Source organism: Trachurus japonicus, chromosome 16, assembly GCF_045865225.1.
Source record: "Trachurus japonicus isolate A0001 chromosome 16, Traja_1.0".
Lineage (NCBI taxonomy): Eukaryota > Metazoa > Chordata > Actinopteri > Carangiformes > Carangidae > Trachurus > Trachurus japonicus.
This window is the reverse complement of record NC_140922.1, coordinates 7,874,707-8,016,376: the sequence shown is the minus strand read 5'-3', so window position 1 is coordinate 8,016,376 and position 141,670 is coordinate 7,874,707. Positions and strand designations below refer to the sequence as shown.

General features: G+C 41.5%; 12 protein-coding genes across 16 annotated transcripts in view; 5 read left to right on the top strand and 7 right to left on the bottom strand.

Moving 5' to 3' along the window:
* The window catches only part of gabbr1a (gamma-aminobutyric acid (GABA) B receptor, 1a), a 90,409-nt gene extending 83,812 nt beyond the window's left edge, over positions 1-6,597 (top strand). For 2 of the 3 annotated variants that reach the window (XM_085801067.1, XM_085801068.1), the window contains 3 exons: positions 1,881-2,009; positions 2,698-2,841; positions 4,310-6,597. In XM_085801067.1, coding sequence (XP_085657193.1) covers positions 1,881-2,009; positions 2,698-2,841; positions 4,310-4,594 — 558 coding nt within the window. In that variant the 3' untranslated portion in view covers positions 4,595-6,597. The remainder of the gene's footprint in view (positions 1-1,880; positions 2,010-2,697; positions 2,842-4,309) is intronic. The other variant, XM_085801069.1, reaches the window with a different exon arrangement.
* Positions 6,598-8,772: 2,175 nt separating this feature from the next.
* On the bottom strand, positions 8,773-10,485 carry tnfb (tumor necrosis factor b (TNF superfamily, member 2)). The gene is made up of 4 exons (XM_085801066.1): positions 10,206-10,485; positions 10,057-10,111; positions 9,877-9,936; positions 8,773-9,665 (listed from the first exon to the last, which is right to left on the bottom strand). Exons 1-4 carry the CDS (start codon positions 10,395-10,397, stop codon positions 9,184-9,186), a joined length of 789 nt encoding a protein of 262 aa, XP_085657192.1. The 5' UTR covers positions 10,398-10,485; the 3' UTR covers positions 8,773-9,183.
* Positions 10,486-21,553: 11,068 nt separating this feature from the next.
* On the bottom strand, positions 21,554-28,819 carry LOC146971644 (uncharacterized). The gene is made up of 6 exons (XM_085802445.1): positions 28,516-28,819; positions 26,657-26,780; positions 25,574-25,616; positions 25,223-25,255; positions 25,065-25,112; positions 21,554-22,789 (listed from the first exon to the last, which is right to left on the bottom strand). The coding sequence occupies exons 1-6, from the start codon at positions 28,752-28,754 to the stop codon at positions 22,449-22,451; spliced, it is 828 nt and encodes a 275-aa protein (XP_085658571.1). The 5' UTR covers positions 28,755-28,819; the 3' UTR covers positions 21,554-22,448.
* A 5,634-nt stretch (positions 28,820-34,453) lies between these two features.
* LOC146971643 (apolipoprotein M-like) lies at positions 34,454-38,552 on the bottom strand. 2 transcript variants are annotated; one of them, XM_085803302.1, is made up of 7 exons: positions 38,139-38,552; positions 37,570-37,709; positions 36,676-36,746; positions 35,213-35,347; positions 34,780-34,878; positions 34,667-34,694; positions 34,454-34,558 (listed from the first exon to the last, which is right to left on the bottom strand). In XM_085803302.1, the coding sequence occupies exons 1-6, from the start codon at positions 38,250-38,252 to the stop codon at positions 34,681-34,683; spliced, it is 573 nt and encodes a 190-aa protein (XP_085659428.1). In that variant the 5' UTR covers positions 38,253-38,552; the 3' UTR covers positions 34,454-34,558; positions 34,667-34,680. The 2 variants fall into 2 exon arrangements, with proteins under 2 accessions (XP_085659428.1, XP_085659427.1); XM_085803301.1 differs by lacking the exon at positions 34,667-34,694 and having other exon boundaries at positions 38,139-38,362.
* A 2,515-nt stretch (positions 38,553-41,067) lies between these two features.
* On the bottom strand, positions 41,068-42,728 carry glrx3 (glutaredoxin 3). Its single transcript, XM_085801065.1, has one exon. The coding sequence runs from the start codon at positions 42,693-42,695 to the stop codon at positions 41,718-41,720; it is 978 nt and encodes a 325-aa protein (XP_085657191.1). The 5' UTR covers positions 42,696-42,728; the 3' UTR covers positions 41,068-41,717.
* Positions 42,729-42,746: 18 nt separating this feature from the next.
* Positions 42,747-83,184, top strand: LOC146971640 (large proline-rich protein BAG6-like). Of its 2 annotated transcripts, none has more exons than XM_085801063.1 (25): positions 42,747-42,874; positions 43,893-43,980; positions 44,074-44,191; positions 44,733-44,947; positions 45,177-45,239; positions 45,321-45,443; positions 45,545-45,741; positions 45,926-46,058; positions 47,429-47,629; positions 48,575-48,665; positions 49,089-49,139; positions 50,005-50,351; positions 50,452-50,524; positions 51,712-52,079; positions 52,616-52,874; positions 52,991-53,160; positions 53,319-53,372; positions 55,264-55,372; positions 55,562-55,686; positions 80,137-80,271; positions 80,638-80,694; positions 80,799-81,023; positions 81,553-81,660; positions 81,747-81,893; positions 82,547-83,184. In XM_085801063.1, exons 2-25 carry the CDS (start codon positions 43,900-43,902, stop codon positions 82,640-82,642), a joined length of 3,546 nt encoding a protein of 1,181 aa, XP_085657189.1. In that variant the 5' UTR covers positions 42,747-42,874; positions 43,893-43,899; the 3' UTR covers positions 82,643-83,184. The 2 variants fall into 2 exon arrangements, with proteins under 2 accessions (XP_085657189.1, XP_085657188.1); XM_085801062.1 differs by having other exon boundaries at positions 48,575-48,797.
* LOC146971641 (uncharacterized) lies at positions 58,137-61,238 on the bottom strand. The gene is made up of 4 exons (XM_085801064.1): positions 61,122-61,238; positions 59,693-59,848; positions 59,511-59,590; positions 58,137-59,360 (listed from the first exon to the last, which is right to left on the bottom strand). Exons 2-4 carry the CDS (start codon positions 59,829-59,831, stop codon positions 58,182-58,184), a joined length of 1,398 nt encoding a protein of 465 aa, XP_085657190.1. The 5' UTR covers positions 59,832-59,848; positions 61,122-61,238; the 3' UTR covers positions 58,137-58,181.
* Positions 83,185-88,832: 5,648 nt separating the features above from the next.
* Positions 88,833-91,314, bottom strand: LOC146971639 (tetraspanin-13-like). The gene is made up of 6 exons (XM_085801061.1): positions 91,239-91,314; positions 90,191-90,358; positions 89,968-90,048; positions 89,296-89,409; positions 89,063-89,179; positions 88,833-88,943 (listed from the first exon to the last, which is right to left on the bottom strand). Exons 1-6 carry the CDS (start codon positions 91,299-91,301, stop codon positions 88,869-88,871), a joined length of 618 nt encoding a protein of 205 aa, XP_085657187.1. The 5' UTR covers positions 91,302-91,314; the 3' UTR covers positions 88,833-88,868.
* Positions 91,315-92,718: 1,404 nt separating this feature from the next.
* LOC146971638 (NKG2-D type II integral membrane protein-like) lies at positions 92,719-97,226 on the top strand. Its single transcript, XM_085803300.1, has 7 exons — positions 92,719-92,811; positions 94,363-94,440; positions 94,552-94,659; positions 94,750-94,944; positions 95,274-95,434; positions 96,157-96,275; positions 96,969-97,226. The coding sequence occupies exons 1-7, from the start codon at positions 92,772-92,774 to the stop codon at positions 97,114-97,116; spliced, it is 849 nt and encodes a 282-aa protein (XP_085659426.1). The 5' UTR covers positions 92,719-92,771; the 3' UTR covers positions 97,117-97,226.
* A 1,371-nt stretch (positions 97,227-98,597) lies between these two features.
* On the top strand, positions 98,598-103,081 carry LOC146971637 (C-type lectin domain family 9 member A-like). Its single transcript, XM_085801060.1, has 7 exons — positions 98,598-98,811; positions 99,311-99,376; positions 99,614-99,721; positions 100,342-100,548; positions 101,516-101,670; positions 101,830-101,948; positions 102,299-103,081. The coding sequence occupies exons 1-7, from the start codon at positions 98,751-98,753 to the stop codon at positions 102,447-102,449; spliced, it is 867 nt and encodes a 288-aa protein (XP_085657186.1). The 5' UTR covers positions 98,598-98,750; the 3' UTR covers positions 102,450-103,081.
* Positions 103,082-103,294: 213 nt separating this feature from the next.
* gpatch4 (G patch domain containing 4) lies at positions 103,295-109,247 on the bottom strand. Its single transcript, XM_085801059.1, has 8 exons — positions 109,098-109,247; positions 108,093-108,171; positions 107,938-108,011; positions 107,723-107,815; positions 107,184-107,300; positions 106,476-106,591; positions 104,623-104,673; positions 103,295-104,493 (listed from the first exon to the last, which is right to left on the bottom strand). The coding sequence occupies exons 2-8, from the start codon at positions 108,169-108,171 to the stop codon at positions 103,746-103,748; spliced, it is 1,278 nt and encodes a 425-aa protein (XP_085657185.1). The 5' UTR covers positions 109,098-109,247; the 3' UTR covers positions 103,295-103,745.
* A 3,830-nt stretch (positions 109,248-113,077) lies between these two features.
* The window catches only part of pear1 (platelet endothelial aggregation receptor 1), a 55,224-nt gene continuing 26,631 nt past the window's right edge, over positions 113,078-141,670 (top strand). Inside the window, exons 1-2 of the mRNA XM_085801053.1 lie at positions 113,078-113,317; positions 141,495-141,605. Of these exons, the coding sequence (XP_085657179.1) occupies positions 141,499-141,605 (107 nt within the window). The 5' untranslated portion in view covers positions 113,078-113,317; positions 141,495-141,498. The remainder of the gene's footprint in view (positions 113,318-141,494; positions 141,606-141,670) is intronic.

Here is a 141,670-nt window from a genome sequence, read left to right as displayed (position 1 = left end):
GGTGCCTCCATGATTACTTTGCTCGGTGCTGAGGTTTCTGGCCTCCAGAGGACACTTTCCTGCTCACTTTAAAACAAAAACAGGCAACTGACCGGCATTTGGAGACATTTCAGCTGCAAAGCCTCACAAGCGTCGATCTCAAGGGGGGGGGGGGCAGCTGGTTTCAGTCTCTGCTGGTCGTTTATAAAGTTAATGGAGTTCACAGATAACTTAATGCTCCTTTAATGCCTCTGTCGTGTATTTTTCTTATCCGCGTAGGTAACTGCCTAAAGGTTTCTACTTTCACCATTTTGCAGAAAAACAACCTTTGGGACGCTTGCCGAACATCACAGGTTGATGAGCTGGTATAAAATACTGAAGAGTAGGCTACGTGCCGATGTTTTGGTTGGAACAATATGAAAAACACAAACAGGGCTCACGTATGAAATATTCAAGCTTTTCCACGAGTGCATCTTGAGATTTTTATCTCGTAAAAGGCAGATTTCCATCCAGATCATAATCATAATAATAATTCTGCCATTGCAAACTGCCGTCATATGAATCATAAGTTTTGATGATTGTGGCGCCTGTGGTGCTGTGATGGCAACAGTCATATCTCAGGTCTCTTTTGTAAAATAAAAGCTTGCTCTCAGTGGGACTTCCTCATGGTGAAATAAATGTTAACTGAAATCAATGAAACACAAAAGGCTGCAACACAAACCTTTATACTGGTGGAATCTCATGCAACTCCTGCTGCAGCTTTCAGCTTGTAGCTGAGTGCTTTGTCCTTTAGTGCTGAGCATATACAATATATAAAGTCGGAGTTTTGTATTATGTGTGTGTGCTGACGGCAGTACATGGGGCTGTGTATGCAGGTATCACCTTGCCCTATAGCAGGAATAGGTCTAAAAATGTACCCATCTGGGCACTAAAGCGCAGCGGTAAACACAGCCATCAGTCGTCAAAAAATTTTCAGCGGCTGTTAATAGCAAGTGAATCATCTTAAAAGGAGGCACCTTGGATGCACTTTACACCCAAATAGCTGCCATTATGTTCACTTTAGCCACTTTAGACAAACACTCGCTGCCATTTCCTGTCACTCTTGACAGAGGGTAACTTTGAAATTGATGCAAAAATGTCTGGGGGGAAAAGAGTTTCTGTCACTTTAACTGCCAGAGGAGTTTTTCTGTTTTGATCAAAGGCAGGCAAACATTTTTCCTTTTAGTTTTTAACTGCCATTTTACAGCATTTCCTGTCCCATTAACACATAAAATGTGGAGGTGTCGGAAACCAGCGGCCCAACGCGTTATCAACTTCTACTTTGCAAAGTAATAAATGGATTGATTTGTCCTCTTCTCATCAGGAATTTACCGCTGATCTATCGCTCCTGGTTATTTATGGCGACATTAAAACGCAGCTCATTTCTTCACATGGTTCCACGATATATGCGGCCGGTCTGATATTATTATTTCATGTTATGATATACACATTTCAGTTTTATGGCGATGTCAATAGTTAATAGTGTCTGTAAAGGGACCTCCTTCCTCTTTGCTAAGCTATGAGCTTCAGGCCCTGATGCGATGACAATGTGGTGATTGTCAGTGCGCTGTTGCTACTTCAGTCATGACTTTTTAATGCTGTTTTCACATGGGAGCCTTCCGTGGAATGATAAACAGATGCCTAATGCTTTTATGGATGTGATTTTTTTTTCCTCCCCTCTCGTTCTCTCTCTCTCTACAACTCTACTTTATTCTCCTCTCTCTCTCTCCGCTAACAACCCTCTGCCTTTTTCTCACTCTTTGCTTAACCCCCACCCACACCGCACTTTTCCCGTTCCTTTGTATTAACCTCCGACTTTTTCTCTCTGCCTCTGTGTCTCTCCATTTTTTCCCTTCCTGCAGGTGTTGTGCCTGATCACGGCTCCAGTGACTATGATCCTCTCTTCGCAGCAGGACGCCTCCTTTGCCTTTGCCGCTCTAGCAATAGTCTTCTCTGCCTACATCACTCTGGTGGTGCTTTTCGTACCCAAGGTGCTTGTGACTCTTGACTGACACCTTTCTGAACTGCTGCACACACTGACAATTACACTCCAAAGGTCAAACATCCCGTCTTTTAGGAGGAGAGTCTATGTTTTGGACTGCACGGTGCATGACAATGATAAACTCCTGGAGGTGCGACATGCTCTGCACTCTGAAAATTCACCCAAACACATTTTGATGTTGAATTCAGTGCAGCAGTGGACTGTCTGTGGTATTAAATTAGCATCAGAAATGTCATCATACATAGTTAACATTGGTTTTTAGGAAAAAGGAAAACATGTCTGGCAGCAATAATCAGTTAATGCACATGAGCGCTGCTGCAGACCGCTGTGCAAACAGAGGGAAGAGTGCCACCTACAGAAATTCAAACACATCACAATATCGTCACCGCTGTTTGATTGTCAGGCTATTTTTGGGAGAGAGGCGCAGAGACAGCACAGCAACCAGTGCCTGGGATGTCGCTAAACTAAAAAAAAAAGAAAATAATAAAAGAAGTAGCAACGGTAGATGAAGTCCAGAGATGAAGACCTCCTGAGCCCACGAGTGCGAGACATCCGGCCGAAAGGGCAGCAGATATTAAAAAATATATGTTCATATTCGATGCATGATTCATTGAGCGCAGCGCTCTCTCGGGCCTGATTTTCTTCTTTATTGACTTCTTGTTCCTGTGGCGGTTCAGATGCGGCGCCTGATCACCCGCGGCGAGTGGCAGTCGGAGCAGCAGGACACTCTGAAGACCGGCTCGTCCACCAACAACAACGACGAGGAGAAGTCCAGGCAGCTGGAGAGGGAGAACAGGGAGCTGCAGAAGATCATCCAGGAGGTGAGGACGGCGTACACGGCAGCACACTGTACCGGCACTCGCATCAATGTTATTATAGTATCATCATTATTAAATATTTACGTCCAAGAGTCATACACACTGCACATTTCCATATCATTTAACATTCTGAGTTTGTCCTGGAGGCAGACGCTGTACTATACATATATTCATGGACATAGAGACACACACATATTTTCATGTAGATAATGTGTTTTCTAATGTGGTTGCTACATACACACATCAGGACACACCATTCTTATAATGATAATAACTTAAAATGTTGACATACATACATATGTTACCGTGCCTGTTACAACAGACTAATAACCAATGTGGATAAAAAAAACTGCAGAGTTCAAGAGGCAAGAACAAGAGAATACCGTAATTGACTGATTTTTTTTTTTTACCTCAGGAAATGATATATCTCACATGAGGTATGTGCAAGGTTAGCACACTTCATAATGATTAATAAAGTTTATTGCCCTCCCTCTGTATTGGTACGATGCCAAGGTTAAAGCAGAGTCTGGAGCAGAGAGGAGGCGTTAAAGGATGAACTGAGAAAACTGAACTCCAGGAACTGTGTTTATTCGCTTATTCATTCATTTCATTGTTAGTATGACTTAAACTAGTATTACTTAAAGGGACAGGGGAGGAGTTTGTATTTGGTTATAAAAGAGTCTCATTAATGTGGATGAATCTACGTTACCCACACTTGTTAATGGGTCCATTTTCGATAAATATATCGTTTTGTCTTTATTGTTATTTTGTTATTATTATTATTTAGTGGTCAACTCGCCCAGCATTTCCTACTTTCGGTTCCGGCGGGTCATGGGAATAACACCGCCGAGTCGCCATTTATGGTCGGAACTACGACAGTCTCTGATCGTCTTCGGACCTCCGACTTTCATTCTTGATCAATAAAAACATTCTTGGCAAATGTTTTTGCTTTCGTCCGTCTTGCGCCAGTCCAAGAATTTCACCGTGCACGCGGAGGCTCATGGGAAATGTAGTGTGAAAACACTTCGCTTTCCAAAACTCCTTGTTGTCCCTTTAAGACTTTTACTCCGTACTAAAGAGACAAATGTACTTTTGACTATGACATTCTCCTACGTTGGCTACGTTAGATAAAGATTTGATTCAACCTGTTTTTAATGGCCATTTCTGCAGTAAAATAATTTAAAAAATCATATTCATTCATAGACAGTAGAGAACATTTTCCCAGAAATTGATAAGCCATTGAACAGTTTTTAAAAGTATCGACTTCATCACTGGATAAGTCAAAATAAAGATGTGACATAGATATTGCAGTAACATCTGGAGCATCAGGAGTGTGTGTACTGTGACTCAGGTGATGGAGCCGTGTGCTCTGTCCAACTCTGCAGTTAAACCACCTCATTCATCGTTTCTACACTGTTGATAAATGATAAACAGAGAGAGTTCACTGCAGCTCCTCTCTTTCCGTCTTTAGAAAGAAGAGAGGGTGTCGGCGCTCCGCAACCAGCTGGCTGAGCGACAGGCTCTACGCAACCGCCGCCGACCCTCCACGGGCCAGAACCAGAACCACAACGCCCCGCCGCCCTCGTCCCAGCAGGACCCCAAGTCCCTGCTCCCCCCGCCGGGCTACCCCAACCCCACCACGGACAATCACTCCCTCCCGCCCTCCTTCTCCAACTCCTCCAACCTCTACCCAGCAGACAGCAAGATGAGCCGCAACCACTGTCACAACAGCCAGATCCCACTGCTGTATAAATAGGTGAGACACGATGGGGAGAGAAAGAGAGAGAGAGAGAAAGAGGGGTGGGTGGGGGTGGGCTAAGGGAGGGCGGGGGGAGGGGGAGGGCAGTCGCACAGTGCACACGGGGGACACAAAACACAAGGAGACACTGTGACTTTCACTGGTTGGGGGCGCAGAGCACAGCCGTGTAGTGACACTGTTTTAAACTACGGAGCGGAAGCACAATAAGTTCCCAGGAGTGGCTTCACACTCGGCAGCTTCAGGGAGAGTCACACAGGTAACACCCGTCTTCACAGTTTTGATCTCACTGTGTTCAACTCGGCAAACAAGGCACTTGTGACTGGTCGACACAGCAACAAGCACATCTGCAGGCGAGCAGCGCTCCATGTCCTCTCGGGGGAGGACGAGCGAGTGGACAGATCTCTTCAACATTCCTCTCCCTCATCCGTTTTCTCGTTCCGTTGTGGAGACGCCGCGTCCAGGATCTTGACAGGAAACGTTTGTGTTTGTGTCTTTGCTATATCGTCTCCACCTTTTGTCTTTCGAGTTTGTGACTAGACGAGCACCTGCAGTAGTGATTTATATCGTTCCGTAAATACCTGATCTGTTTTGTCATGGAGTTGTTGTTTGATTATTTGTTTACTTTTCCGGAGAGTCGTTTTAAAACTGAAATTCGTGAAGGGACAATAGCAATGTACAGTTTTTTCCAATGTTTCCTCTGAAGAGCATCTGAACTCCACTGGTCTCACTGAAAAGTAATAACGTGCATTATTAAATAGCCATAACTTAGAGGGGGCCAAGGAGCTTGGCGTGTACGGACGTCTGTTGTCAGGACTGTGAGTCCAAGTAGAGAATTGCATCCTAAAATCCCAGACCTTTGCTGATGTATGAGTATTAGAGATGTAGTAGAGGAGAAAAGGATCAAAGCTTGCTAATGTTTAAGGACAATTTTGATAGTTTTGCCATTTGAAATAATGTTTTCCAATGTATTTTCTCAGATTGGTGTGGTATCTCTTTAGCGGTGCAGTGCAGTCGTAGCCATCTAATAAATCCCACAACCTGCACCCAGGCCATGGTGCAGACATGAGCGACTGCTGCTGCAGCTGCCTGTCGTGTTTTGTGGGTGAAAACCAAGAGGGATATAAGAATCCCAAAATCCCAAAATCCAAAACTTTGAATTCCAACTTGCCAGAAGAGAAGTTTGTACTTTCTGCCTCCTGAAGATGAAAGGCAGTTTATATTTCTACAACAGCGTGTGCTGAGGCGCGGGGCTTCTACGATGGCTGTTTCTGTAGATAGTCGGTGAAAGCACAGTTTTTATACATGTGAATCTGTTACATGTCATTATCGTGAGCCTTTTTATTTTAAAGGGATGTTTTTTGGTTTTTTAATGTTTTCCCATAACAGACAATCTGGATGGATACTCATGTTTTTTGGTTCTGTGTTTTTTTTTTTGTACTTTACTTTTTCTCATTTTGCCTTCCAATAACTGTAAATGTATCAAAGACGGATATAAGCAATGTGACATACTGTATTTATTCAGCAGTTAATCTGGATGTACTATTTCATTCATGAGCTATTTCCAGATTTTATAAAAACAACCTGAACAGCTTTATCAGCAGGTAAAACACTACTTTAACAGATGTTTTTAAATATATATGTATAATATATATGTACACACACTTCAATGTGCACTTTAAACTGAACAAACTATGGTTACTCCACTTTATGTTGCTGTTATTCTAATACATTTTAGCTCAGGGTATGGAGAAGGACAGTCATAAATGAATGAAATAGGCCATATTTATTAACTGTGCAGTTCATGGATCAGATAGTGTAACATATGAATGCAGAAATAATTTAGGAAATGTTCTATTATCTTGCACATATATGAAAACATATACATGGATTTGGGGATATTTGTATTCACTATATCTAAGATCTTAAATGTTAATATATTTCAGAGTATGTGTATGCAAATATATGGGTACCATGAATAAAATCATTGTTTTTTCACACAGTATGTTTGTGTTTCAGTGACACCTCCTCCTGCATCAGCTCAGCCACATCCTCTCTCTTAAATCACAATTAATCAATTAGTTGTCTTTTTGTAAACATGAATGTATTGTCGGTAACACTGGATTAGATAAACACTTAATTCATCCATTATAAATGATTTTCCTACATTAATAATAAGTCGTATGTCATTTACAATTATAGTTATAAAGGTTTAACTATGGATTCATAAAATAATCTATAACAGGATTGATTATATTTGAATACTTTTTAAAAATGAGTAAATGATTAAAAAAAAGGAGATAGTTTTTGATGAACACACTATGTGCTACTGGTTAGAAAGTGCATTAATAGATGTTTTTTTTACACTTATTACAATTATTAAAGCAGAAGTAAGCGATCCGGTCGTTTTGGCTAATGCTGCGTTCCAGGCAGGCTTTTGAAACCGTAAATTACAGCTTCAAGTCACGACTTACGACTTTGTAGCGTTCCAGGCAACCCACTCGTGTTTTTCCGACCTGTTTTACCTGTGAAAGTCACGACTTACAACTTTGTAGCGTTCCAGGCAACCCACTCTTAACTTCCGACCCGTGAACTCGTACCAGATCGAACTGGTACGACTTCACAGGTCGGAAAAACACGAGTTACGAGTTGCCTTGAACGCACCATAACAGTCCTCGTCCCTACGTCACCACATTCAGGCGCATCCCTTGGCTGCACACACAGCCCTTCATGCCGTTCTCTCTTCTCATTGGATAAAAATTGTAGGATACGAGAAAAGTTTTCTCCTCGGCTCAGAGCAGAGCAGAGTGACTGACAGACCCGTGTTTCAGACCAAACACTCTATGTAAGTGATTGCTGTCGGAAGATATAACTATTTAAGACTTATATTAACACACAAATATCGCTTACTTCTGCTTTAATCCTGCAATTCATGATCAATTTTAATAGTTACTGTTGGTTAATGAAGTTTTATGAATGATACATCCACCGTTCATAAAGTATTAAAATACAATCATTATACACATTAGAGATGAGCCAATCAATCGAGGGTTAAACATTTATGACTGTTTACCAATGACATACTAATAAGTATCAATGTAGGAGGACTGCGTTATAAATGATGATTTAACCATGCTTAACTGTCATTTAATAGTGTTTAGTTACTGTATAATGAAGTTCACCGACTTTAAATGTCTCGGTGAGGTGTGTGTTACAGCACCAAGCTTGTTAACGTCATCCACTAGATGTCACCAGTCCTTTATTGGTTTTCTGACTCATGACGACCTTTAAGTAATTAACTGTGCTGATGGTTTTCTCTAGATTGACCCACGGGAGTCAAAGAGTAAATAAACCCTGAGGGAGGAGATTATTAGCAGAAAGTGGGGAGGTGGTTTTCCCGCTGAGAGTCCAGCTGCAGACGCCGGTGGGAACCTCATTACTGAGACAATAAGTGGATGTTTGTAGATAAACCAAACAGAAAAAGACAAAGTACTCCCAAGTGCTTCCGATATTTGTGTAATGTGTGTTTTTAGATGATGAACAATGCGCCCCCTCCCCAAAAAGAAAAGAAATAAATGAAGCAGCCCCATGACCCCACAGACACACACATTGTGCAGTCACATGCCCACTCCCTCTCCCATGTCGCGTCTTCTTTCCAGCTGACTGAGGCTGAAGTATGTGGTAACACAGGGAAAGTGGTTGGTGGAGAGGAGGGAGGCTGTGTCCATGTGTGTGTCTGTGTGTTTTGAGTGTGTGGGAGGGTGCGGGTGTGGGGAGGGGGGAGTGTCGGTGGGGAAAACCCGCTCTGGGCTGAGGCTTCTGTGGGCCTCCACCTGACACAGCACTGAGTCGCACTCAAGAAAAGTAGGAAATTCCCCTCGTCTTGTCTGATCTAACAAAGGAAGTATTTGCTGGCTGGGGAGGAATTTCAGAGCAGCTTTCTGCCAAATAATAGAGCGAGTCTGTTGTAGTGTGTGCGTGCGCGAGTGTGTGTGTGTGTGTGTGTGTGTGTGTGTGTGTGTGTGTGTGTGTGTGTGTGTGTGAGCTGCTGCCCTGGCTGGCTGGAGCTGTTTGCTGACTCAGCCACAACTTTCGCTTTGGTATCTGCGCTATGAAACCGTGTAATGACACAATATCACAAATGTTTGCTGATTTTTTGCTGTTGTTGTTCTCTTTTTAATCACATTTAAGTACATAAATAAAAATCTTTCAACACCTAACCCCCACATTTTAAATAGAATAATAAATACAAATAAATACATAGAGGGTGCAATAGTACAGGGTAATAGTTATGTACACAATCCTCGAGCCTGAACTCTCTGAGGAGCTGTGTCGTCATCTGATACAGCAGAGAAAGTTTAGCCTCCTACAATCTCAGGTCGGCATAAATAATGTAGAAAAAGTGCAGAAAATACAAGTAATGTCGCAAACTGTTACAGTTCATAGACACTTTAGAAATCAACACAACTTTTTTATCTCCATTGAGATTTCAACATTTCTATATCACCACGTGGATGAACGGTTTTCAAGATTTAAAACAAAATGTGTGGAGCTCTGAGTCTCCATTAGTATCACAGCAAAGAGTCGTTTCAAAGTGCAAACACACCAAAGAAAGTCTTTCCCTCGTCCGTGTCCACCTCTGACAGCTGGTTGGTCACCGTCCACAGTTTGTCTCCTTTGTTCAGCTGAAACACTGCACCCAGGTAAATGGCGTTGTACCAGCCCCGTCCGTCCCTGTAGCTGTCCTCCTCCTGGGCTGTGGTTTGGCACGCTGACCTCACCGCGCTCATCAGGGAGGCCTTGCCGCCCAGGGAGTCCGAGTACCGCCAGATCCTGTGGCTGAGAGGCCTGAAGCGCTTCAACGCCTCCTCCTCCTCCTCCTCCTCCTCCTCATCCACATCGCTGCAGAAGACTCTGAAGGACGCCTGGCTGTAGACGAAGTAGAGGCCGGTCTGTGGGATGATGATCTGGTTGTCCTCCAGCCGGAAGCCGCCCTGAGTGAACGCCTGGCCCTGACCGCTCCTCCACTCCAGCTTGTCTTTGGACTTCTCGTCATCCTCATTGTAGCTACCTGGAGACAGAAGAAGAACAAGAAGTGTTACAACCTTGAAAAACGCTGGTTTCATTAGGAGAGTGGAAAGAAGAACTAATGCAGCAACTTCCCTATTGAGCTCCTGGTTAATAAACCTCTTCAAAAGAGCAACCAATATCACACATGTGTGAAGAAAGAGTCTGAAAAGCCCATTGTTTGCTGAGAAGATCAAGGTAAAGCTGAGACTCACCTTCTAGATGGATGGCTGCCTTGGCTTTGCTGCTGATCCGCTTCAGGGTGTAGTGGGGCTCTGAAAACAGAAGGGCAAATGTGAGCTTGTCTCAAAATCCCCCAAAAAACCCACTAAGACTCAAATATATCCCTCACAAGCCATCAGATGTTTTAAATGAACGACCATGCGTATAATCACCTGTTTTCTCAGCAGGGTTCTTCTCCATTAGAGCTTCTGTATGTCCCGACTCGGTCTGGATCGGAGAGGAAGAAACAAACCGATTAGAGATGCACAGACATTTAAAAAAAAGATTTCACATCAAATTCATGGACAGAGCTTCTCCTCACCGTCATTTCGGACCCGTTCCAGTACCAGGCGAACAGCAGGACGCCTCCCGAACACAGCGCCAGGATGAGAAGGACCCCCAACACCTTCCATATCCACTCTGTGGACGACTTCTTCTCCACCAGAATCACCGTCCTGTCCTCCAGCGCCATCTCCACGTCGCTGGCTGTGGCTGTGTAGTCCACTATACTCATACTGTGCACAACTTGCTGCTTGATTGCTTTGGAGGCTGAGTCTGATAACTGCACTTCTCTCTCTTTGTGTTGCTATTGTGTTAAGAGTGAAGTTGTGCCACAGAGCTAGTTGTATTTATGCAGCCGCAGCTGCTTGAGCAGAAGGGAAACTCCAGTGATGTCACAGTGTAAGTGGAGACAGTGAAGGCAGCGCTCAGCAGCAGCAGCGGCAGAGCAGCAGCCGGGGCCACGGAGAGAAAACCAGCTGCGGCCGAGAGGGAAACAGAAGTCACAGAAATTTTAGTGGAGTTTCACCAGAGTGAGGAACCAAATGGGAGTCGTGGGTTTGTGATGGGGTAGTTTTTGGTGGCTGCTTTTGGCTTTTTAAAAAAATTACATAATGCTTGTGTGTCTATACAGTAACACACACACACACTCACACACTCAAATACACTCACATACACACACATGCACACAAGCAGGATAATTCATGTACAAACACGCACACTCAAAGTCATAAACACACATGTACAACATACTGAGTTAATTAGTGAGTGGAGCCACCCACAGAATATAAGCTCTGTGTGTAACTGCTGAGGTTTACACTTCACCAACATTTTGAGGTCACATCAGACCAGATGTTTTGAAAAACCACAAGAATGCGAGATCACAGAGACAAGCAACCTGTTCATCGGCTATTTTGGTCACACTTTATACACAATCACAAACACACAACAGATAGCAGTGTGTTTAAATGTACAACATTTGGCAGAAACCATAACGGTAACACTTTATTTTAAGGGGTCCTTGTTCCTGTGTATCTGCCTAATTAATTACAGTGTAATTACCTATGTAACCGTATGTAATAACATGTACTTACATTGTAAATACATAGTGTATTTTGGTGTACTTACAGGTCCTTGTTACACTTGTAATAAGAAATGCCAAAGTGGCCTCTCTCTTTGCACAAGCATTTCTTACACTGTAATTAATTAGGTAGATACACAGGAACAAGGACCCCTTAAAATAAAGTGTTACCTATATATATATTATCATCATATATTACCTGGATATATACATAGACACAAACATATTTGGACAAGATATATCTCTAAGTATAAATTAGGTTTAATATGATTTATATGTTTACATATAAAAATACAATACCCTACAACTATGACATTTGCATTTGAATACACACATTTCATACTGTATTTCGCTACTTGTCACTGTTTGTGTAGCAGCCTCCACACTGTGGGTGTTGTAGATGTTGATTGAGGGATTAACAAACGTCCCTTATCTGCTTACATCTACATTACAGTGTGTGATAAACCTCTGAATGCTAATCAAAGGGAAAGTGCTGCGGCTGGTGTGCAACATATTATCTTAAACGCATGATCTTTTCAGTCATGTTGTGTTATGCAGAAATCAAACTCTAACTTCCTGAATGAAAATATCTATACCAATATAAGGTAGCCTATAGATTTCTAATAATACAGTAGGGCTCCTGAAAACTGGTCGATACACAGTGAAAGGCAGCATGTGCACAAACAAAAGCAGAAGTAATAAATTATAAGTAAAGTAAAAGTTTGATGGAACTCTGAGGTAAATATTGATTTATTTTGACTTTCTCTAAGATGCCGCAGGAAAACCAAACCTGACTTTCTTTTTCCTTATGTCAAAGTGAATTTGCCCCACAGATAATTCCTAGAGTGAATCTGGAATGTGAAAAGAGAAAAGAAATCTGTGTGAAAGGAAAACTTGGCATCACCGGTCTTTCTGTTTCAGAACTGGGGGATGACGCAACTCGGTCAAAACCAGCCGACAAACAGGTTTTCACACTTCTCCTTGCTGTTGATTTTCTCAGAGGCACATCATAAAAAACCTGCCTCCTGGAAATAATATACTATAGGCTACTAACAATCGTTTCATTACTAATTCAGTACCACAAAAAAAACAGTGCTGCTGGTTTTGTGTCCCTTTGTTTTTGTCTTTTGTTGAAAATGTGTTTTCCTTGTCACTTTTTGCCTCTTTGTTGTCACTGTTCCTTGTGGTGGCCATTGTTCGTCTTTTGGTGATTGATTCTCTGGTTTTTAAGGTAACCTAATTTTCTGATAATTTCTAACCTCAGTGCGGTCGTTTTTAATCTTGGTGTGGGTGTGTTGTATGTGTTGTAGTAATTTTTGGTTTCTTTGTGGTTCTTTTCATCTCTTTGTGTTTGCATGTCTTATCATCATTTTTACATCACCTAATAGTTGTTTTGTGTTTCTTTTTGGACGGTCGTGTGTCTTAAAATCATTTTTTTTTCAGGGATAAGTAGATTGAGCGTGATCAACAGAATGAAGTTCCTAATCACTGATCACCTTAAAATCACTTATCCATTTATATTCAGCGAATTACACCTCACCCTCTGACTCAAAGAGGGAACCATCAGATTTCTCTGAGGGCTGGTGCCACCCCTGCCCCCTCTAAGGGCTGCCCCTGCAGTGCGGCTTTGACTCAAGTGCTGCGACATTGAATATTAACATTGTAGTTTTGAGCGTGCGCCTCACTTCTAGAGTTGAAATCGCACCTCCGGCTCCGATCATGACTGTTTCCTTCCAACATGCAAATACAAACCAACCGCAAGATGCTGCAGGGATGATATCATCGTCACCATCACCTTATAGTCGTTTTGTGTTTCATTTTGGACAGTCGTGTGTCTTAAAATCAATTTTTTTCAGGGATAAGTTTTAATGAGCGTGATCAACAGAATGAAGTTCCTAATCACTGATCACCTTAAAATCAATCACCTATGGTTAATACACTTGATCTGTTTGTTCAGTCTGAGCCATGTCTACTTCTGGGTCCAAAGTTCAGATGGGGAACATGTTTGCAATAACTCTAACTAGAGGGCAATACAGGGCGAACGAAACAAGGAAACAAATGCCACTGGCAGCAGAGACTGGATCGAGCCTGTATCAGAGATGTTCACTGGGTTGGCTCAGGCTAGTAGTAGGTGCTGGCTAATGTTAGCTGTGGTGAAACTTTGTTTTTGTTTTAATTGGTTGAGATTTGTACCTTGAAAAAAAAGTTACACCTTGACTTTGGTAAAAGCTGTTACTGAATCATGAGCATAGTGTTGCACAGCGACAGAGACATGAAGCGTTGCGGTAACTGTGTCAGCAGAATTTGTAGTCGTAGTATTTGAGGTCAAAGAGAAGAAAAAAAATCTGCAGGTGCGCAGAGTCTGTTTTACAAATCACAAACGAAGGAACATATATACGCTCGCATTTGTGCTACAGATGCTGCAGTGAGCTGAAGAGGCCACTCCGTCTAACACTACACACGCAACAACACGTATGTGCTGCCTTCTTACTGTAACCACAGGTTCAGTGTTACTCAGTCTGCAGCTGCATCCTGTTAAAAGGTCAGGGAGTCACTGAAAGAGTGAAGGGGGTGGAAATAGTAACCTACTAATAATACAGCCTAATGAATAATGACCATGAGACTACCATGTGCAATTTAACACCTACAGTTATGTCTCACAGTTTGGAGCCCTGCCGTTTATGGCAAAAACTTTACAGTATTGGTATCGGTGGAAAAAAAAAAATGTGATCAAAGCATCCCTCTTTTTTTTTTTTTACTGATTACTTCTACCAAGAAGGAATTGTATTGTTTTACAAAGTACTGCTTCATAAAAGTCATTAGTTACTTGGGAAAGTAACTTTTGTGTTTTATGTTTCTTCAGTCGTCTTATTAAAGCAGAAGTAAGCGATCCGGTCATTTTGGCTAACTTTCTGTCAGCAGATGGAGTTAGCAGTCCCCGCCCTCATCCCTACGTCACCACATTCACGCGCATCCCTTGGCTGCACACACAGAGAGGACCGCCCCTTTATGCCGTTCTCTCTCCTCATTGGCTGAAGGTTGTAGGATACAAGGAAAGTTTTCTCCTCTGCTTACAGCAGAGCAGAGTGACTGACAGACCCGTGTTTCAGACCAAACACTCTATGTAAGTGATTGCCGTCAGAAGATATAACTATTTAAGACTTATATTAACACAAATATTCCGCTTACTTCTGCTTTAATGTAGACACCCTTGTTCCTGTGGCACAGTGTGGGACAAGACAGCGGTCAAAGTTTATCTGTAATGGAGCCCATTATCAGTGGAATAAAACACATTGTGAAGCTATGAAGATATGAAACCTCTGACAGGTGTTTTTACCTTCAAATGAGGCTTTAGCGACCGGCTCTGTCAACGCGTGGTGTTTGATTCAATGCTCTAGATGGCTGGAATCGCTGTGGTTGAAGTTTTCACACCTGCACATGGATGATCATGACCAAGTTGGATGATCAGTGATAAACCTCATAGTCCTCTGAGGTAATTGGCTGTTTTCATGTAAAGTAACAAGTAATAAGCACATTTAAATGGTGATAATTGTAATTGAACGAATTTCCGGATTTGCATTATTGCAAAAAGTACTCATTACTTAGTCATGCTTGACTCCCGACACTCGTGTTTTGTGTCTTTGTCACAGTTTTTATTCGTTGAGATCTTATCCTTCTGAGGGCGGAGGACTGTTAACTTATCCGTTTATATTCAACGAATTACACCTCACCCTCTGACTCAAAGAGGGAACCATCAGATTTCTCTGAGGGCTGGTGCCACCCCTGCCCCCCCTAAGGGCTGCCCCTGCAGTGCGGCTTTGAATCAAGTGCTGCGACGCTGAATATTAACATTGTAGTTTTGAGCGTGCGCCTCACTTCTAGAGTTGAAATCGCACCTCCGGCTCCGACCATGACTGTTTCCTTCCAACATGCAAATACAAACCAACCGCAAGATGCTGCAGGGATGATATCATCGTCACCATCATCATAGCACCCACATGTCACACACACACACACACACACACAAACAAATACAGACATCGCTTCTTTACAGTTCTTCCTGCTCACTCACCCACCACCTCTCGATTATTCATATGAAGATTCACTACATGAAGTTGTTGGTTATCATATCCGGCATGTTCAGACTCAGCAGGAAGCTCATATATGGGCTACGTTTCCAACCATGATCGGGTTTTCAGATCCATAAAGACATGATGGCTTTCTCCAATTATGTCAAAGTAAAAGAGGAATAAGAACTAAAACTTGCGTCATGTCTCACATTAAACCTGCTATATTGAAGGTCATGTGGGCGCATAGATACTAATTGTGAAGGGAATACTATGGGAGGAAATATCTTTACAGTGAGATGGACTGATAGCAGAAGTTGTTGTAAGAGGAGCTCTCCTGTATATCCCTTTCAAATTCACCTTAAAAGTGGTATAAACTAGTTTAAATGGTGATTAGACCAGATATTTAATGGGAGAGCTCAAGGGATAGAGGGGGAAACCCTCCCCAGAAAACTAGGGAAACTGAGGACTCCTGTCGAGAGACCTTTCTGAGCTGACAAAAGAATAGAAAAAAACATTCATTTTCCCAGCCAGAGGTCATCTGTAACATGTAACTCACTGACTCCCACTGGATTCCTCCAGGAGAAAAATGCCTCTTTTCATGAAGTGGGGGAATTATAACCCTGGAAACTAAACCTCTCCCATCTGAGCATTCATATCTAAGTGCCCTTTTCCCTCCTCTGTGTGCCTGAATCTCTATCTGTCCCTTCCTAATCGTATGGTGACATATTCCCCACATGTAAGTCCCACCTGCGATATCTAGAACGCGTTGAAAAAGCCCTCTTTTGTTCTTCGCTGATTTTTGCTCAGGGATTGCGTCATGAAATCCCAGGATTGTGTGGTCATCACCCATTTGGAGCCGAGCCACGATGCAGGCAGAGATTACCTCAGGGCAGGAAGACAGGGGGCGAGTGAGGAAGGAGGCTGGGAGAGCAAGGACTGAGGAAGTGTAGGAAGGAAGCTATTGTAGGTCAATCATATGTAGTATGAGCTCCATTTTCAGATTTGTCCAGTGACACAATCATAGGTACAAATTCTCAAAGAATCAAAAAATCCACATCACAAGGTTTTGGTTTCCTTTTCATCATCCCTGTGTGGGCTCAGAGGGAGCCGATGATGTGTAAAGGAATAAACTAGGCCAAATGAGGCTTTACCACAAATGCAAGGTGGCATCCGCTGCCACTAGACTGTATAGTCTGGTGGCCTACAAACCCCAGCCGATGCCAAGAAGTTACGCTTTGCCCTACTGTACCAGGAGGTAATTCACCTTCTCATCTTCCCATTGCATCCGTCATGGATCTGTGATTCAACGTTAAAGTCGCAACCATGAAATTAGCTGTTTAACTAAGTGATAAGCAATACATTTGTTAGATTAAGTTGGAGAAAAAGTGAGGGAAGTATTAGAGCTGGGGAAAATTAGGAAGTCTCTGGCATGTACAGTTTTTGTGGTCCAGGTATTACTCATGTTGAGGCTGTTTACTCATCCATGTTGTGAAACCCATGTCCCTTTTAAGTATAAAAAACAAGTCCCCATAATGTTAAGTTAAAGGTAAAGTTTTGGTATGGTAGGAGTACATTTCCAGGAAGTTAATGTTAGTCAATGGTTTTGTTAGTAATTTTCCCCACAACATTTTTTCTGTCATATTAACAGGCTGACTGCCATAGTGAAAAATTTGAAAAAGGAGTTGGGATCAAATCATTTTACAAGTAAACATGCTGGATTAGTTTTTATTTTTTTTAGATGCTGTCTCCCATTTTTTTGCAGCTTTTCACTTTGTTAACTTAAAAACGTGGTAAAAAAAACAACTAACGAACAAACAATGAAGAGACAATGAAGATGAATGGAAAAACAACCACTCATGTTTACACAGGCTCCAGCTCTCACCTACAGTGTTGCAGTGGTTGTGCATGCATCACGGTGTGGTCAGTGACTAATACTGAGACTTGGGCTTTAATTAAACCTCCAAACAAAGTGGTTTGGATCATCTGATGAGTCTGTTGGCTTGGTTACAACTAATCTCACTAATCTCTCATGTTTAGCCCTAATTCACTCCTATATTACAACTTTGAGTGCACCTCTATTCAACTAGACTGGGAGAGATACCCAGGGTTTATACTGTATGAATGATAATTTAACCAAACTTGAAATGAAATATATTTAATATAATATGTTGAGATAAGTTATTTTTGACTCCTTTTTTAAGGGATAAGCTGTAATCAACAAAATGAAAACTAAAAGCAGAACATAAAGTATGTTATGTTATGTTATGTTATGTTATGTTATGTTATGTTATGTTATGTTATGTTATGTTATGTTATGTTATGTTATGTTATGTGAGACACATATAGAGATAATTTACAGGGCACTTTCTGGCTGCTGATTGGTGGACTGAATGTAATGCCGCCAGCCCCAACACACCAAACATGAATAATATTTATGAACATTGAGACAAGGGAGCTCAAAGCATCTAAACATTGGAAAATGTATATCATTCAATTTTAATGAGTTAATGAGTTTTTACTTTATGGCATTTAAAGGCAATCAGCTCTCTTGATGTGAGCGGAACTGATTTTTTTTGTTAATAGTAAATACATTAACCTATTCATGTTTTTACTATAAATATGTGATTAATATGTTATATAGCATCATAATGTGGTGTCTCTCTGTTGAAATAAGCTATTTCCTTAACTGCAGTAACTGTGTGTGGAGTAAAAACAACACATTGATGCTGTCCTGACAGGGAGGAAGATGGAAAAGGGAAGAGAAAGTGAAAAGGCAACAGGTCAGTTTCTGCTTCAGTGAATTTTTCTACAACAGCATTTTTCGCCCTTGGGCCCACGGCAGCCCCTCAGAGGGACCCCTGGAAAATGATAAACATTTTTATCTTCTCATAATCTTCATCATTTAATTGAGAAGAATTTAGCCCTAAATCTCATTGGAGCGAGTTCTCTTATATGACAAAAAGGTAAATGCTTTGTGGAGCTGTGTGATAAATCTGTGTGGGTGAGATGTTGTAATTGAATTTTCACCTTACTCAGTCATGAAATCAATTATTGATATATAATATTGATTGGAGCACCTTTTAGATCAAGTCAAAAGCAGTTGGAGCACGCTAAAACACAGACAACCAGCCACAGAAATAAAATCAGTCCAGACTATGTGGGATGGTTTCAGGCAGAATCAGATCAGATGGAGTCACTATGAGTAAGAGAGGTGGTTGAGTCCTGTGACAGGAGAGTCTGCTTTCTTTAATCTGCATGCAAACTCAGTTTTCTCAGTTTCACATCTACTGTCGGGCTTTTAGCAGCAATTAGTGAGAGGGAAAGTGCCTTTATAAGAATAACAGTATTTTTTCTAGGAAGACAGACAGCATTGTTTTCAGGTTTCCCATTCGCTGGGGAATTAGATTTCACATTCCAGTCCTGGGTCCACTTCTCTAATCTTTAGGTCATCAATTCCTACATTTCATCAATCCCATGTTTGTCGGTGCAGCCCTCCTGTGCTTGTTGCCCTTTGTGGTTTCACACTTTGACCTTTTATTAGCTGGAGAGTTTGTCGATTGTGTTGGCAAATGGTTAATTTCTCCTTCTTTCATATCACTGGAAACTCAGCGACTACAGCGTTGTGCAAAGATCCCACAAGTGCAGCTGTTTGTGTTTACGCTATCACATGATGAACAGTTGATTCAACACGAGCACCTTCTTGTGACTGTAGCTATCATTAAACAAAGAAAAAATATGTATGTATGCAGAAAAAAACACACGGGGGAGGTGGGAAGTACGTCCACAGAACATCAACATGACTTAACATCAGGTGACCGATCATCACTGGCAAGACAGCTAGGGGAAGCGCTCGCAGACGTTTTCCCCCTTTTTGGTTTTACATTTCATAAAAACACACGAAACCAAAACAGAGCCACGATCAGTCATTGGGGTCGTGTCTGAAATAGGAAGTGTGAGAAACATTTTATCAACACAAACTTCTTTTTAGTTGACTTTGTCATATTTGTTTCATGTGTAATGTGACGTGGCTGCTGTTACACTAGAGGACTTTACATGCACTTCAAAACACATATACATTGGTGGAATGAAGCTACACTGACTGCAGTACTGAATAACTTTTAAAATGTGGTGTGGCATATGCATATACATTGGTGGAATATATATATATATAAATGAACCACTACAACATTGCTGCTGAAAGATAAATGTGTTTCATTTACTCTGTGTTTCAGTCTTGACAACAATTAAAACTGGTGTGGAGTGTTTTGCTGTAAAATTAAAGTGTTGACGCACTTCACCAAATTTATTGTGACTTTGGGAACAAGAATAAAGGGAGAGTGGCTGTAATTGTAAAAATGCTTAGAAAAGAGACAATTGGAGGTGATGTGGATATTTGTTATGGCTGCATTTTATTCGTACTGCTTTACAAACCCAGTAATGAGAAAAAATGGATTTTCCTCCACTAGAAAGTGATGCTGAACGCTTGAGGAATTGACTGAAGAGGTGCTTTATTTTAGACCAACACTTTCCTGAGTTCTTAATTCTTATACCTCTCCCCAACATAACCACCAGGAGTGCCTTCACTTGTTTCCTTATGTCCTATTTTGTCTGTAAATGTTTGATTTTTTGGCCTATAGCCAACAGGGATGATGCACAGCTACAAAGGAATGAGAGAACAAAGAAACAAGTGTTAGTGTGTGAGGAAGTCGGCAGCTGAGGTACCTGTTGGAGGTGATGTTATGCTGCCTGATTTCCCCAAATCCTCATCTGAAGAGGTCCCACATGCACACACTTCATGAGAATACTGATAAGGTGAAGGACAGCAGCAGGCTTAAATGTGAGGAAATGTTTTCCCTGATGTACGGAGTTGTGTCAATTCTATTTTTAAAATGTCTCCAGCAAAGTGGATGAATCACTCTTACAGAAAATGAAGAGTAACAGCTTTGATGCTGCGTGTGGGTGGGTGCTGGCGTGCGGGTGTTTTTGTGTACTTATGCACTTCTGTGTTTTTGAGGATCGGGTTGAGTTTTAGACCAGGTGAAGACATTTTGGAGAGTGAGGACAGACTGGACAGCATGGCCATAGTCAAACATGGGACAGAGTTAGAGCAGGGAATACCTCGATTGAGCTACTTACTAATGTAGCTCTGTGGAGGAAAAGATCAAACATGAAGTATCTCCACATCTATCTGTAGCCAAATTGTTCAGGCATTCATAGTTCCCAAAACTCAAGCTTTTGTTGATCCCCTAACCCTTTTCTGTGGTGCCACTACAAGGCTGATTTGAGATGTAACTACGTCTTAATATGTCTTGAATGGATGGCCATTAAGATAGGAAAACATGTTTATCCTGTAAAGCTCATATCGATCCACCCACTGATTATGAAATGCTAGCATGCTAAGTTGGTGAATTAAATTAATTAATAATAGCATGCACAGATTCACAGAGCTATTGACTCTCAGGTCATTGTTATACTTGAATTTAACCAGACATTTTCATTTCTACTTCATGTTTTTATACTATGTTGATCTCCTACCATGGTTTTTGTTCACATTGTGTTAAAGTTGACAGGGAAGCTGCACCTCCCATCTACATAGTTCAATCAGAGCTATCTGCTTGTTGAATGATTTCTCTAATAGGTTATCTATTTATTTGTTTTGAGTTTGAATTACATTCATTGTTTTTTGATAATATTCTCTTTTGTATGTCATTGGTCTCTTTTTATTGTTAGTTTGATTGATTAATATTTTGTAATGCTGTGAGCACATTAGGTCTTGTAGGCCTGTAGCTCCAACATGCACCCTTCACCCCGAAAACCACATAGGCCTACCCATGGTGCATCAGTGGCCCTTTCATTTATTGTCACTACACCTACGCACTGAAGTAGGCTACAAACATGTTTGACCATTTCACCAATTAACTTGTAGCCTATAACAAAAATGTAAACTAGCTTTTGAATAAGCTCCTGAAGAGTTCATGAACCGTTTCCAAGTATGGTCTGATTAATCACTCTTGTTCAGTTTAGCAAATGAATCGCAATCAGGCTGGTTCCAATCCAACAAACATACAAGAATTTGTTGTGGTTCATTTGATACAAGAACAAAGTAGCATCTTAACTAGGGAGCTAAATTCAGACAAATGGACAGAACATGTTTATAATATGTTTATGAATGACTTTACGTAATCAACATTGTGTCTAAGAATAATTAGCTCATAGTGCGTGACAGGAGCCAAACTGCCTTCAAGGAATGTGATGAGAGCATGTTTTGACATTTATCTGTGGATCATGTGCGGGGAGGGGAAGCAGTGGGATGTTGCAACAAACATGTGGCTTCCTGTTTTTCACCTGTTGCTCCTGCCACTTCAGCACAACACCTACTTGAATGGAAGGGCGGATGACATGTGTACAGATGTGTATGTTACATTATCAGCCTCAGGCAAGTGGAGGAGTGGCATCACATGTTGTGTTGGCAATGATGTCTGTTGACATTTCAGATCAGGACCACAGCGCATGGACTCTATCATGTAAGACAGGGAGGTGGCGCCATCGTGTGGCCAGCTGACAGCTCACACTGCAAATAAGAAGTCAATTTACTTAAAATAAAATAGTGCTTTTTTTTTTCTTTCTTTCTTTTTTCTTTTTTTAAAATATACAGTAGTTATATCATTTATCCTTAGGAATCAAACATCTTAGTAAAACATTACATTTCACAAGTTAAACAAGCACATATCAGTGACAAAGCACATTCATGTCCCAGACTTTTACAGTATACATTCATTTAAATTCGGTTAGCTTAAAACGTTTTTATTGATAGTAGGCCTATGCTGCTTTGCGAAGTTGTGTTTGTCCAAAGTCAATTAGATGTGAAGATGCTCTCTGCACCTTGCTTTATGGAGCCTTTTTAGTGTTTAACACAGGCCACAAAAATTATGGGAAGGATGACAAAGGTTAAGAACCATGTCAAAAAAAATAAGATTCAGAAATTGTGGAATTTGATTATTGCTGTTATACATTTGGCCCAAATACAGAAATGTATAAACAAGATAGTTGTAGCCATGTAAATAATAGGCTATACCAGTCCAATCAAAACTGTTATTCTCACTTGGATATGAACAAATCCTGGAGATAAGTGGTGCTAATGGATCTGATAGGCGCCCCAGAATGTATTCTGAACTAGAAAGTCATCGGAGATGTGCAGGCTGACGCTGTCTCCCCCGCCGAGCTTGACAATCTTGGCCACCCACACGGAGCCCTCAGTTGTGTTTGGGAAGGTTCCCTCAACCAGCGTAGCCACCTTTTTACCATCACGGGGGTTTCTTATCAAAATCACCGATCGGCGTGGTGATTTACTCGGGTGTTGGGTGAAGGTGACATGGGCGTAGATGAAGTAGAAGCCTGTCTTCTTGCAGTGGATGGAGTCGTTATGCAGGAGGAAGCAGGACTGAACTCCAGGTGAGACGACCCAAGAGTCCTCATCTTGATATCAGAAAAAGAAGAACAAAAGTTTAATCGCTTGGATACAAAAATAAATCCTATGAAACCCCAGACGAGTTTATTAAAAGTTATATATTTAGCCCCCCCCCCCCCAATGAAATAAAATAAAATAAAATAATAATAGCCTAATCAACAATCTTGAGGTGGTGCATTTTTTTCATACACATAGCGATAATTTTGACAATATTTTCATTTCTGCATTCATGCTTTTTTTCTTTTTTTCGGACTGTATACCATTCTTGTACGTTTGTGTCCCGCGATAGGCTACAGTACATTAAGGTAATTGTAGCCTAAGTGAAAATAACATCTATCTATCTAGTCGGTTTAATCAGGGCCGTTGCTAGGAATTCTGGAGCCCCTGAAAGAATACTAAAGTGGGCCCCTGACTTTTCCACTTTTTTTTCTTAGACTATGCATGTATTATCATTTTTTATTTAGCCTACTTTGTTTTGATGCTAATGCAGCATTACTATGAGTATTAGTCAGGGTCTTATACAGAATAATTCAGTCATACAAAGATTAGACTACTGGGGTTTTTGTGGGCCATATCTGGCGTTGGGCCCCTAGAATTATCATCACCTTTCTCCCCTATACAACGGCCCTGGGTTTAACACAACCATTACTGTCTTGCCCACACAGTGAATTTAATTATCTATTAGCAATCCTGCAACTACAACATTTTACCTTTTTAGCTCCTCACATCTTACAGTGGTTGGGTCAGATTCACGTTTCAGGTATCTGTGTTGGTTAAATTCCCATAAATGTTTAACTTTTCAAATATCTCACCAAAAGTCAAACATTAGAAAACAAGTGTAAAATCTGACTGCTATATGGAAGTTTGAATGAGAATAATGTGCAGTGTTGTGGTATATGTTGGTCAGACACAGGCCTATGGCCTGAAGCTTGTTGTGCTGGTCCCAACACGTAGGTGAACAAGTGCAGATATGTTTAGGCTAATTTGTAAGAATTAATATTTAGATTTACACATTGTTCTTGTTAATAATAATAAAAAATATTATTCCATTCACTTTGGGTTTGCATCATAAGGCTCTTCGACACATTCACATCCAAACTGTCATTACAAGTTGAATGAAGACATCAGTTCTACACAAAGCCAAAGTGATTGCAGGTAATAGCTACTATCCTTTCACTTAGGCTTCCCCCTGACAGACTGATGGTATTTGTTGCCGTGGGCTGTAATTACACCTGAATTTGGCACATTCCACATTATAACTCTGCTTCAGGTTTGTTGTGGTTTCAGGAACCCACTTCACACGGGAAAAGACAGAGTAGTGGGAGGAACAAAGTGCATGCAACTGGAAATATGACAGTGCTATACTGTCTGTCTGTACACCGAGAGTAGGCTATGTGTGCACACTTACAGTCATAGTCATTGCTGTCATTGGTGTTTTTTATCTAAAGCTGCACTTAAAACCACTGGACAGATTAGAAACAGAAATGACTAAAACTTTTCTAATATGGGCAGACAATGATGTGATCATGTGGGTGGGGGGCACAACTTTGAGTGTGATCTTGATTAAGAAATAGGTTACAAGCTCTGTAATCTCAATAATTAATCTTGAGAAGACCCTAAATAAACCCAGTGACATCTTCTTTCTTATCTTGGTTAAATGTATTGATTTGGGGAATTCATATTAGGATTATTTTATTGTTATTTACTTCTTTCTGCACCCACGTCCCCTCACCCCGCCGTATCTTCATCTGTGTCATCTAGAGACTTCCTACGTTTCTTAGAATGACTTTCAGCAGCTCCCATACAGCGTGTCTGAGCTTGTTGCACCCATCATCCGGTTTCATGCAGTGCAGGCACGATGAAAGCAAAAGAAATCTGCAACACAGAGGCTCTGGTGAGAGGCTCTGGTCTCAAAACACATCCTGCGTTTTGGTCAGTTTAAGTTTTCTTTGGCCAACAAAGTGTCGTCTCTGTCCCTAGATGGCAGCTCTAGAAACTCACCCTTCTCTTTGAATGCAAAGCCTGACACTGTTGATGTCTCAGAGAGCAGAAAGTGTTTCTGCTGATGTTAGGGACGTGTCAACTTCTCATATGCTCTGCCAGTTTTGCAGCGACACAAACAAACAATGCAGAGTGAGAAACACTAGACTGACTAAAATTGAAAAAAGAAATGATATGACAATGTGATTTCTTCAAAAGCTTAAATTCTTTCAAATACATCAATTTAGCACAAAAGAAAAAGCTATGAATCTGATCACTAATCAGAAGAGGAAGTGTACTTACATTTCATTAGCTGGATGTATGAGAGAGAAGATCCTGATGAGCAATCTGCTAAAGAAACCACATGGAAACGTTCTCAGTTTATTTTACTTTGTGAGTTTGTTGTAAACTTTAATGATTATACCGGTATGATATCTGAGACTTTGTCAACAAAGACGTACCTTCTAACTTTGAAGAGGGCACCAAGTGGTTGACTGCAAAAGAAAAGAGCAGAGTTAAATCAATCAATCAATCAAACTTGATTTGTTAAGCACTTTTCATACAAAGAAGCAGCTCAAAGTGCTTTACATGGTTAAAATAATAAACAAAAGGACATTTACACAATGACGTACACAAACACGCACACACATTTGCACACACACACACACACACACACACACACACAAATTTAAAACATTGAGGAATTAAAAAACTGAGCTTCACTCATTTAGAATTTAACTAAAATGCTCATGAGCTAGTTAAAAGCTATAATTGATGTGAGCACTGTAAAACTTGACGCCCAGTTCACTTACTTGTTGGGGTGACACTGCCTAGCTTCAGTGCTGGGACTCCATCCTTGAAAAGGTAGAAAACAAATAGTCATCATCATGTGTGCATCATTGTCGTTAGTTTGTTGAGTCACTACAGTGGTCTTTACATTTGTGGTTCCATGTGTGGATTTTATGGGCTATAGTATTTGCGCTCAGCTGATCTTTTACTTTCATTTTTGTGGAAAATACAACTACTACCACAAACCTTACTGCCCTACTTTAACCCTATTTGTGATATCTATTCACTAATCTTGTGTATCAAACAGTCAGAGTGTTAGTTTCAGCTGACATTTTGAGTTGCGTTGTATTATACAGTATAGTACACGTGTTTGTTACTGTATCCACCCTTTAAAAACCCCCTCTGATGAAAATCGTGTTTTTTGTGCTTTTCACATGTTCCTGTGGCATTTTTCTGATGTTAGAGCACATATCATGCAGAAAAGTAAGTGCAAAATTGTATTTCTGAGTATTTCTGCCTTCACATTGCTGTGAACCAACGGCAAACGCAAACTGGAAGTTTCAGGCAGACTGGGGTTGACGGCGTCTTGACGGTGGCTGGGTGGGTGCAGAGCAGCACAGTCTCCGCCCACCACGCAGAGAGGCGCATTGCTAATGAGCTGCTGGTGCTCTGCAGAAGGAGAGCCCTGGGAAATGGCACAGGTTTTGTGATTGTGGCCAAAAACTTCATAATCACAATTTAAAGACCACAGAGAATGCTTTAAAATAACTAAAAAGGATCGTTGGAGGGGGACTTTAAGTGTGCAATTGTAAGACAGAGGCACCTATGAGGATCACAATGTAAAACATGTCTCTCATAGAACAGCTGAAACCTGTCTGTCATGACGTTGCTGCCACCTAGAGGCACTGACTGGAGGCTTTGATTATCAGCAGCAATCTTGTCCAAGTTAAGACAGAGTATAAGACTGGAGCGTCTTTATAAAAGCACAAAACACTGATAGAATGTTCATAAGTTCAGACACAACATCTACATCAACATCATACTGTATAAAGTCAGGAGAGCAGGTGACAGATGGCTCTATGAATCAGTGTAGCATGTGAACTGACCTCAGTTAGTTTTGGTTTGATTGAAGCGAGAAGTACAGCCATAACCACCATGGACACAGTGAGGAGACCACACCACACCTGCAGCAGCAGGTACTTATAAGACGACCTCGCCTGTCCATCCATCCTGTCAAACACACACACAAAAGCAAGGTTCAAGGTTCAAGGTTTCTTTATTACCAGACGGTAAATTTGTTGTGCAGATGGGAATTTAGCAATCCCAATACAAAAAGACATCAGAAATGTAAGGATTATGGATTAACCTGATGTTGAGATTGTATAATACCCGGTTTAAACTTTGTATAACCTGGTCCCTATTTTGTAGTTTTGAGAATCATGCCTGTCAGTTATGATAACACTGGACTCACCCTTTCCATCTCTAATGCCTCTGGCGGCTTTGGCAGTGATGGAGAGCAAAAAAGTATATTTCATCAAATATTGTATTTAGGTAAAATTTTTAGGTACTTGTGTACCGTATGTCTATCTTATACCATTTTGCATTATCTTACATTTCAGTGGAAAGTTACTGATGTTTCTGCTTAAGTTAAAGATCTGGATACTTTTTCCATTATGACAAGTGCAGACAATCACGCAGGTGCCAACAAAATCCCCAGTTTAGTCAGAGTGTTTAAACCCAGACATATTTCGGGAGGATAGTCAGAACAACCTGTCTGCACCTGTTGTTTTTCCCAATGAAATCCAACTGTACAATAGCATTTTTACCTTATAACTCATTATAAGAAAAGAAATCATTTTAATGCACAGGGTACAGGTCCCAGGGGGGCTGTGTTTCATAAGTTACAGTAGGTTATGGGCACATGTTATGGGCACATGTACCCTCAGTTCATAACCACCATGCCGCTGCAACTGTGGGATTTTTACTGCAGTGGGAGTATTTTTTTTTTTTTTGATTGCTCACACTGTCAGCTTTGTGGTTGGGTTGTTTATGTGCAGTGACATAGACTGAAACCAGCTACTTGTTGTTTAAATGCCACTGACCATTCATTCTTTAAAGAAGGAGGTCAGGGGGTAATTTCCAGGAGCATACTCTGTGTACTGGTCTGAACACGTTCTACTTCACATTCCACTGTAGGTGATGCATTAGGCATTACACATTTCACTTTGCACTCGTTAAGTTACAGTAAAATGATTAGAATCAAGCCAGTCAGTATATCATTATGTGAAATACTGAATATACTGGAAAGACTAGTATATATATTTTATTTTGATTATAGGTGGCTATCTATATTTTCCCATGTCATTTTTCTGCATCACTTGGGTCTGCACTGCAGTGGGGGAAAACACCAACTGATCGTAAACTAATTCAAATTGAAATAGGTGTCTGTATAATAACCGCAGCACATTTCAAGTACCTGTATGTATTGGTGTCATTGAAATATCTGTTCTTATACGTCCCATCCTGATTATTATTGGGTGTCCCATCAAAGCTACTGTATAAGCACTAATTACCCAAAATCAATCACTGAATAAATCCCAATAAGTCTTCTTAAGTCGCATATTGATGGTACGTTTGATTTTTGAGCATCAACTGTGGAAAAACATGTTCCTAAAAACTCAAAATAACACTATGTTTCATTCAGTTGCATCAAAACATGAATTACTTTTTCTGCTGGACATTAACCCAGAGAAAAATCTTATTATCATTAGTATTTTTTTTAATCCTGTTCTTTTACCAGTCTATGCATTGGAGCATCACATGTTCCTCTCAGCAGAAATGACCTCAACCACACACCACTGAATGAAAACATGAGAAAGTAGTCTAGGATCCCAAGAGATATCTCAGGAATTTACAGTACAACAATATTTTGAGGAGCCACATTCATCATCAAGTCTTGACTTACCCAGCCTGTGTTGCACTCAAAGTGTCCAACTTCATCTGGTGCTTCTGTGTGAGAGACATGTCAGGTTGACAGGATTTTCCCTCTGATAAGTGCATGTAATGAAGATGAGAATGAGTTTTTTTTCTTCTGTGAAGTGAGTTGTGGTTAGACAGAGAGGAAGAGGGGGCTGTGGTGTAGGTGGCTCTACTTGTGGACGACAGAATGTATTGCATGCGGAACGAAACTGAGAAGCAGCACATACAGGCAGGTGTGAAACTTTTATTTCATTAATCACTAACCAAAATGCAGTTTCATATAGTATAACTTTTATATTTAAACTATAATAAGTACACAACAAATCATTAAGGTGATAGATTAGATCTGATAACAGTGGCATTTTAGTGACACAAAAAGTTTGTCCCTCATCCCCCCCTTTGATACATGTGTTTATTGTGGGCGGTTCGTGATTTCCCACGTTTATAAGGTCACTGTGAGAACTGAACACCCAAACAACCTCGACGGGGACTTTTTCTTCACACCACCTCTGAGTTGACCTGATGTTTGAAGAGGTACATCGACTTTTTGGTGTGAGGCAGCACGTGGCACGTCGGCATGCTGCTGCTCAGCTCTGTCTGTCACTCTAAAGTCTATTTTCTGAACACAAGACACAGCATGTGCGATCACAGCTGAAAACGTGTTTGCATTTGCAGTGGATATGCAGTTTAAATGACATAATTCATAAGTCAATTTCAGCTTCATTGAATGCGTGAGCCTACCCTGAACTTTACTGGTTAAACCTTTTGATACAGTCTATAAGTGGGGTGGTTTCTTTGAAAATAACATTTGTTTAGATTGTGTCACTTCCTTCCTTCCTTCCTGTTTTGATGAATCATCTAGGACAAGTTGATCTTCGCCTCCTTTGAGGTTTCTTATGCATATCGATCAAATCTTCTTAGCAATGTAACTAAATGTTGGCATCACCGGGCTGGATCAAGTCGTTTGTAATCTACTAAGAGGATAGTATGAGTGAGCTTCGCCACCTGTGTTGATGTTTGTTGTAGCAGAACTTGGGGTATATTCAGGAAGTTTTAGTTCTAGTTTCCAGCTCAGTGAACCAGAACATAAAGTAATCCAGATTTAGATATTTAAATGTATTAGAAAATCACAGTAAGGTCGACTTCCTTCCTTTTCTTTCTCTGACCACACTGCTGCACACTGAAACTCTGACTTGAATTTATTTTTGTATACAAAGAACTGGCATCACTGTCCTGACATAAGGGTGAGATTCACCGCATGCAGAAATTTATGTTGTAGGCTCATGCTGAAACCATTCAGATTTATTGTTTCTCGTATTGATCTACACTGACAACCATATCATCAAAGTGAAAACAAAATATTTTGATATGTGTTATGCACATAAAAACAAAATTGCACAAATATTCTATGTAGTTTACTTAACGTATACAGACACTTACCATTTCTTTTGATCACCTTTGCGATGTTTCTATACCTTGATATTGGATTGGATTGGACTAAAATTTGTCCCCTGGCTCCAAGCCATTGCATTACACAGCACACACAACATTATACAATACATATGGGACACATACTGTACAGTGCTGCCATACAATACATATAACCAACACTTCTTAAATAAGGTAAAATGTTATGTGCACAGTGATTCCTACAAAAATAATACAACCAGTCAAATAAAACCAACAATTCTTAAATAAGGTAAAGTGCTACATATTGCCGTTTAGTGCCTTATATTAATGGCGGATGGGATAAATGAGTTTCTATACCTGTTCAGTCTGCTTTTTGGTACCCTGAGCCGTCGGCCTGAGGGCAGCACATCAAATTCTGGATTGAGGAACCAGGCATCACCCACATCATAATATGGTGGTGACAGCATCATACTATGTTCTTCTGTTGTTTTTTTGTTTTGATTTTTTTTTTTTTTTTTTTGCTCTGGTCAGAGCAGAAGAGAGTAACAAAGTACATAAGTAGTGTCAAGTGAAAACCTGGTCCTGAGTACACAGGACCTCAGAGTGGTTCAAAGGTTCACATCCCAACTGGACAATGACCCTAAGCACACAGCCAAGATAAGGCGGGGGTGGCTTTTAAACACTGGTGAATATCCTGCAGAGACCTGACTTCATATACCAACTGAATATTTCAGGAGAGACCTAAACATGTCTGTCCATCATCCGACCAGACTGTAGGCAGTCGTGGGGAATTTTACAAAGAAGAAAGGCGGAAATATTCAAATCCAAATGTGAAAAGTTCATCGAAAAAAACTTGAGACTTGAATGTTGCCAGAGACGCTCGAACAAAGCACCGAGCAAACGGTCTGAATACTTGTGGATGTGTGGATTATGACATTTCAGTTACTTTTGAATAAAACTGCTAAAGTTTCTGTCCTGTCCTTTCTCATGTTTTGCTTTGTTATTCTGGAGTATTGATTATAGATTAATGAGGGGAAAAAATGATTAAATCATTTTAGCAAAGGCTGCAACATAACAAAACAAAAGTGGAGAGCTAACTGTAGATTGTCTGAATGTTTACAACACAGCTTCCTATATAATACTCAAACATTTAACTCAAATTCAATAACTAGTGTTTCCTGTTCCTATGAGTTAAACTGTGCAAATGTAAATTTTAAGATTTACAAGGGTTTCTGCTGGTGTAATAGTCTGCTCATATTTGGTATAAGATGTTTCCCCAATTATCAGTGCATAAGCACCTGACTATCACTTCAACTGTGAACCTGCAGTGAAGAAGCTGCCCTATGGTTACCTTTAGGCAGATAATTATGAGGACAAAATTTAAATATAAAGGTAGGCACCAGAATGCGAGATCTCTGTTATGATACGTTATAAAACAGTAGTGAAAGCTGAAAATTGGTTTTAAGAATTCAGGGTGAGCCGGAGAGATGAGATGGTGAAAGTGTCCATTTCCATTTCTCTTTGCTGCTTTTGGTTTCATGCTCCATGGGACATCCCCAGCTAACCAGTTTATCTTCTCCTGGATAGCTAAATGTCACCGACTTTCTCCACCCATATTTCTATCAAGCACGGAGAGACAAACAAACACACAGACACCTACACACGCGACATGAAAGATAAATGGGGTGGGTGTAAGCAGCCGGGTGCTGTCCCCACTCAAAACAGGGAACACTTCTTTTTTCTTTTTTTTCACCGTTGCCTCCTGCACCTTGACAGAGCACATTTACGTCCTGCTTATCAAATGTCACCACATATTTTCCCACTATACATGCAAGAGGTCAGTTACATTTGCATAAAATTAGATCAGTGTGGTCTCCAGGGAGAAACTGCGGGACCTCAACAAACACTTGTTCTTTAGTGTTAGGTTATCAGCCATCATATCACAGTTGAACTCTGAGTAATGAAAACATTGTGAAGTACCACAGCCATAACTAACAATGACTTCATTCATTGGTGGAGAGAAGTTCTGCTTTTGTTCCCCTTGATGCAAAGATACCGACACTTCTTATGGTGACACTGTTTCGAAATGACCTCAGACTGTTGGTATGTTATATCTGCATTGTATTAATATGCATTGGCTGATCTAGTGACCAGGCTGACTGGTCTGGTGGGGCCTGCAGCGAAGCCGTAAGGATCAAAAGTCATGTATTGAGAACTGTACTGTAGGTAAAATGCTGCCTCCAGCTGCTATAATGTTTTATAGCGTAGTATTATCAACCTAATCAGGATTGAGCATTTATGTGTAATTGAATATAAGATATATTATGGTAGTTGGTAAACCTTAGCCGGTTTATATCACCTCTATTAAAGATGGACGCACAGTGTCACTGAGAGCCACTATAAATCCAAACAGTGTTTTGTAGATGGGGATCCAGGTGCACTGATGTTCAACTATTCGTATTCAATTTTGTTTTTTATGTGACACATAAGAATGACCTAAAAAATCCAACCCTATCTCCTATCCATCTAACTATGCAGAATAGCAAACCAGCGTGACGCCGAGGAGGGAAATTCACCTTTTTTTCTGTTTCGTCATTTATTCTGCTATCATGTGGATTTTTATTTTTCCTCTGCCTGAAGGATTTCCACCATCTCAGCTCTTTTACAAGCAAGTGTGTTACCGAGTGACTGCGCTTTGTTTACTAGATACAGAGTAAATGGTCTGTTTTGTCTGTGTCACGCTGAGCAGAGCAAAACATGAATTCCACAATCACGTGGTACTTTGTTTAAGTCCAGAGCAAAGTAAGGTATAAAGAAGGTGGAAGTTACTGGGACTAACCAGACTTTAAACACAAACTGCTGCTGCACTAATTACTTTCTCTTTTCTTTGTTGCTAGTGTTGGAAATGAAACACCTGTGCATGAGAGAAACATTTCAGTGGAAAATCGACCAGGCACTGGATGTAAATAACAAAACTGTGTATGAATAAAATCTGTATTAAATCACACTATGTTGCAAAAATGTCATCTACAAAAATGTATAGACTAATACTTTTCCAGGAAGAACAAGTATCATGTCCCCACCACTTAAAAGGTTTTCTAAAAAATGTTTCTTGGAGGATGTTACACCAAAAAAAAGAGAAAAAAAAGTAAATAGTTATAAGTGTGCTCAATGTATAAAGCCAGTAGAGAATCATTCACAAAAGAGCCTACAGTCAAGTTATGTGAACAGATATTTCTGTTTTGTTGCATTATGGGAAATCTTTGGGGCTTGTCAAAAAGTTGCTCCACTCCAGCGATTACAGCAAAAGCTGCTTCCACATTTTTACATCACTATGTAATTTCATATATGACATTGTTGATTATATGAAAAAGTTGTATTTTACATAATTCTATTTTTCATTAACTTGTAATGGAACATTTTTATTTTATGGTACTGGTGATCAAAGTACTTTCTTTACCACAGGTGGATGCACAGCTGAGTGTCAGCTGAGTGAATCCAAAACAGTGGGTTGTAAAAAAAAAAAGAAAAAAAGAAGATCAGACGAAACAGGCTAATAAAGAGGGAAAGTTCAACTTCTGTTTTCAGTTTTGTCATTAATTCTGCCATTGTGCAGATTTTGTTTTCCTCTTCCAAAAGCATCTTCTCACAGCAAAGTCTGATACCAAGTGATTGTGCTTTGTTTAACAGATACACAGTAAGTGTATGTTTGGGTTGTGTCATCATCCCTGTCTCACACTGAGCACAGCAGAACCTGAACTCCACTATCACGCTGTTCTCTGTTTGGCCCGGAGCAAAATAAGGTATGAGGAATGTGGAAGTAACTGGAAGTTTAGTTGATATAAACAACAGCATAAATACAAATAAGTTGATGCTGAGATAATTTTCTCTCTGTAAATTCTAAGTAAACTCAACACCTGTAACTGAAAATGTGAACGAAACACCTGTCACTTCCTGTGCAAGGGAGATTTTTTTACGGGGAAAATCATGCTGATGACAAAACTTTCATGATCTGTGTCTGACTAAAATCTGTATTAAATCACATCCCGACAAAGTAGCAAAAAAGGTTTTATACACATACATTTTATAAACCCAATTCTTAATATGACTTTAGTTTTAATCAACCAATATATTTCTTGATAGAATGCATTGCATTTCTTTGAAGATGTGTAATTAAACTGAGTAAATCTGTGTAACTGGTTTAAAACCAGTACTAAATCATTCATGACTAATGAGGACTTTCACTCAAGCAGGTATTTCTGTTCAGTGGCATCATGGGAAATTCCCAGGGTTTTACTGGGTGGATGAGGATTGACCCTCACCCAAAAAGGTGTTTTTCTGCACTCAAGTCTTGCGCCTGCGGCTCTTTGTACTGAGCACGAACACTGTAATATCTTCAACTTCACTTTCATCATGGCACCATATTTGCTAGACCACATATGTATCGATTCATTACCTATTTTCTGATATTTCAACAAGTGCAGAAAAACACCAACACAAAGAGGAAAGAATGGTTGTGTTGTATTTTTGACATATTTATTTCACTGCTTCACAGGGAAAACAAGAAACAAACGTCTTGTTATTATAGGTGTCCAAGGCCACAGCAGCGCAGCTCACACCTGCAAGAAATTGTGGGGAGATTGAGTGGTCATTTCAATCAGCAAAGACTACTGTATATGTAAGATCATTGAAGGACAACAGAGAAGGTGTATAATGTTTGCACCTACCTCAATGTAAATATTTAGGGGCAAAACTCTGTAAATGTAGATAATTAAAACATTTTAGGATTTAGAGGCATCATTTTCTCCAAAGAAAATCTGAAATTGTCTAAATGACAAACCTTTTGTTTTAGCTGGTCTGGCAATTGACAGCATTTGTTTACAAGCTGAATTTTTCAGAAATGTTGTCACCACTTCAGAGTCTGGGTCCCTCTCCCGGGCTAACGTGTAAAGTTGACAAAAAAGGAACAGAAGACATTTTGATCTCTGTAAAACATTTATGTACTACAGCCACAGTGTAGCAAATAATTCATCCCCAAAGGAAAACTGCATTAGGCGAGTCTGCTATGATGTAGCCCATCATGAAATAATAAAACTTCTTGATTTTCTAAATCTGATTTCAAGATCACTGACCATATTACAGCTTATGACAGAGATGAGACTCTAGCCTGGATAACTGTGGATGGCTATTTCACTCAACCTTGGGAAGGGACACATTTTAGGAGAGTGTTGTAATGTTATTTCTGGATGAACTATATCTTGAAGATGGCTTACTGTACAGCATGAATCTGTGGAGGGAGTCCACTGTGTCCGATGGGCTTAGAGGTGGCTCCACTTCCTGGAAAATGATGCAGCTAGTGCAGTTGATCTTTTTGCCACCCCAGAGCAGGTTCTTCCTATGTGGCCTTCCTGTGTCAAATCCACAAGACACGGGTTACCTACTGAACTACTAACTGCACCTGAACAGTTTCTAGCAACAGCAGAACCCTTGTTTCATATGTTCTTGTATTCAAATCTAGTTTCAAGGCCTACATTACTGCCCACTTGCCTTGTCCTGTATTTGAAGGGGAACTATGCAAGTCTGGTGGTTTGATAACCCTCCTCCTGGCCATGTGCATTTGTTTTCAACAAAGCCGGCGAGAAAGCAACCCATGCATGGAGTGGTGGATAACGTTATTAATCATATATGCGTTACAATGTGTATATTTGTGTAGTCTTATCTGTCATAAACAGGAGAGCAGGTTACTGGGCACGTTTGTCAGCAGACAGACACTAGGTGGAAAGCAGAGAGCCTCCATTCTCCCTCATAACAAGTTACAAGTCATTATTTAATCATCATAATTACTACAAAGCCGTTTAATTAAAGTAAAAATGCAGCATATAGTTAAGATAAAAAATCCTGCATAGTTCCTCTTTAATAAAATTACCAAACAGCATATAAAGACTATAGAAAAGGGTCATGGTCACTCATAGGTCTTTCTTAACTAACAACAGTAAAATTATTTGAAAAACAGTTAGAGAGTCGCCTGAATATGACCTGAAGCCGGTCAATTAAAAAACAGGCCAGTTTTAGTTGAGGCCAGTCATACCATGTCTATTCATGTAAAAGTTTATTAGGGTTTGGAAGTTTTTGAAGTGTCATATTATTAGTTCTAGGTCATTTAAAAAATGTACAGATGTTTTTGCCCTGGTGGTATTTTCTCTATTTGCCCTGGTATCCACCTGTTGAAATTTCTGTTTGTGTGTGTGTTTGTGTGCGTGCGTGTGTGTGGTTTCTACAGCTATAGAAATAGTGAATCTGTAAAATAAGCCGCAGATGTTTGTTGACTCAACTTTTCGATGGTGACATTGAATCTTTTTTCTTTTTTTTTTGCTCTATATGAGGTGGCATGAGTATAGAATTGAAATAAAAGAATCAGATGTGAGTGTGAAACAACACTTTGTTCTCAAGAACTGAATTTTTAAAGCTGTAAATGAGTAGAGGGGTTGTCAGTTAAAAATAAATAAAATGGACTTTATATTGTCTTGAATAACAGAAATGTCCTGGGGTTTTCCCAAAGTGCCAAGAATACAACTCAGGGAAAATTGCTCAAGTCCTGCGGTGTTTTGGTGTGAATCTTTATTTTACCTAAACACTGGCCCAACATTCCCATCTTCAGTGTGTTTTTAAAATAAAATCAGATTTTGAGAAACTCATAATTATAGGTTCATTGTGTGTGTTTGTGGTTAGTACTTACCCTCCAGCTCCAAATCATCCCTTCCAGGATGAACATAATAGGTCCAGCTCTTGGTTATGCATTGATCTCCCCTATAAGAGATACGGTATAAACAGAGACATAAAATGAGTTTAAGCAGTCTCAAAAAGAAATCCCAAAAGCACATAATCTCACACATTATTCACACTTTATTTTTTGAAGTTTCTGAATGTCACTTCCCTAATTCTTGTCCCTATTAATAATCCTGGGTTTTCTAGTTTCTGTCATTTCTCATCACAGCCATGCAGTAAAGCCGGTTCCATACATGTGTTGAGAATGTATCTTTAAAACTTAGCTAAATATTATCAGTATAGCTTAAAGTATCTAGGTACTTGACTGGATAGTATTTCAATTTTATGCTACCTCTGTAATGCAAAAGGAAATGTATATTCAGTTCAATATTTAGCAGTTCAAACCCTTTTCAGTTTTCATATATGTTGTTGGCAGTAGTTTTTTATGGGATTTCAAAGGGCAGCAGTGTATGGGTAGATTCTGTTACCATAGTAAAGGATCTATATGTACTTCCACCACTGAGAAGTCCTGAAAAATACGCACTATAATATAATGACCAATCCAGACAAAAACATACCATGGGTTGACAAATACATATCACATACAGTAATATTCACAAGATGCACTTCATAAAATGAAAGCAAACACCTGACAAAGACCTTTATAGACAGTTTCACTTTACTATATTGACTTACTACTAACAGCTGTGTATAATTATCTAAAATGGTGTATGTCAGATCACTAATGGCCATGGATGTGATGTTGAAGTCTCAACTTAAGAGTGATCATAATATATGTGTGTGTGTGTGTGTGTGTGTGTGTGTGTGTGTGTGTGTGTGTGTGTGTGTGTGCTCACATTCTCACATTCGCATTTTTCCGGTCAGCAGCAGTGTGTTATTTGCCTTCTCCTGGATGTTGAATATCATGTTGTCCACTACTTTAAAGTTCTGGATGTCAGCCTCTCTGTGACCGACTGCCACTGCAAAGTACCATTTTCCCAGATACTGCAACACATGCAGATAGAGACAGGTGGGATAAAAGTGTGGGGTGGCAGCTATACGACTTACAGATGGAAACTATTTGAGATAGAAGCTCACAACACGCGACAAAGACCACAGAGGGAAAGAACAGAGGGAGTGTGAAGCGCTTTAGCGTGGTGGGGCCTAATAATTATTGTGGAAAATGTCTCTGTGCCTGCAGGAAGTGTGAAACGCCAGTGAGTTTCACTTTCATTCATATACTAAAAATAGTAAGTTAAAAACTTGCTTAAAATAAACATAGTGAACTTGCCAAATCACCCAAAATGAAGTGCAAGTAAAATGTTTTCAGTTCATCGTGACACACTGTGGCACCAAACTCTGAACTCTGAGACATTGTTGCTATCTCTTGCATTTATATAATACAAGAAATCTGAATGTGATTTAGTTTCTTACCTGCTGACGGTTAATGGTGTTTGCAGACAACTGGTCCAAAAAGGTACAAGGAACAATGGCCTGATACAGCAAAGTAGATAAAGTGAACAAAAATGACAGCGACTCAGACCACATAACTGCAGACTGGGGTCAATACTTCACACAATCATGAAAGTGCACAAAATGCCTGTGAATCATAAGGACACACTGATATTTCAATATGTCACTTGAAAGGAGCGTGAGTGGAAGTAAATGATTAACCTGTGCAGTTGTAATACCCCTGATCTTTAGTAGGAATTAGTGATGGGTTCAGTTTGGGGGTATATGTGTGCTTCAATGTTGAGATTAGGATAAACACATTTATAGTAAAACTATTTATCTGTCCCCACATGGATCTTTACTTGTGTTCTAAAATATTCTTTTAGGAGAAACTCAAAACTCACTGAGTAACCATCACAAGAAGGAGGTGACGGTTTCTTTTCAATAACTTTACCACGGTCATTATAGAGAAAGTCTTTGTAAATGTACATGTTTCAACATCAAGTATGCCCAGAATACTTTAAAAAACCAAAACCAAAAAAGAAACATACCTAATTTGGTCTGTCCGGACTTAAACAGTCACTCTGTCAACATACAGGGATTAGTAATCATTAACTACCTTTTTTATCTACCTACACAACTGCTTGTCTGTCTGTTTTCTGTTTGGTTTTGGGCCAGAGAACAGACTCAGATGACACAGTCTAAAATTTCAGAGAATAGTAATAATAATAAAAAAGTCAATCACTATTTCATACAACAAAGCTGAGTTAGATTGCTTAGTTTGTCCATAACGGAAAAAATAAGATGAAGAGGACGAATAAAATCAACATTTCATCCATGTCTCTAAGGTCTTAGAGATCTTGGATGCATTTTAGAGGTTGTACTTGAATACACCATGAACCTCCACAAGGTGGTGTCAAACAACAAGCTTGTCTGTACACACTGCACCTGCATAGACTTCTCTAGTGCAAACAGAGGTTTCGACATTAAATCTACTACGCAACACACGTCCAGGTGATGAGATTTTATCCAAATGAATCACATCAGCAGATGTTGCTCCGTCTATCTAGTTCTTGAGGTATTACATTCAACTATGACCTTTAGCTTTGACCTTTAGCTGCCAATATCGTATCAGTTTGTCCTTGACCACATTTACCATTCAAAGCAAAAAGTGTGATTCATTACCTTAACCTTTGACCTTCAACATCTAATCGATTCATCCATGAATTCTTGTGAATGTCTGTGCCATATTTGAAGAAGTTCTGTTGAGACATTATTGAGATATTGTGTCTATGGAGCGGACGGACAAAAACAGAGCAGAATGAGATCAGGCAGAACTTCTTGCAGGACTGCTCTGTAATATTAGTTTTAGCTGGGCAGATCTGACAAAATGACAGTAAATAGGAACACACACTGCTTCAATTTGCATGTGTGAATAACCTTGGATTTTTGCTGTGATTTCCTCTGAGAGCTGCTGATTCAGATCCACTTTCTGAGTACCACTGTCTTGGAGAGCATTTCTATTACAGTTTTTTTTCTCAGTTGCTTTGGTGCTTCTCAGATCAGAACTAAATTTCTCAGAACTATTAGTTCGACCTCCACAACATGTAGTCATTTGTGCACATCATACTATGATTGGACATTTATCAGTTGCTTTCATACAATTCTCTTCTCTTTTATAACATTATCATGTTTCTGAATGCTGAAAAGTTGTTCCCTATAAAACTAATAGTCCTCATTTCATTGCTTGAGCCATTACAAACAAAATTGTTGAACTAGTTGTCAAACTAATTTTAAATGTTGGGAGAACCACTGTAAATTAAATTATTCAAACATTTCGTCGGAAGAACAGTTATGTATAGTATTGGACAGTAATTTAGCACTAAACAATCTGCACTGCACTACTGTCATTGTGTCAGGCATTAAGCAGTGGGACAAGATTTGTGCAATGGTGATTGCAAACAATGACATAAGGCTGAGAGAGATACAAAGCGAGGATGACAATATCTTTGGGAATACTTAATCTGTTTCAATCGTTTCAATTAACAGTGATGCAGTTTGTGGCCAGACAGACAGGAACATCTGGACGTGCAGGAATGATTTACAGTGGCCTACTCTGTATGTTCAGTTACTATATGTACTGCAATATTGTTTACAATTGTCCACAACTCTACCCAGAAGGATGTTTCTTATGTTTGTTGCAAATAGATGACTGTAGTGTATTTTTCTTTTGCACAATGCTGTGAACAAATTAGAAGAGCATATGTAGTAAAAATGTGAAACATACGTATTCAGTGTCTTGTACTCACTTACTCCACTAAATATAGTAATGTGTAACTTAACTGTAGTTTTCAAATGACTGTACAAGTAGTGTGTAGTGCTGTCTTGAGCATTTTCAGGTAGTGTCACCAAGATCTGACTTTTTTTGCATTGTTAGTAAACTGTCGTAATGAAAACATGACAAAGCTATTTGACTATCTTGTTCATAAACAATGATGTCAGGACTTCTCATTTTGATGAAATGGATAGTTCATTCCTCAAATGTCAATGAAACTATCAATTTTGAGCAAGTGACACACTTTTGCAGGTTATCCACTAGGTTTTGCAGTTTGTAATTGTTTGTACTAAGCACACACTGTTGTGCAAATGTGACTAGTGATGTGAAAAATGCACCAACGCGTCTGAGAAAAACTGTAACTTGAGGATGTTCTGTATTATGATTCCAAACTAATCAAATGATCATGTATTTCTGAATCATCTGTGGAATTCAAACATAACTCCTGATAACCATTAAAGAACTTAGTAGTTTTTTTATGACACCAAAAAAAATGGAATGGGGTTGTTTATGCACTCTTAAGTGACATGTAGTGGTAAGCAATTGATATACTGTAAGTAGCACCATAAAACAACATAATTTTTATGCTTTTTATTTGTTAAATCATAATGTTACTGATGAAGAAACAAAGCAATAAGTGCAACATAGAATTTCTTTGAAGGATTTGAACCAGACTGTTTGTTTGATTATGGTAAAAGACAGTTCATGTGTCTTTCAGGTGAATAACAGATAACAGACAGCAGCTGGACAGGACGGCAGGAAGCAGGTAACAGTTCACTGAATATAAACCTGTGGTGAAGTACTGGAAGGAATGATGCAACCTAGAAATGCAAAACGCAATGTGAACCTCAGTCAACTATCCTCACCCAGTGTCACATGGGAGATGTTTTTCACAAATTGCAGTAACTATAAAGATGTATTTTCAAGGATTACTCAAAGCAAGAATTTCCCTGTAACACTATATGGAAAATGTAGAATGAAAACCAAGTGAGTCCTCATTGTTAATTTAATTGTTAAACTTTAAACAGAGCATGAACCTATTCAAATCCTACAATAGTTAGGTTATGGGACAGAAATTTGATTATTAGCTCTAATTTCTTTTCAGAAATTGTTTGCTTTTACTTCCAGGCCCTCCTGTAATCTTGCATCAGTGACACACAGCCAACGTCGGGCATGTGCAGTAGTAGCTTCTTGTTCCCCCATCTCTGAAGCCATGGCAAGTCCACCTACGACTCCCCCTTCAGCACTGACACCAGGTCTCCGCTCTCCTTCAGCTCCTTGACTATGTCCAAACCCCCGATGAGCTCTCCCTTCACGTAGAGCTGGGGGTAGGTGGGCCAGTTAGAATATGTCTTCAGGCCCTGACGCACCTCTTCATCCTGCAGGATATCAAAGGTGTCATAATCCACCTCGGCGCTGTTCAAAATCTCCAGTATCTGCCTGCTGAAGCCACATTTGGCGGCCTCCTTGTTGCCCTTCATGAACAGCATGACCGGGTTCTTGTTGATGGCGGACTTGAGCCTGTGCTCCAAGGTGACAGCCTTGGGGCAGGTGTTCTCCAGCTCTCCAGACTCTGCCAGCTCCTTCACTATGTCCAGTCCTCCCATCAGCTCTCCGTTCACATACAGCTGAGGGTAGGTGGGCCAGTTGGAGTAGGTCTTCAGCCCCTGTCGCACCTCCTCGTCGGACAAGATGTCGAAGCTACTGAACTGGATGTTGTGCTCCTTCAGCAGGGCCACTATCTGCCGGCTGAAGCCACAGCGGGGCTCCTGTGAGGAGCCCTTCATGAAGAGCATGCAGGGCGCCGCGTTGATCAGCTTCTTCAGCCGCTGGTTCAGGTCTGTGGCGCCGCTTTCCGCCTCTCCGGCCGGGCTCCCGGTCACCGTCAAACGCTGCACCTTCTTGGTCAGGTCCGGAGCGTGGGCGCCGTCCAGCCGGTCCACCTTCTCCCCGCCTTTGAAGAAAAGGAAAGTGGGGACAGAGGCGATCTCATACTTCTCCGACACCTCCGGCACCGCTTCGGCCTCCAACTTCACAAACGTGGTGTGTGCGTGCTCCTTGGCCAGCTCGGCCATTACCTCGTTCATTTGGCCGCACTGAGGAGCCCACCCCGCTTGAAAATGCACCACGGTCAGGCATTTTCCAGCTTTGGCCAAGAAACCTTCGAACTGCTGCTGCGTTGTCGCCTCCACGAGATTCGCCATGTTTTTTTTTTCTGTCCCTCCTCTGTGCGCTTCCGGTGTCGCTGTGACGTCACATCCGCGAAGCCCTGGTAGCTTCTGGCAAGTACCAGAGCTCGTACTAGGAAGTATTTGCGTCTTATTTGGTGATAAGGAACTACAGCATACACTGGATAAGTTGAAAGGACGCCACAACTGTTAAGGTAACCGCTAAACAAAAAAATGTTGGTGGAAACGAACCGCCCGGTCCTCTCCGATAAGATGAGCTGATTGTAACGTTTAGTTTGTTGAGCGTTAGCCTAGCCACGTTAGCTCCGCTCCAAACGCCTGGTCCCCAAGTTCAGCTAAGCTAACTCATGCTAGCGAGCCAGTGGTAGGTAACGGCAGCTGGTTAACATTATCTGTTTAACGTTTGGGTTACTGAAACTGTTCAAAGTGTTAAATTCATGTTTAAATTTGTAAATACACGCTCGACCGAGCGAGCTATTAGCGGTGCTAACTTGATGTAACTACGGCTGACCTCCCAGTAGGTTCAGTAACAGTTTGAAACTGATCTGAGAAACCTTTGTTTGTGACAACACAACAGGGCTACTTCACTGCTTCATCCCGTCCAGACATCCTCAGACAGGGTTTAGATCAGGAAACAACACACCTACACCAGTTAAATTGGAGTAGATGAACGATGAGAGTACAAACCGTCAGATTTGTGAAACCTATGATCAATTACTTTTCCACATGAGACCAGGCTTCGAGCATAAATCACTTTAACTAGACACGTTTGGGATTTAACCTTTTGTCAACTCTTTGTAAAGCGAGTTACAGGTTTCATCCTCTGCTCTGAGAAATGATGATGTGATGCACTTGTTGTCTAACATTTTACAGATTTGCAATTTTAGTCACATCATAGACATAAATAATAAATAACATATTATATAAAAATTATGGACCTACTTGTGATTACTAATGTCTATAGCTTATTGCCAGTAATATAACTTTATCAACCAACAGGTATCGTGAACTGTCACAACTCTGTTTGAAGACATAATGTCCCACATAGTACATATATAGTAATCTGTGATCCTTGTCATAAATCAGTGTTTATTTTAGGGGAAATCAGGTGATATAATTTAATCACAAGCTTTAAAACTATTAACAATATTTGCCTTAAATCCAGTGCCAGCTGGTCTATAATTAACGCAATGCAATTTTGTTATTGGACAGGAACACCATGGAGGAACAATCTGCAGACATAGAGGTGACAGTCAAAACATTGGACTCCCAGAGCAGGACCTACACCGTTGGTGCTCAGGTACACTCATCTAGTCTGACAACAAAATCCGAAGTGAATTCAAATTTTCAGTCAAACTTTGAAATTGTTCAACATCTCTTCCACTTCTTGTAGCTGACGGTGAAGGAATTCAAGGAGCACATTGCCCCGTCAGTAGGTATTCCTTTGGACAAACAGAGGCTGATCTACCAGGGCAGAGTGCTGCAAGATGAAAGGACTCTGACAGATTACAGTACGTAATTAATTACCTTCAACTTTAAAGAAAGACACAGCCTCATTTTATCTTCTGTCAAGGGCATTTTTAATTTATTTCTACATTGTTTTTAATCGGTACAGTGCTTCAGAAGATCTCTAGAATGTGTTTTCTCAAGTATTCATAATTACATACACGTTGTGTGATAACATGTTGCATATGTTGACATATAAGTTAGAACATGGTAGTTCGGTTAGCTTGTATTTTATTGAAACATTTTCTGCAACTTCGGAGGAAGTTAAGACCGAATTCCATGGTAGAGAGTTGCGGTTGAATAATCCGTTAATTCATCGACAGAAAATTATTCCTGATGCCACAACTAATGGTTCCAGTTGTTTTTTTTTCCGTCATTGTCTGAAATATTTTGGAATAAAATGGTACATCATTGCGTGTAGCCTTATTTCACAGCACTTTTAGTTTTCAAGTTCCCATTTCAGCTGCATTTTAAACAAATACAGGAAGTGCACACATTATCTCATGTGCTCGGATGTTACAATGGTTGTCTGCCGGTTTTTTCCAGATGTTGGTGGCAAGGTGATACACCTTGTGGAGCGCGCCCCCCCTCCACCCTCTCAGCCTGGTTCTGGGTCAGGAGGCTCCTCAACAGACAGCGGGCCCTCCTCGTCCTCCCAGGGGACATCCCAAGTGCCTCCACATGATCGCAATGCTAACAGCTATGTAATGCTGGGCACCTTCAACCTCCCTGTCAACATCATGGACCCACAGCAGATACAGGTAGGTCTGTTTTTTGAATAGTTTGGACTGTTCAGTGCAATAATATTTATACTTCTTAATCTGAATTTCCATTTTTCTTTTGTACAAACTGAGAAATACAACAACATAACTGCTGGATAAAATAACATGATATATAAACATGTCACCGATTGGATGCTGCCCAGCTTTTATTAAGTTAGAAGGTTTTTTTCCCCCTGTATTAATTCTGTGTGTTATTCTTCTTGTTTAGATGTCAGTCCAGCAGATGGTGGGGGAGAATGCCAGGAATGCCAGAGTCACAACCAGCACAGGGGTGAGTTACCATGTCTGATGACTGTCTACAATCCCACATAACATTGCCCTGTGTTTTGTTAATTGTCATCGTCTGTTTCAGAGCAACGGGTCAGTGAATGTGCACATCGATATGGACCAGCCGGTGCAGAGCGAGCCGAGGCTGAGGCTGGTATTGGCTGAAAACCTGCTGAGAGACGTCAACGACGTCATCCACCGGATGGAGGTGAGAGCTTCGACCCCTCAAATGAGTCCGTCAGCAAAGCTCCAGAGAAATCTCTGTTTCAACAGTATCGATTACACCTGCTATCCCGTGTCCGTTTTCAGGGTCAACCGAGCGACTCCACTTCCCAAACAGAGGCAGCCTCCGCCGCTGCCCCCCCTCCTCCCTCGTCTTCATCCACCACCTCCACTCCATCTCCCTCCTCCCAGCCAATGGACACATCCCCACCTGCAACAACTCCCCCACCTCCGCCCACCACTTCAGCACAGTCTGAGGGACCAACACCCCAACCTGGACCCCAGTAAGACAAACCTCAGTGACTCTGATTGCTACTTATTCCACACAGTTGTGCTTGGATTCACACAAATGATTCTGATTTCTTTTATTTACATTTACTCATTTGGCAGACAAGTTAAGAGCGACTTATGAGTTCCTTTCTAAGTCGGCTATATCAGAAATTTTATTTGATTCTTTTTCTCCTCCAGTCACCCCAGCCCAGCTGAGCTGGCGGAGATGTTGTCTGAGCTACGGAGGGTGGAGGAGAGACTGCAGCCTTTCATCCAAAGAGCTCACACCATCCTGGAATCAGCCACCACTGCTGAATACAACAACAATACAGTAGGATGCAAACAGCCAAACAATGTTAACTGGCAATCCAGGGCTCCAGACATTTTTAACATTTTTTATTAGGAGCACAGTGGCCCCCTAACATAAAATTTTAGGAGTGCAAGCAGAAAATTTAGGGGCGTAAATCGACTTGCAAAGCAAATATTCACATTTCCTTTTCATTCATGATCCTCACACACATTGGTCCGCCACCTGTAATGACAGATGACCAGATTCCTTGAGTCACCACTTCCACATTTCACTAGTGTTAAAAAAACAAACACACGGCAAAATTTACTGGTTCCAACAAGTAGATGAAAAATGTACTTGCACTGTCTCGAATTTTAGGGGCAAAATGTCCCCATGTAGGGGCAGTCTGGAGCCCTGCAATGTTAGGTACACATCTGTCATGTCCTCAAGTATGTCAAAAAAACAACAACGTATTTAACATAATTTACTTTGACAATATCTCTGCACTCCTGCATGTATGACTGCCACATCATTGGTGCTGGCTTGTGAGATTAACATAATCAATGCCATCTAAGGCTCCATGTTTACTATCTCTCAGAAAGTCTAATGCACAAAAATGTAAAACAAAATTTCACATGGATCATAAAATATTCCTGTTTTAATTTCCTTAAAGCAGAAGTAAGTGATATATTTGTGTTAATATAAGTCTTAAATAGTTATATCTTCTGACAGCAATCACTTACATAGAGTGTTTGGACCGAAACACGGGTCTCTCAGTCCCTCTGCTCTGCTCTGAGCCGAAGAGAAAACATTTATCGTATCCTACAGTTTTTATCCAATGAGGAGAGATAACGGCATGCAGGGCTGTGTGTGCAGCCAAGGAACGCCGTGAATGTGGCGACGTAGGGACGAGGACTCTTATGGTGCGTTCAAGGAAACTCGTATTTTTCCGACCGTGAAGTGGTACCAGTTCGATCTGGTACGAGTTCACCGGTCGGAAGTTACGAGTGGCCGTTATAGTGACTTTCACCGGTAAAACAGGTCAGAAAAACACGAGTGGGTTGCCTGAAACGCTACAAAGTCGTAAGTTGTGACTTGAAGCTGTAATTTACGATTTCAAAAGCCTGCCTGGAACGCAGCATTAGCGAAAACGACCGGACCACTTACTTCTGCTTTAAGTATTAGTTGTGTAGATTCTTTTTGTTCATTTTTATACCACATTTAAACTCATTTCAAATCCTTTCAGATTGCCAATGATGCTCTAATTGGACTCATTTATATAAAAGTTTGAGGACAAATAGTAATGCTACTGAAAACTCACCTCTTTGTTTTATAATCATTTTTTCATGGGTAAAATGGGCTCCCTGTTGTCTCTCAAAATGTTACTCAAGTTGATTTCTTTGCTGTCACAGGAGAGAGAGGAGGATCAGCAAACTCTCATCCTGACATGGGAGTGTCTCCGTCTCCTCGGCAACGCCCTTGTGGCCCTCAGTGACCTGCGACTGAACCTCATGAGCCCCGTACCCCGCCACCTACATGTGGTTCGCCCGTTCTCCCACTACGCCACCCCGGTCACTCTGCCTGGAGCTGTACACCACCACATCCCAGTGCAAGTAAGTGAACACAAGCATATTCTAGTAAGAAGTTCAGGGATGCAAACAGCGCGCCGAAAAGCGAAACTCGCTTTTTTCATGACCAATTAGGTGACTCGTGTGAATCGTTCAGATCCGAAGAGTTTTTTTTTTTTTGGGGGGGGGGGGGGGTCTCAGCGTCTCAGCTGGGGTCAGTAAAATGTTTTTCTAACAGGCTGACAGTGACAATCACGTGAAACTGAGGCGAACTCATTCATGGTCTCTGATTATACTGATAACAGCCGACCTCCAATGCGCGACGTGCGCGCTCGTTATCCAAAGCGGCGCGTATCCGCTTGCAGTCGGTGCGACGGCGACGCTGTTTTTTCCCCCCGTGCGTGTCCGTGGAGCTGTGCGCCGCGGACATGCACGGTTCCCTACGTTGCTGTGTCAGGCAGGTGTCTCCCACGGAGCTCTGCCCCGTTTCAGAGGTGAAGGAAGCCCTGAGTGGAGAGACGTCGCCTCCGCGATGTAGAATGTGTTCAATTAAAGTGAAACTAACACATTATATGTCCATTACACACTGAATGAAACATCCCATGTCTTTATTTCTTCAGTGTATTTTAATAGTAATAATTATGACTAACATTCAGTGAATACCTAAAATTCAATATCTCCAAAATTGAAATATTGCAAAGGATCTTTTTTTTTTTTTTTTTTTTTTTAAGCCTATAGAAATGTTGGCCTTCTGAAAACTATGTCCATCTATAATCAATCAATCAATACTTGGTTGGGGTTGAACTAGGCCTACTGGAAATTGACTTTTACATGATATTGTAATGTAATAATTTGTTAATGGTGAGCACCCCCCCCCCCCCCAGACAATTCCTCTCTTTTTTGGTCCTGACCCGTTCGCATCCCTGGAAGTTATTAATTGGAACTCGTTGTATCGTTAGGCTGATCGATGCTGTGTGTTGTCACTCACAGATGAACCTGGGCGCCACAGTGACTGTTGCGTCTAACAGCACTGAGGGACAAGCTCCGCCTACTCAGTCCACCAGCCAGTCGGAGCAGCCAGGTCAGGGACAGACCTCCCCCCCACAGACTTCCCCGTCCAATCAGCAGGCTGGACAGGGACAGGCCGGCCCCCGGGTCATCAGGATCAGCCACCAGGCAGTACCGGTGGTGATGATGCAGATGAACACGGACGGTGTGTTGTCCGCTATCCGCCACTGATTGAATGCTCCACTTGATCAAAGCTGTTGCTGTATCTCACTGCTGGGCAGCAATGCACTGGAATGAAAGAAATGCATTTATTGCACCACTTCATCATCCATGCTCTGCTGCCACAAGGGTTTTCTGACATGTTTGATTTGATTTGTTTGAAGACTTCCCCTGACCATTGCAAGCGCACCTCTGTTGAGAGTAATGGAGTTACAAGTCTCTCGGTGTTCAAGGAAGTTCAGACTGTGTTTTGCCTTGTGTTTGTGTATGTGTACAGGCCCAGGTGCAAACCCTGCAGCAGCTGGTCAGCAAATGCCAGGACAACCAGGTAAAGTCTATTTGATTGTTCATTTGGCATAATGTAGTTTTAATGGAAACCTTTGTACATTTTAAGTTGTTTTAGTCAATTTTCAAACAGAAATTCCCAATATTTATCATTTCTGCTCATCAAATTTTAGAACATGTTGCCTAACATTATAGAAAATTGAATATGCTGGGTTCTGAAACAGAAAAAAAGAATATTTAAAGACATGGAAATCTCTGTGTCTTCCAGTTGATTACATTTTTCACTTTCTAATGTTTATAAGTGAAACAATTAAAGGCCCCATGGCATGAAAAATGTGATTTTGGTTATTTTTTCATGCTTGGGGAGGTCTCTGGGCCACGTATATACTGTCCCATGCATCAAACTGGTCATAAACGGAGAAACACACACCGCCCATTTGTAGGAACATTCTCTTTAAGACGAGCAGATAGCACTTCCTCCTTTCTGTGATGTCACACACAAGGTAACTCCGCCCACCGTGACCAGTTGTTATTTTTCAATTTCTATGAATGCAGCTTAGGTTTCAGTTACTTGCCTGTGATTGGCCCGACCACATGCCACTCTAAAACAGTCAGCCAATCAGAGGAGAGGTTCTCATTCTCTCTTCTGATTGGCCAAATGACCTGTGCCTGTTAGAACTCCAGAAAGAGGCAACAGAAAGGGGCAATATAGACGATATTAAGCAGATCACAGGTACTCAAAACCAATGATACATCTTGTTAGGGATATCAGCAGGTAAATAAACCCAGAGAAAAGTGCACAGCATGGGGCCTTTAATTGAATAAGGAAGAATAAACTAACTAAACCTACCTGCTAACATCAAAATCAAATCATGCTTTTCTGATTTACGGATCTGTTTTGTCCTCAGGTGCCCTCCCTCCTGATTTTATGCGAAACCTCATGCAGCAGATCAGCCAATATGCCGCTGCCGTAGCTACGAGTGCCGCCACTGCTGCCGCCACAGGCCAGCCAGTCCCCCCACAGCCCACCCCTCCCGGCTACAGCTCCACTACCAACTCCTCAGCTACGACCACGGGTCCAAACACACCCACCACCACACCTACTGCTCCCCCACCACCCCCTCATGCCGGCCCCCAGGCCCGGGTTTTGTTCACCCGACCACCGTTCGCACCCAACATGCCCCCCCCCGCCTTTGGCACCAGGGGTACCACCATCAATGTGAGGGCTGCTATGCCCGGCCAGCAGCCAGGACAGGTGGGTGTAATGTTTTCTGATGAGGTCCCTGTTTGCTTTTTCAGGCTTATTGTCAACATGATCAATGTTTTGAGATTAATTAAAATGTCCTGCTCAACAGGCTTTCAACCCTGCAGCTCTCAACCAGATGATCAGTGGACTAGTTGGACAACTTCTGCTGCCAGGACAAATGGGTGAGCTCTTCTTTTAATCTTTTAATACATTTAGTTTTTGAGTGTATTATCAGTGCTTATCATGATCTATCAGTTTGATTTAAAGTTGCCCCATCCTCCATAGCTTAAAGCAGATATCAGTGGCACGGCCGTTTCGGCTAATGCTGTGTTCAAGGCAGGCTTTTGAAACCGTAAGTTACAGCTTCAAGTCACAACTACGACTTGGTAGCGTTCCAGGTAACCCGTAGCTCGTGTTTTTACCGTCCTGTTGTCTGTGAAAGTTCCCTATAACGGCCACTCGTAACTTCCGACCCGTGAACTCGTACCAGATCGAACTGGTATGACTTCACAGGAAGGAAAAACACAAAGTACGAGTTTCCTTGAACGCACCATGAGTTAGCAGCCCCCGCCCTTGTCAGGCATCAATTGGTCCTCGTGCTACGTCACCACATTCACGCGCATCCCTTGGCTGCACACACAGCCCTTCATGCCGTTCTCTCTCCTCATTGGATAACACTTGTATCCCACAAGGAAAATTTTCTCCTCGGGTTACAGCAGAGCAGAGTGACGGAGAGACTCGTGTTTAGGCTGAAATACTTCATGTAAGTGATTGCTGACGGAAAATAGGACTATTTAGGACTTATATTAACAAAAACATTCCACTGATATCTGCTTTAACAAGCGAGAAGAGAGTCCAGTGTTTCTAAAGCAAGTTAGAGAGAGGCGGTGATGGAAACATTATTTCCTGATTATTTGATGGTGACTTAAAAACCACGACCACACAGCTGCACCTCCGTAGCTCAACCCTGGCCTCCGTCAAACAGACACACAGACCTGCAGCTCTCGATGCATCTACAGTACAGATATAGAATAATGACAGAGTTCGAGGCAGCAATCTCACCTGGTTGCTACACGTTTATAGTCACACCCTTACAGTCTCTAGCTGGGGGCTGCAAGGTTTCAGCCCTGACATGTCTTGAACACAGCAAAATAACAGAAAGAACAAAATCCAGGCAGAGGGTGGGATCCACAGATAAACACTACAACCCATTCCTATTGGGTCATAAGTGATGATTGAGAGCGATTACTTTTGTATGAGTTCATACATTGATTTTATCTTAGTTTTGTCTAGCATACCCAATCTCCAAAAAGACTGTCAAATGATTGCTGTCCATCAGTGATATTTCAATCTGTTTTTTTTTCCACAGCTGGTCAAACAACTCCATCCTCCTCATCCTCTTCTTCATCCACATCTACATCTACATCCTCCTCTTCCTCCTTTTCCTCCTCGTCTCAAACCTCTTCCTCTTCCTCCTCCTCTTCCTTTTCTTTTTCCACCTCGGGTCCAACACCTCCATCCACTGCAAGCACTGCGAGCCCACAGAGCCAACCGGAGGCCAACCCCACTGAGGCCCAGCCCCAGGAGATGCCCCCAGACCTCAGCCACCTGCTGGGTTCTCTGCTGGGCGTGACTGGAGCGGCCGGTGCAGCAGGCCCTGGAGGGGCCCCCTCTATCACCGTCACCACATCTGGTGTCCCAGCCTTCATCCAGGGAGTGAGTGAATTCATGCAGCAGGTCAGTGCTTGAATATTCAAACTGAGTGCACTTAATAGACTAGGCTGGGAAATTGCACATGTATTTAGATGTGGGTCTCTGATCAAGAATAATGTTCATACAGATCATGTGGAAGGATTGCAACATATCAAGTTATGGCTTTTGAGAGCCAAGTAGATTTTTCCTGTGCAACTACATCAGAGAGTACATACAGAGTCACTGAAATCTTAAAAATATCTTAGAAATAGCCAGCATTTTTCTTTATCATATAGAATCAGAGAACGTTTTTCTGCTGTATCCCTCTTCTTGTGGCTTTACAAAGGATTTTATTTTTTCCTGAATTTTTACCACTGACAACAGTTTTAGTGGTTAGTCATGACCCCCTGAAAGTTGGTGTTATATTAAATTCTACCCTCAACTTAATCTTCACAATAGGGAACAGATAAGCTAATAGTGAGTGTGTTTCTTGTACCTTTATGTAGTGTCCATTTAAAAAATAACTTCTGTTTCAAGTAAGGTGAAGTATTTTTTTTAACAAATTCTCCTTCTCTTTCTAGGCTCAGCCCATTTTCTCTCCACCCCAGCCTCCCTCTGGTACCACTCCAGCTCCTGGTCCAGGGCCCAACCCAGCTCCTAACCCCTCTGCAGCAGCTGATGCCCTCAACCCAGAGTTATTCACAGGCATCGTCCGTGGCGTTCTGAGCACCATGATGGGCTCTCTGGGCCAAGCCCAGAACGACACTGAGAGCATTGCTCAGTTTATGCAGAGGCTGTCACAGGCAACCAACATCTTCATCAGTCCTGAGGATCCAACCGGTAAGGAACAACACATTATTTAGTGATACTTAATCTAAATATTTAATCTAAATATTGATCATTGAATTTCCTGTAACTTCCTTACGTTTTTCATTTTTTTGAATTATGATTTTCAGGGTTTTTTGGAGAGCTGCTGATGCTGGTGTGCCAGACCTTCACCATGTCCGACCTGGTCATGCTGCTTCATGGGCAACACCAGCCACTGGGGCGCATCCAGCCTCAGCTGTCCCAGTTCTTCACCCAGAACTACCTCAATGGCAGAGAGCCCACTGAACAGAACATTGCTGTCAGTACCACTCACCAGAAATGTTCTTTTGTTAACTTAAGATGGATTACCCGTCCTAAAATATTCAAGCACGTGACAAAAAATGGGTAGTTTTATCTCTCTCTCTTTGTGCTGTCATTGTTTTGTTTTTCCTCATGCCCTCCCTTTACATCCCACAGGAGGCTGCCGACAGTCTGGTCAACGAACTGGAGGAATACATCACAGAGAGCTTTGTAAGTCCTTAACCTCTTAATGCACGCCCCTATTTTTCATGTTTTTTGCCATAACGCCATGCCCAAGTTGTGAGCAGCACAGATCCCACATAGTTTAAGATTCAGAGATGTGCCTGGTATCATTGTAAAGGTAACACTCTCAGGATTACTGTTAAGGTGTTTTTTTGATTCTGTGACTTTACTGACAAAAATGGCAAAGGTTAGAATGATTAAATTGTTTCCCCGCCCATAGGTTTGCCTATAGAATGACATGGGTACAGACATTCAGGGACCTCTCAGCAGGCTATAGACACAATTAGGCCACAGCCACAGGTCTTGGCTTCCTGCAGTCCAAATTTCAAGTCAAAAGACCAAAAGAAACAAAAAAAATACAACCGCTAAACTCCTGGCGCGCAGTAGAGGGCGCACCCCTAAAAGCAGTGGATTATAGAACTATACGCCTATCTGCATTGTGTATTTCTATGCGGCGGAGCGGGTGGCGCGCACGTCGGATACACGGGGGTTTGTTTATCAGCAACCAAACGTGATGGCGTAGTGTCATACACCGTTGAAAACCTCAGACTATTGGCTAAAAGGTTATCTGCTTCATTTCACGGACAATTTCTATTGGCTCAAGCAGCTGTCAATCAAAGTCACGTTGTCAGTCTCATCGTCACGTGTCCTCATTGGCTTTCGAGACATGTCCCGGCCCATCCTCGCCACCGATTGGCTACTGCGTGGTGTCGTTTGAAGCAGGAAGACCTCACGGATGTAAACATTCAGTCACATGTAGTCACAGATCGCCGTGCGACTCGTAAAATGCGGTAACGGGGCCGGTTTTTGTTTTGATCCGCGTGTATTACGTTACGCATTGGACTAAACACATGGACATATTGAGGAAAATACTTCGGTTAGAAGGAAACAGATTTCATATTTCACAAGCATGGGTACTTGGCAAGCTGTACAAACGGTCTTGTGTCATAAGATGGTCGCTGTAGATCAGCTGTGGATAAAGGGAAGACTTGAAAGGTATGTATGCATCATACGTTAGCTTAGCGGCTAGCCGACCTAACTGCTAATCCTGTTAGGGCTGTGAGCAACCAAAAAAATCATGGGTGGTCTTCAATTGATCGGGGCGATCTAAGCTTTCTAACAATGTATAACATGAATATATATGCTTAAGGGCTGCTGTTAAAAATGTTCGGGAGTAATTGATGCTAGCGCCACCTTCTGGAGCCGTACCGTGGGCGGTACAGCGTGCGTTAACTTAATGTCCACAACTTCTCCAAGAAATTACACAACAGTCCATAAGGAAATATTGCTACATCCTTCATTTTTACCACAAGATCTGAGACACCCAGCACAACTAAGACTGCACCTGTTATTGTTGGGGACATACTTTTTTTTATTGTCACCAATAATAATGAACACTGAACAGGGCTGCAATGTTACACAATAACTTAGACCCAACTTTATTGTTCAACAACTACTTCTGTTTGCATTAAGCATAATTTGCACCAACTATACCAGATAAAATATTTCTCCTGGGGCCGATCTGACAACATGATCTATACATGTAACTTGATTTATCCAGGTAATGTACGTCATAGGGATTAAAAATCTGTTGTAGCCAAAATAGGAAGGTTACTTACGGTACACATACAATATAGTCTGTAGGCTAAGACTAGAATAGGTGAAATATGAAGAGTCAAAACATGTGATCAGAGGGATACTGTAAAACTCTTATCAAATGCTGAAAGGAGAACTTGGGTATGAAATAGATTCATATTGTGGATAGATAATTGATTATGCTTTGTATCAATATCTTAACAAAAACATTTTTAGATACTTGTGCCGTGTTTTCCTCGAGTAGTACCTCAAAGAGTTGTTATTGTTGTCTCAACTCCCACAGAGAGAGTCTTCAGTCACCGTGTTGGAGGGTGTTGATGTTACTCGGACCAACATGTCTTTCTTCAGACAGCAGCTGACTCGCATCGCCACACATATTCTGCGTTGCACTGGTAAACTCCTTTTTGTCCTTTTCTAGTTTTTTTCTGTACGTATTGCCTCTGTTGCTTCAGTTTATGTATAGAGTTCATCATTAGAAGTATTCATATTTGCATTATTTATCATACACTGCTTTGAAGTGAATTAACAAATTAACAACCATCCTGTCATTGGACTAAATTATTATGTATTTTTTTCCCCAGATGACTCCTTTGGACCCCAGTTGCTACAGATGTGTAACCAGGCACTGTTTGAGTGTCTTGCCCTCAACCTGCACTGCCTGAGAGGAGACCAGAGAGCTCTTACTGCAGTCATCAACCACCGAATAGTTAGTACACAATGTTTTACTAAATCACTCACAGCTTCTTTCTTCTCAGATTCAGATCTCTGTTTAGCAAGTAACAAACACCCGATGCATGTTAGGCAAAGAACATCAAATCTAATTTCCTTTAGATGTGCTCAAGTCCACTTGCAGCAGGCATTGGTGCCCAATGGATAGAATAATGAGAAAGAAACAAGCTTTAAAATCTATGTATTTAGGTCATGAGTAAATACACTCAGATTTAATGCAGTGGACTGAGTTTATTCAGGCAAGGTTTTCACAATATACTACAAGCTGGACCATTTTAAGTTACATGACCTTGAAGTACATAACTTCAATGAGAGCAGATCCAGAGTTCAGAGGGGGCTTTTAATGGCTCAAGTAAAACCAGCACTAAATCCCGGTGAAAGGTGAGGCAGCATGACACTGGCCTGTGTCAACCATACGCCTTTTTAGGAAGTGTTTATAACAAGGAAGCTAAACACTGATCTGTCACAGAGGCCCTTGTGCAAGGATGAAATATAAGTAATGTCTGTGTTGAAGGCCAGCCGTATCATTGTGGCAAGTTTGGTATTCAGTACAGTCATGAGAGGATCTGCTTTAAAGGCCCACTATTAGGGAAGCTGTTGAGGACGTCCAACACTTGGATGGACGTCTAATGGTGTAACTTCATCACACAGTCAGTCACTGACATACAAGCCAATAGTCATGTTTTAGTTTGGTAAAATCAAAAACAATGTTCAGTGAGGGTATAACGATCAAAACCTGGCTAGCACACTACATCAGGACAATATGGATCTGATTTAATCAGATTTGACCGAGCAACCCAATGATTGCATCAGATTCAAATACTGAGAGTCCCTCTGTTAAAGTAGGAAAATCATAGAAAAGCACATTTACAATAACTTCCTTTATTTAGTTGTACCCAGAAGCCAAGAAATGATGTGAGCGTTCTTAAAGTCATACAGCTCTACAGCTTGTATCAATTGTCCCATTTCTATGTTGCAACTGCTATTGTTGTTGTGAGATTTTATTAGATCCATGTTGAATGACAAAAAGTCCTCCCTAAATACTGCAGGTACAATACGCACTGTTGCTTAGTATTAATAAGTACAACTCTGTGTAATGAAGAGTCACAATGTTTTTCCACCAGATCTGAATTATTATCTGGTAGCACCAAGTCCTACACATTCAGATGTTATTACTATAAATATGACTTATCCTTTTTTACATCAACATCCATATAGTATATTATAACCTGAGAGGTGGATGAAAATGTGGTGAAGTGTCCTATCTCACAATTTTAGTTATTTCCATGCCTCCCCCTTTAACCGAATATGCATCAGAATCGAATGGGTTCTTCCCTGTCCCATTTATCATCCCTCAACTAAGTGCAAACAAACAAAACCAAAAAGAAAGACAGATATAAGTGAAGCACAAACTCCTTGGTAGAGGTAATAAAACACTAGCTCAAGCTTAATGCAACAAAAGACAGAAAACGAGTAAAGAGGCTCCAATAGATCTATATAATCATTAAATGAATCATTATCGGCTGATTTTCATTTAAGATACATGATTGGTGAATCAGAATGAATGTTTCTGGTCAGCAGTCACTTAAAAAAAACTATCAAATTTGGCTAATACTCTGTTGTGTGTTGCTGAGAGGAACACTGTGTACTGTGTGGTGTGGCCTTGCTTTCTATCTTGTGCAATGAACCTTTATGTGCAACAGGCCACCAAAACTAAACAAAAATTATGTGGAACTTTTACAAAATGCACAAGACTAATAAAACATATGTCGTCGGCAATGTATGCCAGACATGATTGGTATAAGCAATGGATTGGCCATCTCACATATGAGATCAGCATTGATCTCTTATGTGATCAATGCTCGTATGTGCTCATATGCTCATATTGGTAAGATTTTGATCACTGCATCCCTCAAAACTAGTATTTGAGAAAAACACGTGTTCAATAGTTAAGGAATATATTGCACAAACATACAGAAGTTTTTATATAAAAGAGAAACGTCATCCTTCAGTTGTAGGTGTAAGGCACAGCAGTCAATCACACTGCTAACAGTCAATCATTAACAACATTAAATTAACATTTTTTAAATTAATTTGGCTGTATAGAAAATAAAAGGATGGAGATGAAGCTCATGCCAATATACAGTATATACAAGAAATGACTTTGAACATATTTACATGCATCATTACATTGCTCTGGCTGTGTCAGTTTGCATCTAAATCCCAATATAATCCTTATTTTATGAAATCTTTGACTCAGTATGACCCAAACCTGACTGGACCGTAATCTGAGGTACCAAAAAACTGATTGTGAGAAGACAAAAAACAAAAAAAAGGACTGGTGATGAAGATATATTCTCCTAAACAAAGTGCTGGTCTCTGTCCTCCTCAGATATCTAAATATTACATCCAGCTCCTAGTTGATGGTTTCACCAACTGTGTGCACTGTGCAGGCTGTGCTGTTGGGGGTCTTTACCACTTAAAGACAACCTGGTTGCCTGGTGTTGCTCCAAACACTGGGCTCCCCAGCTGAATAGTACTACTGGGCACTGCTACTACTGTTGCTGGTTGAGGTTGTGGTAGAGGGTTGAGGAGGAGGTTGTACATACTGCACGGCGGCTCCTCTTGTTCAGTCTTTACAGCCTCTGCTGGTTGGTTCTGGATCTCCTGGTATAAACTTGGGTTCTGTTGCTCTACTGAACTCTGCAGAGCTGAATCAAGGAGGGGCTTCGATTTGCTGTCCTCTGTGGCAAACCACTGACGACTTGGACAAGGCATGTTGAAGAGGCTATTGGTGGTTATTATATTTGAATTAGACATATGTTCCTCCGCATCTGTCTTGACCTGCCCCATCACTGGCATCTGGACTGGACTGACCTGGCAGGAGATGTTGAACTCGTTGGGGTTATTTCCATCATTGTCATCCAGGTCAGAGAGGAGGCTGCACTGCATCTCCTCTTGTTCAGTCTTTACATCCTCTGTTGGTTTGTACTGGCTCACCTCCAATCCGGTCGCTTCCTGTCCAGTGGGATCTTTTTCTGGATTTCTCAGTCTGGTAGTCGCCTGTATTCTGGCGTGTTTGGCTCTAAATGCAACTGGATCTTTTTCCAGATTTTTCAGTCTGGTAGATGCCTGCACTCTGGCGTGTTTGGCTCTTGTTCCTATGGGATCTATTTCCAGGTTTTTTTTGTTGGTAGCTGCCTGCACTCTAGCATGTTTAGCTCTAAATCCAATAGGATCCTTTTCCAGTTGTCTTAATCTGGTAGCCGCTTGCACTCTAGCATGTCTAGCTCTAGTTCCTACAGGATCTTTTTCTATGTTTCTTAGTCTGGAAGCAGCCTGCTCCATTGCATGTTTGTGTCTGAACGTGACGGGATCTTCTGTTAATTGTCTTCGTCTGTAAGAAGCCTGAGCCTCGGTATGTTTTGATTTTTGTTTTACCTTGGCTTGTTTTTGTAGAGTATCCATGTCATAATGAGTTTGGCATGCTTTTGATTTCTTTAAGTGTATGAGCAAATTCTTAAATTGGTTTTGACAGATCTTGCACACGAATTTCTTATTTCCAGTATATTTGTCAAATTGATTTCCTGTGTGTTCCTCCTTTATTTCGTGTTCCTCCTTCAGGGGATGATACAGAGGACTGTCAATTCCCTGTCAACATAACAACATTTTCAAAGTGTTGAGTCATTACTTCCATTTAAGCGTGACACTTTGCATCAAGAAGAGAAAGGTGCCTGACAATGTCATAAACCACAATAACTTGCAAACATTGAGAATGTGTGCCCTTGATGAAACTCATACCTGGAAAATGTCAGTGACTGCTTCTTCTGCAGTTTGCACAGGTAAACGTGGATGTTGATCCCGATGTGCCATTCGTTCATCTAAAAACAGTGGGGAGAAAATGGAAATACTTAGTGCCTGTACAGTTCTAGTATTACTGATGATATCATTGTCATGTTTATTATTAACACAGGAGTCGTCACCTGGAGCTGGAAAGTTAGATGTGGAAGGTTGGCAGATAGGAGGTTGAGGACTGTGATGTACTGATCTGTGGTGTTGTGTAGAAGGTTTGTGTGTGTCCCAGGATGTCCACCCAGTAGTCATCACTAAGGTCAACACCATCCTGACACCACAGGTGCCTGTGATTATACAAAATGACAAAATTTGGTTTGTTTGTAGTTTTACATGGAGCAAGATGGGTCAACCTGCAAGCAAAGAGTCTTCAGGAGCCACTGATGAGGAAGGGAGTAACATTATCCACCACTCGATGAATTGCTTTTTCGACGGCTTCATTGAAAATAAGTGGACATGGCCGGGAGGAGGGTTAGCAAAACAGTGGAAAAGTTACCATACTTGCATAGTTCCACTTAAAAAAAAAAAGAGGCACACTTTTTTTTTTTTACCACAGCAGAACCACATAGATGTACAAACAGAGCCCCTGTTTTATGGGTTAGGCTGAACTCCAAATCCATAAGCACAGATTCCTTCCTTTCAAGTATTATCATCCCTATGGTCATCAGAACAATATATTTTAACATAAATGTCATGTTAAAACCATTCTTATTTCACACAAAAAAATGTTTCTCGCTTTTCATTGTTGTTGTTATTGTTACTATTTTTGGTAAAATTATCATTGCTCTTTCAACATTTCAGTCCATCCTGTTGTGTAGGCTGAGAGAGAGAGGAGTGTTATGAATAAAGTTGGTCATAGTTACTACTAGTAGTGAGACTACAGTAAGATACTCTGCACCGCGGCCGTCAGTAATCCTCAGTAGTGTAGTTCTCCTTTACATGTTTTCTCTTGACGTAATGACGTTTTACATGGAGGTCAAACAAAAACGTTCAGGAGAGGTTTTCCTCTGACTGTTTTGGACCTCAGCCGCCGCCTCTCTACGTTACTTGACGTGGAGAAAATGGCGGAACTAAGTTACAGTGGTAGGGCAGTGCCGCAACCGGACCTGAAACAAGCCTGGGAACAGGCGGGACCCGCTGTCTGGTGTTGTACTGGACCTGTATGTCGTTATGTCTACGCTAATTTTCCACGCGCAAACCCAGTCGTTGGACGCCTTTCAGATACATGATACCAATGATGTGTTCACGGCTGATAATGTGCATCGTTTATGTGCTTCACGTCTCTTAAACGGCGCGACGGAGCCGACGGCACCGTGTCCAAACCTGAGGACTATGAATCCGAGAGCATCGCTGATAAACCGTGGGGACACATTTCTAAACCCAGACTTTACGCATGTGCATACGGACATGTCCACTCCTCCGGAGACGGGGGGCTCCGTACCCCTGTGCTGTCGGTGTGTGTCGGTCAACGGCAGAGCAATCAGCCGAGCTTTCTGCAGGCGCTGCGTCGGGTAATCTGAGTTCCTGGTGGATGTAAACAGCACTTGTCGTTTAACTTACCTGTAGTACAGCAAACTATTCAGCTGTGATAAGTTTGGGATCAGGTCTAGTTAGGACAGAGACCGATATGCGGACCAGTAGGAACCAGGTAGGAACTCATCTGTTGTCGATCCGCTGGGAGCGCTTTCAGATGACGTCATAGAAATTGCGACGGCCAATTGATAGCTTTCAGTGACGTCACTTCCCAGGGAGCAATCCACCCAGAGCGAAAGGCTGCGTTCCGATCCACAGTTTACTTGGACAGAGCCCCCTACTCCCTACTCCCTGCACAGGGAATCTGGCGTAGGAAACTTAATTTAACCGATATTACACCAATCGGAACACCCTGCAACGTCACAGCTGTTTCCGGTCGAGTTTAAAAATAAAGTTTTTAAGTTTCAAAATGTTTCACGCCACTATCACCGTTCAGACAGATCTGAAATGATTGAAGAAACATTACTATTTCTGTGTGCACAAGCAAAGCAGTTTTGTGTTGCAATGCGTGGTATTTATTCAGTTTCGGGGTATCAGGGTGTGTAGAAAGCATCAGTGGCTCAGCTGACAGGAAAGCTAACGGCTGTCGCTAAGCTAACGGCGGAAGCTAAGCTATCGGCGGCAGCTAAGCTAACGGCGGTAGCTAAGCTATCGGCGGCAGCTAAGCTAACGGCGGTAGCTAAACTATCGGCGGTAGCTAAGCTAACAGCAGGACGTCAGCTGTTAAAACCCTCCCGTTGTGGGACACGACATGAAACTACTCTTGTTAGCTCAATCATGTTGTAACTAAGATATTCGCCGGAAAAAATATTTTTTCATGGACCGTTTATTGAGCCACTGAGCTATTAAAGTTAGACAGGTAACCATTAGTCCTGCCAATTTACGTAACGCACGTAAACGGACCGCAATGGCTGATGGGTAATATCGGTTGTCAACATCCGGTGAACTGGGCGAAGTGAGGAACCGTTGTTCACTCCCTCCCTGCACAGTTCACAGTTTACTTCAAACTGCTCCCTGCGGTTTGGAACCACACTGAACATGGAGGAACACCCTGTGTAGTCCACTGCGCAGGGAACTAGAGGGCGATCGGAACGCACCCATAGATATAACAGAGTGGCGACACTCCCATAGGACTCCGTTGTAAAAAATGGCGGGCCGACTTCCGGGTTATGGAGCCCTCAATAGTTCCAAACATTCCTCCCGCGGCGCTGGACCACGTCTGTTTCTATGGCTGCACAGCAAGAAACTACTGAGCTACGTTGACGAAATACCGACCAATTTTAAGTTATAAAGTGGTAATAATCTTTCCCAAGTACAGTAACCATGTTGACTTAACAAAATAAAAATTATTAGACTGATCGGTTCATTGAAAAACATTTATTTATTTACGTAACTGTGGTGATTTCAGTCCGTAGCCCAGAAGCAGCCCTGCTCACTTTTCATTCAAACAAACTAATGCCACTGCCACAGTTGTTAAATTTCATCAATGAGACCAACATTAATCTCTTCAAAATAATTTAACAAGCCAGCGGTAAACCTCTAAAAGCATGCGGATACGTTACTTGGCTCGTTTTCTCCGACGGGAGGACGGACGGTCGGCCCCGCCGGCAGATCAGCTCAGTAGAGCGGCTGCTGCTGTTGTGACAGCCACTGCCCCTGGTCCCCGGTCGGGGCTGTGACGACCGTTACCATGGTCCCCGGTTGGGGCTGTGACAGTCGTTACCATGGTCCCCGGTCTGGGCTCACACAGACTCTGCACTTCTCCCAGAACAAACATCGGTGCAAGTTCCTAACAAACGTTATGAACTGACCACAGACTCCGGATTAAACGGTGACTTTCTTGCATGAACAAAATATTAAAACTGTGACGTGTTGACAGCGCTAAAGCCAGGTTTTGGCAGCTTTACTGCTGTGGCTCGGTTGCCGCAAAATGGCGATATCAATGCTAATTTCTGTTAGCCCGTCTATGAGGTTTTGCATTATACGTTAGCATTAAGCTAGCGGGCTTTATATTTAGTTGTGATACTGGCTGTGTGTGTTTTGAACGTTGTTTCAAACTGTGTGGGTTTGATTGAACATCTTTTATGCTTAAATATATATATTCCCGCTTAATATATTGCTTTACTCCTCTTCTTATGCCATTTTTACTGTAGGGCAGGCTAATCTTCACTTTAGAGTGACAAATAAAACCTTGAAGCAAGAAGATTTTGCCTTTTGTTTGAAAACTGACATTGATGTACATACAGTAATTCAGTAACAGTTGTAAATATACCTTTGTACGGTTTATTTTTTAATATTTACCGTCCAAAAGCAAGCTCAGTGCTGTCTGTCCCATAGCAGAACATGACAGCGGCAGCCTCGTTTGGAACTATTGGGAGCTACATGAACCACGTGACCGCGCTGGCGGCGACATCAAAGGCTGTCGCCACTCTGTTATATCTATCGCTCTGAATCCACCTTATTCCTAGCCCCCATGATGCTTTGCGGGAATTATGGGCGCAGCTTCCAGTGCGAACCGGAAGTAGCGTTTGTTTACATGCTAACAGTACGCGCTAATCCACTTTCTGCGAGCGTTAGAGACATAAAACACCATCTTTTACAAGTCAAACGAGACAATATCATAATACCGCTGCCTACTAATATTGTGAGGTGTGAGGACGACTTAAAAAAGTGTCCAAAGATAAAAAGATAACGTACAGTAGCATATTTAGCTACTTGTTAACTTGGTTGCTTCAGTTGTTGAGGCAACGAGCTATCTGCTAGCTCTGGAAAGTTGCCTCATATAAGTTGGAATATTTTTATTTTAAAACACATTCCTCTTTTATAAAGAAATGCATATGTGTGTGTGTGTGGGGGGGGGGGGGGTCTCTCTCACTCACCTCTTTACTGTCTGCTCAGGGATTGTGTGTGTGGTGGTGGTGGTGGGGGCGGAGTATTTTACTGTAGGTTCTCACCATGGATCTATTATAAGACCACACACAGACACATCCGAGTGTCGTAGTAGTAGTAAAAAAAAAATCCATTATTTAGTTTATTTTAATCATAAAGACCTATACTTTTGATACAGAGGGGTGTGTCAGTGTACACAACGTTTACACGGAATGAAACAGTAAACATAAAATTGCGTGTATCATTTAGGGATATAAAAACCCCTAAATGATACACGCAATTTTTTATACATATTTGTATACATATAGTCTTATAGATTTGGGGTCTAGATATTTATGTACCTATGCAAATCAGCGGGTGACACCAAACAACGTTTGCCCAAGCAAGTCACAGCTTTTATTTCTCTCACACTCACACACACCAGTGTCCTGGAGAGATGCAGCCGCATCTGAGGGGACGATGGCGCGTGTGCGTGTGTGCGCATAGCGTGTGTTGCCCCTTCTCCACTACACAGTTACAGCTCAGCTCTACTCCACTTGTTTAGGTTCTTTTAATCACAATCATAGTTTGTCATATTAAAGCAGGTTCGTCAGCACCGCGGAGCTGATCGCTGTCTCTCTAATCAATGAGCATTTCCCACCGACTCTCTTTTTTCTCTCCTTTCGTCAGCTCCAAACTCACTCTTCTGCACCGCGATTACGAACCGCAGCGTGGTTTCAAACACAGCTGTTATTTAACTCATGTGTCAGAATAACAATAATCTCGAGGGGGGGGGGGCTGTTACATTCATTACAATGCAGTTCTCCTCTGTGACGGGCGGCGCGCCCCCTCACTCCTGTCACAACACACACACACGCCCAGTGGCTGCCTCTCTCCCGGTTCAGCCCCGTCCACTTCTCGGTCTCTCCTGCCCAGATTACGTTGTACGAGCGGACCTGTTGGTCCGAGTGGCCACGGTCCAAGTGGACCTGTTGGTCTGACTCGTCCAACACAGTCCAGTCCTCCACCCGCAGCCCCCAGAAGCTGCAGACGGGTCAACCAAACAGCGCTACTCGGTCTCTTCACTCGAGCTGATTTTTTAATTACGAGCGCTCACCACCATGGATCAATAACCGGTCTATTATCACCACATGAATTACCTCATCTACCGAATTAACTAAGAAAACAGAAAACAATGTGAAAACGTTCAAATAACCCGCTAACAGTAATGAAGACCGCTAGCAACCACTGCTGTTAGCCAATGGCTCACCGCTACTTCCGGTGCTGACCGGAAGTTCCACCCATAACCGTTTCTACAGTAACGACCCCAGGAATAAGGTGGATATTTTTTTCCCAGTGGGACTCCAAATGCCAGATCAATAGGCAGCCTTGGTTGCCTCCCAAACATCAACTCATATGGGCTGAATCCGGTGACTTCATTTTTAGTGCAGTTGTAGGCATGCACTAATGGTCGTACAAAGTCACGCCAATGCACTTTGTCTTGGTCTTGCAAGGTTCCCAGCATGCTCAGAAGTGTGGTGCTGAAGCAGACGAGCCAGAAGTAACTGGAGTGGCAGCAGACGAAGATGTGCAAGATGCTCCTCAGAGACATTCCAGTAGACACAGAGCTCCACCAGACAGACTGCACTACACTCAATTGGGGAATCCCCTTGTATCTATTGTACAGTCACTTTTTCAAGGCTTAAGTACAGCATTCACAGAGACATTACAAAGTATGTATGTCCCTCAGTCAGTTGTGGTTAAGCAGCCAAGTAGGTGTAACGGGACGTACACACCTTTGAGAGGGGAGAGTGTAACCCCCGGTTACTAGACCGTTTAAATAAAAAAATAAAAAAATTACTAGACGTATTAAATAAATAATATTTTTAATTAGGTGACTACTGGATTTATATGTATACTGCTCCAGGATTGGTGTTGTTCTTCTCTTTTTTCCTTTCTCTCTATCGATTATTTTTTCGTTAATCTCGTCTCTGTCTCTGTGTCTCTAGTTGTCCCTCAAGTGCAGAGTGAGAATTCCGGGCTCACACAGGCTTTTTATACAGGGACAGTTGTTATGGTTACTGCCTAAATTAATTAGGGCCGCGGGCAATCGCCCCGGGCACTGGTCCCAACAGCTATGAAATAGCTGCAGGGACCAGTGCCCGGGCTTCGCCCGGGCACTACTGTTATTGTGTGGATTTTTTCTTCTTATTATTAGTGTGAATGCTGGAAGCATTCACACTATTGTTATTCGGTTCGGCCATTTTCTGCCTTTCTTCGTCATGTAACTAGTCCTTCATACTTTGTGCTATTTCAACAATTCAAATATCAAAATGTTCAGCCTTTTCGGGACAGGTGTGCTATGTCTTTTCTCTTTTCAACTATTCATACTTTTTGTAATATTCAACTATTTCTGATTTTTTTTTTCCCCATAGAGAATGCATTGGAACAGTCTTGAAACTCTTCAAATCTTCTTACTTCTTTCAGCCTTTAAAGCGTCCACATACTTTCAGCTAGAGACTTCATTCAAATTCTGAGCTGTAGACAAACTTCTAATGTATTCATCCTGTATTTACAACTTTTTCATAGCTTGTACCGTTTTTGAGATAAATCCTTTAAAAGCACATGAGGATTTCTGACAAATTTCACACTTTTCAATGAGTGTGTATGGGGTTGGGTCAGAGTGAGTGACATCATCGTTAGAGTGAGAGGGATCGAAAAAACATTCAGGATTTTTTCTGGATAAATTGCCAGCACGGCCACAAATTTAACTCTAGACCCATGATTTCCTCACCGGTTTGTAGCCACACTTGTCGTGTCTCATCTGATGTGCTCAAAACAGCAGACAGACTTACAGAATTGTCTCTATGAGCCTAATTGTGCAGCTAGACCCGCTCCAGTGGCTCATCCACTTCAATAGAAAAGTAGGAGCTGATTTTTTTAGAAAAACAGAAATGCCCCCCTTTTCTACCTTGCGACGGCAAGAAAAGTATTTGTCCTACAAACACTTAATGCACATCAGAATGCTCAGGAAGGTTCCTTGCGCAGATAGTCTATACCACATTCTGATAAGAGGTACGGTTCTCTGTTTTTTGGCTGTCATTGGAGAGCTGCGCCGAGCTCAAAAACTGACTGTTCTGCTCCTGCTCCTGTTGGGGGCAGGTGGGGCCATCAAGTCTCACCACTCACACACACACACACACACACACACACACACACACACACACACACTCACACAACATACACTCACACACACACACACACACACACACACACAGTTAACATAACCCACAGGGCCACCCAGTAAAAGGTAAGCAGTTAGTCACCATGGTGCAGGCTGCCACACAGGTGTATTCTGCAATCAGATCATTAGCACATGGAGGGGTTTGTGGGGGGATCAACTCATGGTACTGGGTGGGGGAGGGCGTGGGGCGGGGCCTGTGTGGCTGTGGTGGGGGGGCCATAGCGTGGGGGGTGGATGTGGTTATGATCTATGTGGGGGGTGTTTGTAGTTAGGGGGTTGGTTTAACATGGTAATATTGCTGGGCTGGGCTAATTGGGATCGGGAGAACCAGACGCGATCATTTCACGCAGGCACCAAGTTCACGAGGGACGAAGGCCGCCCGAAGGAAGAAGGAGGGAGAGCGAGAAAGAGCAGAGGGAGGAGAAAGGCCGAGGAGGGGAAGGAGACAAGAAAGAAGAAGAAGGCGGAGAGAAGGGAGGAGCAGAAGGAAGCACGAGGAATCAGACGAGAAGCCGCAGAAGCACGGGAGGATCCTCCAGAAGAAGAGGAGGAGAACAGAAGGCAGCAGGAGGGAGCGCCAGCTTCTCCCCGAAGCGCCGAACGGAGACAGAAGGACGAACGAGGCAGACGAGCAGGAAGAAGAAGTGGAGGAGCCCTGAGCCTTCAGTGCATGCCCTCCCTATGGAAGACAGAGGAAGACGAAGAGCCTCCTCGCCGACCCCTCGAAAGCGGGCGGAAGCAATAAGACCGCAGAGACCCAGGGGAGACGCCCCTCGGCCTTCAGGCGGGCGAGACTCGGCAGCTGCCGCCCCGAGCCTCCGGGGCAGGAAGGAGAAGCACTCCGGCCACGAAGGACCCCTCCCTCCTACCCACTTCCTCCCTTCGGGAGCGACAGGCAGGAGGCGCACTTCGCCGCACGCCTCCTCTGCCTTCTCCGCCTTCGGCGACTCAGGACGCCGCAGCCGACGCCGCCTCCTCCAGCTCCTCTCCTTCCTCCGCTCCTCCTCTCACCTCCCTCCTTCCGCCCTTTCCGCCCTCCTCCTCCTCCTCTTCTTCCTCCTTCCTCCTCTCCTCCTCCTATCCTTCTCCTCTTCCTCCTTCCTCCTCTCCTCCTCCTTCTTCTCCCTCCTCCGCCTTCTTTCTCTCCCTCCTTCCTCCTCCTCTCCTCTTCTCCCTTCCTTCCTCTTCTTCTCCTCCTCTCCCCTCTCTCTCTTCTTCTCCTTTCCTTCCTCCTTCCTCCTCCTCTTCTTCTCCCTCCTTCCACTTCTTTTCTCTTCCCTCCTTTCCTCTTCCTCCCTCCTCCTTCCTCCTCTCCTTCCTCCTCCTTCCTCCTCCTTCCTCCTCCTATTCTTCTCCCTCCTCCTCTCCCTATCCCTCTTCCTCCTCCTCTCCCTCCTTCCGCCTTCTTTCTCTCCCTCCTCCTCCTCTTCTTCTCCCTCCTCCTCCTCTTCTTCTCCCCCCCTTTCTCCCTCGTTCTCCTCCTCTCCCTCCTCCTCTTCCTCCTCCTCTCTTTCCCTCCTCCTCCTCTCTTTCCCTCCTCCTCCTCCTCTCTATCCCCCTCTTCCTCCTCCTCTCTTTCCCTCCTCCTCCTCTCCTCCTCCTCTTCTCCCTCCTCTTCTCCCTCCTCCTCTTCTTCTCCCTCCTTCCACCTTTCTCTTCCTCTCCCTCCTCCTCTTCTTCTCCCTCCTTCTGCCTTCTTTCTCTCCCTCTTCCTCCTCCTTCTTCTCCCTCCTTCCGCCTTCTTTCTCTCCCTCTTCCTCCTCCTCTTCTTCTCCTTCCTTCCTCCCTCCTCCTCCTCTCCCTCTTCCTCCTCCTATTCTCCTTCCTTCCTCCCTCCTCCTCTTCTTCTCCCTCCTTCCGCCTTCTTTCTCTCCCTCCTCCTCCTCTTCTTCTCCCTCCTTCCTCCCTCTTCCTCCTCCCCTCCCTCCTCCTCCTCTTCTTCTCCTTCCTCCCTCCTCCTCCTCCTCTTCTTCTCCCTCCTTCCGCCTTCTTTCTCTCCCTCCTCCTCCTCTTCTTCTCCCTCCTTCCTCCCTCTTCCTCCTCCTCTCCTTCCTCCTCCTATTCTTCTCCCTCCTCCTCTCCCTATCCCTCTTCCTCATCCTCTCCCTCCTCCTCTTCTTCTCCCTCATTCCTCCCTCTTCCTCCTCCTCTCCCTCCTCCTCCTCTTCTTCTCCCCCCTTTCTCCCTCGTTCTCCTCCCCTCCCTCCTCCTCCTTTTCTCCCTCCTTCCTCCTCCTCTTCTTCTCCCTCCTTCCGCCTTCTTTCTCTCCCTCTTCCTCCTCCTCTCCCTCCTCCTCCTCTTCTTTTCCTTCCTTCCTCCCTCCTCTTCTCCCTCCTCTTCTTCTCCCTCCTTCCTCCCTCTTCCTCCTCCTCTCCCTCCTCCTCTTCTTCTCCCTCCTTCTGCCTTCTTTCTCTCCCTCTTCCTCCTCCTTCTCTTCTTCTCCCTCCTTCCTCCCTATTTCTCCTCCTCTTCTTCTCCCTCCTCCTCTCCCTCTTCCTCCTCCTCCTCTTCTTCTCCCTCCTTCCATTTTCTTTCTTTCTTTCCTTCTGTCCTTTTCTTCTTTCTTTCTTTCTTTCTTTCTTTCTTTCTTTCTTTCTTTCTTTCTTTCTTTCTTCAGCTCATTCAGCATTGTTTCAACAATTTCTTCAGCTCATTCAGCATTGCTTTCAGCATTCACACCATTTCCATTCTTGGAAATGTTTTTTCTAGTTAGTGTGAATGCTGGAAGCATTCACACTATTGTTATTCGGTTCGGCCATTTTCTGCCTTTCTTCGTCATGTAACTAGTCCTTCATACTTTGTGCTATTTCAACAATTCAAATATCAAAATGTTCAGCCTTTTCGGGACAGGTGTGCTATGTCTTTTCTCTTTTCAACTATTCATACTTTTTGCAATATTCAACTATTTCTGATTTTTTTTTCCCCATAGAGAATGCATTGGAACAGTCTTGAAACTCTTCAAATCTTCTTACTTCTTTCAGCCTTTAAAGTGTCCACATACTTTCAGCTAGAGACTTAATTCAAATTCTGAGCTGTAGACAAACTTCTAATGTATTCATCCTGTATGTACAACTTTTTCATAGCTTGTACCGTTTTTGAGATAAATCCTTTAAAAGCACATGAGGATTTCTGACAAATTTCACACTTTTCAATGAGTGTGTATGGGGTTGGGTCAGAGTGAGTGACATCATCGTTAGAGTGAGAGGGATCGAAAAAACATTCAGGATTTTTTCTGGATAAATTGCCAGCACGGCCACAAATTAAACTCTAGACACATGATTTCCTCACCGGTTTGTAGCCACACTTGTCGTGTCTCATTTAATGTGCTCAAAACAGCAGACAGACTTACAGAATTGTCTCTATGAGCCTAATTGTGCAGCTAGACCCGCTCCAGTGGCTCATCCACTTCAATAGAAAAGTAGGAGCTGATTTTTTTAGAAAAGCAGAAATGCCCCCCTTTTCTACCTTGCGACCCTGAGAAAAGTTTTTGGCCTACAAACATTTAATGCACATCAATGTGCTCAGGAAGGTATCCTTGCCCAGTAGTCATGGTCACATTCTGATAAGAGTTACGGTTCTCTTTTTATGGGCTGTTTTGGGAAGCTGCTCAGAGCACAAATCTCTCTGCTCTGCTCTGCTCTGTGTGCAGTTGGTCCAGCTGTAGAGGCCAGCTCGTTATCATGTCTATAAATAGAACAGGGCAGGTGCAGCCTGGCCGCTCGTTAAGATGTTTTTAAACACAGCCCCACACACACACATGATAAACCAGACTGACAGAGGATGTCCACGCACAAACACAGGCATCACACTCACACAGACAGACACACACAGACACTCACACACAGTCACACACACACACACACATACACAAACAGACAAACACACAAACACAACACTGTTCCACACAGTAAAATGTAAGCAGTTAGTTGAGTCACCATGGTAACTTCTGAGGGCAGGCTGCCAATCAATCAGATCATTAGGGAGAGAGGAGTTTTGTGGCGCTTAACAGTTTTACTTTCTGCACATGTACACGCAGACAGAGAGACCGTCAGACTCACACACCCAGACACACACACACACACACACAGGTTTTCAGCTCACATTCATCAACCTCTCAATTATTTTATACTTTTGATGTAAACATCTCCAACAATTTATATTTTTCTCATGAATTTAAGTTCAGACGTTTAGTCTTTCCAACTCTATTAATAGTAGTGTAATTATAGGTGGAGCCTGGGACATAGGATGCAGCTTTTAACATGTGTCCTATCTATCTATCTATCTATCTATCTATCTATCTATCTATCTATCTATCTATCTATCTATCTATCTATCTATCTATCTATCTATCTATCTATCTATCTATCTATCTATCTATCTATCTATCTATCTATCTATCTATACCCCTCCCTATTTTTTAACCCCTCTGTCTCCTTTTTTTCTTTCTTTCTTTCTTTCTTTCGTTCTTTCTTTCTTTCTTCTACTCCTTCATTTGTATTTTACGTAACTTTTTATATCCTTCCCTCTCTATCCATCCATCCATCCATCCATCCATCCATCTACCTCTTTCTATCTATCATCCCCCTCTCTCTTTTTCTTCTTTCTTTCTTTCTTTCTTTCTTTCACTCCATTTCTGTCTTTTTACTTCTTTGTTTGTTTGATTGTTTCTTTCTTTCTTTCAATTCCTTTTCTCTTCCTTTGTTTTTACTCCATTTCTTTCTTTCTTTCTTTCTTTCTTTCTTTCTTTCACTCCATTTCTGTCTTTTTACTTCTTTGTTTGTTTGATTCTTTCTTTCTTTCTACTCCTTTTCTCTTCCTTTGTTTTTACTCCATTTCTTTCTTTCTTTCTTTCTTTCTTTCACTCCATTTCTGTCTTTTTACTTCTTTGTTTGTTTGATTCTTTCTTTCTTTCTTTCTGTCCTTTTCTTTTTTCTCTCTTGTTTCAATCTTTCTTTCTTTCTTTCTTTCTTTCAACAATTTCTTCAGCTCATTCAGCATTGCTTCCAGCATTCACACCATTTCCATTCTTGGAAATGTTTTTTCTAGTTCTCCTTCATCTTCCGGACACTTTTTCGATTCGCTACTAGTCCTGCAACTCGAAGAGTTGCAGGACATATTATATATCAAAACGTGTGTCTTGATCGGGATCGCTGTGCTATTACTTTTCTCAACAGTGTACGAATTTTTCGCGACGTATGTCGCGAAAAACTGCGCAAAATTTTTGCATGTAAGTCAATGGGACGGGCGGAAAAAAAAGACCGAAAAAGACCAATCATTGGAGTTTAACAAACGTCTACTGCTCAGGCATACTTTCACCTAGAGACTCCATTTAAACTTTAAACAGTAGACACAAGTCTTGTGTATTGTCGTATTACTCCACGTTTTGATAGGTCATATAGTTTTTGATCAATCCCTGATCAATGACCATGATAATTTTTGGAGAAATTATGAGATTATAATGGGTGTGTATTGCATGGAATGTTCGTGTCAGAGTGCGTGACATCATCGGTTAGAGTGGGAGAGAGTGAAGAAACATTCTGTATTTTTTCTGGATAAACTGTGAGCACGGCCACAATTTACACTCTACAGACATAATTTTTTCAGAATTTGTAAGACAAACTTGTTATCTCTCATGTCATGTGCTCAAAATATCAGAGAGACTTACAGAATTGACAGAATCAGCCTCTGTGTGCGGCCACGTCTGTCTCTGCTCCTCATTGAGTCCAATACAAATATTTTCTGAGAGGAGCAGAACGGCCTGATGTTTTAAAACTGCCAGCGTCGCCAAAATATTTACTGTAGAAACACCAAATCGTACCGAAATTTTCATTAAGTCCTTAGAGCAACGTTGATCTGTGTTTTGTTCTGATAGGAGTTACCGTTTTGTCATGCTAAGCCTAAATGTGAGACCGGTTTAGAGGCAGAAAATGGCTCTTTTTCTCCACGTTTCTGTCTGTCTCAGCCTGCGGGGGCCCCTATCGCCGTGGTAACCTCTTTGATCCTCAGGCCAGAGCTCGTTAACTTCATAAACAATCCACCTGGCGCTCGTTTAAATGTTTATAAACACAGACACAGCTAAATCAGACTGACACAGGATGCAGCTACTAACTAACTATGTGACAAGTCAGTCACACACACACACACACAGACAGACTCTAGAGCCAGCTTCATGTGATTACAGTCACACACACACACAAACACACACACACCTTCGTGTGATTAAAACACAGTTAACGTGCAACAGAATTTAAACTTAAACCATGATTTAATCTGGTTTTAAAGTTAAACCTTGTTGGTGTCACACACACACACACACACAAACACACACACACACACACACAATGTGGTTACAGCTCCTCCATATCAGTGCTTATAGAAAGATGATCATGTGTCTGTCTGATCAGCTCTGTCTTGCGCTTAAGATCGTGGGTTTGATTCCCATGTTGACAGAGATGGCAAAATCGGCAGTAGCCCCGCGGCCCATTCAAAATTTCCCGAGAGGAAATTTTCTAGTTATTATTTATTAATTTAAATAATGGAGCCTAAATATAAATCCAGTAGTCACCTAATTAAAAATATTATTTATTTAATACGTCTAGTAATTTTTTTATTTTTTTATTTAAACGGTCTAGTAACCGGGGGTTACACTCTCCCCTCTCAAAGGTGTGTACGTCCCGTTACACCTACTTGGCTGCTTAACCACAACTGACTGAGGGACATACATACTTTGTAATGTCTCTGTGAATGCTGTACTTAAGCCTTGAAAAAGTGACTGTACAATAGATACAAGGGGATTCCCCAATTGAGTGTAGTGCAGTCTGTCTGGTGGAGCTCTGTGTCTACTGGAATGTCTCTGAGGAGCATCTTGCACATCTTCGTCTGCTGCCACTCCAGTTACTTCTGGTTCGTCTGCTTCAGCACCACTTTCTTGTCCAGTTCCAGTTTCCTCTTCAGGTAAGTTTCCTCTTTCAGATTCTGTTTCTCCTTCAAGTCCTCTTCCAGGTAAGGTTTCTCTTTCAGGTTCTCCTTCAGGTAAGATTTCCTCTTCAGGCTCTGTTTCAGGTAAGGCTCCTCTTCCTTCAGGTAAGGTTCCTCTTCCAGGTTCGCTTTCAGGTAAGATTCCTCTTCCAGGTTCTCTCTCAGGTAAGGTCTCCTCTTCAAATTCTGTTTCTCTTCCAGGTTCTCTTTCAGGAATTTGTTCTATTCTGCAGGGATGCCAATTACTTTCCACAGGTGTTGACTCTGCATTCCAGTGCACTGCCACATCCTCGTCTGACTCATATCCATCCTCTTCTACATCTTGTTCAGCAGGATTCAAGCGAACTCTCTGACGTGTCCTGCGGCATGTGGCTGTTTCAGGTGGGGCTGACTGGTTCTCTGTTGCAGGGAGAAATCCACAGGGCAATAGAAGGTCTCTGTGTAAAGTTCTCAGGGGTCCGCTCTGGTTCTCTGGCTTTACGGTGTACACTGGAAGCTCACCGGCACGTTTTGTCACCACATGAATTGCCGGTTCCCACTTATCTGCCAATTTGTGTTTCCCACGAAGGCGGACGCTTCTTACTAGCACACGGTCTCCAACTTCAAGTGCAGATTCTGTGATGTGTCGATCAAATCTGGCCTTGTTTCTAGCAGCATTTTTGGCAGCATTGCTGGTTGCTATTTTGTAGCTCTCCTCCAAATGAGATCTCAACTTGCGTACATACTCTGAGTGGGATGTTTGAGGACTCTCAAATATCACAAATAAAATAAAAAAAATAAATCAACTTCTCTGACAGTCCAGGTTCAGTGGGGTTTGGCTCGCCACTTCAGTTCAGACTGTATTGTCCGACCATCTGAACTGAAGAATCAGGTAGTGGAAGTTGTCGATAAAGAAGGGGGTGATGAGGAGGATGAGGGTAACGATGAGGGGGTTGATGATGAGGGGGGATGATGATAAGGAGGATGATGATGATGATGGGATGATGATGAGGAGGATGATGATGATGATGATGATAGGATGATGATGAGGAGGGGTGATCAGGCTCACACACACACACAAGCTCCTGGCCAAGTAGGCTATTTCTTTGAATTTTAGCAGCAGGATGTATACTGCTCCAGGATTGGTGGTGTTCTTCTCTTTTTTCCTTTCTCTCTATCGATTAGATCTAAGCACTTATCTCGCTTTGCCGACAGCCTGCAGCCTACGTTTCACAGCCGTTTCACAACCAAAACAAACAACCAATCAGGCGAGAGCCCTTCTAGCCAATCAGAGTCGAAAAAGGAGCCCATCTAGCCAATCGGAGGCAGAGAAGGCGGGACCTTCCCCTACCATCCTGGGAAAAAAAATATCGCTCCCAGGGACCTGGCGGTCAAAAGCAACATTCCAAAGTGGCCCCGCAATGGACTTTCTATGGACAAACAACCGAGTAATGACTTAAATCATCTGCCAGCAGCCGAGAAAGAAAGATATAAAAACAGCTTTGAAGTTTTGGGCACTTGTGACCCATATTCAACACCAGCTGCTGTATACCAGCTGTTTAAAATGACCAGTTCCCTGTCGAAGCTCGAGTTGGGCGATGTTTACATTTACCTGGTGGAGAATCCATCATCCTCCACCGCTTGCAACCAATATTTCCGGTGTTATGGCTCAACTGGTGTCTGATTAAAAGCCCCATTTTGTAGTTTTTTGATCTTAAAATAATGTTTCTGAACTCGTTGAAGTGGTAGAAATGTACCTGTAACTTTCCTGTGTGGGAACACCGTCCTGGTACCGCAGCTCCGCTGAGCTCCACAGTCTGAGTTCCAGCTCACTGAGCCCAGGCTCCCTGCTCCTCTCACCCACAAACCAGAGCTCTTAGCTGGGCTGCACGGTGACCAGCTGCCCCCCCTTTACCCCCCGGAGCTTTGCTACGCACCGCTACCGACGGCAACGATGACGGCGGTCCGATAGCAGCGGGACCGGCGGCGGCGGCGATGGTAACCCGGCGGGACCGCCCGCCACCAGACACGGCAACAGCACCGCCCGCGGCGGCAGCGACACGGTAACGGGGGTCGGGACCGACCGCGGCGCGGCGAGGACGATGTTGTTATTGTATTTTCAGAGTGTTTTCCATTAGTTCGTAACTTTAAAGTGAAATTCCGGCGTAAGTGTAAACCATGGTCAAACACACCGTAACACCGAGTTAGACCCCCCCTCGAGAGATCAATTTGCCCGACCGCTACATTCACGAGATCCACCAACTTCAGCAAATACCGCAATATCGCCACACACGGCGCTCTCCGGATCCACTGTGTGACCGCAACCAAAACGCCACCATTTGCCCAAAATAATGCTCAGAACTGCACCAAATGTCATCAATAGTACACACAGGGTCCCAGCACGTAGTACGAGTTGTCAAACATCTGCTAGCTTTGCCTGTTTTCTTTAGCAAGGAGATGCAACTCAACTCACCTACTTCTCCTCCGGGAGCCGCTCGTTGGTGAGGAAGCCCTGACGAGTCGATCACCGAGTGCACCGGAGTTCCGCAGCTCAATCAACAATTACCTCATGGAAATACAATCAGAGTTTTTTTTTTTTTATCTTGCATATCACTTTATAACTATTATTATCGAGTGCTGGCCACGATATAGGCGCAAATGAGCATTTTTAAGAGCTGCGGAACTCCGGTGCACTCGGTGATCGACTCGTCAGGGCTTCCTCACGAACGAGCGGCTCCAGGAGGAGAAGTAGGTGAGTTGAGTTGCATCTCCTTGCTAAAGAAAACAGGCAAAGCTAGCAGATGTTTGACAACTCGTACTACGTGCTGGGACCCTGTGTCTATTGATGACATTTGGTGCAGTTCTGAGCATTATTTTGGGCAAATGGTGGCGTTTTGGTTGCGGTCAGACAGTGGATCCGGAGAGCGCCGTGTGTGGCGATATTGCGGTATTTGCTGAAGTTGGTGGATCTCGTGAATGTAGCGGTCGGGCAAATTGATCTCTCGAGGGGGGGTCTAACTCGGTGTTACGGTGTGTTTGACCATGGTTTACACTTACGCCGGAATTTCACTTTAACATGACAGGCTTTGTCATACTGTGCAGTGTTGTGCAGAGTGAGAGTAGTGTGGCGCTGACTGACTGTAGATTGCCTGAACAGGTTCACTCACAGAAGCATATTCGCTGCAGTAACATGTGAACTGCGGCTTGATTTGTGAATTTGTGACAAATCTGCGGACGGAAGTGCAGCACAGCTGTTGTTCGGTACGGTAACCAGTTAAATCAGACACCAGTTGGGCCATAACACCGGTATTTTTGAAGCAGCAGGGAGCAGTGTGTGTTTTTCTGCCTTGTCCTAAGCCGCAGACAGCGGGGAAGTGGATTGTTTTGACCGCCAGGGGGGCGTTCCATACGGGCCGTGACGTCACATGAAAGCTATCAATTGGAAGGAGTCTAACAGCGGCCGCCCAATGGTGTAACTTCCTCACTCAGTCAGCCACAGACGGTCATCGGTGCAGTGTATGGATCTACAGGGTTGGGGAGTAACGGATTACATGTAACGGCGTTACGTAATTAAAATACAAAATATGAGTAACTGTATTCCGTTATAGTTACAGTTTAAATTGATGTATTCTGATTACAGTTACTTTCTTTTTTTTAAAAGGATTACTTTGATTACTTTAGCCTACCGCACACGCAGGTTGCCGGACGCTTGTCGCAATGTGGCGAAGTTAAAAGGGAGAGGGACGGACAAAACGGAGTACTAAACTCGCCGGCCGTCACTGGTGAAGTTGGCTTCATTTTGGTAGTGGCGCTATCGGTGCATGTTTAACAGCAACGTCAGTCACGCTGTTTCCAAAACCACACCGACTTCAGCAGTAAGTTTACAGTAGGCCTCCGACCCACAGTTGTTGAAGCCCGGACCCGACACGGACCGACACACTAGCCCGGCCTGACGAGTCAGATTTTCGGCACGACCAGGGTCAGAACAGCGCGTCCGGTCGGGACCGTCCATTACCTAGCCCAAAAGAACCAGGCAGCCCAGACCAGAGAGCAGAGGAGAGAGACAGCAGAGTAACAGGTGTGTGTGTGTGTGTGTGTGTGTGTGCCTGTGCCTGTGCCTGTGCCTGCTGTGAAAGAAAAAATTCTAGGCTGAAATCAGGACACATCAGCTCTGTGAAGCTCAAGCAATATCTGACAGACAGATGAGAATAGGGCAGATGTGGTGGAAGAAGACAGTGTGGCCTGAAAGAGACACATGGTGAAGCAGAGGATGGATAGTTGATACTTGATGGATCGGTGAAATTATGGTCTGTATGCTTCAGATACATGCTCCGGTTGTGAGAAATGGGGCTATATGTCCAAAACAGAGGCATATCCCTTCTATTTGCTTGTTTTTATTGTAGGTTTTAAAAGATAAGTACATTTTGATTCTGCTCTACTAATGTAGCTTGATTGTTATTTATATCTATATGAGGGTTTTCTAATCTTATAAAAATTAAATGTTAAGCAAGATTGGCAGAGCAGAGGTGCTATGGTGTCAGATGTCAGTTTGATATGCACTTATGTAAGTGGCAAAGAATACAACTACACACACACTACACAAGTAGTACTTTGTGTAATTGGGGTTTATTTTGCAGTCTGTATGACCTCTGGATGTCTAGACATTGTATGTCTTTTTGCTTGCAAGCTAGACCACCTTGGCACAAAAGGTAATGTGTTTGGTGATAAAAAAAAAAAACAAACATTTAAATGTGGCTGGATGATCAATAACAAATTAAACTGTGGTTTGACAAATTCAAACACATGTAGCCTATTAATGCTTTTGTTTAAAGCCACGGTAGCCTACAATAAGATCATGTGTAAGATCATTCAAAGCAAATTCAGTGTCCCAGTCAAAGGCGCTTAGGCAGGCGATTTTAAAGTAATCTAAAAGTAATCCAGAAAGTAATGAAGTTACATTACTTTACTTGAGTAATCTAATTACATTACAGATTACATTTTGGGACATGTAATCAGTAATCTGTAGGGGAATACATTTTAAATGTAACCCTCCCAACACTGTGGATCTATAATAGATCTATAATAGATCCACGCTGCAGTGCTAGTCCTAGGTCAGAGCAGTGAACCGAACTCCTCACGCCCACCATATCCAGGTGGATCGGTCCAGGTGGATCTTCAGGAGATGAACGATCCCCAAAGGAACATTGCAGGAATACTACAGGCAGCAGCTCATCTTCCATTTGCATAAGAATTAAAAAGCCTGATGGCTGTAGGTATTATAAAATCTTCTGTATCTATCTGTCCTGCAATGAAGAGAGAGGAGCCGTCCACCACCGTTGCTTCTTTGGTCCATCAAAGTGTTATTCTGTGTTCAGATGGCCTCCACCATCCTCATTGTGTATCTCTCCACCACTTCCCCCAACGAGTCCAGTGTAATATAATGTAATGTAGAACCAGAGCACAGCACACTTGAGGCTAGAATGCTTTATAGAATTAAGTGTTAATCATATGTGGTGTAAAAAATCATAGATCCAAGATGAAACTGATGAGTGCAGGGCTGAGAGAAGTTGCAGCTTCAACTCTGTTGTCTGCTTAACACAGGGATCTGTTATGGGTCAATGCATGCATCAAAACCACCTCAACTCTACAGCAAGTTACTCTGTCACTGTTCATGTATTTAATTCACCTGTTCACTCGCTCCACTATCATTTCACATGTGCAAGATTAAGTTCATATTAATATTTAAAATAGGGTGATGGAGATCACAAATCTCATGGTAGAACTGAAAGAAGAGTGCAGCTGTTGACTACTGTGTACGAGAAATGTTTTCGAGCTGCCAGGATAGTTATGTAAAAGAAAAAAAAAACATAAGCCGCTAAATCCAGTATAAATTGTAGCAATCCAAAGAGAGGGAAGTCACTATAAAAACAGTAAGCGTTAAGTAAAACCTGAATTTTCTCTTTGCGCCTCCAGCGGAGAATGTCCAGTGACATCAGCCCCAGCCTTGTCAACTGGATGACCAGCATGATGACGATGAGGCTGCAGGTCATTTTGGAGCACATCCCCATCACACAGGAGCAGATCCAGAACTACATAGTTCACACACAGGTAACGGACCAGACACACAGTTTATCAAAATATTATCTCAGTGTCGGTGACTCCTTTCCAGATAAACGACTCACACATTTCAGTCAGAGGAAAAAACCTCTTATGTGTGATGCAGCCTCTAAGCTTTAGTTTCAGATTTTTTAAAAAATGTTTTAGTTCCCCCAAATTCTGTGTCCATATCTGTAAATAAAAAATTTGAACTCTTTATTTCCGAATATTATCAGTTTTCTGCAAAATGGGGTTAGACCTGCATATAGCACGTTACAGAGAAAGCAGCCTGTCTTACCTGATGGCTGTTACATATCGTGTTACCTGGGACAGCAGGTCTGAAATGGCTAATAAATATTGGATGACATTCTTTCACAGAGAGATCAGTCTTCTGCCACTGGCACACAAGAGCCCGAACAAGCACAAAGTGCCACGGTAAGTGTGTCTTTAACAGCCGTCCCAGATTAACTCAGCGTGACATTCTGAACACCGCTTTTGCCTTTTGTTTTCCTCATTTCGTTATTCTCCGCTCCAAAAAGATTGGGGACACCCACTCTCCAGCGGCAGCAACCACAGCCGAGGAGGCCATGTCCGTGTCACCCAGCACGAGGGCGTCGTCACGGGAGACGAGGGTGTTGCCCGGGGACCTGGGAGCCACGGGAGGAGCCGCGCCATTAGGTGGCGACATGGCAGCGGCGGGAGCTGAGGGAGGGAGTGAGGATTCTGCTGGAGAGTCAGAGGCCTGGGCGGCTGCTGTTCCACCTGTAAGAGCCCCCACTGTTTGTTCACTGGCTCCATTTCACCTGTATCTTCTCTTTTACGCACAGTGCAACAGAACATGTAGTCATGACAACCCTCTCCTGGAGAGTTTCCAATGAGCAGACTGTGAGCACGTTTGAAAGGGACTGTTTTCTTTTGTTGACAAAACTACGGAAGTGAAGTCTGGATTACCCAGAGCAACTGAGATGTTGTTTCTGGGCAGACAGAGAAGAATGGGTCTGTCGTACAACAACACTAGTGTCCATATTTACACTGAAAAAGTTGATGATGATGATAATTAAGACCAAAGACAAAAAAAAGACAAAAATCCATTTTAAGCTAATTTGATGCTTCAGCAGTCTAATTTTGCCAAATCAAGCGGGTTATTTCTAAATTTAGTCTTTTTATTTCCCCAGATTGTGTTTCCCTGCAGAGCTGTAGTAGAATGATTTATTGTTTTGTAAACTGGTCCTTTACAACATAATCCAGGTGCCTCATGATCTTGATGATCTGTATTGCCTGTTTGTGCTGCAGGAGTGGGTGCCCATCATCAGATGTGACATGATGACCCAGAGGAAGATGAAGGCACAGCCTCCGCTGTCCGATGCCTATTTGCACGGCATGCCAGCCAAACGCAGGAAGGTAATCTGATCAGCTCTAACTTCACTCCTTATACGAGTGTCGCCTGTCTTACCTTCTTTAAGACGCGTGGCTGTGTGTGTTTTCAGACTGGACAGGGCAGTGGAAGCCTCCTGTCCATCTCTGATGCAGTGAGTCAAGCAGCCAGGACAGCCGGGGTGAAGCCCATGACCTCTGCTGAGCGGCTACAGGACGATCTGGAGAGCCAGGATCTGACGGAGGCGTATGCAGAGCAGGTGACTAATTCTAACCTGTATCACAGGACAAATGACATCACTCAGGCTAATTTCCTATATTGTGGTTTAAGAGATTTGCCCATGATCTGTATTAGTATGGACTGCACAGACTCTGGTAGACATGTCTTTATAACAGTAGAGTCAGAGAGGTTCTGCAACAACTTGTTAATCTGAATTCATTTGAAGATCGTCAAACAGGAGGATCAAATATTTATTTGGGTTTTGAAGAAGTCATTTACATTTTCAAGCAAAAATGCAGATATAGCTTGAGGCTTCTTAATTGTGAATAGTTGCTACATTTGAATCAAAAAGTTTCCAAAAACTAGCAACGGTAGCACATCTTAATTAGTAAATTTGCTGCAAAGCTGTATAGCCGAAACGCATCAGCGTGTTTTTGCATGATGAGCCAGAATAAATCATGTGAAAAGTGAGTATATTGTCCTCAAATTGAGTAATTAAGATGTGCTACCATTGGAAGTTTTTTGCAAATGTTTTGATTGATATTTAGTCTTTGGTTCAGCAGTCTGATTTGAATGAGCCTTTTGTTGAAGCGCAACCTGTTTTTGTGATTAGTTGCTACATTTCTCTGTTGTCTACCAATGTAAAGTGAATATTGTGGGCTAACCTTTTGACAACTTGTTTTTGTTTCTCAGGTTAAAGCCGACATCAAGAAAAGAGTGAGGGAAGACCCTGATTTCAGCTCTCAGCAGTTTCCCAATGCACACAGAGCCTTCTCATCAGACTCATAAACAACTTCAACAGATAAGCACTCAAGACGCTTTCACCCTCATTTGTATATTTGTTTTTTTTGTTTTAAATCTTCGTTTGATTACCAATCAGTGCAGCCCCCCGCCCCCCGCCCTCCCCCGTCTCCCCACCAAACTTTTTGAGCTGTTAGCAGCTCTCATGACTAATTGCCTAATGCTATTGTGACTACTTCCCCAGTGCCTATTTATTGCTTTGTTTTTGTTGTGTTTTTTCTTTCTGTTCTTTTTTTTTTTTTGCTCCAACTTTTACTGAGAGAATGTTCCTTATGATGAAGGCATTACATCAGATTTAAGTTTGACTAAATCGGGTCACTTTAATTCTGTTTGCATACACGTGTATGTCTGTATTTCTTTGGCCTTTTTATCCTTGTGTTGCTTTGTTAATATCGAGCTGGAGTTCCTATTATGTAGTGGACTTTTGCCTTCCTCTAAGTACTCTGACATGCAGGAGTAAACCTCCATGTGATGAACATGCTGTACAGTACATGAATGTACAGTAAGCTTAATAAAATCTTGATACAACAGTGTGCTCTTTGATTTCTGGGTAATTCTGGCTTTGGGATCGGTTAGATTCAGGCAAAGTAATCAGCTGATATTAGTGGTAGCTGCTGGTTAATAACACCACAGTTAAACCCTTTACTGATATAAGTAAAAGGTCTGAACTGAAAGTGCTAGAAGGGGATTGTGAAGTAAAAATACTCAGTAGACTTTTATATTATCACTATTACTATTTGGAGTTAAATGTTAGCCAAGCGGGAGCTGTTATGTTTGGCTGCAACTGCTTTTTACCATGAACAAATCTGCTAATCCTTTTCCTGATGAATTGATTGGCTTCAGAGTTTAGTGTGAAATCTAACACCTTGATTTGTCCAACTAATACACTTGATAATGAGTCCCACTAATTATTCTCTATGCTGTTGGTAGTTTTATCTGCCAAAGCACATTTAATACTCTTTTGGTGTGTTTTGCTAAAATAATTATTGTGGAGTATTCAGCTGGATACTGGCTTCTGAAATGTTTCATAGTAGAAGGAGATGAAGTGGCATGAGAAGAAAATACTAATGTTAGTAGAAGTGACACTCTCAGTATTTGTACTTAATTATAGTGAGTAAATGTACTTTGACTCCACAGCTGGCTGTTACACATTTTGTCCACTAGATGGAACAAGTTGATTTTTTTTTTAGCTGTGACATGTCATGCTCAATATTTATCTTGAGCTCAGCTCTTTCTGGCATACATTTTAAGTATCTTAATTTTAATGTCTCTATTGTTTATGTCTCTATTAAAAAAATGAAAACTTACAACCATTCAACAGGCTCTAGTTGGAAGTAAAAAAAAAAAGGAATCTTTCTGATATTATCATTATTTTGAGTACCACTCTGGGCCTGTTGTTCGAAAGTAGAATAAAGATATCCAGGATAAGTGGAAAAGCCAGGTTGGACAAAGTCTCCTAAGTCCATCCTGGCTTAATTGGTTGTTTGAACGCTGAGTCAGGCTGAGGAGGAGCAGCTTTGTCAAGCCAGGTGTAACTTATTCTCTTGTCAGTAGACCACAGAGATTGATCACAGATTCACCGATGAGAGGACAGGTGTGGCTACTTTCCTCCAATCAACAGGAACTTAATGCTGACGTCAGGTGACTCACCTCGTAGAAAAAAAAAAAAAAAAAGCACTGCTGCTGTCGTAAAGCTCAGAGAGAGCACGGACAACTGTGGACTGATTGAATGTGGAAGTAGCCTAATCCAAAATTATAATCACAATTTAAGTTCCTTTCACAAATTAACAGCTGTGCACTTTGCCTTAATGATGAGCAGTGGAAGTTGATACATTGCACAAATCTCTTATCATCTAAAGTAAAGTTCACAAATACAAGTGGCCAAAAGTGCAACAGGTGAAAATTAATTAAATATAAGAACATCATGCAGTCTGGTGCTTCAATAAATTGCTGATAACAATGTTCAAATGAGGTGTATAAATTATTTGGAAGGTGCCTGCTCAAACAACTGTATTCTTGTTTTCTTCCCTCAACCAATATTTAGGCCAATATACTGTATTTTGTAACATATTTTATAAAAATAAACATAAATCTATTGCTATTTTTGCTCCATTGCTTTTTATGAGAAGCCATGTAATACTAGTGGTCATAGAAAATATCATAGATGGGTCACAGATATCGAAAATAGTGAGTATTGACTGAAGAACAGTGTGCACAATTCGGTGCTAATGTGTTTTCCAGATTTCACAAACCATCAGACATCTGTAGCCATGCAGCAGGCAGCGCTGGCAGATGCAAAGATTCAGTGTGAGAAGCACTAGGCCTAATTATGAAAAAAAAAGAAAAGAAAAATAACCTAATAAATATTGTAAATATTTCATGTTTTTTGATTATTGTAAATGTATTTTGTTTGTTTATAAATCAGGCCAATATGTACATAAGAACATGGAATAACTGTCTGAAACACATTGATTTCTGATCAGAGTGACTGCTGACTTCACAGATAAAGACAACAGAATCAACTAAGCCTGGCTGTTAGCCTGGTCTGGAGCAGGCTAGCTGCAGAGAATAAATCACCATAGTAACTTGACCAGGATAAAGGTATCCAGCTTTCGAACAACCGACTTGAGGCTAAATTCAGCCAGGATAACCAACATATCCCGGCTTAATCCCTTATCTAGGTTTCGAACAACAGGCCTCGTCTTGGTATTGTTGATAACATTTCACCACCAATCCAACTTTTTGTTGATAGTGAGGATGTTGCAGCTTCTCGATTCTTGTTGTGAAGAAAATTCAAAAGTTTTTATTTTGCTATGCAACCGGCCTGCTGCATGGAGTAGTTAAAATGCAAACGTAGGATGAGACTGCTGTGTGGATGTGTAAAGAGGAAATACAGAGGAAGTAGTGAACAGATCATTTACACAAGTAAAAGTGACAATACCATTGTGAAGAAGTAAAACTTTAGTAAAAGTCCTGAATTCAACTTTTACAGAGGAAAAACCAGCTAAATGAGTTTTAGTCAAATGGTTTTTAATCTATTGAAATGACTACATTAATGAAACAATTTAGAAGGTAAGGCTTTTTCACTTCCAACAACTTGTGCATGAAAAATATGAAGAGGATTCCCAATTAGTCACTGCAGCTGGAATCATCAGTCAAATAATCAGTAACAACCACGATAAATAATTTTCGTGACTTTTAATCAAAAACACAAAAAAATAATTAAGTTCCAGCTGTTTGCATGTGACAACTTGTTTTTCTGCTTCATATCACTATAGGCTGAATAATGGTTGTCCCTGTCCCTACAGCTCAGTCTGGAAACACAAAGGAGGAAATGTGCAATAAAAAGTCTGTAACCCTGATATCTCTTAATCTGCTGAAGCCTCACAAGCTTCAGGTCACAGGCAGGTTACTGAACAGACACAGAGGAGCAGCAGAGGTCAGGGGTCACCGTACCACAGCCTCTGTTTGAACCAACTCAGGGCTTTTTGTTGGAAAGTCAATCAAACAACAACAAAGAGAAACAACATGATGACAAAGAGACAGAGCAACTATAAAGAGAAGCTACAAACACACAAAAATCACAACAAAGTCAGAAAACAACTGAAGGGGCAACTAGAAAGAGACACACAATTACGCACACGTCCAAAAAAGCCAGGATGTTCTCTTCATTTAGAAAAAGGTCAAAGAGGAAATCAAGAGCTCTTAGCCTATGGCAGATAAAAACAATCTGTCCATGTGACATTGTGATAAAAGCCAACTAGACATGCTTCAGACACTATCCACGACTTCTCTGAAGACGCCTAAGAACAAAAGCAGATCAGTGGTCTTGCAACACAAGAAGATTTGGCGTTGAAGGCGTCCGCTGCAGGACACGGTCTGAAGTGTCCTGACAGCTGACTGTCACATTTTCTGAGGAGCAGATGAAGAGAAACACGAATCTGATCAAAAATACTTTGATCACTGTTCAGCAGAGGAGACGAACAGAAGACCGACAGACACTTCAAGTGGATGAAGTTGCACAACACTTCTCACCCTCTGTCTCTTTTAATTCACATGGACTGTACCTAGGTTATTTGCCTACACTTTACATGCTTATCTTATCATACCTTTCTAACCATCTGTGCTAATTTCAACTCTCTTTTTTTTGCTCCTGTTGTCTCAGGAGTGTAAACCTGCTACTGTATGTTTGCCTCCATGATTTTATAATTCATGATGTAAACAAACAGCACACGCACTATGTGCTTCAACCCATCTTCTCTGAAAATGACCTTTGACCAGGGAAGTATATATCCAAACCTTTCCTGTCCAGCATTGTGAATTTTACACAATAAGTAACTACGTAACTTTTTTTTTGTGTTGTTTATAATAAAGTTTATAATAATCGAAAGTAACTACCCTATTGAAATGGAGTCTCTCATTATCCATGCAGCAATGACAGTGTAACCTCTGCAGACGTCAACATTTGAAATGTTATAGGTTTTGTAACTGTGAGACCAAAGGCCTACACTGCTGGTGCAGTATGGATTTAAATATAGAACAGATAATTACACAGTGTGCACACAATGATATTGAATGAACATTTTGTCAGTTCAGTTCAGTTCAGAGACACCTTGGTGAGCAGGTCTGACCGGCTGAGGAATCTATTGCTCAGTGAGTGGACTTCCTGGTTGGCATCCTGTTTAGGATGAGGAATGTGCACAGCGTCATGAGGCACCACGAGTGAAAACACAAAGTCTATCAGCACCGGATCTGACAAGCCAGGCACAAATGGAAATTCCCCGTGTTATCACCCACAGCTCTGCATGTTTATTTTGGACAGTTGAGGAAAACTAAGCTGTGAGAGGATCAATACAATGAAACGTGAATGTTTTATAGAAATTAAAGAGCATTAAATACACAAATAAAACAAAAAAAAACATCTTGCTCTAGACTAAAGTATTATCTCTGTGTAGGTTTGACTTTAATCTTTTCCTGCTGTTACACCCAAATCCACTGCTTGTGTGGTCACCTGTAAAAGGCTGGTCTAGAGTGGTAGAGTCATTCAGCCATCATGATGCCATAACCAACACTTTTATTTGTATAAGGCGTGTGTGTGGTGAGCACACACAGCTGCTGTGAGCCTCTATCACTCTGAGACAGATTAAAATTAAAGAGGCAGTAAAGAAGATTATTAAAACTCTGAATCCTAGCAACTAGTTAGCTTAGCTTAGCATAAAGACTGGGAGCAGGAAACAGTCAAGTAACAACTTTTGTGTCCACATAACCCAGTAAACCCTTGAATCGTGGTATAACTGTAAGATATCAATTTACCCCCATTTTCCTGCCTTTTCTTTTTTTTTTTACAGTGTTTGTGGGGGACAAAAAAAGTGACCTGACCAAAGTCAAAGGTTAAGCTACCAGTACATGCAATAAAAATGAAACATGTGATACTGACTATTATAAATTATTGTTATTTTAAACAGCAAACTCACTTATTTTCTAAACCCCAATGGGTAGCCAATGTTCTGTTAACGTGTCACATCAGAGCAGGGCGCTGCTTTTTTGTGTCCCCAACTTACAACACTTCAGTTGCATGTTGCAGAACATGTATTGATGAGGTTGTTTCCTGAATGTGTGTAGTGTGTTTGTGTCTTTGTGTGTAAGTTGCAATGTTTTGAACTCCCCTACTTTATGCTTAGCTAAGCAAACCATCTGTTGGTGCCACAGATAGCCTACTACTCACATATCAGTCTAATTAAATGTTTAATAAGGAAACAAAATCAATAAGCATACATACATCCCAAAATATTAAATCATTCTTAGACTGTAACGTGTCACATCAGAGCAGGTGGTGTGTGTTGTTTGCTGCAGGCTAACAGTTTCCCCATCTTTTTCCATAATGCTAGGAAGGCTAACCATCTGCTGTCTGCGGTGTTATCAGTCTCATCTAATATTAACATACTTCCCAACATGTCTGACAATTCTCAGACAGACACACAATTACCCTAATGTTCACAACAGCGAAAACTGCATCATATGCAATAACACACATTTAAACACTTCAGCACAATTAGGGATTTTGTAGCTGCACTGTGGACAGCTGGTTAATGCTGGCAAACATTAGCAGAAATTATCTAGCAACAGTCACAGAATCTTATTTTACATCATATAAATGTACAGATAGATGAAGAGGACAGACGATTCAGCAGTGGGATTTATTAACTTGTGAAGGTTATAGAAAGGCTCCAGGGTTTGATCTGGGATCTTTGATATTCCTGTATCTGTGGGTGAGCCACACTCCAAGCATCTGAAGAGCAAAACAAACAAGTGTTAAGTTTTCATCCCAACACATTGGCACCAATTTCACACCAAATTTCAATTATTTTTAAAAACCTATTTAATTTGTCGATGTGACATTTTACCAACCTCTGTAAAACTGAAGAAGAGTCCGATGCCACCCACAAATTGCAGCACTTCCCCGGCATACTGCTGGATGATGTTTGAGCAGGGCTCACAGGACGGTGAAGGGCTCTCATAGCATATCTATAGGAAGAGGAAGCAATTCAATAACTCCCACAGACAGAGACGTGGTCGTGTACACGAAGATCAAGTTGCTGCTAAGAGGAAGAGAAAAAAAACCTGCCATGCGATTTACTTACAGCGGGACAGGAGCTGTTGTAGCTGACAGAGTAGAAGCCGCAGCAGTTCAGAGTTTTCTCCACGTCCCATTGAGTGGCCTCGGATTTGTTCCAGCCGGCCTCCAAGAGAAGGTTCTGCAAATGAGTCAAGCGGACCAGTTATGTAATACATTAGCAGGATGAGACACTCAACTGAATCACAAATGCAAACAGGAAACAGTACCCAGAGTTTCTACTTGAGTGGAAATGACAGTAGGTCTACTCCACTATAGAAATACTCTGTCATTCATTTAACATTTTATCAAAAGCTCAAATATAGGCCCAGCTACTTGATGTAGCAAATTAAAAGTAGCCTAAGAAGCTTACAAAATGACACTTTTTTTGAGTGATACATAGATAAGAAATGTTGATGTTGTCCTGTGTACATTGCAGTTGCACTTTAGGAGATGTCCTCATGTATTGTCCCTGGCATAAATTGATTAATCAGAACATTCATTTGTATAATGTTGTACCCAGTGAGTGATTGTATACAGTTGGGTAGCTTGATAAAATATTTACTGTAGCTATTTGTGGTGGAGAACAAGTTTTAAGTAGCATTAAGTGAAAATATATTAAAAGTAGAGCAATAAAGTGACTCTCCACCTCTGACATGGATAATCTCGATTTATAAATATAAAATCTGATGAAACGTACCTGTTGGTCTTTATTCAGGGCCAGACAAGCACAGGACACAGAGAGCTGCACAATGAACACCAGGGACAGGACAATCATGTACTGGGTTAAGTTAAGGAAGGTAACATCAGATTATTTAAACACCCTGAAGTCTCCGTGTGTCGCTGCTACACAGGAACCATCGCAGCCACAAGGCCGACAGTCCCAGTCTGAGTCTGAGACGACTCCCTGGAACAAAGGATACGAAGAACAGCAGGACCTGGTGGTGCTTCAGCGCCCCGCACAGCCCCACAAAGGCAACCATGAGCAGGAAGATACCCACGCTGATGACCGCCGCCACCACCCTGATGCTGGAGACCAGGCCGAACCATTTCCCCCAAGCTGCCACTCCGATCAGCAGCAGACTCACCAACTGAGGAGGAAACCAAAGGACAATGGTCCACAACTATACAACTTCAACTCAGAGTACGTCGACAAAACAAGAATCCTGATTTTCTATTATCAAATCCATCAAGGAAACTGAGCATGATTTCATGTGGAATTTAACTTTACAGAAAATTACACAACATTTCTATTTTTTAAAGAAATTATGATGACCAGTTGCATCATAATTTGTCTTTTATTTATTTATTTTTTAATGAAACTGAAAACATGCAAAAATAAAAAAATAAAAAAAGCTTTTGATCTCCAACTCATGCATGACTAAGCATCAGATTCTCATATTTGCATACTTAGGCCTACTTACATACTTAAAAACAAATATTTGATCATCAAAAATTTCTGGCAATTGACGCATCAATTAAGTGCAAATCCAGTCAAATCTATCTTTGATGTTTAATTATTATTGTCTGTCTGCTAAATGTATTCCCAAGTCATAGTTAAGTGGATACTAACACTACTTAATTTTATCAAAGCTTATATTTTTGTTAGGCAATATAGTTTTATAAACAGAGGAATAGAAAACATGAATACAACAATTTAAGTCAGGACATTGTGAGAAATAATTGGATTTAAATAAAATGGGGAAATTATACTGGGATACATGAGAAGTTTTCTACATCAGTTAACCACACTGACAAAGCAACTAGCTGCCATTAGCTGGGCCCAGTCGGTCACCTCATGATCACATGAACACTTGAGGAAACAGCACTGAACAGTTTTCAGGATCAAACTACCGGCCGGCGAGTGCAGCATATCCGGAGAGTGAACGCAGCATCAACCACTTGTTTTTTATGACTCTACGTCTCGGTGAAAATCTCCTACAACATAAACAGAGTTAAAGTTTTACTCACAACGTAAAGTATGTTGAGAGCGCACAGCGCGTTCTTGGTGCAAGTAAAACCGCCACACACCATCGCTGATCTCCGGTCGGTCAGTCCTCGTGGAAAATGAAGCGATTTCTACTCATCCAGCGTCTTCAGAGAAACTGCGTCGGTCTGGAGCTGCAGGCGCTGACTCCTTCTGCCCAAGTACCTGCTGCGCTGCGCTGCAGGTGGAAACCAAACATGGAGCGCTTCCTGGTAACATCCTGAGCGCGCTGATTTGTCAGTTACATATGAGTCATGCACGAGCAACTTTTTTTTTTCTCTAACCCAGATCAATATCTACTGTCTATGATCAATATATTGATCAATACAGGTGAAAAATTACCCAAATCATGTTTTAATTTTAATCCTACACTTTTTGTGAGTGATGAATCTACAAGTAGGCTATAAAACAAAGACGTGATTATAACTGTATGATGAACTAATGAAATAACAGAAAAATATTTTTCATTTTGACGGACGCTGTGTTTGCTTCACTTAGCTAGATGGACAGAAGGACAGATGAAACCACACATTTTAAAACCTTGTGCTCTACGGTTCCCACTTGTGGCCAAAATTCTCCACTGCAGCTGCCTCGTGAGTTGTAGTTACTTTCAAATTGTAAAAATATAAAGCGTGAAAAATAAAATGTTAAAATATTTATAAACTAACATTTGAAAAACAAGTGTAAAAGGTATACTTTTAAAACGTGTTAGTTTTCAATTGTTATGTAATGTGTTTCTGATTCAGTGTCACTTGTTGATCAATTTCAACAAATATCTGAGATTAAGATGGAGAAATTGAAGTTATTTACTCTCCAAGCCAAGTTTGCACTCCATGAAAAGTGTGAAGTGTTTTATGCACCTTGATTACTTTTTGCAGTAAACCAAAACAGTTTTTGTCAGTCGTAGCCATGTGTGCAGGAAGTGTCAGACTATTTCTCACAACCTGAGTCAGCAGAGGGCTAAAGAAGAACAGTTTACATGAGAAAGGCGGCCTGTGTAACGTACATGTTCACTTTTTCACTTTTTTTTTAAACCTAACATTTCCAACGTTAACTGCTCATCTGATGGATGAGTTGCAAGGATTGCTCTGTCTTTTCAAACATGTTTTTGTGTTTCTACTTTGTTACAGTGTCAGAGACTGAAATAGGATGTGGCAAAAGTGGTGCATATACACAAAACCACAATAATAATAATAATAATAACAATAACAATAATATTAAAAGGAAAAGAAGCACAAAGTACTTTATTTTACAACAAACAATTTAAAACTGGTTCATAAAATGCACATAACATAAACATGTTAAAAACATAAGAAATTACTTGGAATGATAATGATTTAGTGAAATTGTGGCCTTATCTTTACACATAGTGCAAGTCTTTGCTCTGCCCACCAGGAAATGACTGTCATAATCCTCCAGTGGCCAAAACCACCACAGTCTGTTTTACACCATTCAATCAAAAAGGAGAAGCGGAGACTATAAGATCGGCCACAGTTAGTTTGATAAAAGTGAAAACCATGGAGGAGGAGCTGAACTATGTGATGGTGACCTTCAAGGGTAAGAGTAAACCATATTGTCTGACTTTTTGAGAGCGTATTTGCTTGTGTCAAATCAAGTGTTAAAGTGTAAAGTTCTTCAGCTGTACTTCCATTATTTTCATTCTTTGTCATTTTAAACTTCCCCTCCACTGCCTTATGGGGAAATATACTCTTTCCTCCACTACATGTGTTTGTTTGATAGACAGAGTAATATTTTACATATGACACATAGCAAACTTCAAACTTCATACAAATGTCTTATTCTAATCAAATTCTGACAGGATTCATTCATGCAATATTTTAAATGTATTATTAGAATAGGCCTTTTTGCTTGCATTTGTTATAATGGCGTAATCTCTGCATCTATTCCATGCATGAACAAGCACATGCCTTCTAGTAATGTCTTTATATGTCATTGTAAATATAGATTGGGTTTAACTTCAAACTCCTCCACACCTCTTCAAACCTCAACATTTCTTTAAATTTAGAGAAGTAGTTCACATGTATGAAACAGCTAGGCTACTAGCCTTTGTGTTATTGTTACATTTTGTGTAGTTCTACATTTCAATGGGCAATCAGGTAACTAAGATAAATCTGTGTTGACTTTATCAACCAAATGAACACATGTCACTTTTCCTAAGAGCACGATTTTAAAATGTTTAAGGAGAAAATTACTCATGTTCAGTAATATTAAAAAACATGATTGATTGAGATTATTGAATGAATAATTTCATATCGTTCAGATTGATTTAATAGTCATTTGAAGGAAATTGTTGACTTTGTAATTGTTGTACTGTAGTGTATTATCCACCTGAGCTTTCTGCTCTAATATCTTATATCATCACCATGTATTACAGATATATAAAGATGTTCCATAAGGTGTTTAGTAACAGTGATAGATGGGACAGAGAAGAGTCACCCTTGTGAAATGTATCTTGGGAAAATGTGTGTTCTGTTAATCACATGTTTCCTGTGAGAGTCTTAACTAAGTTGATTAGCCTCATCTGGAAGATGATGCAAAGTCGTAAAATTACATAGGTTAGATCCTGCCTCATGTTCATGAATGTGTAACATGAACTGTGTATGTTAAACAGAAATAGAATTGATTAGATTTACAGGAAACGTGGAATGCTCATGTTAATGACAAACAATTATTGCCTAATATGGAAAGCCATGTTTGGAGAAGGTGGAGTTTTGGAGTTAGAAAGCATAAAGCTATGGGTTTGAGCCATAAGGGGAGAGATCTCACATTGGCAACAGAGATGCTCTAGGATTTGGCATTTTTGAACACTGTTCTTCTTCTTGTTAATAAACTCCTTTTTGAATGCAAGTGAAGACGTGTCGGCGGTGATCCCTTCTTTTCATCAACACTTCAATATACCACAGTACTATGTTGTAATTTGAATATAATAGTACCCCAACAATGATTAAGTAAAGCCAGAGTAGCAACAGAGTTACCCACTATTGTGAGCAGAAAGTGCCACTGTGCTGAACCTGAAGTGACCCCTGAAGGTCACATATATCACAACTCAAACTGTGTGTTTCCAAACAGCTTTTTTGTGTTTTACAGAGAAATCAAACGACCAGGAAGTTATTTATGATGAGGTGAAGACTGAGAAGCCATGTCATACACATCCTGTCCTACAAGGTTATTTGTGGTTTATTACAATGAATAAACCAGGGTATCATATATATTTTTTATATATACTATTTGGTATGTATGCTCATAATAAATCATTTTTTGTTGATATTCTTCTAGACAATGAAAAGAAAGCTTTGCCGTATACTCTGCTTCAACTGGCGGCAGCAGGTCTGGGGATTGTCTGTGTGGTCCTGGTGTCAGTCATCATCGCCCTCAGTGTCCACTGTAAGTCCACCTGTCTCTTTACCTGTCCACTGGGGCATCTGGGATAATGACAAGTGAATGCAACAGTAACATTGTCTCTCCTGACTGCAGTGAAAACAGTGATGTCGGAGCGCAGCAGAGAAAACATGACTTTAACAGCACAGAATCTGCTGCTGACCGAGGAGAAGGCAGAGTTAAAGAGAGACACGCAGAAGCTGACCAGAGAGAGAGACCGACTCAACTGGACCATCGGGGTCATCCTGGAATATGACAACTTCCCAGTGAGTACCCGCTGCCCACAGAAAGGTGAGGGGAATAATTATAATAAAAATAATGTTCTTATTTTTTCTTTTATGATATTGATTCTTTCATAACTTGGGCTTTCTGAAAGAAAAATGTTTCTAAGTTTAGTGGAATTAGAGGTAAACTAAGCTAAGATGACGTGACATGACGTGATATTTGAGATAAAAAAAATCATAAGGTAGGATAAGGAAAGAATCAAGTAAATAAAACAGAAGCGCAATATAATCAATAACTATATTATGCAATGTAGGCTATAGAGAAGTTTTCTTTAATGCATAATATACATATAACACAGTGAGAGTGGTTATGATTATGTGTTTCCTGATTAACAGTGTGTGGACCTTGTGAGGATGGCTGGGAACTTTTCCAATCACACTGTTACCTGATTTCAAAAGGTTCTTGGTCTAGTGGTTGGAAGAGGTGGGAGGAAAGTCGTGAAAGCTGCAGACAAAACGATGCAGATCTGGTGGTGATCGAAAGTCGGGATGAACAGGCAAGACTGATTGACTGAATGGTCAACAAACATGAACACACTCCATCTCTGTATTCATAGATCAATTTAAGTATCAAAAGTGAAAACACTTTACTCCTGTAATTGATGGATTACCATATGACATTAGATCATCAGTTCGCAATGTAAATCCATGGGGTCAATTATTGATTATTCTCAAATCTTTTATGAAATGTGTGGATAATTTAACGTCTGTGAATGTCCAACAGCAAAATGAAACCATAGATGGGAAAATACCTCATCAGTGGAACTCCTCATACAGTACAGTTTATTTTATCACATGTTTATCATATTTGTATTACATTTCCCTCAAGAATTGTTGAGTATTTTAAGTATAATGCTGTAGAATATGGAAATATTTGAGTAAAGTACAAGCACCTTAAAATTTGACAGTACTTGGTTATCAGAGATAGAAACACAGTCAAAATGTGTGAACATGAAATAAACAAATACACCAAATCAAACTAAACCAAACTAAACTAATCAATGAAAGTAAAATAAATCAAATGTTTTAAATTGCACTCAGCAGCAGAACCGCATAAATAAAGTGTTTCAATAACAGACCTGCAGTTAACATACAGTAGATGGCCATAGGTGTCGCCAAAAATGATGAAACTGAGACCTTTGACTGCTCCTTAAAACAAAAGCAAAATGAACTAAAAATTAAAATCCAATGACCATTAACACATGTATCACAAATGCAGGAGTTCATCAGTAATCTCACCGAAAAGTACAGGGATGAAATACATGGCTACTGGATTGGTTTGAAGAAGAACAGGATGAACACGTGGACGTGGGCTGATGGAAGCAACGTCACTGTGACGTAAGGACAAAAACACACTAAGTCACTGTAATATGTGTGAATCATGACAACAGTTCAGGCACTTTGTCATTTATCATAGCTACAGACCACCCAGACCATCAGCAAAGACACTGGCAGCATCTTCCCTGTTGCACACTGCATACTATTACAGTTTGTATCAAATCTGATGGACTCAGTGAATCAGGCAACAATCTTCCAGTTTATTATAGTGGTAGAGGATACTATGAATAAAAAGAGGACGTCCTTTATTTCCTTACAAGCTAATTCACACAGACTGAGGTTAGCAGTTGTCTTGACAATGGTCTAAGTTGGTAAATCCTATCATGAATAGGAAATCAATATGACAGTAAACGTTAACTTGACACATTAATGGCACAGTGTGATGCAACATAGTGACTCACACATTACTCCACTCATACACAAGGAAACACATGCATATCAACAATGAACAGTGCAGCAGAGATGCTGTGGCCATTTATTTGGGGACATTTTGGGAAATACAGTGACATGTATGCCCGACAAAAATTTGACCTCATGGACACAACTAGAGTAAAAAGTCCAATTTAGCTGGGTAATGAGGTGCTGGTAGGAGGCTTTTGTTAAGCAAAGCCAGGTTTGCTGTTCTTTATGCTGTGCTAAATGTTTTTGGATTAAATGGATGGATTAAAATGTGTGAATCTTTTTCTTGACTAGGTACTGGAAAGCAGAGGAACCTGGCTCCAAGGCACCTTGTGTTCTCAGTTTGCCACATGAATGTCCTCAGGCCAACTGGAAGACAACAGGCTGCGATATGTACAACCGCTATATCTGTGAAAAAAGAGCCTTGATCAAAGTGGATTAGGAATCAGTCTCCTTGTCAAGTTATTTCACATTTGAGAAATCAAATGATCTATTTGTTTTGTCAGGACTAAGCATATTAATTTTTCTCCTCCACTTTTATTGCAATTATCTATAAACTTTACAGTTTCTTCCAACTCCCTGCAAAACCGAACAAAACTCAAACCCGAACATATTTGCCAGCTTCTGGATTTGTCATATTTGCCAGCTTCTGGATTTGTGCCTGAACACCACATACTTCCAGTTCAACGGCAAATTTTACAGGCAAAAACACGGCTGTGCCATGGGTTCACCAGTATCCCCTATAACACAATAGGGCACTAACGAAGTCGAAACCAACCTTCCATCAAAGGCAGTCATTTAAACGACTGTCGTTGGCACTTGGAGCACAAAAGGGAACCAGAGATGCTGTGAACGCCCACACAAGAGGTTAAATAGTGAGTCTCCACACCAGATAGTTGGACCAGTCCCAGCCTGGTCAGATGCGTACATGAACTGATGAAGCCTCTTGGATGAGAGGTGAAACGTCTTCCTAGACAAATAACTAAGTCCAGTTGCTTTCGATTTAACCTCCTTTGAAATACTATGACCTGGGCAAATGAGAATATGCACCGGCTTACCCCAGTTTCTTCCAAGGTTTCATATAGTTACTAAGTAATATGACTTGGTCATATATTATCATTATTAGTATTATTATTATCATTAGTCATACTGTATTAGTATTATTAGTGGGGTATATGGGTCATTTTGCAGTAATAGCTATATGTGGCCAACTCTTGAATGATCTGTATGTGAGTGGGCATGAATGTGTATGTATATTATTGTCTCTAGGCATATTTCTGATTTTTGTTTTTCCATTGTGACACACCTATGTCTCTATGAGGACAAATGCCCCTTGCTCTCCTATCCTCATCTATAAATCTATAATCTGTGTGCTCAAAGACTCATGAGTCCTTCGAACAAAGAACGATGTCTTAAACTTAAAAAAAAAAAACTTAAAAGACCTTTATTGTCCTTACCAGAAATTTGTCAACTCATTAGTGAGCTCATTCTTCTGACACAAACACATATGACGCAAACACATATGTGTAATTACAAACTGCTCTCTCCTCATCCTCTGTGCCATAGTCACCTGGTTGTCATAAAACTATTACTGTAAAACACATTGATGAGCCACATTGCATTTCCTGTTCCTTGAAGGATGTGCTGGTTTATTATGGATCAGTCTGACATACACTGTAAATGTGCTGTGAATACTCACTAACACACCAAGTGTATATGAATCTCAGGCTTCAAATAGTCCTCAATCCAATACAACAGTGTTGAAATTATACAACGTCATAGCCTGCCATAGCACGCGCATCACCTAGGCTTCACAATATTGGACCCACACATGCTGTGTAATCAATGACCACAAAGCCACACTGCGACATCACTGTTTGACATTGTCCAGTAAGAACGTAAGAACATAATGCAAACTGAGAAGCTACAGTTTGCAGTGGGTTGAGGAGGGAAGAGGAAACTCCTGTCGGTTCTCCATGACTTAGTGCTGCAGACCAGAAGTTCAGTTACACCATTCAAACAACAGTTGTCGCATCACTGGGCTCTGCACCTTACAGCAAAGTGTGACATTTAAAGATGGAAGAAGAGCTGAATTATTCTACTGTGATTTTCAAAAACGGTGGCAGACCTCCAAAAGGTAAGGGACTCCTGTTTTGGTTGTTAATTGAGATTAACATTGTTCAACAAGATTTTGCCTGAAAAAAAAAAAAATCCTGCTTGACCCTTGAGAGCCGTTTGTTTTCCTGGATGAGATAACACTCTGAATTACTTTCCTCTGCTGCTGGATCCTGATACCTCACACTGTCCATCGACTCTTTGAACAAATGTTGCTTTGGTTTCTCACATATTTTACATCACAGCTGCATTTCTTACTCTGCTTTTAATTCCAAACTAACCAGTAACTAACCTCTTCATCAATTCACATTTACTTCTGAGAAACACATTTCTCTTAATTTGAGAATTAGACGAACTGAGAGGTTGAGGAAGTTAATACAATTACATTACTGTGAATTAATACTTTCACACAATGCAGTGTTATTTCCCTTCTTGTCTCATCAGTTACACAAAGGGTTATTTTGGGAACTGCAGAGTAACACATCACTATTTTTTTTTTAATCATTTCATTCATCATCCAGAGAAAAATGAGGACTCCACTATTTATGCTACAGTAAAATCTAAAGAGGCTGCTTCTACTGTACCAAGTAAGTTAAAATACATTCTCCAAATTAATTTTCAGTTAAGTTAAAAACACTTAAAACATACAATATGCTTAACTCATAAATAAAAACCACATAAAGCATGAATGTTGGTGATGCTGACACTTCGATTTTTCCAGATATTACTCCTTAAACTAGTAAATGTATGACCATGATAGTAACGATAATCAATAAGATGACTATGATTCTCATCATGATCTGATCTGGGTTTTCTCTCATTAGAAGCAGATGGTGAACAAGCCGCACACTCTCAGCGCTTTGGCCTGTTGGCAGGGTGTTTGGGTTTACTCTGTGTCCTCCTGGTGGCATGCATCAGTGCCACCATCTACAGTGAGTCTCATTTTTAACAGACTCTGTTTTCTCAACAGCTTACATCACAGATAGACCAACCAACCAAGTCAGTCTGGGGTGGCTTCCTCTAATAGATGAAAACAGGAAGTAACAAATTGTGAAGTTTATTATAAAATAATAGGCTAATAATTATAAGAACCCAAACTACTTAGGATTTTTGTTGTTTTGATTTGTAATGTTGACTTTATTGATAATTTTTGTAATATATTCCATACTGTATACCACATACACTATCCTGTCCTGAAAGACTTTATGCTATGGTTAACATAAAACAGGGGTGTCACATACAGCACAATTTGATCTCCAGTAAAATAATAACATAATAATCCATGAATAATTAGAACTCTTAATTTTCTCTAAAAAGTATATTATTAAAATGCAATTTAAACGATATTATGCCTCTTCCATATGTGTAATTTATAGACGTGGGCCGGATTGGACCCTTGAACGGCCGGTTTTGGCCTGCGGACCATACATTTGACACCCCTGACATAAAATGAAACAGACACAAATCTAAAACACTCAGGGGTATTGTTTTTTTGATTTCATCAAATGCACTTGCTGACTAACTGCTGTCTCTTTTTTCATCATCCCCACAGTCAGCGTGAAGATGAACAAAGCGGAAGCGAACTACAAGGCAAACCTCAGCAGCCTCACATCAGAAAATCAGCAGCTGGCCACGGAGAAGAGCCTCTTAGAGAACAAGACAGAGGAGCTGAGCAAAGACAGAGATAATCTCAACTGGACGCTCAATGTCATCCTGAAATTTAACAACTTTCCAGTCACTGAATTCTGCCCTGACAAAAGTGAGTACTTCACTATGATGACTATGTGCTTAGCATAGTCTTTAACTCACCAATATGATGTAAAAGATTGATTTGTTTTTAAATAAGTCTAAAGGCAGAATTTAAGCACATAATGCTGCTAATGAGTGTTAGCCCTTTACGTCTTTACTAAGGAAAACTGAAGTTAAATTGTATTTGATAACAAATTCAGTGATGGGGGATAGAAATAGTGTTAAAACAAGAATCAAACCAAGCCAATAAGTAAGTAGCATGGCTAAGGATGGTTAAAAAAAGGGGGATAAATTAGAAATAAGGAAAGGATGAAATGGAGTTAAACTGAACTCATTGGTACTTAAGATAATAAAAAAAAACTGGAGAGACTAACATGAGGGTTACTAAGGGCGCAGATTAGGCTCCAACATTGGGGAAGTAGAAGCCAGCTGTAGTTGCTATAGTGACAGAGCTGTAACTGTACTGACAACAACTTCCACCAGCAGTTTACTGACACTAGAAAATGGCTTTAAAATAGAGTAAAATTTAACTGTCTCCCATGACACATGCTCGCCTATTACTGTTGAATTAATGGTGACACCACAAGCAGATCAAACCATGTTCGAGTCATTAGCCGTTGGCACTTTGACCAAAGAATTGTGTCTAAAATCATGACACAGGCCTAGTAATTACTCTCCCTCTCATTGAACTTTTCCTTATTCCTAATACCGATCAATTCATTTATTGTAACATCTGATTTTGACAGTTGCTTCCAGTAAAGACATGAAGGCCAATTTGTCTAAACATTTAGGAGGAGCATTTTTGTTCAGTTTAAACTTAGATGATTATGTTTCATTGGTGTTATGCAGGACTTGTAATGTTCATTTGTATATTGGCTCTTGGATATGTACATTGCATTTGGATCTTTTGTGACAATGATCTTTTTTTGTGCTCAAAATAACTAAAACTCTTCCATTTATCTGCTTCATGGATACAGAGTGTCAACCATGTCAAAAAGGCTGGATTCCGTTCCAGGAAAAGTGCTATTTGTTTTACGACAAGGACCCTCCCTGGATGACATGGGAAAACAGCCGAAAGGAATGCAAAAAAGCAGGTGCAGACCTGGTTGTTGTTGATAGTCTACAAGAGCAGGTAAGCTCTACCACAATGATACAACATTAAAATCAAAGTTGTGCTAAATTCACACTTCGTATTAGCTTTTCAGTTCTGATCAATCACAGTCTTGAAGTGTTTTTAATGCTTTCTTAAAATCAGTGTGTTTTTAATGACCTGTCGTGGTGTGACTTATAGGAGTTCATCAAAAAACACATCAAATTCTACTATAGCTGGAATCATGGGTACTGGATTGGATTAAGGTTAAATGAGAACAATGACTGGATCTGGGTCGATGGACACAATGACACTCTGGGGTAAGAACATCTAAGTGAATGTCTGAACTCATCCATGCCTCACGAGCCTCTGCTTATTGCTGCCATGTTGCATTGGACAGAAATGGGAGGAGTTCAGTTTTAGTTCTGTATCACAGCTGCCTCGCCATCATCCATGATGTAACCACTCGTTGAAAGCCTTTTGTCCAATCAAATCACTTGGTCAGTTACTTAGTCCTGAAATGCAAAGGAATCTTCAGACACATCAGGTCGTTAGTTTTTTTTTCATGTCTTGTTCTCTGCAGCATCATCTCTTTATGTTGTCATCGTTTGTAGTAGAAAGTTTACAAATGTACTGTCTGACAGTCATGTTTTGTTTGGTTTGTTTGGAGGTACTGGATAGAGGACAAATTGGGAATTGACGGTCCCTTTGCACTGATGATCCCTGGCAGGAAAGCCACAGCCAGCTGGGACCCAGCAGACAGGATAATGTTAGACAAATTCATCTGTGAGGCTGACGTCCTCACAAAGATAAATTATTAACTAGATTCTTTGATTTCAGCCAGCTACCACTGACTTGTTATATTGGGGGTTTGTCAGTGTACTGGTAATTATCTTTGAATTAAAGCAATTAGATATCAAGGAAAACACTTTACATTGTATGCATTACATCAAGTAAACAGGCCTCCACACCAACTACAAACTGTTGCAACAAATCTGTTCCTGCTTTGCTTTAAGACCTTCTAAACCCGCCATGCTAACATCCCTACTTTGTATTATTGAATGTACTTTACTGGATATGAGCTGTATCATATTCTTATCATCTAACATCATGGTGGTATTGTATGTCAAATGCACACTTTACCTACACTACCGCACTTCATTCAAGTGGAAGTAGGATGTGATGTCAAAATTCACATCCAGGAACATTGAATGCATTAATTACATTACACAACATAGTTGTAACTAAGCTGTTGACACTCAACTTGATCTTTTCCCAAATTGGATAAAATGTGGATAAAGGGTCAAAGAAATTTAAATGTAAAGAAAGATTTCATGTTTACATTGTTACAGGGAGATGAAAACTTAAGTGACTGTTGTTTGGTATCAGTTATTTCTATTACCTGTTTTTCTATTTGTGCGTTTACTTTCTTTCCTTTAAAAAATGTAATTCTGTGTTATTGTATTTTTATTTAATTTGTTCGTATTGAAATAGATACCTCTATAAATCTGAAAGAGTTTGATGAGTCACAGTCATTCATTTAGAGATCAAACTTCTTGTAATGGTTCATCCTTTAATAAAAATGCAGCTAACCCTTCACAGAGGAGTTGGGTTGTTCATGGTGCAGAAACTGTTCTTTACATTTCATACCTTGAAGTGGTCAGAGACAACTTGTTTTTTCCCCACTGGCTTCATGTCAAAACTTACATCCACATTTACTTTTTTCCAGAGTTGATTTTAAAAAGCTGCACTTGTGGATGAGAGTGCTGACGCGTCACAACAATCATCTACTGTACAGCATCCAAACAATTAATTTATGAATTCATTGAGCTGCTTGTATTACAAGATATAAACAATCAGCCATCTAACATCACCAGCAGCAACCTAAACTGCAGTAAAAAATCAAACTGATTTCCTCTTTCTCTTGTAAATCTGCATATTTACATATAAAGCTCATGATCAATACTGATTGAAAAAGTCTATTTGGCAGATTTCAAGTGAGAAGGCACAACTGCTGGGTGTCATTATCCTGTTGTGAAGTCTCAGTTACTAACTGAAGGTGACATGTATGTACAGGTGGCATCAGAGAGCACAGCTCTGTTCCTGTCGGCCAAACTCTACTCTTTGGACTTCTTCTTTTTCTTCTTCTTCGGAGGAACTGCATCCTCATCTACTTTATCATCTATTAACAGTTTGTCTTTTTTACACCTTTTCCTTTTCTGCTTTTTTTCTTCTTCGTGTGAAGTTTGAGCTTCTCCCCTCTTGGTTTTTACAGCAGCGTCTTGGACCTGCTCCGACTGGTTGGCTTCTCTATCATTACTCTCCTCTTCCTCACCGTGTTGTTTGGGGGATTTCTTCCTTTTCTTCTTTTTCACTTTAGTGTCTGTGTGCAGCTCTGCAGCTTCCTCCAGACTCTCTGCTGCAGGTGAAGGAGCTTCTTCCACTTCACTGGACTCTGATTTGTTTTTCTTTTTGTGTTTCCTCTTAGTTTTGTCAGAATAGTCCGCTTCACGGCTGTCTGCACATAGCACATCTTCCTCTGTGGAAACAGCATTCTGTATTTCCTCAGCTTCAACACTGGCTTTCTTTTTTTTTTTCTTCTTCTTTTTGGGTTCAACGTCTGTTTCGGGACTTTCAGATACTTCATTACCGTTTAGCTCATTACTGCAGCCTGAGGATTTCTTCTTTTTCTTCTTCTTTCTTCTTCCATCAACCTCTTGCGTCGAGGTTGATGGAGCTGTCGTAACACAACCCACGGAGCCACTTGCTGGTTGGCTCTTCTTGCCGTATTTAGCCATGAACTCGGCCTCCTGCTGCTCTAGCCTGGCTAACTTGGCACTCATGGTCAGGCCATGTCTGGCTCCTCTGAAGAACACAAGCAGCATGGAAAATTCAGTCATGGTGAAATACTTCACAGTTCTGTTTTATACTTATCTACTGAAAACAAGAGTTTAATCTTTATCATTCAAATTTTGTAGAACTCTAAAAACTTACTTGTGAGCCGTGCGTCCTCCACAAGCCTTCATCAGGTCGGTATCAGAAAGCCTGAGGGGATCAATGAGAAACTTCTATTTTAGGGCATTGTTGAAAGTTTTAGATCAGGGGTCTTCAACGTTTTCCAGGCCAAGGACCCCCAAACTGATGGAGAGATGGAGCGGGGACCCCCTACTTATATATATTGTATAAAATTGTGTTTTATAGCCTATTTAATTGGTCCTGTAGTGCCATGTGCCAAAAGTACCATATTCTGGACTATAAATCACGCTTTTTTTAGGAGTTGGGCTGGTCATGGGACGCTGCTACTGCACCAATGAAAGAATTACATGACTAAAGCATAAAAAGACAGAGAAAACAAAGCAGTGTTTCCCCTACTTTGTTTTTTTCTCAGGCTTTTTATGCTTTTATTTTGAAAGGGCAGCTGGAGAGAGACAGGGATGCGGAGAGAAAGTGAGAGGGGGGATTGACACGCAGCGATGGGACTGTCGGAGGGTCGCTGCAGCGGCCGTGCTCGACCAAGACATATGACGCTCGCAACTCACCCCCAACCGTCAGCGCTGCGGTCACCGGAGCTGATTCTGGGAACATTTCCACCGAGTGCGCCGTGATGTCTCGGTTCCACGGAGCGTTTCAGTGACGGCCTGAGCTGCTTCTTTATTGCTGCGCTATGAGCAGACGTGGCGGCGCGCGTAAATGTCACCGTCGTATGAGTGTGTGCTGTGAATTAACGAGTGTGTATGGAGAATGAAAAAGTCCCATCGTTGTGTAGCCAACGGTTCAGGGACCGAGTGTCACAGCACCACTGACAGCGGTGTGTGTGTGTGTGCGCGCCCACGATCGGGCTGATTTTAGAGGGGGGTGGGGGGGAGAGAGCGAGAGATAGTGAGAGAGAGACGGTGCGCAGTGTTTGTATCGGATACAATACAAAGGCTGACGCCTATAGAAAACAAAGGACTTGTATGTAAAAATCCGATGTTCAGCAGCAGGGAACACCCCTATATTCACAATGGATCTTTTTTTTCATAACTTCCATATCTTTTTTCATATTTTTTTCCCTCAACCAAAACTTTCGCGACCCCCCTGCAGTACCTCCGCGGACCCCCTAAGGGTCGCGGACCCCCTGTTGAAGACCTCTGTTTTAGATCATTCAAAGATGTTGAATAATGAAGTCAACAGCACTTAAAACCTTACTGATTATAAATAAATTAAACACACCGACTAGAAGGGAGTGTAAGAAATAAAGATCTGCTCAGTAGCTGTTGTCATGTTGACCTTGCATTAAAGAGGAACTATGCAAGATTTCTCCCGTGGCTATGCTACATTTTTACCTTCATTAAAAAGCTCCGGAGTAATTGTGATAGTTAACTACATGACTTGTGACTTGTTACGAATGAGAACGGAGACTCTCTGTCTTCCAACTGGTGTCTCATAGCTGAAAACCAACCTTGCAACATCAGCGTATTACCTGGCCTCCGCCCTGGTGTCCCAGCTCTCGTCTCTGCACACCGCTACACAAACGTGCTCCCTAACCCATAATCTTTTGTTTATGGCGGTTAAGACTATGCAGATATACACATCGTAACATTGTATATGTTATATAACGTCATGCACCGCTCCATGGATTGATTTTTTGCCAGCTTAATAGTAAATGGCCAAGTGGAGAGTTAGCAAAACAGAGGAAAAGCGACAGGACTTGCATAGTTCCTCTTTAACACATGCAGAACTTCACCTCTCCATTAAGCAGCATACACTGAAATATACGGTTATTGTAAATAATCTATTGAGACAAAATATACATTATGTTACAATTGACAAAGTTTTGCCCAGATTCAGTGTGTCCAAAGTCTCACTTTGTGGTGCTGGACAGATCCAGTCTCTGGTCGTCCTCCTCATCTGAACTGCTGCTGTCGTCTGAGTTAGAAGACTTTGTCTCCGGCTGCTCCTGACCAGACAGCAGCGTGGCTGACTGAAAGAGAAAGCAAAGACTGTCAGGGTCATTTCAGACGACAATCAGTCTGTATACCTGAAAATAAAATAATGTAGAAAACTAAAAGACAACAAAGATCTTTAAAACATCACAGCCAGCATGTTTGCAAAGGTTTTATTAAAATATAAAGTTCTGTTCTGCCAACAAATACTTCCTCAATGTTCCAGTGGGAAACACTGGAGTAAGATTTGTTTCCACTTCTAAGAGAGTCACGTAACTTAAAACTATGCTCTGTAGTTGAGCTGCAGGATTTCCACTTTCATATGCTTTGGTTTGCAAACCAAACGTGGAAATGTATGTTAATTTATGTATAAGACATAAATATATGTACATTTCATGCCACAGCACTGTGGCACGGGGCCTGTAACCTTCACACCCCATCATCAACATAGAACACAATTTATGTCCCAAGGACTGCAGACTGACACAAAGTCATAAATGTAGAAGGAACACCAGTCAACTATTCATTCTGAATCATTAGTAATTTGATTTAAAACTTAATGAATCACGTGTTTTTATTGGTAGTATGTAAAAACACATGTCTTCAGTAAATGTGAAACGTACAAATTACCTTGACAAAGCATCCATATAGTTTGGCTTTTGCCATGGAGGCCTTTCGTGGCTTCTTGTTGGAGATGGTGCCATCGTCTTCATCTTCCTCCACCGTCTTCTTCAACTTGATGCCACCCTGGGTCACACAGAAAACCACAAAACGCTTGAGCCTCCGTTTCAGACAATACCAGCTGATTCCAACTCATCAGTGTGATCAGAAACTTTTTTGTTGTTGTTTTTTTTTTTAGTTCAAAAGACTCTACAAAGAGATTATAACGCCAATTTATAATTGACTTCTCCAAAGATGTCTCTAGATATCTAAATGTTCCCATACTGACTCGACAAAGTGGCTGAGTGCAGCCTAATGAGCTCATTATAACGAGTGTTTATATCCTCCTTCTGACATCACTCACACTGTAAGCACAGAAATAAATACACACAAGAGCATAATACACACAAATCATCTTTTAAATCTGGCAAAACTGGATCACTACCTTCAGATAAAAAGCTTAGACCACTAATGATGTTGTATAGAGCAGGTGACTGTGTTTGACCTACTTGATCAGACTCCACCTGCAGACTGGAAGAGGCCTTGTTGAAGACATGATCCCACCAGTGGAAGGTGAACTGCTCTCCTTCCTTATGGCCAACCTGTAGACGAGGGACATGTCAGTACAAACACTAAACTTTATAGTTAAATCCAAACCAGAGATGGATGTAGTGACTGGACAGAGCTGATCGCCAAAAGCTGCCATGCATCATTGCACACTCACCCCTCCTTTGTCACATTTCACTTTGACCTTGATAGCCTCTGATATGCCATTCTCAGCTCGCCCCAGTCCTTTACCTGGGGACAGAGTGGACAGAGTGAGACACCTGAGGCTTCCACTTCACAGTGGTGTTTGGATTATTGCTAAAAGTATTTTACCGTGTTCCCAGCCATGACGCAGAAGTTGCTGCTCTGCAAACCTCAAGCCATGACCCTTCTCCTGTACAACTTCTGCCATCTGTGGACAGTAGTTGAATATTAAAAACATGCACTGAAAAGCAAAAAGTACGTACCGTATTTATTTCTTATTTCTATTGCAAACATGGAACAATATCTGTCAGTGTGTGAGGCTCAAAACATCTGACCAAGAGGATGAAAGTCAAAGTAAAACAGCATTGACATATTTTGACAGTTTCTTTCAGAATTGATGAATTATTCTATTGTATTATTATTATTATTATTAATTCGTTAATTATTTTACTGCTCTAGGCCTCTGGAAAAATGTCAAACATGTGAGATTAAACATTTGATTTTCACAACATGAAACATGGAGTTATTGTGAAATCTTAGAAATGTTATATAACTGATCAGACTTGGTTTGGGGTCAATAGGTCACATGAGCTAGAAGCTTTTGAGCTAAAATGCTAAATAACACTGGTTGGATGTTATTTCAATGGTAATTTGTTTATGGTCCCTAAATGAGATCGTGTAGTTTAGAGCGAGGTGTCGCAGACTGAGCAGACCGTGGACGAACACTACTTGACTCTGGTTGGACAGAACAAGAAGTCGCCGCTGGATCCGGAAAAACTAACTTAACTTCACCAAGGTTGTGCGTCAGGATGAAATTTAATTTATCGAGCACGAACCATGTTTTTATTGTCTGATCACTGTGCTGCTCAAGTTCTCTTAACTGCACCGAGGCACGTCTTGTCTGAGGACAGTATGGCACTTTGTAAAGACAGAGGATTAAAACAGAGGTATACATAAGGGATACCATGATCATCTCTGATGTTGACAGGTAAGGTAACGTTAGCTGTTAGCCGTTAGCTGCTCAGCACCAGAAGTCAAAACCGGAGCCGTTCACCAACACAACTCGTCTGCGCTGTTGTCGGCAAACATTTTCTAACTCCATGCTAACACGATGAAAACGACACCTTTACGTACCTTCTGTTGTCCTCTTTCATTAAAACCTCTTCACTAAAAACAACACTGGAAGTATAGAGGTTTACCGGCGGCCACAGACGTTAGCCCATAGATGTATTATATTAGCCATGTGGTTTCGGCTCTGAGCTGACATGACACCGGAAGGACGTCACGACGGAGTTTTCTTCTTCTCTGTTTATATTTCTGCAGTGGAACAGAAGGCACTGTTTCTCCTAGAAAGATGACAGTAAATCTATTAATCATACATTTGATGATTTTGTACACACATAATATGTACCGTTATTTCAGTAAGCTACAGCTAAACAACTTCTACTAATGTTAAATCTGGGAACAAGTGGTTTTGGTTGAATTTACATTAGACCTGCTTTGCCTTTGACCAGTCCTACTTTAAATCTGAAATGATTAACTGATCAGTCAATACCAGCAAATTTTTTTTATTATTGTTAATATGGATTAAAAAACACATACATTTTTCTTTTAATATATATATACACCAATTAACTACCTCAACAACTTAAACAAAATACAAATGAAACTCAGACGATTCAAAATTATACAATGATACTGAAAATGATAAAAGACAATTTTACTCCAGATTATCTCCTACAAACTAAACATTTAAAGTCAAAGATTCTGGCAGGGCATCTCACTAGAAAATCAGAATCAACAGTTGTTATTCTACTTCAAATGGTTCTTCAAAAGTTCTAACAAAATTTGCAATTAATTTATGTAGACTCAAATGATATTGCATAAACTGGGGACTTTATAGGCAAAAAAAAAAAAACAGAGACCAAAAATCTCAGAAGTAGATACAGACAAGAAGAGCTGTTTACAGCACTGAATTATTAATGGCTGTCAGTCATGCTTGTTTGACCAAATGTCATTCTTTGTTTGAAGTGAAAACTTCTGCTATATTCATAAATGTCCACTTTCTTTAAACTCTTTCAACTTTCTTTTAACTCCACAATGTGTAATTTCTCTAGTTTTTTTTCCTTTTAAGTAGCTTTGTGGTTAAAAAACAAAACAAAAAAACAAATCTTATTCAAACGGGTCTCTCAGTCAGTATCACATCATACAGTATATTCTTTATCAGCATGTTTCATCACTTTGTTGAAGCTAAATAATGTTTACAGATTAAATAGTCAGACTCGTGACTTCATGCTTTTTATGTCATTACTATTCAATAATAGCCTAATAATAATAAGTAAACATTATAACATGATCCTTCCAATTTCTTTGAATTTCACCCTTACATGTTTGAAATTTTTAGAAATGTTTGTACCTCCACTAAGAGTTCAAATAAAGTTCAGAAGGTTTAAAAACGTGTGGCCTTGAGTTGTTTGGGGTATACTGACTGTCCCAGAGGTGAATCAAAGATACAGTGTTAGGTTGCCAGTAGATGGCAGCATTTACACCAACAGAATAAAGTCCATACCATTACGTATTACTGTTTGAAAAGCATCACAGCTGCAAAGATTTAACGTTCCTTACATCAAGCATATGTCTCTTCAAAATACATAGCCTACAACATGCAATAATGATTACAGAGAGGAGGTTTTGTGGTGCAGGCCTCCATATGCATACAGAGGTTAAACTGATCTAATGACTGCACTCCACTCTGATCACAACATAGTGTAGCTACGTGATAGATGCATTTACACAACTAATGGCTTGAAGGATTGAAGACCTCCCTTTATGAGATTCCTGGTCAGAGGCCAAGTCATTGCCTCAGTTATTCTAACACTTGTAAACAGTTTCTAGGGCTCATCTTCCCAGACGATGAGACCATTAAAAAAAAACAGGCATTGTATAATATCATTATTAATTTAATAACAGTTTTTAGTATCTTACATCGTAAAGACAATTTTTAAATGTTTTAAATGTGGTTTACTGTTGTTGTTGTTGTTGTTGTTGTTGTTGTTGTTGTCATCATAGATTCTTTCTATTCGTTCTTGTGTTAATCCATTTATATTTATTAACTGAATGTTATTGTCAATGTCATGTTTTCCCATAAGTCCCAAGTAATTAAATAGACTCCTGTTGGTGAATGCTAACAACATGTTTCCTGTGTGAAATAAGAAAGGTTTTGAATGTTAATAATACTTGTATGTAACCTATCGGATGCTCTATCAATAACCTTTTTGGCATTACTGTACAAGTAAAAGTGACAACATGACGACACCCTCTCTGTGCCCTCATCATGGGACTGCCCGTCAGCCCTCAGGAAACTATTTTATTTCCCTCTGCTCTCGGTTTCCGTTCAGTGAGGATGTTTGCTCCATCAGGCCTCCGTCCATGACTTGTTTATCTGTGTCAACACTCAGCAGGGAGAGGAAAACCCCCGTCCTGAACAGACTGGTTATCATGGCTGACCTACTGTTTGGGTAGAAGCCCTCCTTCTGCTGGTTGCAATGGCTGACTGATAGTTATCAGACAGAGGGAGAAACAAATCTACCATGCAAAAGTCCAGGCCCGCAAAGTTCAGCGTTTTGGAAAACCTTGACTGGATTCCTCAACCATCGCTTTTGGGACGAAGTGAAACATTGCCTGCAAGCCAGTTCCCTCACCTGATCACTGAACAACTGGTGTTCTTGTGATTGGATCGGAGCAAATCCCCACAGCCAGGTTTCCATATCAGCAGGCCCATGGATTTAGAAAGACATTTTCAACAACAATGATACATGGGTATACAGAGGTCTGTGCTGTTGATTTTCTTGTTGTCAGTTCCTCCCCAAATAACAAGCAGCAATAAATGTTGGTCAGTGTTGGCCCCTCCAATTCTTCAGAAGGCCGAAGTAAAATTATTAGAACAAGTTAACAACGCGGGTCTGGTGAATCTCTGATATGCAATGAAAGCAACAATTAACACATCTATGATTAGAAACATAATGCAACAAATTTAATGTCACAAATTGGCAAATAAAGAGTGTAATGTAGCCCTGCACCTTCACCGTTAGAGCAGCCGTTTTGGATTGCAAACTTAGCACTTCCCCTGAGTTTTCCAGTTGTAATTCCAACAGGATGCATTTCTAAAGATGTAGACGACTGAGAACTCAAAAAATATGTCTTCTGAGTTCCAAAAACATTTCTTTTTTCACCAAGAGCTGTCTCCAATGGTGTAGACAAAACATCACTCACTCTTGTTTATATCAATTTATCACGCTAAACAGCTAGCACAGGCCCATCTTGTCACTTTCCGTTAGTGTTGCCTCCAAACTGCTCAGAAGGTGTATAACCATGGCCAAAGTCAAAACTAACCACATTCAGCGAAACAGTAAATTTACCAAAAACCCCAATGATTTTGTTCACCTTAGCCGTTGAAAAGCGACAAGATTGCTGTAGTTGAAGCATTTCAACAGACACGTATAGGGTTAATAAGCAACAGCCAGGAGATAGTAGGCTATGCTTTGACTGGAAACAGTTGTCAGGCAATGCCAGAGACACCAGGAAGTCACTACTCTCTGCCAAGAAATAGTCTTGCACATTAACACCCCAACACCTAGCTGCTTTTTCTTTCTGGTGTTGATACAGATTAGACTAAAACAACATGTTAATTAGGTTCCAGTTATCTGTTACATTTTCTTTCTTTCTTTCTTTCTTTCTTTCTTTCTTTCTTTCTTTCTTTCTATCTATCTATCTATCTATCTATCTATCTATCTATCTATCTATCTATCTATCTATCTATCTATCTATCTATCTATCTGGAAATTAAATGATCCACATTTTCCACCTGCAACACTCAGTCAAAACTTCTGTTTTCCATCAGGTATCATCCCACTGGACTATCTATCCTTTTACTGTAACAATCCTCAGCGCGCACACACGCACGCACGCACACGTCTGGTCTGCTGAACTGAACGCAAAAAACAATACCCCCCTCCCAGACCTCCCCAAACCTCCTCTCTCCATCATCCCTCCTCTTTTCTCCCCTCCTCCTCCTCCTCCTCCTCCTCCCTCCCTCCTCCAGTCCCCGTGCTGTCACAGTTTTTCCAGTTTCTTTGGATCCACTTCAGGACCCTCCCCCGTATGGATGCGACTGGTCTCTCGCTCCGGCTTTACACCCCTCTAAATGTTTACACCGCTATAAGATTTTTCTAAGTGTATGAGTGCTGAAAACAAAAAAAAGAAAAAGCCATTCTCCTCTTCATTTCGTCCATGGAAGTTGGTGTGTAATATCGTTATTAGCGCGACAGTTCCTCCGGGAGTTCTTGGCCGGCAAGGTGAGTAAAATGTTGCCTACACTTTGTAAAAAAACAAAAAAAAAAAACAGGTTTATAAAGGCAAATATTTGCATACCGGTAATTACATGTATGATAGTAGCTACATGTGATTGGTTAACAGTCGATACATCTGATGTGTAGGCAGGCTTTCATGTAGTACTGTATGGGAATGTGCTGTTATGGAAAATAACAGAAGAGCAGCATGTAGCCTACCACAGTCCCTAAAATGGTGAGATATGGAGACCATTGGCTATTGACTATATAGGGATTCATGGCAACTGCAGTCTTCTTCCCACTTTGCTGTCAGGATATTTGTTTTCATTTGTTGTGGACTTTACCAAATTATGCAAACTTTTGCAAACTCACACCCATAAAAGGACATCAGGTCCTTCACATTAGCCTCAGTCGTTTTTTTAAGATACTGCACATGTAGTTGTGAGATGTTGTGAAGTAAAAGCCTCATATTCAAAACTAGCTATATTTGAATGCATTAATAAAAAAGCAGCTGTGGATAGCCTTTGTGTTAAAGGAGATTCTTGCAATTCACTATTTAGTTTTTATGCTATTTTACACTTTACACAACAATTCAGACAATATGAAAGAAGATGTGCAGCAATAAATTGCTACTGACAGACTAGCATGTCTGTAAAATAAACTACTAATTTAATTCACACTCAGAGGACATTTTCATTTGCTCACAATGCCAATAAACTTATACTTAGGGGTGTATTTCAGTGTTGCTCTGTGGCATTTTTTTAAGACATTGACAAAAAATTTAAGTTGACAGAATGTGTTTGAAATTTTATTTGCAATGCCACTCTGTTGTAAAATATAAAGTAGCAGACAAGAATGCCAAAATTAAAAACAGTCCTTGAACTTTTTTTAACCAGTGGTTGTGAAAGAGGTTAGATCACATGTTATTTTCATTTTTTTTCATCACAGTTTCATGTTTGGTTCTAGCCAACACACAAGTAACACTAAAACCATGTCAACAAGTGTACAGACCATAATTAGTCAGCATAAAACACAACACCCAGCTCTTATCAGGGAGTGAATTAAAGCACTTGTTGAAGTGATGACCTGGCTCTATGTCGCCACTTAATCCACTTGCTGTTCTTTTTCCTGCCTGTTTTTATCAGCATCTGTTGCTCTGTTTGGAAAACTCCTCCAGCCTCTATAAAGACAAGCTGTGCTGCTCTGGCACGTCCCCCTCAATCGATTCATTGCAGAGGAAGTTGCTGGGAGTAGGTCTGCTAGTGTTTCCTTAGTGCACCTCCTCCTCCTCCTCCTCACCCTGGCCTCTGCCTCTCATGTCATGTGTTTGATATTCATTAAGTCGCTCAGCCTTAATCCAAGTTCAGATCTGACTCTGGCTCTGGCTCTGGCTCTGGGTCTGGGTCTGGGTCTGGGTCTGGGTCTGGGTCTGGGTCTGGGTCACAGAGGAGCTGTGTGACTGGAGCCAGTGAAACGTGGCTGCGATGCTGCTGAACCTCATTCAACTGAGTGACATCCTGCTGTGTGATGGTGTGACTCAACCTTCGTGTCTTGTCAGTTAGATTAATCAGATGAAGCAGATAAGAGGTGGAGTGTTTTTTCTTTACTATGCAGATGTGAGAGGCTGCTGTGGATTGTTAATGCCTTGGGGCTTGTTTTGTTTATTCATAGTATATCTGATATGTGTCTCTGATGCGTCCATTGATTACAGGGAATATGATACATATAGATGCCTTCATGCACTAATTTTGTCCTCGTCTTGTCTGATGTGATGGATTGTTTTCTGGAGTCGGTGCAGAGCGTGACGCTCCAGATGTTAGGAAGCTGAAAAGATTTGCAGTGATGGTACAGTGACATTTTATAAACCACTGAGCAGCATCAAAGACAAACATTAAAGACAAACTACTGAACTTTAATGAGATTGTTCATAGTCACTTTTTGACACTTTTACGGCCTTGCTCCTCTATAAGTTGCTATAAACAGCTGTATATGGAATGACACAGAAACAAACTCTTCACGTCTTTTTTCCTCAGAGCAGCTGTAAACTCACGCCTCAAATTAAGCCGTTTACACTTATGGTGCCTGTGCATTATGAATGAAAGCTTTTTCGATTTAGGAAGCCCTGGCACTATTTAACTCATAAACATCTGTGTGGAAGACAACGTGTGATTAACTGTCAGGGTAAATCTTAGCCACCTGGTCTGGACTCAGTACATCGCATCTGCTCTGGCAGCCAGAAAAAAAATCCCCAGGAAGTCTCTCTGACTGCAGACTGAGCTTTCCTTTGTCCTCCTCCAAGTATTCCTAAAGCACCGTGCCATTTTTATATTTACTGTTGTTGTTTTTTTTGTTTTTACATATATTATTTTGATTAGCTGAACTCTCTTTGTGTAAAGTAACACAACTGTGCCTCCCTGTAATGCACCACCTTAGTTTTCCTCATATGAGATCCTCATTAGTGGAAAAAAAAACATCATCTCTTACTTGAAAGTGTGCCTGCCCTCCTCCAGACTGTTTCAGCAATCACTGGTATGGTGACCCATTTTTTTTTTTTTTTTTGAGCAACAGGATCGTCTCTAGTCTGACAGCTGAAGATCTGGCTGACTTACCATCTGTTTGTCCAGGAGAGGGCTCGGGCTCTGGTGGGCAACTGGATATGTTTTGGTTGGAGATGACACGGAGCAGACACACAAAGAGAGGAGGTAGAAATACAAAGAAAAGTTACTGAGCTAAGATTCATTAGTGTTAATTTGATCCCCCAGTGTCTGGAGTTTTTAAAATTTATAGTTATACCACACAGGGCAACCGGGGTGTCTGCACATTGTCTTTGAAAAGCCACAGCTTCTCTTGACATGTTTATGCCCACTGCCCACACACCAGTTGTGTGCTGCTGAAGTGAGATCACAGCCTGACGTCTCTGTATCATCTGCAGAAGTGAGGACTCAGGCTACCTGTGTACTTTAAAATGATGATCTTCAAATTATAGTTTTTAGTGAGGGAGATTTTCCTCACTCCAGTTTCCCACTTGTTTTCCTGAACCTCACCAACACTCCAGGCCATAACAACCTGTTTGTGTCACTGCTATCATCAGGTACCCAGAGTCTTAGTGTGCAAGGGTGTGAGGAAAGCACACACTTAGAAAATACAGTTTAAATCTGGATGTTGACAATGATGAGCTCAGTAGGGGACATGTGAATGTCCTTTAGGTATAAGAACACATGCCAGTGCAGATTGACCAATAGCATCTTCACTTATGAATGTTTCGGATAAAGTTCGACCTCGGATGAAGGAAGATGTGGTGAAGAGCTTTATGCACAGCTCCACTACTTCCTGAACTTTAGCCAGCTCCTTTATTTCCTGTCTTACATTATTGGACCAACTGATTAATCCAGATGTTTCTGACCATTGTTGTGAGGTCAGACACACCTGGATTAATCAGTTGGTCCAATAATGTAAGACAGGAAATAAAGGAGCTGGCTAAAGTTCAGGAAGTAGTGGAGCTGTGCATAAAGCCCATTGGGATTATATTCACATCATGAAGCCCCGCCCACTGGACCCCCTTCTTATTTGAATGCGACTTTGCTAATTGCGAGTTAACTGGTCTGACTAACTCATCTAACAAAGTCCTCCCACCAAAACTGGAAGAAAAACTCATGGTTCCTCAGGTGAATAGCCATCATGGGACAAGACGCTTTCAGAACTTGTTGTGGCGCTACTCTGAGTCACACGCTGACTGCACCGCTCATCATTTCCTCCTTGTCGCCAAGCTTAACAAAAACTTCTTCCTGAGACATCTGAAGTCATCGTTATTGAGTTTATCTAACTCAAGAATTTAAATCACACCCACCCCTGTTCAGACTGATTCATCAGTACACCAATTGATGAAGTCCCAAGAAATCTTAAAGGGATAATTCAACATTTTGGCAAATTGGCCCATTGCCATAATCCCTATAGTCACCGCAGTATGTTCGATACGTTTAATTGTCGGTGCAAGCTGTTTTTAGAACGGTGGAGCAGAGCTGCGAGCTGCTCAGAGCTACGCTACAGAGGCTCATGGAATTTCTTGGTTTCCTCATCAAATACACAATTTGACAACTCCAAAATGCTCTCGTGGACAAGTTGTGACCTCCACATTCACCACACTGAGATAATAATGGAATGCTACAAGACAGAGTTGTTTTCGAGGTAAATTCATGCAAAACTGCTGATGCGCGTTCCCTTTGAGGGCAGTTTTTCGCCAAGCAGTCTCTGCATTTGCCTCGAAAACAACTCTGTCTCTTAATGTTCTGTTATTATCTCATAGCGTGGTGAATGTGCCGGTCACAACACAGCGTTTTGGAGTTGTTGGATTGTGTATTTGATGAGTTTGATGAGGGAAACCAAGAAATCCCATTAGCCTCCGTAGCGTAGCTCTGAGCAGCTCACGGCTCTGCTCCGCCGTTCTAAAAATAGCTTGCACCAACAAAAAAAGGTAACAAACCTACTGTTATGACTGTAGGGATAATGGCAATGGGCCAATTTGCCAAAATGTTGAAATATCCCTTTAACATTCACTTTCTTCAGAGGATGAACTTCAATGACTGTGGTGATCCCCTGATATTTCCTCTAGAGTGAAATGTCATGACAAGCATTGGTTGCAGTGAAATTTGGTGCAGATATTCATGATTTCCTCAGGATGATCCAGCACCATCGTCAGGGTCCAGTACTTTAATTTAGACATTACACCTGTTTGACATCAGTAGGTTAGCATTATAATAGCATTTTGTTGTATATTCTCTCAAATCACCGCTGTGCTGAAGGTAAGCCTCACACAGACATATTTGGTTTGTTTTGTGTTGACTTTGGGTCGCGGATATTCATTGTTACTGTGATTCTACATTTCCCCTTTTCCTCAGGATCTCTATTGAATGTGGTTTTTAGACTTATTTGTTTGATGAATCAGTGGCGCATGCAACAGCATTTATAACCTAAACTATTTTGCAATGCATGTCCACAGATGGGCCTCTAAAATACATAAAAATCAAGACATTAAAAATGCACAGATGCTAGTACCAAATTCAAAACAGGAAGATTTACTTATTATGTGAAAAATGTTGCATCATGTCACTGGAAATTCAGTTTATTCATCCCACATTCCCATTCTTACACATCGGCGACAAAGGTTTTGTTTTGAATGTATAAAAAGACTTTTGTTTTTTCGCCAAGCCTCTAATTTGATGTAAAAATAGTCCTGATGAATGAGACAAAGAGCACAGGGAATTCAAAAGAAGGTGACAGGGGTTTGGATATTCCTACCACAGACTTATATAAGCCTTTCAACCCCATGTGCTCTGCAGCCGTGCAAATAATTTGGAGCAGATTGGACTGCAGCCCTGCACCTCGGGTCGCTCGCTCTGCTCTGGCTGTGGAACATGCACAGTTTCATTGGGCTCTGGCTCAAATAACCAATCATAAAAAGCAGAGGTCGGGGGGTTTGGGGCTGGAACGGGAGGTGGAGTCAGCAGCAACTCGATGGAGCGACCACAGGCTACTTGTACTGTGGTGAGGGTCTTTCCTGATCTTGCTTATGTTGGTGGTTGGTGGGTGGTGTTTGGGGCAGTGGGTGGAGCAGCAGTGGAGACATTGTTCATTAAGATTTCTGGGGCTTTCATTGGTGTCTATGTCTCTCTGTGGTGTCTATGCAGGATGACTGGAACCAAGTGAAACCTGAGATGTAGAATTAGAGGAAACACAGCACCAAACTCAAGGCCCAGAGGGCCGCTCGCCTTTTGTTTCCATCCTTGTGATGAAAACGGGCTTGTGTTTATGTTGTTGTTTGTTTTTACACACAAAGTGAAATCACTTGTGATGCTGGAGAGGGGGAAAGTTTATTTTGTCACTTACCTTGTCTTGAGTGTACTGTCCAAAATGAAAAGGTTTGCATGTGAAAAACAAATGGCCTCTATGTCATGCTTGGCACCACGCGAGAGCTCTTGATGTTTTTCTTGTGCTTGCACTCATATCCACTCCACCAGCTGTGCAAAGCTATGACTCGAAGTCGTCCATCTTGCCTTTTATGAGAGGCTTATTTTCTTTTTTTTTAGATATTCCATTTTCCAGGACACTTCTGAAAGACAAACTAAGGCTAAGGAAAGGCAAGATGACAGATTACCACTATTTGTCAGCGTCCCCATTGCTCAAAACAACACTAGCTCTGTCTGTTAGAAAGGGTTCTTTGTGAAGAAGGACACTGAGAAGCCAAAAGGGATTTGGTTTGGGAAAACGTGGGAGTAGCATAGACAGTGTAGGTATGAAGGCAGCGCTCAAGGACTTCTCCATTTGCACACCTGACTTGTTTTCACATTTTTTTTTAGTCCCAACTCGCTTCTCTGTTTGCAAAAGGAAGAGAACGTGGAGATGCAGACCTGGATGTACATGCAAGATGTTTCCTTTCGGCTTCCTATTGTTTGTCCCAGTTTTCATTCCCCCGGCGCCCTGCAGTGATGATTGAAGACAGAGGAGAGAGCGCCGACCTCACGGGGGACAGAGATTGATTTTGTCGAAAACTTGTTTTTCTATTTTGCCCCGTAGAAGTAAAAAACCAGAGAGGGCTCAGCTGCAGAGATGACATTATTAGTCGTAGACAGATGATTACGAACCAGGGAGTTGTAGTCAATTAAAAAGTAATGAGAAAAGCATGTTATCTTCAAAGACGTTGTCAGTGAAACGCAGACAAGATACTCTGTGGTAACTTGCTTCTGAAGCGTGTTAACAGATAAATTGCGTGCTCGCTCATTAATCGGTAAATAGATGAAACCAATTTGTTGCCGTTTTTGAAGAGGCAAGAGAAACCTCACTGTCATAACCAAAAAAAATAAATAAAAAATCAGACGACCTGCTGCGTTTCCTGCTGCTTCTGTTTGCCTGTGAGCATCCAGGAGAAGAAAAAGTGTTAACAGTTTCCCCTGCACTGGGTTTCCTTGAGCTGTGAACATCATACTCAAACAAGATGACAGACGCCTGGACCCGGTCTCTCCCTCCTACCACCAACACTGTTTGCCCTCCCACTGTGTTGTTTACCCAGGATGTCCTGTGTGGTGGCTTATATCTGGCTCTTGTCTCCTCTTTGCCCCCCCCTACACCACCCCCCCTTTTCCTGTTGTGTTGGACAGATATGCAGGTGTCATACCAAAAAGCCCCCGGAGACAAACGTGTTGCACAATACAAATGGCCATTCCAGGGTTTACACTTTAGGACTGGAGCGCATTCTGTAGAGCTGACTTTCATCTTTCATTACGTCCAGCAAAGTGAATTAATGACACCACCTGTGGGGATTGAGACTGCTTCAGTCTAGTGGCACTGCTGGGAAAAGCACAGACTAAGTAAAGGAACATCTCCGAGGGTTCACCTTCGGGGTAGCACACGTGGCTCAAGTTTTTGAGTGAAGAAAATAAGGCTTTAACTTCCAGATGCTTGCAGGATGAGGCCCATCTGGAGAGAAGGAGGGAGTAGGAGAGAAGGAACTTTTGGGGCTATGTCTAAAAAAAAAAAAAGAAAAAGAAAAAGAAAAAAAAGGTGCCCTAAAAAACACTAAAATGATTTAATAAGTTGCAGGTTTTCACCTTGTCCTCCAGAAAGGCAGCGCACCATGTGCCAGTGGTAGGCCTGTAAGTCAATGTGGTTTCACTTTTAGGAATTTACTGGCCCAGGCTGGACTTCCTGGAAATAGAGATAGAGAAGGAAAGCCAACAGAGATAATAACTGATAACTATTCTGGCAAACTCCATCTGTCTTGGTGGTACGCTGCTGCTGCTGTTGCTGCTGCTTGTGTTTAAGTTTTACTGAGTCGCTCCTATTATCTCTGTACCTCCGTTACAGAGGCGTTTGTCCACATGGCACTAATTGAATTCCGCATCTGTCTCCCGGTGTGCGCCTCCCACTCTCCTCGCACAATTGCTGCTGCACCACCCTGCAGGCAGCAAGGTAAATCACCCAGGTGTCACATTATTTTCCTTCAGAGCGGGAAATGGCACCATAGGTTAATCCTAGAGACAAATGGCAGAAAAACACATCAGCAACAGAAAAAGACATAGCCACCCGGCTCACAAAAACTTTCCAGCTCGTTGTATCGTAGCAGCTGCAAAGAGAGAGAGAGAGTAAAAAAAAAAGCAAAGCTGCCATCCAGTCACATTAGAAGTGTTGTCTTAATCGAAGCCAGATGCAGTGTGGTTAAAGTCTGTTACTGTAAACTGCTCTCTGTTTCATGCAGCCTCGACTTTGAGACTTACATTAAAGCTGTTGCATGGGAACTCCTTATCCGTAGCATGAAATATGCCTTTCTTAAGCCTTGTCTCACAGTAAAGGATGATGCTTCCTGTGATATTATTCAGGCACTGCAGACATTCAGAGGGATCCGTATAATCTTGTCAGTTGTCAGCGAACTCCCACAAAGTCCATATTTTACCCAGCGTATCACCACGACACTGAATTTCTCCCAGTGTTTTCGTACAGTTGAGCTTTATTAGCGCAGAAAAGAAAAACACGACGTAACTCTTGTTTGTGCGGCATCTGTACAGTTGGGTAAAAGTTTAGCATTGAGTTTTTTTTCAGACACTGTGGCCCATTCAGCTTCTGTGCTCATTGGTGGTGTTTGCCAAAGCAGATGGGGTTGGATTTCACACCTCTCCAACAGAGTTTGGACAGCATCTCCCCGACCATGAGGGTCAAGACCACAAGAGTAAGCAATCTGCACGCTCTTCAGCCAAAACAAAGGTTGTAATGGAAAGAAAAGAAAAGAAAAGCAGCGAGCAGTGCCTGCGTGCGAGAGTGTGTGAGTGTCAAGGCGCACGGAAAAGGCAAGGTCTGTGTGAGCACATCTGTGTTTATGCCAGTGTTCGATACAGATCTTTTGTGATGACTTGGCAGTTTTGGCCGCCTGCAGGGGTTCAGCGTGTCTCTTTACTGGCTGCAGTCTGTTTCCCCTCTTAACAAACTACAAGTCAAAGAAGTGACCGGATGAACCAGGCATCAACCAGCCTGTGAGGGATTGGCTGTTAGGTTTGACAGAGCTGCAATAGATACTGATTGTTTCTGCATGTGTCACCACACGTGAAGTTGATCCAGATGTGCAGGATGACACCCCAATCTGTACATATGAGTCTTTCCACCAAAAAACAGTCAATAAATATATTTCCAGTGTGACTCTGTCTTGTGATGACTGATCAGGTGAGAGAACTGAAGCCAGCAAATGTGTGAGAAAGAAGGTGGGTGAAAACAGGGACTATTTTCAGCTGTGGATTAACACACAATAGGCGCTCTGTTGAGTCGAGGCAGCAGTTGTGTGTCTAGAAACATAAACTACACGAAGAAACAGGTCAGTCAGTGCACCGGTGTGGCTCACTGATGTGTTTTTAATAGTTTTGGACAACAATAGAGCTCTGCTGTGCGATAAGCTCTGTCAGGGTTTGGCTCTACGGTCCACACTTCACTTTGACTCAGTGGATTTGCAAACAGAAATAAAATAGAAACCCCTTAACAAAGAGTTAGGTTTCAACCCCAGGCTATATTCAGTGCAAGCTGTCGCTGTGTCAACTTCAACACCAGGTCCAAGAAGAGTCTCTGAAGGTTCACAGATCAGTTTGGGACCAAAAGCAGAATAAATCAAGTGGATCTGACTCAATACATCATCCTCAGAGCCGCTGGCACAGGCTTTGACCTTAGAACAGTGTTGAAAGTCTTGAATTTAAATCATACCTCTTATTTATGTTTTTTTAATCATTATTAGGGTCCGGGCAGCGCAGCTGCCAGGACACTATTGTATTCCTAGGAATTCTTCTTCTTCTTCTTCTTCTTCTTTCTTCTTCCAAGGAAGTCATACTTCCCATGGGCGAAAAGTCACCAAACTTTGCACAAAGGTTCAGTCCCATGCCAGATTCACTCAACTCCAAGGACATGTGCCCCCCCCCTCCTAGGGGGGGCACAATAAGCGTTTAAATTTAAAAACTTTAAAAATTCCTACCAAACCAACGGTAGATGCTACAGTGTTGAAACTTCACCACAATGTAGCCTCAATACTGCTGAAACTTTTGTCCACTTAAACTTATTACAAATTATGAAGTCCATCACTCTGTTTTTTTTCAATAACTGTAAAACTTTTAAAATGTATCTCCTCCCACAATTTTTGCTCAATTGACACCAAACTTGCTACAGAGCATCTCCAAACCGTCCTCCACAAAACTTGTTTCTCGGATTTTTGATTAAGCAAAAATTGAGCCTACAGTGCATGAAAACGTTTGACTGTAAACACTACTGTAAACATATACCATCAAATTCTTGATAAATACATGTTCAATCTTCCTGAAAAAAAAGACAATATTCTGGAGTCATGGTTGATGAAGTTTAGCAAATATCAGAATTTTATCTCAAAAACTGAATTTTTGAGAACATTTTGAATTCTGCTCTCATGGGAACAACTGCAGCCAATGTGAGAATTTATAAACATCATATTTTCTCTTATGAAGCAAAACACTTATCATTAAAAACAAATCACCAACATTTCCATGCTGTCAAGATGCAATTTATGGATTATCAGATTTTTGTTTAGATGACTGAATTTCTGAAATTTTGACCATTTCATCACAACAGCTGCCCGGGCACTGACTCACCTGAGTGGATAAATGAAGCTACACAGCAGGTCTCACTACCAGCCAATTAGCTCAGCGAGTTAGGAGCTGGTTCTTGGTGTCAGAGATTGTGAGTTTGAGACCCAGCAAGGGTGATGATGATGATGACAGATCAAAATGTCACATGTCCTCAAGCTGTTTTGCTGTCTAAATGCAATTTATGTATTAACAGATTTTTGTTTAGATCAGCCATTCTCAACCTTGGGGTCCCGACCCCAGTTGGGGTCGCGAGATGATTTCTGGGGGTCGCCAAATCATTTTGGAAAAATATAAATATGCAAAATTAATTAATTAATTAATGTAGCGTCCGACCGGACGTTAGAAGGACGACGAGCGACTCTCAAACATGCATTGTATTACTCAAAACCAGTTACTGTCGGCCGTAACTACACCAAAACAATAACAACGAACCTGTCCACTTGTCTCATGTCTGCCCTTCTCATTTCACACAGACACCGCTCTCTCTCTCCTGCCCCTCACCTCACCTCATCACCACATAGGGCCATGCGTTCACAGACAGTCTGAAATCGCAGAACTTAAACTTAATCATTAGGCTACTTAAACATTATAACAGTAAAGGTCGTTACAGAGAGTTGTTTTAGTTGTTTTTTTTCGCTTCATTGTTTGTCCAAAATTCATTGTATCAAGCGGTATGGTTCTGGTCTGTGCGCGTGAGATTCTGGTAAAAACAGGTAATGGAGACACCTTAACTTTGAAAAAAAGTCTCAAATATCGCAAAAACATTTTTACGCTCTCATGAGGTGGTTTTCCAGACGTTATCGATATAAACGTGTATCGTAAAAGTGCGATTGAAACACTTATTTACATTTACACGTCAGTTGAGTTGTGTGTGTCCAGCTGTGTTGACTGGAGGGGATAAATGAATGACATGTTTCTTGGCATGCATTGCTGACCTGGGCATTGTTTCTTAATAAATTAGAAACATTTTTCTTATCATTCCCCTTTTCCGTGCATGGTTGAAGGAGACTGGCTTGCATCCACGCTCCACTCGCTCCTGCGCCGACAGGTCCTCGCATGTCACATAAACCAGCCCGGGTGTGTGGACACCGCATCAACTCGCCACCCGCATCTATTTAAACTACGTCACTTTGTTTTGTTCTTTTGCCCTGATGAAAACCTCCAGGTCGAAACATTGGCCATGGAGACAAAACTACAGCAGCCAATAGATTTTTTCAGCGCAGGGATCAAGAACTAAAAAGGCAAAAAAAAAAACCCCACCGCGGACAGCGCTGCGCTTTATCCATCATGCGTTCACACTGGCGTGTGTGTGTGTGTGTGTGTGTGTGTGTGTGGTGGGGGGGGGGGGGGTCGCGGACAGAAGTGCATGTTAAATTGGGGGTCGCGACTCAAAAAGGTTGAGAACCACTGGTTTAGATAATAGAATTTCTGACTTTTTGAAATATGCCTTGACAACAGCTGCCCGGGCATTGACCCCCTGAGTCGATAAATGAAGCTACACAGCAGGTCTCACTACCAGCCAATTAGCTCAGCGAGTTAGGAGCTGGTTCTTGGTGTCAGAGGTTGTGAGTTCGAGACCCAGCAAGGGTGATGATGATGATGATAGATCAAAATGTCAGTTGTCCTCAACACGAAACACAAGACAATTGTCCTAATGGTGGCATCACAGCAAGCCTCTAAATTTAAAAATCCAAATAGCTTGGACTGGACCATGTGCGAAGGCTCCTAACATCTTAGACTGATAGTAGATGTTTGACAAATACATATCATTATTTTACCTCAAAAACTGATTTTTCTTTTTACTGTGGTTTCAAATCTGCCTACACGACAGTGAATGGCTTACTCAATTTGTGAAGCCACTGTTGAATGCCACTTGTCAATTAGCTCAGTGCGATAGACACTGGTCTTAGGTTCCCGAGGTTGTGGGTTCAATCCTCAACTGATGCAAAATGAACATTATAAGGACAACTGTCTTGTCTTCCTATTCTCCTGTTTGTTCCTCAGAATTGCCTAAATTTGCCCAAAAGTAGCCCGGACCCGACCCATCGCTGCGCAGCAGCTATAATATATAATTAGGATTTTTTCTAAATTTGTTTTGTGTACATGATGGGATAAAGTTTGGTTGGTTGAAGTGCAGCTGCAGTTTCCATTAGTGAAAACTAATGATTTTCGAGTGTCCTCCAGATGAAAACAGATGTTGACGTAGCTGTTAGTTAGTTTGGCAACAAGCAGTCCGGCTTTAACAGTCAAGTCTGAAACAAAACACGTCAGCGAAAGACTGAACTGCTCTTTCACCAATTCAATAGCTGCTTGTTTGACTGGTTCATACAATTACTGACGAGCGTTCCTGCTCACCAGCATCAACAGTCTGTGACTGTTGTGAGTGGAGGTCGTGTCTGTTTTCTTACGCTCCTCTGAGGACTTCAAACGCTCTTGACCCTGTGGCCTGTTCTGTATATAAGGAGGAAGCTCTGTGTGCTAATAAATATGAATGAACAAGTGTTGGCCTTTGCATAGTTTTTTATCATGGGAAGATCAGTTAAAAGACGAAGCGTCCAGAGCTGCGTTTCCCACAACTTTATGACCCTGCAAGACGAGGACAGACATTTGTTTTTGAGGCGAGAGAATGAGATTATTATAAAAGAAATGAGCCTGTCATGGTGGGAAAAACGAGCATGAGGATGACGCTCTGATGTTTGAAGAGAATTAGGAGCAAAACATCAGAGGGGTCACTGGTAAAATGAAAGGTTGGAGGGCAGACCACGTGGTCAGGGGAGTGTCAGCCTGCAGCTGCAGCGCTCTCTGAACTTTATAAAAGAAACTGGACTCAGGTTTTTTTCTTGACTGTAACTCAGCCATTTTTTTTTAATTGTGTGTGCTTTTTACTTCATGCAATACAATTTAGATGTGTTTTTCAGCTGTGAATCACTAACAAGACTTAATGAATATTTGTAGTAAGTTTTCTACTAAGGAGTCACAGTCAGAAAAACAAAGTTAAAATGTAAATTTAGCATCCAAAGTGCTCTTTTTTAAATAAGTGAACACAGAGCTGTACTCGTGTTGATTGCTTAATAAAAAAATAAAAAAATAAAAAAGAAACAACAGAAACAAGACCAGCAAAGCTTTGTTTCTGGTTCTTAAAGATCTGTCTGTCTTAGTTAAGTCCATATTTTGTGGATTTGAACTGTTGGCCATGAAAACAGGACATTTGGCAATGACATCATGTTTAGTATCTGTTCATTATAAGTTCAGTATAAGGATGTATGTCTATTTATTTTGTCTGATATCTGATTTCTGTTTTAGTGAAAATGATTTTTAGCTGCAGCCCTAAAAGGACCTTCTTTCATTTTTCAGCTTCTTTACAATTAGGTCATTATGTCATCAGGAAGTAAAGCACTATTTCAGTCATGCTGCAATAATCAGGACAGTTACCATGAAAATGACAATGCAAATTCAAAGACAATGAGTTGAGTCACAGAGGCGCTCATTGCGAGATTATGAGGAGTTTCCTGAGTGACAGCGAGGGACGGAGGTGAGTCGCTGAAGCTCAGGAAGACATCAGAAGAAAGTTGAAGTATGAATCAACAGCTCCACTGTGAGTCATGCTGAAACAATGGCTGTGCCGAGGTCAATCAAACACCAGACCACAGTGATTAGAAATATCCTGCACGTACAATTATTACAACGAGGAGTTTTCAAATAGTTTCAACATGATACACTGAGGTTTGAAATTCTTGTGCCGTGTGTTGTCGATGTGTTTTCACAAATTTGTTTTGGAATTGCTGGTGATTCAGGGAGAGCTCCGATGTTTGGTTGTTTTACTGTGCACTTTGATCCAGACTGAAAAACTACAACAAGTCATGAATTTATCTCTGCTGATACTGACCATCCTCTGACTCTTCCTGCTGCACCAGAATCAGCTTAAATAAATCTGTGGTTTCCGTTGGTTGGATGTTTGACTGTTTGTCCAGTTTTTTAATGGGACGACTTAGAGTCAAACTCAATCACGCAAGGGGCCAAAATGTAAAACAGTACAATATGTCGCAGGCCAAACAGTACTGACATTTATTAAACTGACTAAAAGTATTTGAATTTGAACAGCCAGTATACTGTAAATCTTCTCCTCAATAAAAATTAAATTAAATGAGAATATAATGAATGAAAAAATAACTTTGATTTTCATTAACACTGGCTGTGGTCAAAGAAAATGAGAATATATCAGTTATGAACAAGCTGGTGAAAACTGTATTTTGATTTGAGAAAAGGGTGTAGAAAAAATAACAGAACAAAAAACATATATTTAGCCTGGTTTTCTCTTCTGCGCCATTTTGTCCATGCCAGATGCTCGGCATCTTCTCTTGGCTGCAAGTTCGTTTATGTTCGGGGTTTGGTCCTGAGCAAGAGACAGTGGCTTGTGGATCTATTGCTTGGTCATGACCATAGTGTGAGTAGTTTGAGTAGTGTGAGCACTATATCAGCACTCGGCAGGCTATTAGTAATAGAAATATGAAATTTCTTAAGCAGGCCACATAAAATTGTTTGACATGTGTGACTTCTGTGATCCCTTCACTCTTCAAATATTTTACTTTAAGACCAAAGATCTGCAAAACGATGACATCCCCATCAGCCTCAGCCCAGCCTAATGTTTAGCACTTAAAAAGCAGTTGTGCTGTTTAACATCTGGGGTGTGAGTGTCTTAGATCTGGACGTTAGTTCAGTCATTGTTGTAGAAAGTAAGTGCTGAGTTGTGGGGACACACGCAGTGGAGGTTGTAGCCCAACAGTTGAACCAAATTACAGGATGTAAACCACTTTATTTGGAGACAAACTAATCTATTTCCTGAAAATTTAAACACCACTCGTGTTTCTTATGAGCTGTAGCCCTCTGATGTTGTGGACGGAGAGGTTTCTCACCCGTGTTCTTACTGTGAACGTTTACAATGCAAAGCTGTGTGCTCTGGTCACGGTTTGTGGAAAGGCTGTGTATTTTTTTTTTTTTTAAGTTTTTTTTTTTTTTACAAGGACTCTATGTGTCTGTGCACCAGTGTGATCCACAGAGCATTACAGCACATATAATTACAGCACTGTATGGTCATGTCCCTCTGAAACCTCAGCCAGGGCCTCCATTTTGGTTTTTCCACCATTTCACTGACTCAAGTTTGGAAAAAAAAAAAGAAAAAAAACTTGTTTAAAGAGACCAGACGTGGTTTCAGTCCAAGGTGTGTGAGACTGTGCTTTCTGTTTGTTCTGCTCCACAGAGGTGAGTCGGGTGTATTTATGACAGCATCTTGGTGTGGACGTTTGTTTTCGTGGACCCCTCTGCTTTCTCTGACCATTGAAGCCACAGTCATCCTGCCTGTGGTTTCGGTCTGGAGTGTGGAGGACCAGGCGGCAGTTTGCACTGTGGGTCTGCGTACGAGAGCGCACGAGCCTCAAACGTGTCAGAGTAATACAGCGGGGAGAGCGCAGGCCTCCAGCTGGCAGGCAGCCCGGCCCAGCATAACAACTAGAGGACTTGAGCGGAAACCACATCAGATCACACACATCTGCAAAAAGTAAACAGAACAGAAAACATGAGTTAAGAAAACAAAGATTATTTATTTGTTTTCTCATCGATGTCCCCAAAGACTTCTATTACAAGTTGTAATTGAAGTCTTTGTTGTAATTTACAACATTTGTTGTCTTTTGTTACATTTTACAAATTCTATTCCCTGTGCAGTCATAGATGTTGACTACAGAGATACTGTCTATAAATGTGACTGGATGGATCACAACAGCAGAACATGGTTCAGTGTGTCTGATGGGATGGTTTAGGCAATGGTATGTATATGTAGCTGCTCAGTGGTGGAGGACTTCTGTGTATTGGTCTGGATCCGAGGGGACTTTATTATTGTACACATGACCTGCTGGTGACTGGATCAAGAAATCAGCTGATGGGGGAAACTCTTATCACAGTGTTGCCTCATTGCCTCAGTTTCCTCTGGCGGCTGGTTGCAAATTGTTGTCTAATGACACAAAGAACGTGTATTTTGTGTTGTGTTTTAGTTTGAGTTCAGTTTCATATATGTTGTTTTTATTTCATGTTCAGTTTTAAACTTGTAGTAGCCTATAGCACTTTGGGCCACAGGGGTTGTTTTAAAGTTGTCAAAACAGTAGGCTTATGATAAAGTGATAAAGTTCTCCAAAAGTCTTTTGTAGAGATTTTAATTCCTGCCTCTGATACTGCCAAAAAATATAACCCTGCAATTTTATTGCATTATATAATTTTGAAGTCGCTTTTGCACAATTTTACACTTTTACGGTGAAGGATACAGAATAAAGGATACTTTATTCTTATACACAGTAGCTGCACTTTAACAGCTATTTAAAGAAGTTGTTCTTTTTTCCTGAATTTATTTATTCAGGTTCTTTTTCAGTCCTGATGACTTCATATCGAGATAATAAAAACATGATTCATGGCATTCATTCTCTGCATTTGTTTTTCAAAGGTTTTTTTTATATATTTATAAGTATTTTAAAAGAATTGGTATCAGATGGCATCAGATCAATGGGATCAGAACATCTCTAGTTCTTTGTCCATCAGCAGCAAAGACACCAGTGAAGTGAGGGGACAGACTGCAGAGGGAGGGGTCAACGAAATCAGACATTTCCATTCGTTCACAGTTTTCAATTTAACCAATTTTCCGCAATCACAAACCCAGTTGTTTATGACTAAATGTTGCCACATGATAAAAATCATTCTTTCTACAGTACATCTGTAATACTGGATGTTACTGGACGTTCACAGGGTTTCATGTGGAGAGATGGCAAATCAGAGCTTGGATTCATCTCAAAACACAACGCTACCCCTCCACACAGCTCTCTGATTGGCCCATGTCCCACTTGAGGTGACTCATAGCAGGTGTTAACACAAAACAGTCTTTCTTTCTTGTGTCACTCTGACTTTGTGAAGCTGAACCAGCTCGTGTGAACGTGTCCAGTTCAGCTTCTATCAGTTTGGTGGCAGTTCCTGCTGGTGGCAGATACAGGAGTCGCCTAACTCCATTTCTGAGTTGAGCTCATGTTGATGTCCTCATGTGGTCCAAAACAACAGCGTCACCATGGTAACCTTATCACTTAACCATGGGCTCTGGTCTCCATCACCATGGGGACAGAAGCTGTGACATGAGCTCCAGTACTGCCTGACATCACTCATGAAGACACTCCAACATAAACACACACACACACACACACACACACACACACTCAGCGAGCTCTGCACCACATCAGGAAGAGGTGTGGTCATGGTACACTGCATCCTGTCAAATACCTTAAATTGGCTTCTGCTATTAAGTTCAGACAATTAAAGAGACCCCGAGGAGCTTCTGGTTATAAAAGAGTCTCATATTAATGTGGATGAATCTACGTTACCCACTTGTTAATGGGTCCATTTTCGATAAATGTATCATTTTGTCTTTATAGTTATTTTGATATTATTATGGTCGACTTGCCCAGAACTTTCGTGTTTCGGTTTACCGGATGCTGCCCGGCGGGTCATGAGAATAATAGCCGCCGGATTGCTAGTTGGCATTGTATATGGTCAGAACTACGGCAGTATCTGATCGTCTTCGAACCTCCAACTTTCATTCTTGATTAATGAAAACATTCTTGGTGTTTTCGTTTTCGTCCGTCTTGCGTTGGTCCAAGAATTTCGCTGTGCGTGCGGAGGCTCATGGGAAATGTAGTGGGAAAACACTTTGCTTTCCCAAACTACTCGTAGTCCCTTTAAAGTTATTTTATGTAACTTATAACTTCAACTACTGATTATCTTCATTACTCTGCCAATCATTTCCTCAATCAGTTGACTAATCACTTAGTATTTTGTAAAACACAAGAAAGATGTGATGTTTTTTAATGCATGTTTATTCTGACCAGCGTTTAAAGGAGGAGGATTTATTTTAATGTTAAAACAAGGAAACAATCAGTGCAGCTTCATTTGGACACATTTATTGTCTCCTTGATGAGACATTAAAATGAAGTGAAGTGAAGAGAAGACCGAACTGTCACCTGATTCATCTCCACTCTGCACACAGTTTTATTCTTAGTTTGACTGCATGTAGCTGGGGACCAGGACTGGGGGACACGTACTATATCCTGTTTTTCTCAGTTGAATTAAATATCCCAGACCACAATGTTTTAAGCTGCCAAATGAGAGCTGGCTTCATGTTGTTGTAAAGAGGACAAGGAGTTGACATGAGGTGATTTTGTTCCTTTTTCCATTGCAGTTCCCCTAATTAACGCAGCTTTAAAACGACTCGAACCACGGACAGCTTGGCAGGCTGCGCCGGGCATCTGTCGTTGTATTTAGGAGCCTGAAGTCTTTTGTGTTGAGGGGGATCCAAATTATTTATTCCCATGTTATTACTGGAAAAGTCTCGCAAAAATAGTGCCGCAGATCTGCTGACATGATTATAAGATACGGTTGCGGAGGACGGGGTCAGGTTGAGACAATGCATGAGAAACCAGACTAAAGAAATAAAAGAGTTTTTTTCAGAGTGCAGAGGTGTGCGGGGTTTAAAGGGTCAAAGGTTCAAGAACTCTCATCTTGCTTTCATGAATCTTCAAGATAGCAAATGCTGCAGAAACTCACTCAGCAAAAAAAAAATTCAGGTTTCTGAGATCTGTTTGAGGCCTCCCCCTCCTCCCCTCCGTCCTCCCCCCTCCTCGCTCACTAGATCATCCTTTTGTCACGCAACTCCCCCGAGAAGCCTCAACTGCATTTGAGCTGCCAAGACTTTTTTTTTCCCACTGAAAAGCTTTTTTTTTTTTCAGTGTGGGGGTTCAGCTCTGTGGCAGCGAGTACCACCTTTTACTGTATATGATGTCTTTACTGTAAACACAGTGGAACATGTTGCCGTTGGCGTCCATGACGGTTCTGACAATGTGGCCAAATTAATGAACTGCGTCAAGTCTGTGGGCGTGTTTTCCTCCAGTTTACCGTTCGCTCTCATGTTACATATCTGGGTGCGGCGTGTAATGGTTTTCCCCAGTGTGTTGTTAAGCGTCTCGGCCCCCCCACCCCCACCCCCACCCAAACCCCCACCCTCACCAACCAACCAACCAACCACCCACTCAACACAAGGCACAGCAGTAACTGGGTGTGTGTGTGTGCCAGCCTCACTGCGGTCTAGCAGCCGATGCCGTCCTTTTGCGTAAAGACAAGAACCCAGATGCAAAGGATTATGGGTCTTATACTCAGTTTACAGTAACTCTGGTTTAATGTGAGGGTGGGGGAGTGGGGTCTGTAGCTGCGGTTGATGTGTCACATCGGAGGATTCTGGTTAATTTATTCCAGTTACTGTCAATTTCTGCCCTTGAGCAGTTTTATAGACGTGTTATTCCAGTGATTGTATGAGACGCAAACGTTGGGCTGTATAATCTCCAGGGGAGGGTATTTTCTGATACTCAAGTTGATCACAATCAGAGAGCGATCATTTAAACCTCCTTAAGGCTGCGATACACACCGCAGCTTTATGGGACCATTTTTAAGTGTAATGGTGCACGGCGGCGCTTTAATCATGTGCACTGTGACCGTGTTGTTGCCAGGAAACATTTGACTTGAGTTTTTCTTTTTGTCCTTTGGTCTCTTTCTTTTGTCTGTTTCTGGAGTTTGTTTTTCCAGTTTGTATTGTTGTGTTGTTCACAATTTTGCAGAATGGTTTCCCATATTTGAACGTAAAGGGCCCACTGAAAGGCCACAGGCTCCTGTTGGTGAGAGTTTGTCTGAGCTGGGTTCAGTTTGTGAAGAGTTCACAGTGGGTGGGCAAAGCACTGGGGAATAAAGGCTGATACATCAGCGATGATTCTTCAGTTCTGCTCCCTCATTGTTTTAATGGCATTATAATAGAGTTAACCACTTTTTACCCCTCCCTCTGGGAACCACTGGTTAAGTAAATCAAATCAGCTTAGTTCACTTCAGCTGCAAGATGATGGGTTGGGCAGGCAACTCTTATTTTGAAACTCTCTTCTAATTACCTTATTAAAACTGTAATGAGTAATTGAGGGAGTATAAAGACTCAGAAATGTAAGTACTGCTCACTGCCTTTTTATTTTGTTTATTTGCATTGTATTGACAAAGTTCAGGAAATTGGTCCCATGTCTGTATTCATTTCATAAAGAGCACCTGTCTTTATTTAAATGGCCTTCCAAGTTTCCTGATTTCTTTTCAAACTATTCCCAGAAGTGATCTTAGAATATTTTTCAAAAGGGACTGTGTCTTTTATTAGGGCCCGAGCGGCGACTGCAAGTCGCCCAGCGAAAGCCCTATTGAAATCGCGCTGTTTATTATTATTATTCCCACGATTCTTAAATCCCCAATTTCGCCCCTTTCCCAAACTGGAAAAGTTGTCTACTTTTGCATGTCCCTCCGGCCGGATCCGAAATTCGATATTTTTGGGTGGTTGCACATGGTCGACGCGAAATGGCAAAATAGCGCCCCCTACAAACTTTCAAAATCCCCATAGGGAATTTGAGTGACTTTGTCCGATGTTGATCAAATTCGATACACATATGTATTATACCCAGATATGCAAAAAAGCCTCTTGACCTCATGACCTCAACTCAACAGGAAGTCGGCCATTTTGGTTTAGATTTTTCCCGCCTAAACTTAACTCCTCCCACAGCATTCGCCCGATCAAGTTGAAATTAGGTACGCAACATCGTCAGACCTAGCTGAGCTTAAGTTGTGCTCCGTGAGTCCGTAGGTCAAAGGGCGTGGCTGCCAGCGCTCAATTAACTTTGGCGTGCTCGCCATGTCCATACGAGTGGCTCTCACGCCCACATACTTCATCCAATCTACTTCAAACTTGCTGGACATGATGATGGCTCCGCCCTGAACGTCCCGATATATTAACTTCCCACGTAACTCATAGCGCCCCCCCGGTGGTAACAGGAAGTGAACTAAAATTCATTTAAAATACATAGTTGACCCCATCAACTTCATTCCACTTCTAAAACATGCAGAACCAGTTGGTGAAGCTACATTATGAAGACTGTGAAGCTACGAGTAATGGCGTCCCTGTGGGGGCGTGGCTACCATCAATTCCTCGCCATGAAAATACGTTTGGCTTTTTGATGGCTTTAATGAACACGTATCATCATGAAAATTTATACACAGGTCCAGGGTGGAGACCTCTTCCATCTGATAGGGGTGTCGCTCATGTCGCCCCCTAGTGGAAACAGGAAGTGCCATTTTTTGCATCAACATTGTCCGATTTCCACGAAACTTCACATGTGTGATGAGGGACTGACCCTGAACACACCTGCATGCATCCCATTACTGCCCCCTGGTGGACGAACCTTTAACTGCTCATAACTCCTTCATGCTTTGTCCGATTCACTCCAAACTTCACATGAGTGATGAGGGGCCGCCCCTGAACGCACCACACCACATGCGGTGACTGCCCCCTGGTGGATGAACGAAAAATTGAATTTTTTGCCTCCTTTCAGGTTTTTTCTCCCATTCACCTTCGCGCCACAGCCCCGGTGTGCCTCAGGCCCCGCGGTGGCATGGGTGAGCGAGGGCCCGCCATCGCCGCTTGCGGCTTTAATTTTTTATTATAATTATTATTCAAGAGTATCCAGTTACAGTTTTGTTTTCTATTAAACCTTAACAGAAAACAAACCTTCCTCTTTCTTCTGTTAACTTACCCAGTTTTATGAGCGACTGACCTCATGATGAACCTTTTTAACATCTGACATTAAACTGTATGGAGGATCTGGTGCTGTTAGAGTTACTTATTACCACGATAGCATGAAAGAAACCATAAATATACTGAAGATTCGCACAACTGTGCCACTCAAGAATGTTTTGCACCTGCAGGATCTGCTGTTGTAACTCAAGAAAACCTGCAGTATCTCACCAAGCTGCTGCTCTTTGGTGGTGCACAGAGTAAAGGCATTTTAAATTCTTCTGTTATTTATGCTGTGGTCTGTGTCTGCAGAGTCTGGAGGATGGAGATTAATTCTTGTTGTCTTGTTAATGCCGAAGTTGTTTCTCAACCGCGACTTGTCTCTCTAGCTGTCTCTCCGAGTCCTACCACTCCAGCTCATGCGAGTCCATCCATTTTATTTGCCTTTCCTCCTGTGACTTTCCTTTTAAGAGTGACTAATATTTTCTACCTCAATTAGCAGCTGCAGCTACACTGAAAAAACTGAGGTAGAGCTCTGAGGTTAGCCGGAGAGGAAACAGAGAGGCAAACAGTTTGATCAGCGCCATGTGTTTTGCTTAAAATGTCACTGAAATGAAAAGAGGACCTTTTCCGTATAACCTGTTATTAGTTTTAATTCAGCAAGAGGATAGAAATCAAAGCAAAGTCACATTAAAGTCTAAGTTTAATCTATTTTGCTATGTTTTTATAAATCCCCATCTGCTCCGTCCACATGTTAAAGTGTCCTGGAGCGAAACACAGAACCTCACATGGCCCTTGATGATCAGCCCAGCACTTTGTATAGTCACTTCCTGCTATTGTTGTGTGCGTGTGGCTGAATGAAAAGCACTGAAGTTGTCAGACTCAATCAAAGCTCCAGTAAGAAGAAGCTGTTCATGTTTCCATTTCGTTATTTTCGTAGCTTTTAAGCTGAATCTTTTCTCAGTGATTGACATGATTCTCATCTTTAATGTCAAAGTGAAGCTGAAGCCAGAAAGGCAGGGTTACATACATTGTACTGCACCATTCAGACAGAATGCAAGTCAAAGTAAATGGTTGCTTTATGCAAATGGGAGCTTATTAAACATTCACTCAAAAATAAGGTTAGGCCAAAGCCAAACAGAACATGCGTATCATATCGTGTGCCACATAAATAGTGGCAGGAATTTGCATGAATGCTCTTTTATCTTGTTAACTTTGACACTCCCGACATTAAGAGAATGAGCATTGCATTTAAAAAGAAAAAAGAAAAGATAAATGCAAACCCAGACAAATAAATAGTAAAGAGTAAAAGGGATGTGATGTGTGGTTAGCCACAGAGGTTCAAGTTTTGATTTTGATGAAATGACAATTTTAGCAGTGGCAAAGCATAAGACAACACAACCTCAGCGTGATGACAAGACGACTGTAAGTCAGTGCAGCGGCCAAGAGCTCTAAACCCTGCAATAAACACCATGACATGACATGCTGTTTTACACTTTGTTTTCTTTTAAACAGTGGAGATATGATGTGTTCATCAATCAGCTCCAGGCAGATAACAGGTTGTTGTTGCTTCACGCTCACGATGACAGAGAACGACGGACGCAGCTTCTGTCCTGTCCTGTTTAACCAGCACAAACACAGCAGTCCGGTGGGATTGCTCATCTGTCAGGATAATGGCTCTCTTGCATGAAATTGAATGAAAATAATTTTTTAGTTGTCAGCACTTAAACGTCCTGAAGGGCCCGTGATTGAAACGGAATATGGTAATAACATGGGTACGAATGTCTGGCGAGATTAATATAAAACCAGTGCATCTGTTTCCATTTGGGCTTTGTTTTCGCTGAAGCCCCTGTGCGGTTCTGGAAAGAGCATTGCGGGGCTCTTAAACAGCTCCCAGCATTCCTCAGTGCGATGCGTGTATGCGTGGGCTGCTGCTCCGGGCCTCGACAGTATGAGTCAATAGAAGCCCAGTGAATTAGCAAAATGTCCTCAGATGCTAAAAATAGTTTCTCTCTGAACTTCTTTCAGTGTATAAGACTCATTTGATGTGTGTGTGTAATGTCTCCAGAACATGAACACACCATCAGTCCATGAAAGAGTTACAGCGTAGACTGTGTATGCATATGGATATTAAATGTGTGAATATGAGTTCATGCACTGGCACAAAAGTCTCCATGTGTGTGTGTGTGTGTGTGTGTGTGTGTGTGTGTGTGTGTGTGTGTGTGGCATTTTGCCTATTTTCTATTGGTTTATGGAGCCACATGAAAGTTTCACTGAGCTGGATGAGATTGTCTGTTTTTTTCATTACAAACACAACCAAAAATATGTTGGAGCGACCTCTACTATTGTGGTTTCTTTTACTGATCTGGGTCCAGACTGTACCTTCTGTGACCAGCGGATGTGAAGAGTGGGAGTGTTGCATACATTACTGCCAGTTAGCTGCTCACTAAACACATCAAACCTGGAGTGGAGGAGCTGCTGAGATGCATCGTGCTGCTTTGTGAGACTTGCGAGAAAAAAAAAAAAAAAAAGGTTCAGAGCTGCAGAGCTGGAAAAAGCTCAGAGGGGAAGATGATAGCTCAGGGCTGGAGGTAACGGAGCGGAGGGTTATTAAACGAGGTGGAGAAGGAAGAAGAAGAGGAGGAGAGGAGGAGGGGGAGGAGGAGGGGAAGAATCAGTCAACAGTTGAGGTGGAGTTTCATGTGAAGCTCCAGTCGAAGCGACCTGCACTTAAAAGCAGAGTTGCCTCCTTGGAGAGTCCAGTTCAACAATGATGATGTTACCACCTGGAGCTCCAGAAGCTCCACCTAACCCACCACCACCACCACCACCACCACCACCACCCCCCCATGCGACGCAAACAGCAGCTGAGCTCGACTTCAAAACAACTCCGTCTGCACTCATTAAGCTCCGTTTCTCAGCATTTAAGAATTCCTATGTGGTCTGAAGCCTTTCTCTAATGAAACACAATTAAAAAGAAATGAACGTAATGAAAAATATTTACCCCCAGTCCAATGAAGTGGCTGGTGAAGCTGGTGACTCCTCGTAATAAAAGCCATATGTCTGTTCTCATAAAACTCTTGTTTTTGTGGCATGGATTTCTCAGGCGCTGGTGTTTGTGCCAGCGAGTGAATTAACTCCCGATGCCGGGTAGGAGAGCAGCGAGAGGCGCTTTATCAGAAGCAGAAGATCCGAGCACTTATGCTGATTTATGCTGCAGTCTTCACCGTGCCAAATCTCCAGCGGTGATAACCAGCCACCGGACAGAGTTAACGTGGACGTAAATCTGTTAAATGAGAGTCTGATTGATTGTGGAGGTGTTTATGGTGGACAGCTTCTAAAAACACACCAAATAATGTTCATTCTGAAGTGCAGTCTCCAACAAAGCAACCAAAAAGAAAACTGTAGCTGCACTGACTTGAACTGCTGACCTTGGCAGTGATGCAGAAGGAGCGATGCATTATTCACCAAGCCACAGGCAAATCTTCTCCTCATCTCAGGAAATTTCCCAAAAAGTTCCCGAGCACATTGACTTCAAATGCAAATATGTGCCTGTAGAGTGAGAGAAGTATGTTTCTCCACCACAAAGAGATGACTTGAAGTAGTTTACCAGTGGAAATGGCTCAATGGATTCTGCCAGAAACCAGGCTCTGATTCACAAATTATAGTTTTTGTTTTCACTGATTCAGTTTTGAGCTTATCTCTCTTTAGGTGGAGTAAAACCCAAAGTCCTTCCAAAGGCCTGTCAGCCCAACTCTAACCAACCATTTCATGTGACAACTCACCAGAGTCGTTTTATTTTTTTGAACACAAATCTTTTCCTCGTCTTAAAATAAAAAATGTCCCCACTTTCCCTAATATGACCACAGTTTATTAAAGTTCAAATACAGGTGGTAAAAGTGAAATAAAAGTTGTTCCACCACAAACGGATGACATGAAGGAGTCAGGGCCTGAAACAGGATACAGCTTGACAGCAGAGGGATGAGGGGAAACCATGGATGAAAACCAGGGTCAGACTTACAAATCATACCTTTTTTTTTGTTTTTCTCAACTTAACCTTGACTAAAATCTTAAATTAATTCAGAGTTCAAGTTATAGGAGAGGAAATATAAGCTATAAACTACATTTCTGGCCATCCTAGTGTCCTGAGGGTGGATTTCTCATGTCCCCTTCAGGATGAGTTGTAGTGACTTCCCCTGATCACCCACCTTTTATTTTGTCCTTTATACAGTTTGCTTTATGATCAGATTCATTCTCTGCTGTGCTCACAAACTGAGAATGTAAATGTGAACATTTCCTTCTACATCATCTTCTTGACGCTGTGAACGCACCACTGTGGCTTCAGACCATTGATTTAATTTGAAGTTGATCTTTCGTACCCCTGACCAAAATCATAAACCTGCGCTCATGGGAAGATTTTGGTAAAGTTGAACTTTTCCCATGAGATCTCTTCGCCAAGTGACAGCAGCCAAACAAACCTAAAAATACACAGTCTGAAATTTCATGAAACAGTGGAGTAAAGATCTGAGAAAGACTTCAAAGGTTACAGGGACCTTTGTTGAGATCCGAGCTGTTTTCCTTTTTTTTTACATGAGTCACTCGACCAAATAGGAGATAATCTGGATCCATGGCTGCAGTGTCACTGTCCCAGCGTATCACAAATCTCCCCAAGGCCACATGCACAAGACATGAGAAGCTGCGGTGCAGTAACTCTGTCAGGGGGGACTTGTTGAGAAAACAGCGGGGAACGGGCTTGACCGATCCTATGTCAACACGGCGTCCCATGTTTTGTAGAAAATGTCGTTTCATTCCCACGATGCTTTTACCAGAAGGCTCACGACACTGCTCTGCTGAACTTCTGTTCATTTCCATGGGATATTTTTAAGGGGGAATGGAGGAGGGGGTAAAAAAAAATGCCTTCCTTTTGCTCCCTGAGAGCCTAACAGGGTCCCCGTGCCGAGACACTCTCTAGGGCCGCTGCACTGATAGGATCCAGATGCTGCTGGAGTGTGGATGGGGACAGCAGACGAGCGTGAAGGCTGCACTGCTCCACTGATTGATAGGGGTCAGGATGAAGTTGGGATTCACATTTCTTGACTGTGACCACCCTCCTCCCTCCCTCTCTTTTTATTTCTCTCTTATGCTCTTACTCTACTCCATCCGTCCTGGTCCTGTCAGGTTTTCTCCTGATGCCTGCAGTGTTTTATGTAGTCTGTAGCGACGGTGTGGAGCTCCGCGGGGAGCTGACAGTGTTAAGCTTCAGGCCTGGCTCTCTGCCTCACCTCTGCTGAGCGTTTAATGAACTCTTTTACAGTCAGAGGCTGAACCTTAACCGCAATTTATAGGTACAGAGAACCAGTTTTCAATGAATCTTTCTACCCGCCACACTGTGAAACATTAATTATAGTAAATGAAAAACAAACAATGAATGCAAATCTCTTGTCGAGTGGAAATAAAACTGTTTTTTTTTTCCCTCTTTCCATGCGTGTGTGCAACATTTTCCACTGAGCGTTTCCCTCACAAAGTGCTGCAGAGTTATTGCTGGGTTTCAAGGCTGCTGTGATTTGTCAGTCAGTTCAAAATATTAAAAAAATAAATATTACGTTTGCCTGGAGTTTAGTTTTTTTTAAATGTAAATGTGAGTGTTTAGGAGGAGGTGGATACGAGGCTTATAATTTCCAGCCTAATGCAGTCTAATGAAACAACCATACAAATGACCACAGTGTTAAAACTCAGGCTGCACTGAACTGTACAATCCTTGTATTGTGTTTCTCTCTTTGCAATAGCTACACATTCTGAGGTCCTGTTGCTGTCTTTCTGATATGTTTGGGGTTTTGCATCCCTCTATAAGTGCCTGTCCTTTCTTCACCCTCAGGACCATGCCAGTAACGCCGAGCTCCGCCCTCCTGCTGATTTTTGGCTTCCTGATTGGTCTGAGCTGCTCCCTGAGCCCCAGAGACCCCAATGTGTGCAGCCTGTGGGAGAGGTGAGGCCAGTTTATCTATGATAAACAAATACATGTTGCTGCTGTGGTATGAAATTAAACACATT

Coding starts and splice junctions, on each gene's coding strand:
- tnfb (XM_085801066.1), bottom strand. CDS start 10,397: ATGAGTATAGTGGACTACACAGCCACAGCCAGCGACGTGGAGATGGCG. Junction 9,937..10,056: donor GAACCCTGCTGAGAAAACAG/GTGATTATACGC, acceptor TTCTGTTTTCAG/AGCCCCACTACACCCTGAAG. Junction 9,666..9,876: donor GGCAGCCATCCATCTAGAAG/GTGAGTCTCAGC, acceptor TTCTGTCTCCAG/GTAGCTACAATGAGGATGAC.
- LOC146971644 (XM_085802445.1), bottom strand. CDS start 28,754: ATGTGCTGCTTCTCAGTTTCGTTCCGCATGCAATACATTCTGTCGTCC. Junction 26,781..28,515: donor TTGAGTGCAACACAGGCTGG/GTAAGTCAAGAC, acceptor TGTGTTTGACAG/GATGGATGGACAGGCGAGGT. Junction 25,256..25,573: donor AGGCAGTGTCACCCCAACAA/GTAAGTGAACTG, acceptor TTTCTTTTGCAG/TCAACCACTTGGTGCCCTCT.
- LOC146971643 (XM_085803301.1), bottom strand. CDS start 38,252: ATGTGGTCTGAGTCGCTGTCATTTTTGTTCACTTTATCTACTTTGCTG. Junction 34,879..35,212: donor CCACAGATTCATGCTGTACA/GTAAGCCATCTT, acceptor TTTACACGTTAG/CCCGGGAGAGGGACCCAGAC. Junction 34,559..34,779: donor CAGACCAGCTAAAACAAAAG/GTTTGTCATTTA, acceptor AATTTCTTGCAG/GTGTGAGCTGCGCTGCTGTG.
- glrx3 (XM_085801065.1), bottom strand. CDS start 42,695: ATGGCGAATCTCGTGGAGGCGACAACGCAGCAGCAGTTCGAAGGTTTC.
- LOC146971640 (XM_085801062.1), top strand. CDS start 43,900: ATGGAGGAACAATCTGCAGACATAGAGGTGACAGTCAAAACATTGGAC. Junction 50,352..50,451: donor CCGGCCAGCAGCCAGGACAG/GTGGGTGTAATG, acceptor CCTGCTCAACAG/GCTTTCAACCCTGCAGCTCT. Junction 81,894..82,546: donor CGGAGGCGTATGCAGAGCAG/GTGACTAATTCT, acceptor TTTGTTTCTCAG/GTTAAAGCCGACATCAAGAA.
- LOC146971641 (XM_085801064.1), bottom strand. CDS start 59,831: ATGGTGTTGACCTTAGTGATGACTACTGGGTGGACATCCTGGGACACA. Junction 59,591..59,692: donor ATCTAACTTTCCAGCTCCAG/GTGACGACTCCT, acceptor CACTGTTTTTAG/ATGAACGAATGGCACATCGG. Junction 59,361..59,510: donor CAGTCACTGACATTTTCCAG/GTATGAGTTTCA, acceptor TTATGTTGACAG/GGAATTGACAGTCCTCTGTA.
- LOC146971639 (XM_085801061.1), bottom strand. CDS start 91,301: ATGGTGTGTGGCGGTTTTACTTGCACCAAGAACGCGCTGTGCGCTCTC. Junction 90,359..91,238: donor CTCTCAACATACTTTACGTT/GTGAGTAAAACT, acceptor TTTCCTCCTCAG/TTGGTGAGTCTGCTGCTGAT. Junction 89,180..89,295: donor ACAACAGCTCCTGTCCCGCT/GTAAGTAAATCG, acceptor CTCTTCCTATAG/ATATGCTATGAGAGCCCTTC.
- LOC146971638 (XM_085803300.1), top strand. CDS start 92,772: ATGGAGGAGGAGCTGAACTATGTGATGGTGACCTTCAAGG. Junction 92,812..94,362: donor TGTGATGGTGACCTTCAAGG/GTAAGAGTAAAC, acceptor TGTGTTTTACAG/AGAAATCAAACGACCAGGAA. Junction 94,945..95,273: donor TACCCGCTGCCCACAGAAAG/GTGAGGGGAATA, acceptor CCTGATTAACAG/TGTGTGGACCTTGTGAGGAT.
- LOC146971637 (XM_085801060.1), top strand. CDS start 98,751: ATGGAAGAAGAGCTGAATTATTCTACTGTGATTTTCAAAAACGGTGGC. Junction 100,549..101,515: donor TGAATTCTGCCCTGACAAAA/GTGAGTACTTCA, acceptor TCATGGATACAG/AGTGTCAACCATGTCAAAAA. Junction 101,949..102,298: donor GGACACAATGACACTCTGGG/GTAAGAACATCT, acceptor GTTTGTTTGGAG/GTACTGGATAGAGGACAAAT.
- gpatch4 (XM_085801059.1), bottom strand. CDS start 108,171: ATGGCAGAAGTTGTACAGGAGAAGGGTCATGGCTTGAGGTTTGCAGAG. Junction 106,592..107,183: donor TATATGGATGCTTTGTCAAG/GTAATTTGTACG, acceptor TTTCTCTTTCAG/TCAGCCACGCTGCTGTCTGG. Junction 104,494..104,622: donor GGAGGACGCACGGCTCACAA/GTAAGTTTTTAG, acceptor TGTGTTCTTCAG/AGGAGCCAGACATGGCCTGA.